Source organism: Lepidochelys olivacea (assembly GCF_965140295.1).
Source record: "Lepidochelys olivacea isolate rLepOli2 genome assembly, chromosome: 10".
Lineage (NCBI taxonomy): Eukaryota > Metazoa > Chordata > Testudines > Cheloniidae > Lepidochelys > Lepidochelys olivacea.
This window is the reverse complement of record NC_140420.1, coordinates 51377144-51521322: the sequence shown is the minus strand read 5'-3', so window position 1 is coordinate 51521322 and position 144179 is coordinate 51377144. Positions and strand designations below refer to the sequence as shown.

Sequence of the window (144179 nt, the reverse complement as noted above, 5' to 3'; positions counted from 1 at the left end):
GAGTCCAGACCTTGACCAAGAAATCTGGATCTTGACAAAAAATAATTGACTGCCCAGATCTAAATGCTAACCCACTTCTATAAAAAGAGGTGAGTAGATAGATACACTGTAATGAATATGGATATTTGTGTAAGGATCAGCAACTCCCCATACATTTGTGTAACAAAAATATAGTTGTAAAGAGCAAATAATAAAGAGATAATATATACACATGATAGAAATGTTTAGAATTTAAACTAGCATTCTTGCAGCATTCAACCAGTGTGGACTGGTCTCCTGTTTATTTTTTTTTTCTTATTGATGTTTGTAAGCCCATCAGTATGTCTAAGCGTAACTATATAGGTCTCCATTTAACAGAGTTAATATCTGTGTTAATCTGCATAAAGCTTTCTGCTAGATCTTCTTTACTGTACATATTCCATAACTGATTTTAAAAAATTGTTTGGAGCAGTTTAGATGTTTACATTCCTTTACAATATGCCTAAATTATAATAAAGTAGGTTCCTCAGTGACTATGGTTTAGAAGTTCCAATATTTAACATGATTTAGTTAATCCACTCAAAAGGCAAAACACCTTTTTGTAAAAGTGTCAGGGGAAAGTTTTCCCATCAGACCTGTGGTATATCTAGATTGGTGTTACTGCAATACAAATAATAATTTTCTGCTTCCTGTTACATACCCAAAGCTTGCACTGACATCAGTTTTGTTCCAGAATACAGAGAAATATTGCATATTGGGATCAAATTCTATTATATGGATCAGAAAGGAAGATTTTGCATTAAAGTTCTTGCACAAGGGGAAAGCACCATATAGCCTTTGCAACAATGACAGCATTGAGCATATGTTATCTGGTTAATGAGCCAAAGGGAAGAGTGTACAATAAGCAAATGAGATGTCATATTCCCCATAATAAAGACAGTAGTGGAGGTTTACACGTAGCATTGCTCTCTTTTTTCTCCCTTCAAACGCTTCAGATTCAACCTCAAGACAGCATGGAGAATAAACAGCTGCAATTACTCTTAGGAAGGGAAACTAACCCAGCAACTGAAAACCAGTCCTTTGAGATGCTAAAAGATCTAGCATTGAAGTGGTTTATGGAGACACAGGTTCCTCTTATATTACAGAATGGTATTTTACCTGAGTGGTTCTATGGATTCATTACAAGAAAGTAAGACAGCCTATACCTTACTGTATAGCATAAAGTAGATTAAATAAATATGCTTGTCAAGTGCCTCTGTCTTCACAAATCCTCTCATATTTCAGACTAGGTTTTAGCTTACTTTGCAAAAAAACAACAAGTCACCAACCTCTGCTTACTTTAAAGTCATTGTTCTTCTAGTGAGAAGTGTTTAGCAGGATGGCATTCATATAGAGAAAGCAGGTTTTAAACCATGTCACTGTGTTTCATCACCTACATGTTGGTGTTTGGCATGTGTTCTGGAGAGGCGAGAATGCCTGAATGCAGTTTTGCATCAGCTTGTAATGTATTGTACAGTCTCTAGTCATCCAGGTATCAGTTTTAGAAATGGATTAAAATTATATGAATTATCAGACTGTTAAAATCAATCTTAATTTTTCTAACCAGAAACTTTAAAAATGAATGTTTTTGTTTGATGGTGGTATGAGAAGTGCTTTTCCGGCTGGAAATAACTGTAATGTCCATTGACTTGAACAAGTGTCTTTAGTGTGGCAATACACTGCATTTTGTGTCCCTAGGCGTCACTAGGAATTTTAGTGTACTACCTTGAAATTAATTGTAATCCACTCTTTTTCAACAGGCAGAGTGAAGAGCTGCTTAAAGACAAAGATGTTGGCTGTTTTCTTATCAGATTAAGTGACAGAACAATTGGTTACATTCTGTCATATAGGTAAGAACATGGAACATAAAGCTGCTGACATTTGATTGGGAAATGTCACCATTTATAATTTGCTCTTCTTTTTACATACACCCTTCTTTGATTCATGAACCCTTTACACCTTTGAGTTTGCTTCCTGACCTGCTCAGGTGATTAGTTTATACCTTGAGTCATGAGGAATGAGGATCATCTCTCTTACACTTTCTAGCTAAATATCCCAAAAGAATAAAGAGGTCAGTAATCTACACAATGGCATGAAGTGTCATATTTATAGCTATTGGGAAACCAAGAAGAAATATATTACCAAAGTCTATGGTAATGATTTTATCTTTTGGATTTTTTTATTCCCTAAGAGCCCAGTCCTGAAGTTCTCACCCCATTAAATGAGTACGGACTTCAAGACTGGGCCCTTTATTGGGCTAAAAAACCAAGGCCTATTTTAAACTGATCATTCTGGTGAAGAAAGGATCATGAAACCCAATTACGAGGGAAAACTTTCATGGGCTAAAACCCACTTCATCAGATACATGGAGTGAAAAATACAGTAAGCAGAATATATATTGTAGCACATGAAAAGATGGGAGTTGCCTTACCAAGTTGGGGGGTCAGTGCTAACGAGCCAATTCATTTAAGGTGGAAGTGGCCTATTCTCAACAGTTGACAAGAAAGGCTGAATACCAAGGGAGGGAAAATTACTTTTGTAGTGCAAACGAGGCCAATGCAATCAAGGTGACCCATTTCCAGCAGTTGACAAGCAGTTGCCATCATGTGCCAACAATGCCACTCTGCCATGTACATTGGCCAAACTGGACAGTCTTTACGCAATATAATAAATGGACACAAATCAGACATCAAGAATTGTAACATTCAAAAACCAGCAGGAGAGTACTTCAATCTCCCTGGACGCTCAACAACAGACTTAAAAGTGGCAATTCTTCAACAAAAAAACTTCAAAAAAAGACTCCAGCGACAAACTGCAGAACTGGAATTAATTTGCAAACTGGATACCATCAAATTAGGCCTTAATAAAGACTGGGAGTGGATGGGTAACTACAAAAAGTAATTTTCCTGTCTGCTGATTCTCAGCCCTTCTTATCAACTGTTGGAAACGGGCCACCTTTGATTGCATTAGCCTTGTTAGCAGTACAAAAGTAATTTTCCCTCCCTTGGTATTCACCCCTTGTCAACTGTTGAGAATAGGCCACTTCCACCTTAAATGAATTGGCTTGTTAGCATTGACCCCCCACTTGGTAAGGCAACTCCCATCTTTTCATGTGGTATAATATACATTCTGCTTAGTGTATTTTTCATGCCAAGCATCTGATGAAGTGGGTTTTAGCCCACGAAAACTTATGTCCAAATAAATTTGTTAGTCTCTAAGGTGCCACAAGGACTCCTTGTTGTTTTTGCTGATACAGACTAACACGGCTATCACTCTGAAATCAATTATCAGGAAGGGTCTGCCTATCTGATCAGTATAGGAGATGGGGAGAGGCACATGCAAAACACTTCTGCTGTCCTTTCACAGTTGTTAGATATTGTGTGTGCAGCAGCAGCAACATGACTCGTGGTCAAATGCAAAACTGCTTTTCGGTTCAACCAGCACGTCATGGGAGTTTCTCCTCTCCTTTTCTCACACTGACACCCTACCTCAGAACTCAGACAACATCTCCTCTTCCTCATTAGACTCACCATGAATTCACACTGCTTTTCAGCTAACAGGTTGGTGCTGAACCTCATACTGCTGTTTACCAAAAGGTGTTGGTGCTTAGCTCAATAGCTGGTCACTGGTGATGATTTTTTCCTAGGTTTGCTGCTGATGCAATGGATTTTCAATCAAGTTCATGGGTAATGTGAGATGGTGCCAGAAATCTGTCATCAGCTGCTCCTGTGGAAAAAACCAACACCACATTTTTACCTTGTAAAAAGCCTTTGAAAAAAAATCTCAATTTACACATTTTCGGTAGAAATTTGTTGGAGTGTGACCACTAAATTCTTCAAATATTCTGCCTGCACTGAACATGTTTCATCGCAGGGCTTCAGGGTCTGAGCTGGACTTTCCCTGCAACAGCCACTCCTGCCTGCCTGCAGCCACAGTGGCCCCAGGCACCAGAACTGAGAGCAGGGAGACTGCCTCTCCTGGGCTCAAAATGCTCCCCTCAGTGGTGCCCAGGCAGGGAGAAGGAGACGGAGAAATAGCCTGACTGTACTGGGTTGGAGAGGAGCAGAGTGGGAGGTGGGCAGGAGCCAGGATTGGGCGTAGTGGATAGGAGCAGAGTAGGAGAGATGGCAGGAGCCAGAGGGTTGGATAGGAGCAGAAGAGGAGGAGGAGGGCAGGAGCCAAGATTTGGCATGATGGATAGGAGCAGAGGGGGAAGGAGGCCAGGAGTGGGTGTGGTGGATAAGAGTAGAGGGAGACAGGGCAGGAGCTGGGATTAGGGGTGGATAGGAGCAAAGGGGAACAGAGACAGGCTGGGGCACTGGGACAGAAGGTCTGTCCACTAAAGCACATTCCCCTCCAGGGCCTGGCATGGAGCCCATTATTCCTGGATCTCACCATTCCTCCATGGTCAGCAAGTATCTGTGAAATCCACTGCCAGAGTAAGTTTCTCATCCCTTACTAGTGGCTGGTCCACATGGAGAATAACAGCCTACTAATGCTACAAGTTACAATCTTGCTGAGGACCCAATTTGAAGTCAATATGGTTCCACATGATGGAATTTCTATTTTTTTTTCCAGTTTTTTTTAAATGTAGGAAATTACATTTAAAAACTACACTAAAAGAATATTATGGTTGAAAGTCAAGCATTCAAAAGTTAGGACATTCGAGAATTAAGACTGTCCATGCAACAATAGGCCAAATCCAACCCTTTCATTCAAAATCTCTTCCTTTATAGTGTTTCAAATAAAATGGAAGCTGGTTCCAAACACCCTCAGGTTTGGGTTTTGCAAACCTGAACCATGAGTGCAAACACAGAACAGTCTTCTCAGCCTGTTTGTTGTGCTTGCTATTTAAGTCTAAACTATGTATTTCAATTGCAGAGGAAAAGATCGATGTCGGCATTTCGTCATTAATCACCTACGGAACGGACATTATGTAGTATCAGGGGATACCTGTACCCATGAAAGCCTCGCAGAGCTGATAAGCTATTACCAGACTTCAGAAATCAACCCTTTTGGAGAAAATCTTACAACAGTTTGTGCTCAGGTATGTTCAACTCTTCAGAATTCACTTAGTTCCTGATGAAAGGAGATCAAACGTAGTAACTATTGCCTTTTGCTCAGGCTAAATATCAGAGAATCATAGGACTGGAAGGGACCTCGAGAGGTCTTCTAGTTCAGTCCCCTGCACTCAAGGCAGGACTGAGTGTTATCTAGACTATCCCTGACAGGTGTTTGTCTAATCTGCCCTTTAAAAATTTCCAATGATGGAAATTCTACAACCTTCCTAGGCAAGTTATTCCAGTGCTTAGCTACTCTGACAATTAGGAAGTTTTTCCTAAATGTCCAACCTAAACTGCCCTTGCTGCAATTTAAGCCCATTGCTTCTTGTCCTAGCCTCAGAGGTTATTGAGAACAATTTTTCTCCCTCCTCCTTCTGAAGAATCTTTCATGGACTTGAAAACTGTTATCATGTCCCTCCCCCCGTCAGTCTTCTCCTCTTCAGACTAAACAAATCCAATTTTTTCAACCTTCCTTCACAGGTCATGTTTTCCAGACCTTAATAATTTTTGTTGCTTTTCTCTGGACTTTCTCCAATTTGTCCACATTTTTTCTGAAATGTGGCATCCAGAACTGGACACAATGCTTCAGTTGAGGCCTAATCAGTGTAGAGTAGAGCAGAAGAATTTTACTTCTTATGTCTTGCTTACAACACTCCTTCTAATACATGCCAGAATTATCTTTGCTTTTTTTGCAACAGTGTCACACTGTTGACTCAAATTTAGCTTGTGATCCACTATGACCCCAGGTCCCGTTCTGCAGTACTCCATCTGAGGCAGTCATTTCCCATTTTGTACGTGTTCAACTGATTACTCCAACTAGGAAGGAACACTTTGCATTTGTCCTTACTGAATTTCATCCTATTTACTTCAGACCATTTCAACAGTTTGTCCAGACCATGCTGAATTTTAATCCTGTCCTCCAAAGCACTTGCAAACCAGACCTGATCCCTGTGGGACCCCACTTGATATGCCCTTCCAGCTTGACTGTGACCCACTGATAACTACTCTCTGGGAATGGTTTTCCAACCAATTATACATCCATCTTATAGTAGCTCAATCTAGGTTGTATTTCCCTAGTTTCTTTATGAGACTGTCATGCGAGACAGTATCAACAGCCCTACTAAAGTTAAGATATACTACATCTCCCACTTCCCGCCCACATCCACAAGGCTTGTTACCTTGTCAAAGAAAGCTACTAGGTTGGTTTGATATGATTTGTTGTTGGCGAATCCAAGCTGACTGTTATCACCTTATTATCTTCTAGATGTTTGCAAATTGATTGCTTAGCTATTTGCTGCATTATTTTTCTGGGTACTGAAGTTAAGCTGACTAGTCTGTAATTCCCTGGTTGTCCTTATTCCCCTTTTTATAGATGGACACTATATTTGCCCTCTTCCAGTCCTCTGGAATCTCTCCCATCTTCCATGAGTTTTCAAAGATAATCACTAATGGCTCAGATAGCTCCTTTCTCAGCTCAAGTATCCTATGATTTATTTCATCAGGCCCTCATGCCTTGAAGACATCTAATTTGTCTAAATAATTTTTAACTTATTTCTCTAATTTACCCTCTCATCTTACCTCATTTTCACTGGCATTTACTATGTTAGGTATCCAGTCGCTACTGTTTGTTGAAAAAAAAGTCATTTAGCACTCCTGCCATTTCAACAGCTTGTTATTGCTTTTCCCCTCACTGAGTAATGGAGCTATGCTATTCTTGGTCTTCCTCTTGCTCCTAATGTATTCGTAGAATGTTTTCTTGTTATCCTTTATATCTCTAGCTAGTTTAATCTCATTTTGTGCCTTGGCCTTTCTAAATTAGTCTCTACATACTTGTATGATTTGTTTATATTCATCCTTTGCAATTTGACTTAGTTTCCACTTTTTGTGGGACTCTTTTTTGAGTTTCAGATCATTGAAGATATCCTGGTTAAGCCAGGGTAGTCTCTTGCCACACTTCCTATCTTTCCTTCGCAGTGGAATTGTTTGCTCGTGCCCTTAATAATGAAACTCTGAAAAACTGCCAACTCTCTTGAACTGTTTTTCCCCCTTAGACTTGCTTCCCATGGGATCAACTCCCTGAGTTTGCGAAAGTCGCTTTTTTGAAATCCATTATCTTTATTGTGCTGTTTTCCCTCTTACCATTCCTTAGAATCATGAACTCTATCATTTCATGATCACTTTCACCCAAGCTGCCTTCCACTTTCAAATTCTCAACCAGTTCCTCATTTGTCAAAATCAAATCTAGAACAACCTCTCCCTAGTAGCTTTCTCCACCTTCTGAAATAAAAAATTGTCTCCAATACATTCCAAGAACTTGTTGGATAATCTGTGCCCTGCTCTGTCATTTTTCCAAAGAGATGTCTGGGTAGTTGAAATCCACCATCAACAGCAAGTCCTGGGCTTTAGATGATTTTTTTTTTTTAAAACAATTAAGAGCCTCATCCACTTCTTCTTCTTCCTTGTTAGGTGAGCTGTAGTAGACCCCGACCACATCACCACCCTAGGTTTTTACCCCTTTAATCCATACTCAGAGACTTTCAACAAGTCTGTCTCTTATTTCCATCTCAACCTCACTCCAAATGTGTACACATTTTTGATATACGAGGCAACACCTCCTCCCTTTTTTCCCTGCCTGTCCTTCCTGAGCAAGCTGTACCCTTCTGTACCAATATTATCTCCCCAAGTCTCTGTGATGCCAGCTATGTCATAGTTAGGTTTATTTACTAGCATTTCTAGTTCTTCCTGCTTATTCCCCATACTTCTCGTATCAAATCTAAGGTACTGATTTGATCCCCCCACCATTGTTTTCTCTTGTTGCCCCCATGTCTTCCCACCTATGTGCAGGAAGCAAAAAAATTGTTCTCAGCCTGGTAAGCTGTCTTAGGTATTGATGCCAAATTAGACAAGCAGATAGAACTTGAAATGTGTGAAAGAATGCATTGGACACAATATCTTCAAGGAGCAGCTGTTGTAGAAGGATGGGGCTGCACAACTCGGATTAGATCAGGGAGCTGCAGGCTTTAGCCAACACCAGACTCTGGTTTTTGTTGTGTTAGAATTATGTAACATGAAAAATAAAATTAAAATACAAAGAACATGTCATACTACAGGATGGATTTGAGACCCATCATCAGAAAGAATTTCCACAGTGATTTCAGATGCCAGAACTTTACACACCCAGCCAGTAAAAATAAATGGCCTGAAGCCAGCAGTAGACCTAAATTTGCTTAGGGACCAGGCTAAGAGTCAGCTGTGCCCGTTATGTATGATTGCAGTGGATGCAGACAGAATGGGTGGTATCAAGAAAATTGCCTTATTAGGTGTTGCTGGCACCGAGGTCCCAGGTATTCTTAACAGCTTCCAACTCTGGCCCCTGGACAGTACTGATAGAGTGATCTGGATAGGATTTTAGCAGTATGGTTTGAAGTTTGTGTACCTAGAAAGAATGAAATATTTCTCTTCCATATGAAAGTACACTACAGACTTGAAGCTCTAGGATCAGGCCTGCAATTTTGGCCCCTTAAGATATTTAGATTTGAGACAGAGAGGGTGATAAGTTGCAGCAATGTAAAGGTGCATGAGCTACTACTGAGGGAATTCTGTGCCAAAAAATTAAAAGTTCTGCACCAAAAATAAAAATTGTGCACACAATATTTTAAAATTCAAATTTTATTTGTCAATAAATAAATGTGGCTCCAGCATGGCAGTGGGGATCACAGGCCAGTGGTTGCTTTGAGGTGGGAGATCACCCTGAAGCCCCCACCTCCTGCAGTACAGGGGATTGGCAGTGAAGTCAAGGTTGCAAAGATTTTCCATAGTTGTGTCTATGAAATGCCATTTATCATAAATGGATCACAAATCCCCCTTAACTCTCTCAGAGAAGGGTCTATGAGAAGCCCCACCCAGAACTGAAAGCCTGCTACTGAAGCTCCAGAAATATGACTACACTATGGAATTTACTTAGCAAGTTGTTTAATTGTAGCTGACACTTTGTCCATCACCTGGCATGAGATCCATTGAAGCCAGTCAAGCAAGTAAATCTGACAACATGGAAAAGTACTCAGGTGCCGTGCCACACATGGGAAAAGTTACACGGTATTACAAACCACAGGATGAGACACGACAGTCCATGCGCCATGCTGAACATTCCAGAGGGGAAAAATAGTTCATGGCCAACCACTGTATATAGTGCAGGCATGATCTCTCAATGATCGATTGTGTTCTTCTTAGAAAGGGTTTCATGATTCCATTTGTACTCAAAAAATATGAAGGCTCATTCATGAAGGTGTATAGAAATGGAAAATGCAAAAGGAGGGCATGAGAAGCAATATATTGGCCAGGAGTAAGCATAGTTGTCACTTGCATAGTAAATGACTGTGGCACATGCCAAATATACAGATCATCCCTACCTTAAAAAAATTATAGGCACATCAGCTGGAGTCTGGGATGCAGGGGATATTTTAATCCTAGAGGACAGATAATACTTAATTGGCATTGATGCCTATTCAAGCTATGTAGACGTAGCTCAGCTAAAGGAGGCTACATCAGTCCAGATGATCTTAAAGCTTAGAGTTATTTTGTTAGATCTGGGATTTCTAAATAGTGAAAACTAACCGATCTCAGTTTGCCAGCAAAGATTTTAAGGCCGTCTCAGAAGATTTGGGATTTCATCATATAACCTGCAGTCCTACATATCCTCAGCATAATGAACTGGCAGAATAGGGAATTAATTTTTTTAAGAAGCTGTTAAAGACTAGACATACAATGGAAGTTTCTCTCATTGTGCTAAATTACTTAGCAACACTGTTAAAAAGTAACATGCTAAATTACTGCTGGGATATCAGATCTGGTTACGGCTCAAAGAGAAAAACAAACGAGAGTTAATAAAAAGGAAAACAAAGAATATCACTGACAAAACTGCTGTATATCCAAGGATGTTTAAACCAGAAGAAAATTAGAATTTGGACTGATGGCAGCTGAGGAGACGGGTGAGGGTAGACACCTGCTTGCCCCAAGATCATATTAGATTAAGTGAGAGGACACTTGCTGAAACAAACACCTGTTGCTGCTTCCAGAGATCCACTGAACAAATGACTTACCGAGTTTACACAGAAGAATGTGTCTGAACTCACCCATCACACTATCTGTAGACTTGTCTGGGGCCATGCACATCTGCACAGAAATGATGCAACAGATTGAGAACCACCATCTGGCACAGAGCCACTGGGCTCATTTACTAATGATGTTGGCTATATCAAGGCCACAACGGAAGCAGCAGCTATATCTTCAGTATAGTCAGCTGACTGGCCTGTTGCCACTTCCATAAAAAACTCACTGAACATTGCCGATTCTTTGAGGAATAGTTTGATGGAGAAAGAACAGAAGTTTATTTACTAATAAAGGCAAGGATAAATTAAGTAGCTGTTATTATGTAATCACATGGGTATGGCTAAAGAGTTGGGGGGGGGTCAAGGCAGATGAGGCAGCTGCAGGCTTTGGTTGCTGTTGTGTTAGAGTTCTGTAATGTTTCAAGAAAAGAATGTTAAAATATAAGCACTGTTGCTTTAGTGCAGAGACCACCACAATGTCTCAATGATCAGAGGCCCATCAGGAAACATAACCAAGTCAAACTGAAATGAAAGTGGCAAAATTGTATAAACACACCTGTGTAATTTTTCCTTCTCTTTTCACCGTGGATGTTGCTGCTAATTTAGCACGGTCAAAGCCTCTTGCCCATCTAAGTCCATAGGTAGTTATCAGACATGGAGACTAGATACACTTTAGTCCCAGTTCTGCTCTCATTTTCACCAGTGTAAATCATAAATAGCTCCACTGAAGTCAAGGGAGTTGCTAAAAATTTGCACTATCATACTTGAGAGCAGAATTTGGCCTTTTTTGGCTGTAATTTTAGATTACCTGCACATCTTATTTCTCCAGCACAAAACAAAAAGAAGAAACATCCCCCAGTGCAAATAGGTGCATCTGAGATCTAGTCTACTAGGAGTGCTATATCAGCGCAGCTGCACCAATGCGGCTATGCTGCTGCACCATATCTGGTGAAGACACTATGCCAATGGGAGACTTCTCTCCCGTCAGCATAACTACCATGAGAGGTGGTAGCTATGTTGGCGGGAGAAGCTGTCCCGCCAACATAGCGCTGTCCACAACTGTGCTTGAATTGGTGTAATTTATGGCACACAGAGGGATGGCTTATTCACACCCTTGAGTGACCTATGTTGCACCAACATAAGTGGTAGTGTGTACAATTCTTGACACTTTGATTCTTGAAGTATCCCACCTTAACTACTGTCAGAGATAGGGTACCAGACTAGATGGACTATGGGTCTGTTCTGGTACAGCAATTTGATGTTCCTAACACTCCTTGTGGAGTATTATATAAAGCTATTTAAGAAGGTATTGCCTTATGCAGAATGAATAATTCAAGATTGCTAACTGAACTTATTGATATTATTAAAAAGTAAAGATTTCATGCTATTGCTCTTTCAGGAAAGGCATGAACATCCCAGTTACCACCATAGTACTTATTCACATGTTTTAGTAACTACTAATTTTTTCCCCCACAGCCTATTGAGAATAGTTTATATGATGAGATCGCTTTGGATCAGCAAACCTCTTCAAAGCAAAGTAAATCAAACAGTGGCGAAGTCAATCCCTTGCTGAAAAGGCAAGCGTCTGGCAGCTCACAAACCACTGTGCTAATGAAGGAAGCCACCTCTGTACCTCCAAAGTCAAAGACAGAGCACAAGAACTTATCAGGAGAAAGAAAGAACTTTAACCCCCAGGTAGGTTTTATGCAGAATGCAAAAGTAACAGCCCACTGTTGGGGACTTGTCTGAAGCAGAAAACAGGTATCTTGAATTAGTGTTGTTAGGGTGACCTGCTGTGCTGTGACCATGTTCCAGAAAGTGCCGTACCAGTTTGGTGGTGTTTCAGAATCAGAAATACAGATTCAGTAACATTGCCCTTGGAATTATTTTCTGCCAACATAAGAATGGTCATACTGTGTCAGACCAAAAGTCCATCTAGCCCAGTATCTGGTCTTCCGACAGTGGCCAGTGCCAGGTGCTTCAGAGGGAATGAACAGGACAGGTAATCAAGTCATCCATCCCCTGTCACCCATTCTCAGCTTCTGCCAGAGGTGACCTTACTAGACAAAGGAAATGTAATCATATTTTTGGCCACTAGTGAAGAGTGAAATTCACTCCATGCAGAGGTCCAGGTACAAGGCCTGGACACTCAAAATAGAGCGCTAAGTGGGACTTAAGTGCATAGGCCTTGTACTGGCCTTTCATACAGTGAGGAAATTTAATCCTATAAACACATATCCCCTGTTTTTCCCAGAAGTGTCACAGGAAAGCAATAAGGAGTCCAGTGGCATCTTAAAGGCTAACAGATTTATTTGGACATAAGGTTTTGTGGGCTAGAACCCGCTTCATGGGATGCATGGAGTGAAAATTACAGATGCTGGCATTATTATACTGACACAAGAAGAGAAGGGAGTTACCTCACAAGTGGAGAACCAGTGTTGACAGGCCAATTCAATCAGGGTGGATAGTCGACACCTCCTCATCTATTATTAGGAGCGCACTACAATCCACCCTGATTGAATTGGCCTGTCAACACTGGTTCTCCACTTGTGAGGTAACTCCCTTCTCTTCTTGTGTCAGTATAATAATGCCCACATCTGTAATTTTCACTCCATGCATCCCATGAAGAGGGTTCTAGCCCACAAAACCTTATGCCCAAATAAGTCTTAGTCTTTAAGGTGCCACCAGACTCATTGTTTTTGTGGATACAGACTAACCCTTCTGATAGGAAAGCAGTGATGCAGAAAGATCTAATAGTGATTGTGGACAGGTTACATATTAATTTTTGCAATGTGACTTGGCATCAAAAAAGCCAGTGCAATCTTGGGCTGCATAAGCAAATGCATCAAATCAGAGCAAGGAGGTGATTGTCTCTTCTCCTGTATGACTCTGGTGATCCCTTACCTAGAGCAGGACATTTGGTTCTGTGGTTCTCCACAGTGCACTAAGACCCATGTCTGAGCTCACCTTCTGCCAAAAAAAGGAGGTAAAGAGCTGCTGAACAGCTGCTGCTTTTCAAGGGTGAGGAACTGACTTCTGAAGACAGGCCCAAATTCCTGCTGGTTGAGATTTTCAGAGAAATACTGAAGAGAATGTAACCATACATTCTCCTTGAAAATTAATGGGCTAAGTTCCCTATGTTTCTTTGAAAATCTCAACCACTGTCTTTATTCTGAATCAGGCCAAATTCCCCATTGCTTCAATAAGAGTTCGAGTAAGGAGTTGGATCTAAGTAAAGATGTAGTAAGTGCTACAGGATTTGTAAAATACCTAAGGATTCTTTGATTTCTGTAAAGTTGCCTGGGAGTAACCACGGTCTGAATGTATCACCACCTTTTGTGGATGCATTGTATTTTACAAACATTACTGACCCCTGAAAATTGTGTTCCTCTCTTTCCTACCCCCACCCCCTCATATCAGGATCCAGACATAGCCCCACCACTGCCGGATAGGATCAGCTTGCTTATGCAGGAGACATTCAAGCTAGACTTAAACGATCAAGGAAACACTATATATGCAGAGCTGAACAAACATCATCTGAAGAACGGAGGCCTTAGTTTGGAGACCCACTCTGCCACTGACAAAGTCCTCATTGAGAAACCAGCCTGTTCATCACAAGGAGACACCCAGCAAAAACCAGGAGAACCAGACCAAGCAAACTACTCTCCTTGCAAAAAAATCAGCTCGGTGTATGCTTTGGCTAAGCAAGCCGAACGTTTCTATGACAAAAAAATTGACCTTATAAAGCTATCGCCTCCAGAAACTGTTTATTCTGAAGTTAAGCTTGAGCAAGGTAAAAGCCATTCCACACTTCCTTGGGGTCAAAATGTCCATTCTCTATCACTTTGTCCATCAACTTCTGCAGACACAAAGAAGTTGACATTAAGTACTCCTGCTTCAACACCCCCTAAGTTGTCTCCTAAGTTACCTATTAAAGCTAGGACCTCTGTGGAGTCCCAAAGTTCAGAAGAGCTATTTGCACCCTATGCAACCTTCCTCCAAAGCAATGAAAGGCTTAGAAAACCAAACAAGATCCTTTGTGATTCACCTACACATAGCACATATGGGCAGATTGAGAAGGTGAAAACTTGTAAGCCTTTTGCTTCTGGCTCTGATAGTGGGAACAATACTTATGAACAGATTCCTGTTGGACAGCCAAAGTCATCTACTCATGACCAAGCTTCTGAGAGACATTCTAAGTCTCCTCTAGTACAACTCAATGATACTTATGATGAGGTGTCTTCTTTGACCATAGGATCCTCCAGAACAGAGAAGTGTACTGAAAATACGTATGAAAAGATCCCCGAGAATCTCCAGAAAGGCTCATCTGCAAAGCAAATTCCTGCTACTGATAACACATATGAGCAAATTTCCCTAGATCTTGTGAAGGGAGCAGAAGCAAAACCAAACCAGAAGGTACAGTACAGTTAATTGACTTTAAAAATAAAACCTGAGTACCATTCAGAATCATTCAAAAGGATCAGATCCTGTTTTCCTCAGGCAAATTTCTAAAGTCCTAAACTTCTAGGCACTTAAGACATGATTTCAGTTGTTTAAAGGATACTATTCAGGACAGAAAGCTCAAAGTTATAAACATCTTTAGCTTGTTATTAGATATCAAAAGCAAGAAAAAAAAGTCAGGCATCAGGATGACCAAAGATGAACATTTCTTGTAATTATAGCTTGCTGCTATAGACAGTATTCCTAGTACAGGGCAAGATAAAGGCAGAGAAATCACCATACATCCTGAAAACAGAACTTTTTGGCAGGGAGATGCATTAGGCTGTAGAATATTCTCGAGAGAGGTAGTGGACCTTAGTTTGGACATACAAAACTACAGTGGTCAAGGCATTAACTAAACTACTGTATAAAACACAGTCAGGACTGGATGGACCAGATGGGTCTAATAGAACTTTTTCATCTCAGACATGATTCTATGGTTAAGTAGATAAAAGTACATTTAAATGTTTAACATCTGGAGGTGGTTTGTTCCAGTCACTGAATCTGTATTTGCTAGTTTTCAAGTATTAATGACCGTAAATATACAGAATATTCAACTGTGCTTCAGAGACTTGGGAACTATTTCTTTCCATCTAAAAAACGTGTTCTTTTTTATTGGCAGATGGACAAGCGAAGAAGATTTTTTTTTTTCTAACAAGAAGAATAAATTCTGAAGGAGGAGTTTTAAATTTGTTCCATTTAGCCTAGACTAAAGATCATAGAAAAATATGCAGACAAATTCATCCCTTGTGTAATTTCCCCAATGGCTGTGGTAAACCAGGGACATGTTTAGCCTGTACTGTCTATAATAGCACAAACAGAGATAATGCTGGAAAATGAATACCTGTTTGTCAAATAGTTATAAAGGCCCCAGCTCATAGAAATCTGCACAACTTCAATTTTCTTTTCACTTGAACCATGTGAATTTAGGACCAAATTCAGGCACTGACCTAGAGTCCTAAGCCCAGGAGCATGAAACATGGTGGAAGTTGGCCACCCCATGCCAATTCTCCCCCAAGCTTGTGGGGAAGCAATCCCTCCATCACAGAGGGTTTTAAATTGGAATAGGGGAGACACACAGATTGTGTGGATCAGCTGAAAGTTTGTATCCATCTTGCCTTGTGTGTCCCTGGTTGGGTAGAGAAACAGGGATAGCACTGTTTTGATATCTGTTTAAGGAACCACTTTAGAGCTATTCAGCTAGGAAGCCATCCTGGACCTGCAGTGCAACAACTTTATTGAACATACAAATTCATGAACAATATTGCAGACCCTGTTGTAATAAGAACTACTGGCATATATGAACTTGTGTTCCCTGTCTGTAGAAACTTGTAACCCTTATTCTTAGCCTATAAGCTCTTTAGAAGCAAGGACTGTCAGTGCTTTTGTTCTTTGCACAGTGCCTAAAACAATGGGGTCCTGGTCTTTGACTGGGGCTCCACAATTCACATCACACCCACCTTTTTATTAGGGTGGTCAAGAGATTAAATAAGTGGTATTCTATTATTGTTTAACCACATGATTAATTTTTAAAATTTTTTGGATGCTTTCTATATTTTCAATTATATTGATTTCAATTAACAACAGCGCTCACTTGGCAGCACTCACTTTATATTTTTGATTAAAAGTGTTTGCACTGTAAAAAGACAAAAGAAATAGTATGTTTCAATTCACCCAACACAAGTACTGTAGTGCAATTGAGTGCAGTTATGTAACAAAAAAAATCTACATTTTTAAGTTGCACTTTCAGGACAAAGACTGCATTACAGTACTTGGAGGTGAACTGAAAAATACTATTTTTTCTGTTTATCATTTTTACAGTGCAAATGTGTAATCAAAATATACACTGATTTCAATTACACCACAGAATACAAGATATATGAAAATGTAGAAAAACATCCAAAATATTTAATAAATTTCAATTGGTAGTCTCTTGTTTAACCATGTGATTAAAACTACAATTAATGTTTCAGAGTTAATCACATGAGTTAACTACAATTGACAGCCCTTTCTATATACAACTCTCGACAGAAGTAATTGAGTAATGCTACTAAATTATTTCAATATGGTATTTTTCCATTTTTAAAAAATCCTCAGCCTGATTCTAATCAGACATCAGTTTTACATTGGTTAAACTCCATTTGCGCAAGTTATTCCTGATTTGCAGAGATGTAAGTAAAAGCAGGATAAAGCCCTTTGAACTTGAGTTAATGTAGTTATTTTGAAATCATCACACTGAATGTTGATGACAGAGCAATACTTTCATACTTTTTGTTTAGGACTTAGAATTAAATGCCTCAGATATGCATAACTGTAACAGTCCCACCTCACCACTGTAGCACTTCCTGCTGGTCAGTCTGGGAATTAGCTCAGTCTTTTCACAGGGCACCCACCTCTGGTAGTGTCTCACCACCATCACTTCTGCTTCAGACACACATCATCTCAAGGATCGCAACATTCTCTTCCATTCTCCCCCACTTCCTGGGGAACAGTAGTCTTCTGTCAAGCCACTCACCTCCATGGCCAACTGCAGCCAAGGTTCTAGCTACTTGCTAGAGTGGCAAACTGCAGCCCTTCACTGGCCACTCCTCCCAGTGGCAAGTGTGGGGGGCAGAGAGGGGAAGAACTCCCTCCATGCATTTCCCTTGGCCACTTCCATATAGCCCTAGCACCTTCTCTGCCTCTGTATCAGGGCTTCAGTCTTTCCACCAGTCAAACTAAAGTACCCTCTTACTCCCCCCACAATTCCCTCAGCCCTTCAGGAACCCAGTCCTTTCTCCCTGGGCTCCTAAGAGGGAACTGCCCCCTTTGTCCTGCAGCTCTCTTTATATATGGGCCTGCTCTGCCCTGATTGGCTGCTCATTGCAGCCCCTCTCTGATTGGCTGTCTGCTGTGCTGCCTCTCCAGGACTGCTTTTAACCCTTTCTCCACCAGTATGGGACAGACACCGTATCACAGTAACTAAAAATAAATTATGCTGCTATTTGTAGCTTATTTGGAAATGTGCCCTCTTTCCTGCATGTATCTTTTCAATCAGAGTTATAAAGATTGAATCTTGCAAAGATCTGAACACCCCCAAAACTTTGTGAGATTCAAAATCCAGATCTAAGCTTTGTACCTTGGGCTTGTCCATCATAACAACCCATCAGAATCTTTGCCCAAAAGTAAAAGCAAAAGTTTGCATCTCTCTGAACTTCTTCATTTCAGCAGGGACTGGAGGGAGAAATATCATGAAAAGATACATCAATTCTCATCCAGTCTAGAAGCACTGGGAATCTTGCAAGAAAGCATGTTCTTGTATAATTTCTGGCCAGTCTGATGTATTGACCACATTTGTTCAAAGACATAGCAAAGCCAAACTCTCATCCCTTTCTTGATGTTTTCTCAAGCTTGCCTACAACTATTTTTTATATTTTTGAAGATATATTTTACAATCTCAAAACTCACAGCTAGAAGACTCAGAAGAGTTCAGGTTATGAGTCACTACTATGCCTTGCAGATGGCTATAAACCATAACTGAAAACAGCAAAAGGTCAGAGGTTAATTTTCATCCAACAAGAATCATTAAACTAAACAAAGTCCGGGTCTTAAATATATACGTGAATTTAATCATAAAGACATACATACACAGTCAGCATCATCTACAGAATGCTTAAGAGTAAAGGGGATATTCAGAGAATTAAAAACAACACTAGGTGGGGGAAAAAAATCCCTTGCAAGAAAAAAATGCTCTAAAAATCTTGATTAAAAATGATAACCCCAGCTGACTTTTCTTCCTGTACTTATAATGGCTTTTTAAACTGAAAAAGAGTTTAGAAATTGGCTGCCTCAGCAGCCATGGAGGTGATTAAGGGTCCTAGGTGGAGGCAGAATAAATCTGTCATGCAGAGACCAGGGAAGTGTTCTTGACTCTACTCCTCAGCAGACAATGCATCATTTCCCCTCCTCAGTGTGACGGAAGATGGAGATTAATTAGAAGCCAAAGCCCCAAACACAGAAGTCACATTATTTGTAATAATGACTCGATTACAGTCTGCAGCAACAGATTAGCTAGTAATTCAGAAATTCCACTCCCTCTACATTTTCCCCAAGGTGAAGGGGATAGGGGGAAGAGAGGATGTTTTGCAATGGTTAGAGCTGAGGGACAGAGAGTCAGGATTCTGGGTTTCTAAGTGCTAACAGCCCCCTGTGAGGTGCTGAGCACCTTCAACTCCCAATGAAGGACTTTGCAAGAGCTCAGCACCTTGCAATATCAGACCCTTAATCTCACAGTCTCCGTTTAGCCATCAGTTTAGTACATCACTTATACACTTTAATGCTAACAGTATTCCCACCAATTCACCTATCATAATGGCTACAAAAGTAGATATTCTTTTAGATTTCCTAACTCCAACCTCAGGGATGCAAGAGGCTGCTCCCACTGTTTTTTCATCTTTAAACCCATCAGTATATATTGGCAACGCAAAAGTGACTCCATTTACCATATGTAAACTCATAAACCAAGGGTATCGGAGCCTTCCCAAAAGTGGGGGGCTAGGGGGCCTGCCCCCCTGAGACCCCTTCCCTCCCTGAGGCCCCGCCAAGCTGGAAACCAGAGCGAGACTGGGGAGCCCACCTGGGGTGAGGCTGAAAGCAGCCCCCTGCCTGTGTCCCCATCCCCCAGGGCAGGTGGAGGGACCCAGGCTCCCCACAGCTGCCCTCTTGGCTCTCCCTGACTTGGCTCCAGCTGAAGGTGGAACCTTGGAACCACAACCTGGCCATGATAAGAGCCGTTGCTAGCTTTTGTGACTGTATTATGAATCTTGCCATATTTGGTATTTTTCTTAAAGCCCCAGTTCTTGTGTGTCCTCTGATGATGTAAGAATTTTTGCTTTCATTTAAAAACCTGTTTCTAGCCCCCATGATTGTAGAGAAAAGCTTGAAAATGTTAAGGCTAAAAGCTCAGAAGGGAAAAAAAGAATCCAACATTCTTTTTTTTTTTAATCTCATAATTTTTTAAAGCTAAATCTGATTCACGACCTTTGAATGTTTGAGCTTGGCCATATTGTACTAAGGAAGTGGAAAATAATATCTGAAATCTTTTTGTGTAGTAGCTGGCTGCTAACAAAATACTTGTATTCATTTAACTTGGGTTGCATATGCTGGATGGGCCAAGAATTTGTTGGAGGGGAATCATAGAATCATACAAATGTTGGGCTGCAAGGATGTCATGAGATCATCAAGTCCAGCCCGCTGCACTATTAAAGGCCTGATGTATTTTTGTAAAGTATTCTTATTAGTCATGGCTTTAAAATTGAAACTGGACAAGTTGGCAGTGTTTGCTTGAACCACCTAACCTCTGAGCCAATGTTCGTTCTGCGGGGGAAAGGGTTAAGTGGATCCTGATGACTCATTGAGGCAGGTGACTCATTACCCCACTGTATATAAGGGAGGAGGAAGTGGCTGTCAGAGGAGAGAGGATTTAAAGTATAAACTGATCAGGCCTGAAATCAGAATCCTAGGAGTAGCCAAACCTAAGGAGATAGTTGAGATGAACTATGTGTTACTAATTTCTTAATAAAGTCAAGCCAGAGGAAAAATGTGGAGTTTTGACTCTATACCATGCGTGGACTTTGTTTTAGGGCAAGCTGGGAAAGACATTTGCTCACAGGGAAAATAAAAAGCTGTCAGCTGATGGAATGCAGATACTACTTGTCTTCTCAGCTCTTTGGGGCAGGGATTATCATTTTGTTCTGTGTTTGTACAATGGGGCACCCGGTGCTGGCCTGTGACTGGAACTCCTAGGTGCTACTGCAGTACACATAATAAATCAAAATAAAATATATAAACATACAGACAATGGATCTGAGTCTCCTCTAACTTATATAACTTTTACACTAGTACCAATCCATTGAGTTCAGGGGAGTTACTCGTGGGCTACATCAGAATGATCAGAATCAGACCCAAAAGCAAATTCCCTTTGTAGCGCCTGAAAAACATAATGTGGCCCAGAAAGACAAGGATATTAACGCCAGACCTATTCCACTAACTCAATCCTCTGACTGGCTCTAAAGAAATGAGAGTAACTAATGAGTAAACCTCTAAAGCAGCAAATAAGAGGCTGAAATTCTCAAAAGGCTGGGTTTCTAGTTGGGGTGCATTTGTTGATGACAATTTCAAAATATTGTTCATTATTTTATATATTTCCTAGTGAATATTTTATCAGCACACTTTTAGTAAATGCTCATTCTGTAATGCCAAAGGATAGGGAAATGCTGGCAAGAAGCATGCAGCCGCTATATGTACAAGATGTACTCATCTCAACCAGGGGCATGATGGTAAATGCTAGACAAGTTCACTGTAGAATGTTACAGGAAATGAGAATACAATGCATACTCAAAGAACAGTGCTCTTCATAAAAACCGCAGTGCTCATTGCTGTGGGCAGCGTACACTCAAGAAAACTCAACTGGAAAGGTGCACCAGGCACAATGAGGTTAGACAGCTCCGGTTTCAGTTTCATTTCACACACACTCAGGGCTTTATTCTGTCTTCCCTTTACCAACATTGATTAACACCTTAGTCTGCAACTGATCCAGTGAAACAAATGGGACTTCTTGTACAGAACGATGCTACTCTTTGTGAGTAAAAGGGAAACATAACTGGGCCCCCAATGGGCAAAATTCAGAGGTTTTGTGTACATCTCAATAAGGTAGCTGAAATTGGTATAACTTAAAGAGAGAGCATAGTAGAAAAAGCCACTAACAGAAAATTATTAATTTAATAGCCTCCCTGCTACCAAGAAATGTATGGCTGGAGTTTGGAAAAGGCCTCGGCACCATTTCATCAGACATATCAGTCTCCAGATGGCACATGCCCGATTCAGAGTGGCCTGCGTACAGGAGCCAGAACACTGTGCTAGGCATGATGCACATTTGTTTTGTGCTGTGTGGTACTCGCAGAGCACATGAGCGCAGCTCAGCAGGAACATCTCTCTGTGCTGAGTCCTGGGCTTCAGGACCAAGTGCAATGTTCCTGGGAGAAAAGGGTGATGATTTGGTGACTCACTTGTCATAACTATTAACATTATAAACCTGAATGCCTAATGATACCAGAAATTATGGGGTTCAATAGAAAGTTTGTTATTTTCTTCTGAAGGAAGGGATGTGATTAAATGTGAGCAGGCCATAACAAAGAAGTGTGCTTTGAACAGATTGAGTGAATTCTTTCATTGTAACTATGTGACAGATTTAGGGTACCAGGCCTCAGCAGTGCTGGCTCATGGGGTATTCAGTAACTCTCCTTATTCATTTTTCATGTATAGGGTTCACACTTTGGCAGTTTTGCTTTGACTTTTGAAGGTGCTGGCTGGAGAAGCCAAAGGGGAACTTGGCTGAAACTGCTGAGTCTCATGTGGATACCAATTGATACTGGAAATCCCTTGCCCAGTGAGTAGAATGTGAGTTGCCTGAAATCCAGTCCCACCTTACCTAAAAATGGTCCAAGTTTACCAGACTGGTTGTGAACCACAAAAGTTCACTGCTCCCCTCAGTTCTAGTGCCTACTACTATCCAAACCTTCTCTTAACATATTTTCTAAATATAAGTCTAGCGTCTTTACTTCTCTTCTTGCACCTCACCCACTGAACAGTGCAATGAGACAATAATGAAGGTTGCTTGGCATTGCCTCATTTCATACCCTCTTTGAGGGGGGAATCCGTACCAATGTTCTACAGAAAATAGAGCCCATTTGTCATCTGCCCTCTTTGGTTCACCATATGCTTGAATAAAGCAAGATATCACTTGATTATCTGTTCTGTTCACTCCCTCTGCAGCACCTGGCATTGGCCACTGTTGGAAGACAGGATAGTGACCTTTGGCCTGACCCAGTATGGCCATTCTTATGTTTGATGTCTATGTCTTCTTATGCCCACTAAGACCTTTGAATCATGCACAGAGTGTTTAATAAATCTGAGTCCTGGAGGAAAGGAGAATGGAGCATGGGTCCCTGATCTTGGTGTAGTGTCAATTGACATTTTCATCATGCAAATCTAAGGGAAGACCATTTGTATAATGACTGACTATGGTACAATCAAAGATTTTCAGTTCCTCCTCCTGCCCATGAACAGTTTCAGTGATGAAGTAATTAACCCCGAGAGGTCCAAATCAGATCACTCTGAAACTTGTAAGTGAAATATTTTTAATGACAACTTACTTTTCAGTAATGACAACTTCCTAAAAGTACCAGGGGGTTTGAATCCATATCTATGTTTTTTAAATTTCAGAATCACAATTAATAAGGTGGTAATAAAGGATAGGAGAGGCTGCATTATATATTCTTTTAATCTAGTGCATTTCTGAAATCTGCTTTTAACTTTTCACACTATATACAGTCTCTCTCATTTCTCCTCTCTTCTTCTATTTCCACATAGCACTTTCTTTTTTACATATCACAGGCACATGACCACCACTCTGGCAATTGTGAAATCCAGATGGGGGATTACCAAATTACACTTCATCTTTAAACTACAGGAGTAGAAAATTTTCTTTGTAAATAAACTTGATGGATGTTAGTATTTTGAATAATGATAGAAACAGGATAGCAAAAGATTCTTAGGAATTTAGAAACACATGCATCAGTGCTTAATGCTCTGGACTTTGTGAAAATATCTTCCACTGGAGCTGAAAGACCGGGGAATAGTGAGAGAGGGACTCTGGTGGTGGTTTGATGGGTGGGACACATTCCATTTTTATTATATTCATGTTGCTGCCGGGATAGTGTTATTATCTGTGGGTAATTGCCAGAGTCTGTTTATGTATGAAAGTAATTTTAAGAGCTTGTCAAAGGTGCCCAGAGCTAGGGTTGGGTGCTCTTATGTCAGGTAGCATGAACAGACAAAATAGATTGTGCTTTCTGCTGTTCCAGGAAAGTAAAGCTCCACCTGTCTTTAATTCTCATTAACAGGTTCAACTAACCCCCAAGGCTTTTGAAATTAATTCCATCAGTTTAGAAGGCTTATCGTTCCAACAGTTTCCAGTCTGTCATTAATCCTTAACCACACATTACTCAGTAACATTGGCCACTGTGACTCAGGAAGTACAAGACCCAGGAGTGTGAATGCTCCAGGCTGCTTGCACCTTCTCCCTAAGACCTGGCTCTATGCTTTTTCCATTGATTGGTATATGGAAGGTGCAGCCTTTCAACCCTGCACCCGCATCTAACAGGGAGAGTCATCTTCAAAGAGACGTTTCTCCTTCCACTGCATCGTTTTGTTTATGTCTCGAAGTGGCTTGTTTCCTTACTTAGTAGGGAACAAGGCTGTAAACATCGGCTGATGATTATCAAAATTGGTAACATCCATACATCATAATACATCAAGAGTCTAATAACCTCTCTTGTATGAAAAAATCCTCTATTAGCCAGTTGCCTCTCCCAACCCTTTTCTCTCTGAAAGTTAGCTCAGTTACAAATTCCCTCTGGCTGGGCATGGACCTTCTCTGAGCAATTGCTTTTTATTCATCTCGATGGAGAATTATTTGCTTGGAAACTATTCCAGACTTTTCCATTACTCTGTTGGGCCCAATGCTGCAAGGTGCTGAGCATCTTTTCCAAGATGCTGAGCACTTGTAGCTCCTGCTGAAGTCTTTTTTGTTTTAATTCACTCCCCCACATAGCAGCTGACATGCATTTTAGCACATTTACTATTGTTTACTCCCACTTTTCTTTGTTCCCTGTCACCCTCTAGCTTTCTTTTCCTTACAGAGGAGAAACCACTGGATCTATTTCAAACTGATAAGAGGGAGGAACTCCCTGAGTATGTGAGTGTAATAGAGAAGCTTAGAAGTAGTGGCTATGAACTACAATACAATATGAATGCAGAATAGTGAGGAAGGGGTTCCCTAGAGGCAGCGTGGTGAGGAAGGGGTTCCCCGGAGGCAATGTGGCGAGGAATGGGTTCCCAGGAGGCAGTGTGGCAAGGAAGGGGTTCCCAGGAGACAGCGTGGTAAGGAATGGTTCACAGGAGGTGGCATAGCCAGGAATGGGTTAATAGGCGGCAGTGTAGCAAGGAATGGGTTCACAGGAGGCAGCATAGCCAGGAATGGGTTAATAAGTGAATGGGTTCACAGGACAAAACAGAACCAGGGGATTGGATTTCAGCAAAACAAATATTGAGAAATTAGGATTGGGGCCCTGTCCAAAACCCACTGAGTCACTGGTAAGACTCTTTGGCTCTATGAGGAGTTGGACCAGGGCCCTTGGGTGTAAATATAATGGGAGGAATGACTAAAATCCATCTGTCTAGCAAAGGCTGCCAAATCCTAAAATGGAGCATGAGTGCTGTGGAGGCTAATGTGCCCCCCCTCAAGCTTATGGGGGGCAGGGCAGCTGTTCCAGGGGAGTCATTCAGAATGAGGACAGGTAGAAGGATCATGGACATCCCGCCACAGGTTCTCTCTGCTAGTAGAGTGCAGCTTTAAGTTCAGGACAGGTGTCTTTTGGAACTTTGCTAGGGGAGAGTGCCCAAGAGACATGGTGCCTTGGCCCAAACCCTCCTTGCCCAGTATTGCTCACGCTTTGGGCTGTCCTAAGTAGCTCCAGTTGCTTTGTGTCCTCCCCTGCAGGTGGACGTTCCATCACTGGGAACCTGCAGCCTGGAATCCACCATCAAGGCCAGCCAGAATGAAGGCACAACATATTAATTTTCAAAAGGGGAAAGGAAAGGGATGCCTGCCAATGTTTGCCTCATAAGCCTGACTTCTGGTTCTAGAAAAATGACAGGATAATTATTCAAAGAAAAATGACCCACTCGACACCTGGAGAATAGTGGAACTGTAAGCAGCACTGGGTTTCTGCAGTGTTAATCTTCCCAGATGACATTGATCACTGTCTTTGATAGAACAATTAAATCAGTGGCCAAAATGAAAGCAGCAAATGTAATGGGTCCAACTGAGGCTGGCATTTGTGTCGGGGGAAGAGGGAGGAGCACTTCCTATACTCTGAGGGCAGGGATTGCTCCCACCTTGACCCTCCTCCCCCTGGAGGGGACTTGGGGGAAGCAGGCTGCACCACCTAAAGACGGTGTAGGCTATGTGCAAGCCCCTGTGCACTGAGAAGCTTGTGCCTGAAATGCAGCTCCCTACCTGAATACAGCTCGGTATCAGCCCCAGCATGTTTCAGGGCCTAACTGGCCCAATTTGGCTCAATGTGTTTTGACTTCAGTGATGCCTTTGTTACACTATCTCCCAAAAACTCACTCTCAGAACTAGTCCCAATTGGCTCAGGTAGGGGTACAGTCACATGGATTAGTTACTGGTGCAGAGGCCAAAGATAAATTGTGGGGAGGGGCTTAGTGGGTAGTACAGGGAGCGGGGCTGGTCCTGGTCCTGTCTAATATCTTCTTTCATGATCTGGAAGAAGGAGTTAGCGACACATTTGTATAATCTACAGAAGATACTAAAATGCACTCACTCATGCTGGCTTTCAATTGGGCAGTTCCACTCTGTCCTTTACTGTTAGTGTTATGGTGGCTGGTGGTGTCTCCTTCACTGAAGAGTTATTATTTATTATTTGTATTGTGGTAACACCTAGGAGCCCCAGGCATGGCCCAGGACCCATTGTGCTAGGCACTGTACAAATACAGAACAAAAGGATAGGCCCTGTCCCAAAGAGCTGATAATCATTTAATATTTGTGGTTCTGTTTTAGAACAAACTCCTGTGACAGTGTTTGAAGCACTGTCATAGCAGGCAGCTCTTATTTTCATAAACACATGATGGAAAAGCCCTACTTGCCCATCTTCTGCCCTAGTGGGATTGTTCCCTGCAGTCCACTGTCCATTACATTATTGCATGTCCCAAACGATGGGGCTTCCATCACTTTGCCTAGGAGACCATTTCTCAGTCTAACAGATGGCCCTGCTAGAAACTCTCTCCTGATATTCAGCCTTAATTGAGTCTGATGAATTTAATAACTATGAAAATTTTTTCCTACATCCTAAATGGTTGGATTGGCTTCTATAACAGAAAGGGAATGAAAGTGCTAGATTGAGAATAAGGGGTCCAGGATGGAGTAGATAGATCCCATGCTGGCACTGAGAGCATTGAGGAGAGCTTGTGGATTCAGTCAGCCCCATCCTGCTACACCTGCAACAAATGACTGCCATGGAGAGAGGAGTTAAAAGAAGGAGACCTAGTCCAGTTCAGGGCCGACCAGGAAGGAGAGCAGAGCTCTGCTTCTTCCTTGACGAGGGAAGCCTGGTTCCAGACAAGAGCCTGAGCCAACGTGGTACCTGAATGAACCTCCCCGTGGATGGCATGTGTAGGCCAAAGAAGACTGACTAAAAGGATTAACTGCATAGTGACAAGCCCTGAGTAGAAGGGCAAGGTCCTCTTGACTAATCCTCGGGTGACCCTGATTTTAAGTTCACTGTTATCCTTTTATTTTGGACTCTGCTACCCTGGAAGGGGTAGGATTCAAACATGCCATAGCTGGAGGGGCAGCATCCAACAATAAGGAGCTGCAGCTGGGTGCACAAGGGAGTGTGTGTGTGTGGGGGGTTGCCTAGGCAACCTGCTTACAGGGCTCGATCCTAATATCATTATTTTATTGTAGCCACAGACACACACACATAGATGACAGGTTCCTGCTCCAAATAAACTTACAATGTAAACAACAGATTTACTATTGTCTTCCATGTGACTAATTTCATGAGTCATATGAGTAAAGATTGCACAATCAGGCCCTCAGTCTTTTCTGACAAAGAAACAATTAAGATTTTTGAAACTCCTATAAAATCACAACTGGAAACAATCAGCCACCGAAGTGGACATTTCAATTATGCAGACACCATAAAGGCAGCCAGTCGGGCCCAAAATATTTACATGCAAAAGCATACCCGAATGAAAGATAGGATTGCCTAGAGGTTACAGTGTGAGATTGGGAGGCCAGACGCTTGTGTTCTGTTTCTGGCAACCCCTGACTTGCTAAGTAGCTTTGGGCAACTCACTGTCTCCATTTACCCATACATAAAACGTGTATAACAAGCAGCTATTTATTTATGTTGAGGGGAATATCTGGATCTATTGACCAGATATTGATTGAGGAAAACATGAACACAGTGGTCCAGACTGATCCCCAGTGTATTCTGTGGAGCTCCTGAACTAACATAATGTTGGCTTGTCACTAGTCTCACAAACATGGGGCATGTCGAGAAGGGGGTGGCAGTAGTGAATTTGCCAGGAGCTCCCTCTTCGGCTTCCTCTTCTTCCAGACTGTGGAAAGGTTAGGAGCTCTTTTAGAGATAAGAACGGAAGAAAGATAGGCACTTTACCCTGTAATACTGATACCCTTTAAATTCCAACCAGAGCAGTCTCCTCCTCTTCCCCACTGGAGGGAATTTGATAGTCACTTAGTGTAATTTATCTCTCTCCATGAATACTGCGTGCACACACATAAGTGGAACCAAATTCAGAGAGGAAAAGCAGGACATTTGCTCAGCCCTGCTTCACTGTGCCCTTCCTTTCTGTCTCTATCATACATATTTTGAAGGGCATCACCAATAATCATAATCCTGTTATCTTTTAATGCCTTCCTTATCTCATCATCAAATTTCATTCCACTGTCTGTCCTGCAGAGAAGGTGCATAGTGCACTAACATTATAAGTCCTCTAATCCTTCTGTTATTTCAATCCAAATTGATTCATTATGGCTCTCTTGCGCTGACAAGTGCAATTCCTTCCACTATACATTTTCACTGACATACAAAACTACACCTCCGGCTTCCTTTCTCCTCTGTTATTCCAGGATATCAGGTGGCATTGAAATCTGAATTCATTCAGGTCTTTCATGCTACTGTGACTCTTGCTTTGTGCATAACACTATAAGAATTTTTAACTTATATTTCAGAGTTTCAAATATTTTACTTGCAATATTACTCTAGCCAGAATCTAGAAAAGCAAAAATATTGCATGAGGTTCTGGCTACTCAGGGGACAGGTAATGTGATATGGACCCTTTCATCAAGAAGACCCCAATTCTGGAAAGCATTCCTATTCAGGACAGTACTTATGCATGTATAACTTTAAGCATGTGCTTAAGTCCCACTGAAATAAAAATTTTGCAGATGACACAAACTTATTTAGGTCAGTGACGACTGTGAGGCACTTCAGAGGGACTTAATGCAGTTGGTGAACAAGCAACACAAAGCAGATAAAATTCAATGCACAGGATAATGCACATCTAAAAGATTAATCTGAATTACTCCTTCACATTAGCAGGCTCTATATTAACCGTAACAGTGCAGGACAAAGACATGTGGATCATTATAGACAGCTTAATTAAGACCTGTACTCAATGTGCAGCAGTGTTCAAAGGTAACCAAGATATTACGATTTGTAAAGAACAGTATAGAAAATATTGAAAATATTATGCAAATCAATGGTTTGCTCACACCTGGAATAATATGTTTTGTTTCAGTCACCATATCTTCAAAGGATATAGCAGAAATAAAAAGGGTCAGAGAGAGATGACAAAAACTATGAGAGGCTTGCAAAGATTTGTGTATGAGGAAAGACTGAAAGACTCAGACTTTAGAGAGGAAATAAGTAAGAGGGGACATGATAAATACATACAAAATAACAAATGGTGCAGAGAAGAAAAAATGGGTGCTTGTACTTACCCTTTCTCATAATAAAAGAATCAGGGGACATCCAATGAGAGTGAAAGTTAACATATTTAAATTGGTAAAATTACACACACATACACTGGCATAATTAACCTGTAGAATGCACTGCCACTAGATATTATTGTGGCCAAGAACTTAATAAGATTCAACAATAAATTATATATTTACAGTAACTCCTCACTTAATGTCATCCCGGTTAACATTGTTTCATTGTGACGTCGCTGATCTGTTAGACTCATTTAAAGTTGCGTAATGTTTGCTTATAACATTGTTTGGCCATGGGGGTTTGGAACCAGGCTGGGCCGACAGCCCCCCATCAGCTGCCCTCCACCCCCATCCCCACCAGTGCCTCCCGCTCGGCGGTGGCCCCACGGATCAGCAACTCCCACATCCCTCCACGTGCCTCCTGCCTGCAGCAATTAGCTGTTTCAGGAGGCTGGTGGGGAGGGGGAGGAGCGAGGACAGGGTGCGCTTGGCGGGAGGGGGTGGAACAGGGCCGGGAAGAGGCAAGGTGGGGGTGGAGTGGGGCGGGGTCTTGGGGGAAGGGGAGGAGTGGGGGTGGGCCTGGGGCAGAGCTGGGGGTTGAGCACCCCCCCAGCACTTTGGAAAGAACAGCAAGAGGAGCAGTCGGATGATCCACCCTCTTTCACCCTCTGACTCCACCACCTCAACCAAGCTTCACAATCATCATTGCTGAGTACAGTATTACATTGTTTTAAATTGTTTAAAAATTATACTGTATATGTATATAATGTCTTTTATCTGGCAAAAAAAAAATTCCCTGGAACCTAACCCTCCCCCTCATTTACATTAATTCTATGTATGGATAATCGTATGATATAAATCCTCATGTATTGGGGCATAACCCAACCTCTAAATGTCAGAAGGTTAGAAAAATACTTCTCCTGTGGACAAATTTTTTTATAAAATTGTCTAGTATAAGTTTTCTTGCACTTGCCTTCAAAGCACCTGGTACTGGCCAGTATCAAGAGGCAAGATACTTGACTAGGTGGAGCACAGACCTAATCAGGTACAGTATTCCTATGTAACTCTCTGTAGTACTGTGTCTCTACTGAAACAACAATTTTCCTCTTTTAATGTAGTCTCATACAGACCACAGGGACATCATACATGTCAGAGGAATGTTTAAATAATGACCCGCTAGAAGAATTCTGTTCTGAGAAAGGACAGGCGATAGTGTTATGATGCCATCCAGTGGTAGTGTGTCATCAATGCTTCTAGCATGCATAATGACATGATGAGCCAGCCAACAGGAAGTGGGAGTATGAGCCTGGTTCCGGATGACAGGAGCCATGTGTAGGATATAGTCCTGGAGTTCCAAGAAGTGTCAGAGAAGTCAGATGACTGTAGCATCATACACCTGCTGACACAGAGGAAATTGTGACTATCAAGCAGCAGAAGAACATACAGCAGCAAATGTCTAAATAAAAGAAATAAGAAGAGGCAAAGCAGGAATGGAAGCACTGCAGCAGAGGATCATCTGCTTTCCTCAGGCCAGGCACAGAGGTTAACCTCAGGTATATTGATGTAAATCTGAATTTATTCCAATGGAGTTACTCTATACCACTATACCAGAGATCATGCTCCTAACTCACTTAGGTATTTTTGAACATTTTACCCCCCACCTCTCTTCTTTAAGGAGCTCTTTAGGTCAATATGCAACAGAAATTTCGGACAGTCACACATTCCCTGAAAGATTTAAGATTACACTGATTGGAGGAAAATACTGACAGAAAAGGGAATTAATGTTCATATTATAGCTCAGGACAAAAATCCTCAAAGCATGATAAATCAGTCAGCTGTTTTAATTGTAGTTGACTTTGATACAGAAGCCATGTAAATGACAGAGCCCTTCTATTGACTGTTAGAACAGGTATACAAGTATGATTGTCGTCATGCTCCAGTACCTAACCAATAGTGGAATTTAAAAAAGGAATGACAAAGCTGATTTTCAGGAGGGATAGGAGAGAGAAATACAGAGCTGCATTCATGCATTTTATGAGAAAAATTGCATAGCTGGTTTAAAAAATGTCTTTTTTGTGTCCTTGGTACTGGTGCTGTGCTTCTTGGGGCTACAGATGACAGTATTCTTCTATCCAACAGTATCCGCCCAAGACATGAGAAAAGGAAAGACCTACTTGAAGAACAAAGACACAAGTTAAAGTTGGTCTTGGGAAGAAGTGAATCACTTATGCAGATGTCGTACAAAAGGCAGATACTTCAAGCTTCATACGGGACATGACAACCCATAAACTATTGGTTGCGGGTTAAGCACCAAACCCAGCAACCTGGCATTTCTCTGGCTTAGATGGCAAACCCAGTATGTGGGTGTCTTCAACACCCTGAACTTGACCTTGACTGCAAATTTTAATCAAATGATTTCCATGCATGATCCCCAGCTGTGTAACACAATGGTGGAGGCATCTTGTTATTTTAAGGCCAGTGCTTTCTTTCAGTTAATAACCTCTGGGAAAGTCACTGTAGCTTATATCTGTCTTTCTTTTTTGCTTTGAAGAACAATATTAAATTTTCATAAATATAAAAACTACAGGGAAATACATTTAATAGTATTCTCTTTGTTTAAAAAAACTCAGTCAACCACGCTTTTCCAGAATGCCATTGTTGGACAACACTGAAGATAAAAACGTAGACATCCCAAAGGTCTTGTAGATCAGTGATGAGTCTTTCCCCCATGGGCCAGAATGATTCCAGTCCTTGTTGCCAAGTTCTAAGAAGCCATAATAAGAGGACAAAAGCCCCCAAAGTGCCTGAGATTCAGAGAGGCAGGACTGATGTCAAGTCATTTCTGATAATAGTGGCTTACACCAACATCTTCAGATTCTTATGTGGAAGGTACTGCAAAGAAAAAAGAGATTAAGATGTATCAACACATGTTGTTATATAAGATATTTTTTCAAAGAGCCCATTTTAATGGAGAAAAGTGGGAAGGGATGGATCTGATCACTGGTCCATCATGCCCTTTATCCAAATATGGATGTTTCAGAAGAAGGTGAACTGTGCCAACCACACAGTGCTGTATGTGAAAGGGAAATCCCTTCCTGACTCTGTGGTAATCAGTTTATACCATGAAGCATAAGGTTGGATTATACTTCTCTTAGAATGCCCAACAACTAAAGGGATCAGGTACCAAATGATGAATGGATGCCAGGATTAAGAAGTGTATGCCATGTTGAAAGTTTCTACTGGTTTGAGAAATATTCCCTATACTTAAAATAGGGCGTTTTACTGTAAGCTCTAATATCTTCAATTGTTTTAGAAATGACCCTCATAGAAAGATAGTGAGAAGCAGTGCTGGCCACAAAACTATTCAACCCTTTTTAAAATCCAGACACAGTATTTGACTTGCCAACCTTCTGCATCAGGGAGTTCCCTTTCCAGTTTCAATCAGTGTGTGACAGGAAGGTAATTCACAGCACAAAACAATAGTTTATCTAAATAAATATATGGAGATATACCTGTCTCATAGAACTGGAAGGGACCTTAGAAGGTCATCAAGTCCAGTCCCCTGCTTTCACAGCAGGACCAAGTAATATCCCTTATTTTTGCCCCAGATACCTAAATGGCCCCTTCAAGGATTGAACTCACAAGCCTGGGTTTAGCAGGCTAATGCTCAAACTATTAAGCTATCCCTCCCTCCTAAATATAGTCCTGGGGAAGGAAGCTGAGATTCAGATCTGAACTCTTTCAAAACTTGGACCTGTCTATATACAGAAGGAGTTTGACCTCTCAGAGATCGGCCCAAGTAGAAAGCTTAGCCTTGGATATTGAGAGTTCAGTGGCAGAAGGTTTTGAGATCTGCTGTTTCAGTTTGGATCTAACTCGTTGTTGAGCCTCAGATGAGGGGTGTCCATATGCAAATTGCATGCATTTAATTGTAGTGGCTAATTTACTTCTTCAAAAAAGTACTTAAGCATGTGCTGAAGTCCTATTTTGCTCAAACAGGTGCTAAAGTGCTTTGCTGAACTGGGGCCTTGGTCATTAATGACTGCCAGCATGGAGACCCAGTACACCGCAGTACGGCACTATTTTTCTACCTGCTGGTAGGAGGATCTTCTAGGAAAAGCTGTGTCGGATGTTACATTGCCTTTCCTCTTTCTGCAGGTCAGTCAAGAAACCATGGGACGGATTCATCCCAGGTACAATTTCACTAAGCCACTGGAGATATGGCAGGGAAAACTGTTCCCTGTTCTCTTCTCTGCTTCGTGTTGTGTGCGTGTTTGAGGCTGGTGGGAATGTTCTGGCAGTTCTGCTGAATGTGGAGAAGTTTTTATTTGGGGCAATCTCAGGAGGTCATTATTGGTTAGATCCTTTAGGTGACTAATATTCAGCATTGGGTGGGTCTGGTATTGTCTACTGTGGCTAGACTACAGGACAGCATGTTAACTTATTTGCCACTAAACAGTACACAACTCCACAAACCAAGAAGCTACCAGAGCTATAGTGGAGCCATAGTCTGGTCCATCACTGTGTCTAGCTTTTTGATGGCATAGTTAATAAAGAGGTTCAAGAGGTGCTCTGTCTTGTTCAACCCCCTGTCCTTTTTCAACAGAGGGCCACAGACTGTGTGGGTTGGGAGTGGGATGGGAAGGGACAAGATTTTGAGAGGCATAGAGTCATGCTCTGCAGGGTCTCCTTGTACACTGCATTGCTCCTCGTTCCCTGTCAATCATGCGTGGGCCAGGGGAGGTGCAGGAACAGAGCTGGTGGATTCACCACTACACTAGGAAGCTTCTGCAGCCTCAGGACAGTAGTAATAATAACTAACGCTTATATGGCACTTTTTATCTGCAGATCTCCAAGCACTTTACCAAGGAGGTCAGTATCATTACTCCCATTTTACAGATGGGGAAATTGAGGCACAGAGAAGTGACATGCTTAAGGTCACCCAGAAGGCCGGTGACACCCAGGTCTCCTGACTCCCAGTCCAGTGCTTTTATACACTAGGCTACACTGTTTAGTAATGGCCATGAAATGGCCTGGAAAAAGATTCTTTCTCTTCGCCTCCACAGAGAAACCCAACTACTCAAAATGTGTGTTAAATGTCAGTACTTGGGGCATAGTGATGCTATTCTCAGGAGGGAGAGTACTGCCCTTTAAAAAGGTTTTCACCATGTTATCATGGATGAACAACTCTGGAAGCCTAACTTGACAGGGACACATTTACAGAGGTGGGATGGATAGAAAGCATCACACAGCACAAGTTCAAACTCAAAACCCTCAATGTACCTCAATAAAAAAAAATTAGATGCATTTCCTAGTAGTAGTGTCATATTTTCCTTTCTCTTTGCAATAAAGCTAAGTATACACAGGGTGGTAATATGTCTTTAAAAACACAATCAGAGCAGCTTCAGTTATGGAGTAACATAGCAGTAGCGATTTAGTTCAATATTGTCACAACTATGATTTCTAGAGCCCCTTTCCAGTGTACTGCAGTTGACCTCCAGGAGTTCTTCAAAACCACTAACCCAAGGCTCAGTCTACCGAGCTGTTCTTTAGAAATTTTAATTAAAGAGACTTTTCGTTCTGGTTCTGGCTGTAAACCAGACTACAGAGCTATGCACATGAATGGATGACAAGGTCAGCCAGGTTAGAATGCTTCTCTGATGCTGGAAGATTTCATTAGTCTCTCAGCAAGGAACACTGCGATGTCTTAACACTGTCTTGTGTGTGTAAGTCCAAATCCTGCCTTCAGATACACTCATATAAATCTGGAAAAACTCAGCTGATTTCAGTGGTTTTGATCTGGATTTATACCAGTGAAACAGAGAAGAATTTATTCCAGAATACAGTGTATACAATAAAGTAACTGATTCATTCATAATTATGGTGTTGTGGAGGGTGGAGTTACAAACCAAGACCTATGGAATTCAGGGGCATCTTATATTCAAGCTCTGATTCAGAAATTTGCAATGGCTTCAATCTTTGTGCTATACTGAATCAAGACCCTAGAACTGGATTTGAATGTTGCCACCTTAATTTATCTCGAACAGAGAGATGAGAAGAATGGAAACTTATTCTGGAGTTCATATGACATCAGCAGAATATAAGCAAGGTACTGAGACCTGAGGTTGATGGAGCCTTAGCATCATGCTCAAGTTCTGAAATGACATGTGGACTTCCATTCCCTGGGATGGTTAAGATCCAGGGCTGGACTCTGCATTAGTACTTGCTAGTTATCTGTAGGACAAGTCCTGTCCTGTCAAGTCCTGTTTTTTTTGTGTTTTTTGTGGGGTTTTTTTTTTGGGGGGGGAGGGGGAGGAGGGAAGGAGGGAATGTCCATATTCCCAGAAATATCTGTTCAGTGAGCCAAGTTCAGTCCTGGAATAAGACAGATGGAACTGCACTGACCTCACTGGGGGAAGGCCTGCTAATAGCAGTGCTTAATTTGGCCGAGTAGGTCCTATGCAGCTGCAGAACATTTCTGGATCCCTGAAAGGCCAGTTGAGACATGTCTGTTTGTGTTTCCATGAGGACTGCGTGATTGGGACCTTTGGGTCTATCATCAGCCCTGTATTTGAAGTGTATTGAGTGGTTCATCCCCGCTGGTAGCGAGAGAGTAGAGTTAAGTAGCAAGGCTTAGTACAGAAGTCAGTTGCCAGGAGCAGCAAACAGGGGAATTTAGAGAATGTGAAAGGTTTTCTTTCTCGGTACAGTTCTACATTCAGTACTGTGATGGAAACAATGGAACAACCTCAGGTCTCAGTACCTTGCTTATATTCTGCTGATGTCATATGAACTCCAGAATAAGTCTGCATTCTTCTCATCTCTCTGTTTGAGATAAATTAAGGTGGCAACATTCAAATCCAGTTCTAGGGTCATGTGAAGGTTCTGGAAACAAAGCGCTGGCTATAAGGGGGAAAGTTTTGATTTGGTGGAACATTACCCATAGAAGATGGACCAGAAGGGGCTGTATAGTTTGGATGGCCTACATTCAGAAGAAGAACCAACCATCTAGAGCAGGGGTTCTCAAACTGGGGGTTGGGACCCCTCAGGGGATCGCGAGGTCATCACATGGGGGGTCGTGAGCTGTCAACCTCCACCCCAAACCCCGCTTGCCTCCAGCATTTATAATGGTGTTAAATATATTAAAAAGTGTGTTTAGTTTATTAGGGGGTGTTGCAATGTGGTTGCGATGTGAAAGGGGCTTGCCAGTAAAAAAGTTTGAGACCCACTGTTCTAGAGCAGTGGTCTCCAAAGTGGGGTGCGTGCACCCCAGGGGGTGTGCAAGACTATCCCTGGGGGTGCGGCAGGAGGAGCGCCGCTGAAGGAGCACTGCTGGCACGGCGGCAGCAGTGCTCCCGGACCTTTGATTCTTCAGCGGCATGGCTCTCCCCGCTCCGTCTTCGGCAGCACGCCGCTGGCAGCTCTTTTTTTTTTTTTTTTTGGTGCTTCCCTAAAGCTGGCCCTGGGGGTGCGCGATCCAAAAAGTTTGGAAACCACTGTTCTAGAGGACAGTCTGGGTAGAATATCCAGGAGGGCATTAAACTAACAACAAAACAGGAGGATGAAAAGTAGGAACAAATGAAAGCTCATGTGGTAGAAAATCCTGATGTCAAGAACAAAATTAATCAACCACTGAAGAGAAGAAATTTTTTATATGGCCTATATCCCAAAGCCAGAAGCCTGGGCAATAAACAAGAGGAATTGGAATTGCTCATTTATGAGCATTAATTTGATCTAGTTGGTATTACTGAAACTGGGTGGAAAGAGTCATATGAGTGGAATAAAGGGGACAGGAAGTGGCACTCATAAAAAATGTTATTACCTGTTTCCAAGTCACTGACAACTCAGAAGCAAATAATCTTGTGCTTCATATAAAAAACAAGATGGGATACTAGTTGGTGTCTGCTGCTGAGCACCAAATCACAATAGGGAACAGGATGACTGGCTCTTTAAGCACCTATCTAAAATGTGTAGGAAAACAAAGTTGCATTATCATGGAGGACTTTAACCTGAATGATATGTGCTGGAGGTCTCAGGCTGCCAGTACAATTCCCTCCCCCTCCCCCAACCTGGAATATTATAGATGACAATTTTTTAACTCCAAAAGTGTTGCATCCAACATGGGAGAGAATTCAACATTAAACCTCTTGACAGATAAAGAGGAAGTGATCACAGAATTAAAAGTTAGTGCTTGCTTAGGTGAAAGTGATCATGACTTGATTACATTTATTATGTGCAAACAGAATAAATCCCCAACCAGTAATATATATACTTGGTACTTTAAATCAGTGTCTCTCAATCTTTCCAGACTACTGAACCCCTTTCAGAAGTCTGATTTGTTTTGCATACCCACAAGTTTCACCTCACTTAAAAGCTACTTGCTTACAAAATCAGACATAAAAATACAAAAGTGTCACCACACACTATTACTGAAAAATTGCTTACTTTCTCATTTCTACCATATAATTATAAAATAAATCAGTTGGTATATAAATATTGTACTTACATTTCAGTACATAGATCAGTATAAACAAGTCATTGTCTGTATGACATTTTAATTTATGCGTACCCCTAGTAGAGAACTGTCGCTATAAAAGGGCAAATTTCACAAAGCTGAAAATAATTATGAGCCAAATCAAATGGGAGAAAGAATTTAAACAGAAAAATATGAATGATAATTGAGAGCTGTTTAAGAACATTTTACTAGATACTCAAAAAGCCACAATTCCAGAATTGGGAAAAAAGGCCATAATAATTAAAAAACAGGCTGGCTTAGAGGTAGTGAAAGCAAAAATAAAAATTAAAAACAATATAACAAATGAAAAAAGAAGTTGATAGCAATGAATAAAATTATAAGATAGAAACTGTAGAAAACCAATAAGGGATGCAAAAGGACACAGGGACACAGGGAGAATCTATTGCCAACAGAGTTAAGGACAGTCAGAAGGAAATTTTCAGTGTATCATGTAGCATGAATAAATGGAACCCTAACAATGGTATTGGTCCATTGCTAGCTGGAACTAGTAGAACTGACAATTGTAATGCAGAAAAGGCAGAAATGTTCAATAAATATTTATATTCTAACTAGAATATTTGAGAAAAAGCCAGATGATATATTCATATCAATTAAAGATGAAATATTTTCCACTCCAACAGTAGCTAAGGAAATGCTAGACAGTAACTATTAAAGTTAGACATTTTCAAATCAGCAGGTCCAGTTAAGCTGCATCCAAGAGTTTTTAAATGAGCTGGCTCAGGAGCAAGCTGGACCACTAATGTTGATTTTTAATATCTCTTAAAACTGGGGAAGTTCCAGAGGATTGGAAGAAAGCTAATGTTTTGACAAATAGCTTCAAAGGGTAACCAAGGTGACTTGAATTATTATAGATCTATCAGACTACATTGATCCCAAGTAAAATAATTGAATGGCTGATATGGGACTCAATTAACAAAGAATGAAAGGAGAGCAATATAATGAATGCCAATCAACATGGGTTTATGGAAAATAGATCATGTCAACCTAGCTTGATATCATAGTTGATAAGATTACAACCTAGGTTGACAAAGGTAATAGTGTTGACAGAAGCTGGTCCAATAAATGATACTTCATCCACCATGTCTGTCTAGATGCGTCTAGTAAGGCATTTGACTTGGTGCCACTGAAGCTAAACAAATTCAGACTAGAAGTAAAGAGCAGATTTTTAACAGTTAGGGTAAGGAACCACTGGGACAATTTATCAAGGGCTATGGTGGATTCCAGAATTTTTAAAATCAAGATTGGATGTTTTCTAAAAGGGATGCTCTAGCTCAATTACAGCTCTTGGATTTGAAGCAGGAATTAATCCAAGGAAGCCCCATGGGTGTTATGCAGTAGCTCTGATTAGATGATCAAAATGGTCTCTTCTGGCTTTAAAAATCTAAATCGATGGCACAGGCAGATATGGTGCACCACAATCTGGACCGTTAGCCTGGAGATTGTAAGATACGGATTGCATTTGTCAAAGAGCTTCCCAGTTATTGGGTTTTAAAAAAAGGGGTGTTAAACCAGTTTCAGTTAAACCTCTAGGGCTAGCGTGTCTAGTAACTCCCCTAACCCCAATCGCCTTTAGCACTCTAAAATCCAAGTGCCCAGAACCTGCAGTTTCCATGAACAAAAAACCCCATCTATTGCTTTTGAAATCATTTTTGTTAGGGCTGGTCAAAAATTTTCCATTACTACTGTTTTTGATGGAAAACAGGGTTTTTGAGTAAACTAAATTTTGCACTGAAAGTATCTGGTTTCCAGGGGAAAATCTCAACTTTTGTCAATAAAACAAAAACCAAAAAGTTTTTGATTTTAGAGTTTTTGGGTTTTTTTAAATGACAATAGTGTTTCCTCCCCCATTTTTTCAAACTTTTCTGCAGTAGCCCTCCTACTCCCCCAGGTACCTGACTAGCTTTAGTCTTAGGTCTTAAGATCTGAAAAATCTGCATTGTGGGGAGATCCTGTGAGATGCTAAGTGACTCTTGTGAGGTGGCTTCAATAGAAGCTTAGAGCCCTCAACCTCAAACTGGATTGGGCCCAAGGTGCAGACTGTTTGCTTCCAATGGATGAAGGCAGATGATGAAGGTTCAGAGATGGTACATCTCCCATCAGGATATATACTTTTTATCCTTTCTATTGTTTCCCTGTCCGGTTTTGGCAGCTCTGGAGTGTTGCTAATGTCATGTTTTTCTCAAGACCTGTTTCAAATTGCTACACTGTGTATCATCCTCAGGCCTTAAAATAAGTTTAAGCTTCCATGATGATTTATAAAACAATTTCCTGTGGAAAACGTAACCAGTCTTGTAGAACAGAACACTTATCCAGTGCCAGTTCAGAGTGCTAATGCTTCCATTAAGCGACAAGCAGGCTCTTAATAATAACATTTTTGAGTGAAATAAACCCAGTGGGATCAAATTTTCTGAACTAGCAACTGTCACTATCATTTACAACTTATTCAGCTTCTGGGATAGTAGCCAAGAATGCATATTTCCTCTGCCCTGGTCAGTGATTATAGCTGACTTTTCTCAAAGTATTTAAAAAAAAAGCATTTCCTCAACACAGGAGTGCAAATCAGGCAAAAACATTTTACTGCATCTTCATTTCCTTGACAGCAATACAAAGCTTGGCAGACTGTCTCTAGGAGATTAAACACACTCAGTATCATTAAATAAAGGTTTGCAAAGGGAGAAATGAGAGAGAAAAAAGTCACTATTCTATGAGTGAACTACAGCAGGTATCAGGACAAATGCTGGGCCAAAGATAATGACTGTACTATACGTACAAGTGCATAGCTGTGTGACATGGCTTAAAAAATCCATGGTTGGTTGTACATGCAAGAGCAAATATGTAAAAACAGCTTTCTCTATCTGAATATGAAACTGGCCTTCATCATTTTCCTAACAGGCAGCATGGGGATGATATAACCATCACTTTTATAATTATGCATTTGGCTTCATTTTAATGATAATGATGCTTTGTACTTAGCACCTTTCATAGGAGGTTCTCAAAGTGTTTCACAAGTAGGGTCCCCATTTTTCAGAACAAGGAAGAGAGACAGAAATTATGAGACTTACCACAGGCCACACAATGAACCAGTGGAAGTGTCAGGAACAGAACCCAGGAGTCTTGAGTTTCTGACTCTAATCACCTGAAGGATTTGCTTTCATGGGGGACGGGAGGAGAGATAGGAGGAGGGGTCCTTTGTCACTGACACCAGATCAATAGATGAAACTAGTATAACCAGCATTTTCAAAAGGGATCAGATATTAGGTGCCAAACTTGAAATACCTTGTGCTAGATATTCAGAGATGCTGAATGCCCATAGACTCAGTGGAAGTCACTGAAAACTGGAGGCACTTAGGACCTCTGAACATCAGGTTCAAGAAGGACCATGTTGGATCATATTAAAGAAGTTCTGTATTAAAATCACAAATAAGTTTGATTCCCCAGAGTTTAAATTCCAGGATATTACTAATTAAGAGGTCTCTTGGTTTTTGGTATTGTTTCTCTCCCTCTATGTGTGAAACTTGCAAGCTGCTAATTGTGTTAGTACATTCTAAGACAGAGTCTGTTCTCAAAGCAATTCACAGAGAGAGAGACTCAAAGCAATACTCTAACAACAGAAACAGCACCCAGAGACTCCCCGCCCTTTTGTTGTATTAACCATTGTGATTAAAATAGAGATAGAGGATGTATGTGGATGGATGCTTGGTGTGGATAATAACTGAATGATCAGGGAGGTGCCAGCCTAAGAATCCAGTGTCCATCGGCTGAAGAAGGCGTCAAGTGGAAATAACCAGAGGACCCCCCCCGGAGGGCAGACTGGAATCCACCCAACAGCCTCAAGAATGGGAGAACCAAAGAACAAGATAACATCTTGGAGCTGTCAGGAATGTGCTATCTGCTGATTGATTCAGCAACAGCATGATGAAGCAATTCCCATAGACTGGCATAGGAAGAAATTCCTATAAAAATAGACTCTAAAAAGTGAGAACTTTGGGGTCTGATTCTGCAAACCAACTTCCAGGAGCATCAGATGAGCATCTGACAAGGCCCTGCTCCCTCCTCATGTCCAGGCCACCTGGCCAGTGGCTTGGCATGAGCAACTCTAAGGCTGGTAACTATGATAACAACCTTGCAGAACCTGTGTGTGTGTGTGTGTGTTTGTATGAATGAATGTGTGACTAAATATGAGATTGAATGGCATGTTATAGCTATAACTAACTGCTTACTATGATTCTTTCTGTATTCACAATAAATGTGGTATTTTGCCTTTTTCCCTTTAATAAGATCCTGCTGGTTTTTATTTTATTGGTACAACAACCACAATTTTCAGAAGTGGCCATGGATTTTGGGTGCCTCCATTATTGGGATCCTTTGGACCTAATTTTCAGAGATGCTGACCACCCAAAACTACAGCGGAAGTCAATGGGTGCTCAGACATCTCTAAAAAAAAGGGCTAATGTGTGTCTCAAATTGGGTATCAGAAAATGGAGGCACACAAAATCAGTGGTATCTTTGAAAATGTGGCTGTATCTGTACATGATTGGGTAGGTATTTCCTCCATAGATCTGGAGACCTTCACAGGAGCATTTTTATAAAGAGAAAAAATATTTTACTACCACACTCCAATATTATGAAGATAGTTGCCACTTACAGGACCATTACTGCCTTTGGCACTGGATAGACAAGAGAACCAGAGGCCATAAATGGAGCTTGAGATAAATTCAGTCCAGACACAGGAAATGTTGTTCCATTCAGTGAGCAGTAAATGTTTGGAATGGCCAATCAAGATTGTTCCACCAGAAATAATTGAGATCAATGAATAAGCAAACTTATTTAATGTTGGGGAAAATCGAAGGCAATGCTTCTTAGGGCAAATTGCTGTCTTTCCTGTGTGTTAGCCCACACAGAGAGAAATGCCTCACTGTCGTAGGTGTATTGTTACCTAAGTGATTAGTCAGAGTGTTTTTTTACATGGATTTAGGGTTTGGACTGTAACTTGATAATCCAATCCAAGTAATAGGCTGCACATAGTTGAGCTGCCTGTGACAGGATGACTGGCCCCTTGAAGAGGGAGCAGGGCCCATACACCTATGACTGTTCAGCTGACCCCAGTTAGGTTTAAAAGAGTACATCTGGGCCTAGTGAGGCCCGGTGAGTTAGAGCCAGGGAGCTGCAAGAACCAGGAGCAACAGGAAGGCCAGCCAGCAGAATCCCCTGGAGGGGAGGCAAGACTCCAGGTATGGCAGTGGGTTCTCTATGAGCTGGGGAGAAGGCCAGCTTGTTAAATGTGATGGGAACTGTGGGCAGAAAATTGGCTTCTGGAACTGAGGGGAGATTGAAGCCTTTGCACACTGACTGATGCCCCACCCAGTTTGGGTGACCAGGCAAGGTGGAGGAGGCGATATAACTGTTGATAAGGACACAGTGGCAGCAGAAACAGCCCCAGCCCAGGCTGCTGCAGTTAATGGAGAGCCTGCAGAAACACCAGGAGGCACATTTGCCATTCAACAGCAGTGGCAAGAGGCTCATTTCTAGCAATAAGAATGGTTACAGAAGTGACTGGCCCAAGAGACTCTGGGGAATTTGGTTGGTATTAGAGAGAATAGCTTAGGGTTGCAAACTGTCTAATTGCACAAAACCGAACACACTAGCCATGCCCCCTTCCCTGAGGCCATGCCCCCTTCCCTGAGGCCCTGCCCCTCCGCTCACTACATTTCCTCTCCCTCTGGCTTGCTCTCCCGCACCCACTTTCACTGGGCTGGGTTAGGGGGTTGAGGTGTGGGAGGGGGTGAGGGCTCTAACTGGGGGTGTGGGCTCCAGGGTGGGGCCAGAAATGAGGGGTTCAGGGTTTGGGATGGAGCTTTGGCCTGGGGATGAGGGATTTGGGGTGCAGGAGGGGGCTCCAGGCCGGGAGATGGGATAGAGGGGTTCAGGGTGTGGGGGGGGTTCTGGGGAGGGGAGTTGGGGTGCAGAGGGGCTGCGGGCTCCATCTGCAGGTGCTGGCTCTGGGGTGGGGTTGGGGATGAGGGGTTTGGGGTCTAGGAGGGGGCTCTGGGTTTGGGGGGCCTCAGGGCTGGGGCAGGGGATTGGGGTGTGGGCTTACCTCCGGCGGCTCTCGGTCAGTGGCGCAGCGTGGAGCCAGGACAGGTAGGGACTAGCCTTAGCTCCGCAGCACTGCCAACCGGACTTTAATGGCCCGGTTGGCAGTGCTGACTGGAGCTGCCAGGGACCCTTTTCGACCGGGTGTTCCGGTCAAAAACCGGACACCTGGTCACCCTACGTACCTTCGAGTTAGTGCCCAGTGCAGTGGATTGGGAAGAATTCACTGGGTCATCCCTCATAGCACGGTTTGACAGGTGAGGGGCTGGCAGCCTACCAAGCACTGAGCAATAAGCAGGCGTTCCTATCCTGTGGTGAAGGCTGCTATCTTAGACAGATTGATACTGACCCTGGAGACATACCAGCACTATTTTTGGGCTGAGTCATTCCCGTGGAGGGCATGAACATGGGTAGTGGACCTGGCTGCCCAATGGTTATGCCCAGAGACTAGTTCCATAGAGAAAATTATGGACTGAGTGGTCCTGGAGACATTTTTGAAGGCCTTTCCAGTGGGATCCCAGAGCTGGGTAAGGTGGTTCCAGACTGGTTTAGTGGGCGAGGCACTCAAAAGAAGCCTTCTTTGAAGCCAAAGAAGCTGAACAGTGTGGCAAAGTAGGGGTGGCCTACTTTGGGGTGAAAACTCGTGGCGAACCAGGGAAGTCCCGGATGACTGGAAAAAGGCTAATGTAGTGCCAATCTTTAAAAAAGGGAAGAAGGAGGATCCTGGGAACTACAGGCCAGTCAGCCTCACCTCAGTCCCTGGAAAAATCATGGAGCAGGTCCTCAAAGAATCAATCCTGAAGCACTTGCATGAGAGGAAAGTGATCAGGAACAGCCAGCATGGATTCACCAAGGGAAGGTCATGCCTGACTAATCTAATCGCCTTTTATGATGAGATTACTAGTTCTGTGGATGAAGGGAAAGCAGTGGATGTATTGTTTCTTGACTTTAGCAAAGCTTTTGACACGGTCTCCCACAGTATTCTTGTCAGCAAGTTAAGGAAGTATGGGCTGGATGAATGCACTATAAGGTGAGTAGAAAGCTGGCTAGATTGTCGGGCTCAACGGGTAGTGATCAATGGCTCCATGTCTAGTTGGCAGCCGGTATCAAGTGGAGTGCCCCAAGGGTCGGTCCTGGGGCCAGTTTTATTCAATATCTTCATAAATGATCTGGAGGATGGTGTGGATTGCACTCTCAACAAATTTGCGGATGATACTAAACTGGGAGGAGTGGTAGATACGCTGGAGGGGAGGGATAGGATACAGAAGGACCTAGACAAATTGGAGGATTGGGCCAAAAGAAATCTGATGAGGTTCAACAAGGATAAGTGCAGGGTCCTGCACTTAGGATGGAAGAATCCAATGCACCGCTACAGACTAGGGACCGAATGGCTAGCAGCAGTTCTGCGGAAAGGGACCTAGGGGTGACAGTGGACGAGAAGCTGGATATGAGTCAGCAGTGTGCCCTTGTTGCCAAGAAGGCCAATGGCATTTTGGGATGTATAAGTAGGGGCATAGCGAGCAGATCGAGGGACGTGATTGTTCCCCTCTATTCGACATTGGTGAGGCCTCATCTGGAGTACTGTGTCCAGTTTTGGGCCCCACACTACAAGAAGAATGTGGATGAATTGGAGGGAGTCCAGCGAAGGGCAACAAAAAATGATTAGGGGTCTAGAACACATGACTTATGAGGAGAGGCTGAGGGAACTGGGATTGTTTAGTCTGCAGAAGAGAAGAATGAGGGGGGATTTGATAGCTGCTTTCAACTACCTGAAAGGGGGTTCCAAAGAGGATGGCTCTAGACTGTTCTCAGTGGTAGCAGATGACAGAACGAGGAGTAATGGTCTCAAGTTGCAGTGGGGGAGGTTTAGATTGGATATTAGGAAAAACTTTTTCACTAAGAGGGTGGTGAAACACTGGAATGCGTTACCTAGGGAGGTGGTAGAATCTCCTTCCTTAGAGGTTTTTAAGGTCAGGCTTGACAAAGCCCTGGCTGGGATGATTTAACTGGGAATTGGTCCTGCTTTGAGCAGGGGGTTGGACTAGATGACCTTCAGGGGTCCCTTCCAACCCTGATATTCTATGATTCTATGGCCCATCCAGGGAGACAAGAGAATCAGAGCCAAGGAGCTGCAAGAAGCAAGTGCAGCAGGAATTCCCTTGCAGAGGTTGCCAGATTCTCTGGGGAAGCAAGGTGGTGGAAACCTGCTGGGGAAAAAGGGCCCCCAAGGAAAAAGCCCTGGTTAGCAGTGTTCAGTAAGCAGAGCATGGAAGATTCCTGCATGACGCCCTGAAGCAGAGAGGACTGAGAAAAGAGGGATAATCCCCTGGGAATGGTAGCCCAGATTCAGCTGAGAAACTGATTTTGTTCATTTAGCCTATATTAGGAAAATAAAACTGCCTGGGGGAAAACTGTGTGTGGGAGTGGATCCTATGTGAGCTGGGGAGAAGGCTAGCTTGTTACACTGCCCCACAAACAGAGCAGGGTCCCAGTTTCCCCCTCTGTACCCATTCAGTTATGCTAGTCAGTCTGTTGAAAGGGTGGAGTCTTGGCTTTGCCCATTCTCCACCCCTGCCTGCCCACTCTCTGCCCATGTGTGTGGGAGAGGTACCGGCAACCCTATGGTTTCTCCTTACCACGCGGAGTTCATGATTGAGCCCTTGGAGATTGCAAACAATGGCAGAGCAAAAACACTGGAAGCTTTGTAATCAGACCGCAGATGTAAGAATTGCAAGCTTCTGCCGCACTGCTATCGAATAGCAGGCTCCAGCCCAGGTTCTGAAGGGACCATCAGAGAGAGCTGTTTAGTCTCAGTGATCCATTCAGTTCTTGGTCTCCCTATTGTGATGGTAGTTTGTGAAGTAGATCCCTACCCCATTGGGGGTTGAACCTGAATGCCTCATATTAAAAATATTTGCACAGATTTTCAAAACCAAGGGTAAACAACTGAAAACACAGAGTTCAGTATAAGACTCAAGTATGACCAGGATACAGAGCACAAAGGAGGCAGGTAATAAAGACCTCTAATAAATGCCTTCTGTAGTATAAACAGATCAGGTACAGACCCTGAGAACCAGGCAAGACAATAAAAGAAGTAATGAAGGTAACAAAGGGATATACAGAGGCATCCGAATGGTAACTTAGAAAAGGCAAGCCACAACAATGCCAATTTCTCTCTCTTTAAGGGGCAAATGATACCTTCCACAAAATGTGCATTGAAAAAATGACAAGGGCCATACTCAGTGGTTAGCTGGAGCTGGTTTGCACCGGTTTGCGTGAACTGGTGTTTAAATTTTGAAGACTGTTTAGAACCGGTTGTTAAAGGGGTGGGCAAACCATCCTGTCCGTCCCGTCTGAGCTCTCGGCTGGGGAGGCTGCCCTGTGAATTTTTACTCACCCGGCGGCACTCCGAGCCTTCGGCAGCACTTCGGCAGCGGATCCTTCAGTGCCGCCGAGGACCCGGAGCTACTGAAGTACATGCTGCTGAAGTGCCGCCAAAGGCTCGGAGCGACTGAAGGAACTGGTTCTTCAGCTTCTGGCAGCTCATCACTGGCGATGTTAATCTGAGATACATATGACTGAGTATGTAGAATAGCAGCCTTAGGCCCAAAAGCAATCAAGGATTTTTTTGAGACCTTCTGTGTAGTGATGATACACTCATGCCACAATATATACAGTACAAGAAGTGTCAGTGAAGTATTGCACCATGGTTTGGTGACAGCAGAGAAGGGGGAGCAGCTGGCCACCCAATGTTTTATAAGATCTTATACAGTGTCAAAGAACCAGTCCAATGGAATGCTACTGTATTGTACACAGAAGGTGCAGCAGGTGTCGTCTGTTAAATAAAAAGCTTCCTTACCACTGAAAACCTAGAATAGAACTTGATCTTTAGTCAATGAAATGGAAGTCGCCAGTCAACTTACTATCCACCCTGTCTATCATTAGTATACAAATTCTGAGTACTAGTCCCTATTCAATGCACATCTACATTTATTGTGAGATTCAGAATGATTGGTCATTGCATTTCAATAGGAGCTCCAAGGTGAGACTGGGGAGGATGTGTAGTTTGGGACAGAGGTGCACTAACAGGAGAGGGTAGGATCAGTTGGCCAACATGTGCCTGCAGTATGCTTTGCTGTGATTAGTAATAATATAATTCCCTTATTTCAGTGGATAATTAAACATGCCAAATCCAGCTACAAAAAATAATGCAAACAGGCAGTAAGGTAGGCACAGCTGTTAAAAACAATACTAAAGATGCATCATACTCCTGTTCCCACAGTCTTAAAAACATAGCCAGATGAATTTCATGGGGTGTGAATGCTCAACTTCCACCTTTGAACATGCCCATCAATGTGTGTTCCAGGTTCCATTTAAAACAGAAGGAAACTATTTTCCAGTTCGGATGCAGACCGGACAGCAGACGTCTCATGAACCCCTATCCTATGCTGGATTCATCCTCATGTCTGAATCCTGAAACTTTCAACCATCTCTGTTGATAGTGTAACCAAAGACTTGTGAAGCTGCTGAATGTCTCTTAATGATCAAACAATAAATCAGCAGATAAAGGCGACTCATCAAGTTCAGAATGCAGCCTGGCTTGCTTAGAAGAGGCTCCTGGGAACTGTCTGTTTCATTTCCTGTAGCCATTACATGGTGGCTCTAAGAGAAACCACGGAGAAAACACAGCATGCAGCCTCCTCTTGGCCCTGAGGCTGCACAGGCATTTGTACCAGTGTTGCACAACAGAGGATTGAAATGTGGAAGAGATCAGTTGCAAGGCTCAGGGTCAGAAGCTATGAGCCAGATGGCTTTCAGTGAGAGACTGGAAGGAAGCCCATCACTTCAGGGCATGCCTTATCAGGAGCACTTCAGTCTGAGCACATCAAGACTCTTTCTACAGACTCTTCCCTGGGAAAAGAGAGGATCCTGTGTCTCACTCAACCTGCAATCAAAGCACAACCAGAGGGGCAGCATTAAGTCATCTTTATGCTCCCCGGAGGCCAGATGGGGCCAGCCTTGCCCTGGAATAGATTTACAGCTGGCTGCCTATGGCTCTGTGAGGCCATCGTGGTAGCAGCGGATCACTGGGGCAGAAGTGGTTATTAAAGTGGGGGTTGAGATGGAAAGGAGGAGGATTGCTAACATAGTCCTTTGAGTCATCCGTATTGTCAGAGATCCCTTGTTCTCTGCTAGCTTTCTCTTTATATCTCCTGTGTAACTGTTTACCAGGTCTTCCATCCATATGCTCTCACCTACGTCCACAGTTCAAGTCCCCCCACTCACTCCCTTGCCACCGTCCCAAAATGTCACAAGTTGTGGGGGAAAAAAAGAAAGGGTGCAGGGACTCTGTGGCTGCAGTGACAAACATTCCACTGCCTCATCCTCTCTCAGGAGCTGCTGAGTTCCTGCGATTGTATAGCATCCTCAGCTGCCTTTGAGTTCTAGGACAGCAGTTTGCAAGTCTCCTCTGCACAGCCATAAAGAAAGGGGTGGCACTATCAGCCTATAAAACTACAGCCTCTACAGAGCTCTCATGCCTACCCACATCCCTTGCAGCTGATCCATTCTCTCTACCAGGTTTCCATGTATAGTTGCAGCATTTTCTACTATAAGGAAAAAAACAACAAATCTACATGGAGAAATTTAAAAGGTGTTTGTTTTTTTTAAAACTGATTTAAAAATTAGAATGCTGCCTATTATTTCAGAGGACATGCTCAACTGCCTGAGGCTCTGGTACTACAACTGCTGAAACTGACTCACTTGACTAATCAAAAAAAGAAAAGGAGTACTTGTGGCACCTTAGAGACTAACCAATTTATTAGAACATAAGCTTTCGTGAGCTACAGCTCACTTCATCAGATGCATATCGTGGAAACTGACTAATCAAGTGATGTCTGACATGGAGCCTTTAATATATAGGAAACTCTCTCACTGACACTGTGGCAGCTCCTCTTGAGTTGGTACACTGTCAATGACCTTCTTCAAGTGATGTCCCTGTGGGCATGCAGCACTCAGTTCCCACTCAGCATCAGTGGAATATAAAATTTCATTGCAATGTGACATTTTTCAAATTTTGTGTGCTGAATAAATGCATGTAACTGCTGTGTGTCCTCCTGGCTACTTACAAGTCATAAAATTAGCCAGTGGTACCAAGATTAACAGTCCAAATTTGGTTTGACCTGTTTTTATCTCTTTACAATACAAGTGTTTGTAAAGTCCATGTAATTCTCTAGACATACATTTTCTCCCCAAGTTCCCTTGTTCTGTTCTTTTTAAAATCAATGCCACCAGTCCAGTGCATGCTAACTAAATGCTCTATGTCTGAACAAAGAGTTGTGGGGAAAACATCTCAGTTTCAAGTTAACAAGGGGCAATTTTTAGGGACAGATGAGCCCACGCCTCAAGTTCTGAGCCAGAACAAAACAGAGGGAGACTTTGAATCTGGAAGTTTGGTTATACAAATAGAGTCTGGATCTAAATCTGATCTTCCTCAAAATTTGAGGTATTTAGGTTTGTGGTCTTATAGAATCATAGAATATCAGGGTTGGAAGGGACCCCAGAAGGTCATCTAGTCCAACCCCCTGCTCAAAGCAGGACCAATTCCCAGTTAAATCATCTTAGTTCAGTCCCCTCTGAAACATTACTGGTATAATTCAGTCCTCCCTGCACAAAACCTGAGGAACTAGGGAAGGTTGGAATTTACCCATCTATAGGCATTTGGGGTCACAGAAGTGCAGATCCTATGGCTCTATTTCTAACCTGCACCCCCCCCTGCCCCACAGGCCTTTTTAGCAGTGATTATTTGTGTAGAGGACACTTGAATGGATGCTCCACTCACACCCTCTCTCTGATATGCAGCCACACAAAGGTAGGTGGTGAATTTCACAGGTTAAACAATAGTCATCATGGAAATTTCTATAGATGAAATCTAGTTTTTAAAAATCCGTTTTAATATACTCAGTGTAAATTCATGGCTGATGGGAACTAGTGAATTGAAAATAGATCTCTCTCCTTCACTAACTATACAAGAGACTCCTGTACTGGAGTGGACACCATCCTTCTGTACCATAGTACCTGCTGTGACACTGTAAGCAAAGCATAAAATCTTTGCATGATAATGAAGTATTCCCCTTCCATTATCAGGGAAGATAATGCAATTGAAATGCATGAGACTTTCCAATGACTGGAGAGTATGGCAAATGAAATGTAATGTGGATAAATGTAAAGTAATGCACATTTGGAAAAAAAAAACCCAGCTATACATACAATATGATGGGGGCTAATTTAGCTACAACTAATCAGGAGAAAGATCTTGGAGTCATCATGGATAGTTCTCTGAAGACGTCCACGCAGTGTGAAGCGGCAGTCAAAAAAGCAAACAGGATGTTAGGAATCATTAAAAAAGGGACAGAGAATAAGACAGAGAATATCTTATTGCCCTTATATAAATCCATGGTACACCCACATCTTGAATACCGCATACAGATGTGGTCCCCTTATCTCAAAAAAGATATACTGGCATTAGAAAAGGTTCAGAAAAGGGGCAACTAAAATGATTAGGGGTTTGGAACGGGTCCCCTATGAGGAGAGATTAAAGAGGCTAGGACTTTTCAGCTTGGAAAAGAGGAGACTAACAGGGGATATGATAGAGGTCTATAAAATCATGAGTGGTGTGGAGAAAGTGAATAAGGAAAAGTTATTTACTTGTTCCCATAATATAAGAACTAGGGGGCCACCAAATGAAATTAATGGGCAGCAGGTTTAAAACAAATAAAAGGAAGTTCTTTTTCACTCAGCGCACAGTCAACCTGTGGAACTCCTTGCCTGAGGAGGTTGTGAGGGCTAGGACTGTAACAGGGTTTAAAACAGAACTAGATAAATTCATGGAGGTTAAGTCCATTAATGGCTATTAGCCAGGATGGGTAAGGAATGGTGTCCCTAGCCTCTGTTTGTCAGAGGGTGGAGGTGGATGGCATCAAGAGAGATCACTTGATCATTGTCTGTTAGGTTCACTCCCTCTGGGGCACCTGGCATTGGCCACTGTCGGTAGACAGGATACTGGGCTGAATGAACCTTTGGTCTGACCCAGTATGGCCATTCTTATGTTCTTATGAGAGGATTTCCTGATCAGTGGACTATCTGCCTGTGGTAGCTATAATGTGGTTATGACTATAGTATCTAGGTACCATGCTAGGCTGAAAGGCTATGTAGAATATTTTATTAATATGTACAAGTGGAAGCTCTGCCTTTTCACAAGGTTCCTTTAAATATGAAACGTGCAAGGGAAAACACGCATGGTTTTTAGAAGTCCAATATGTTGGAAAAATTGGTATGTGTGGGCTGAATAATTGATTTTGATTCTGGTTTTAAGCTCAACTTTCCCTTCTTTGCTTAGAGGGCATCTTTCTTGCTCAGTAATAGGCCCAAGTAGCATTTAGAAAACAAAAGAAAATCAATCGCCAAAAAAACAAAACAAAAAACCAAACTAACTGCAGATTCAGAAAAGATTGCAGTATTTAGTTAGTTTAATTAGTTCTGTATTACCAGTATGAATTATACAGTTGCTATAGTCTCTGGCTTTAATTTCATGAGGACAAATTACCCAGTGTTTTCATGTGTATTCATAAATTATGACTAAGGCTACGATTTAGTCACGGGTATTTTTAGTAAAAGTCATGGACAGGTAAACAAAAAGTCATGACCTGTCCATGATTTTTACTAAAAATACCCATGACTAAATCTTACCTACTGGGAGCGGGGTGCTCCTGAAGACTCTGCGGAGGAGAGAAGGGGGGAAGACAGAGTAGGGCGATGCTTCTGCAGGGGCGCAGCCAGGGGCCCCCCCGCTGCCACTGGAGGGGGTGTGGCCTGGGGCCCTCTGCTGCTGCAAGGGGCGGCCTGGGGCCCTGTTGCTGCTGGAGGGCAGGGGAGCGGCCCGGGGCCAGGCGGGGGGTAGCCCAGGGCCCTGCCACCGCTGGTCCGGGCAGAGGGCGTCCTGTGGCCCTGCTGCCGCCAGTCCGGGCAGGAGGTGGCCTCACAGCCCCACCACTGCTGGTCCAGGCAGGGGGCATCCCAGCATCCCACTGGTCTGGGCAGGGGGCGGCCCAGGGTCCCACCGCCACCAGTCCCAGACTGCTGCTCCAGGGCAGTGCAGGGGACCAGCTGCCTGGGACTGCCAGAACAGCAGCCGGTGAGGCTGGCCCCAAGGCTTTACCAGCTGCTGGGGTGGTCCTGGGGTCAGCTGCACCAGTGCTACAAAATTCACTGAGGTCATGGAAAATCACAGAAGCCGTGACTTCCGTGACCTCTGTGAATGATTCGCAGCCTTACTTGTACTATATACCCCTCACTAAATCTTGGTGTTCTGGGAAGATCTGGGGGCACCCGCTGGTGCTGGGGGGGCTCAGGGCGCCTGCTGGTGCTCATGGGGTGGTTCCAGGGAGACTTCTGGTGCTGGAGGGAAGCTAGGTGCCCACTGGTGCTGGGGGGCGGCCTGGGACTGCCATTACTGCTTCTGGTGCTTCTGGCAGGGGTGACCCAGGACCACCGCTTCTGCTTGGGGGCAGGGGGTGGCCCAGGACTACCGCTCTAGCTGTGGGGGCTGGAGCAGCTGGCCCCAGGGCTGTCCAAGCTGCTCAGGCAGCCCTGGGGTCAGGCACACCAGCAGGCTGCAGAAATCACGGAGGTCCCAGAAAGTCACAGAATGCGCAGCTTTAATCATGACTTATATTCAATAAATTATGCCAGTGAATATAATTCCTAATTCCATTAGGTGCTGGGCATTCTTATCTCCTCATGACTACAGTGGGAGTTGAGGGGTATCAACTTTTTTGGCCTTTTGTTAGCCAGCCTTCCCTCTCCAAAAAGTCTGGTCTTTTCTTATCAGAGTAAGCGCTGCCCTTTCAGATCCCAGAGTATGTTGTTCAGATAATACACCATTTTGCAGGCCCAGTGGGCTTGGCAATGCTGAGAAGAGATCCCTCTGTTAAACAAATGAGTTCCATTTCATTTTAAAGGCTACTGTGCTCAGAGCAGGATTTAGACAAAATGTCTGTACTCTGCTAGCGCTCTCACTGTTGATTCCACTGGGGAAGCAGCAGTGGTACTGGTGCACAGTAGGGAAATATCTTTTATGCATAGGTTTTATGGTCCCCCTGTTATCAGAGAGGACCAGCATGTTGTAAAAGAGTTAATAAATTGAGGGACCTCTGGATAGGAGATCATTCTCTGCTAAAGGGCTTACAGTCTTGTGTCTCTGGGCTCACATTAGCTGTGCCAGCAGTGACAGATCCACCTCCAGAGTGGGGGAGAGGGAGGAAAAGAAAGGAAAGGAAAAGAAGAAAAAGGTCAGTGTAACTCTTCTGCAGGGAGAGGAAACAGTCTGAGTTCCTCACCTGCCAGTACTAGAGCAGGCCCAGAACAAGCTGGGGCTGAACACAGAGAGAGCAGAGAAGGCTTGAAGAAGGGCTTTGAGAGCAGGAAAAGCTCCAGCCTAGAGAAGAGGTGACAAGGACAAAAAGAGGGAGAATACAGAAAAATGAACTGCAGCATGGAGCCCTAGAGAGAGCCCATGGAGAGCTGCAGCATGGAGCCCTAGAAACAGAAAAGGGGGGCCATCTCTACAGGAATAGAAAGACAGATCAAACTACCTTAAAGGATAGAAGCAGCATAAATAGAGTCTGAAGAGGAATAAGGACAATGGAGCTAATAGCTTCCATAACAACTTCAGATGCTGTAACTGCTGATAAATCAGTACAGCCAAAATGGATACGCCATTCTGAGCGGTTTCATGTGGCATCAGAATGTGTAAACAAGAAAGGGCCATGACAGACAGGGTTACAGAGTTGCCAATTCCCCGATTGTGACAGTGCTGAAAGTGATGAAAACGAATCCAGAAAAAGGAAAAATCCACAGCAGATTGGACAACCGAGCTGCCAATGGCTGATTATGGCAATATTGAAAAAAGGTAAAAAAGAGCCAGAGAAAGTGATGCCCATGATAGTCATGACTGTGGAGTAGCAGATATTGGTGCATGGTACTGGTCAGAATGAAGTTTCTGCTCCTCTGCTGCTACATCCTACTGAGGAGCAGTTCAATGAAGATCATAGACCACTATTGGGTTAATCAGCAAGTTTAACAGTTCAGTGGTTAAAAGTAGGAACTTTGATGCCAGCCATACTACAGGGGAACCTTCATATTCAGAACCTCAGAAAAGAGTGAATTTAGGGATTCTCCCAGTTAGGCATCTACTCCTGATGGAAGATACCACTTGGGCTGCTTCCAGCCGACAATTTTTTATAACCAGTACTGGAATTTCAAATGGTGCTGTATAGTAGAAATCTATCAGGAGGAAGGGAAGGTGATCTCATACATGGCTGTTGCTGGAGTGGAAATCTGGTTTGCCTGTATGTCTGGAGCTACACTCCACATATTCCACAATGAAACACTTAATCATCTCCAGGACATTAACATTGCCATTCCTGTATACAATATGTCATGAGGACAGCAATGTGTTTCTGTGACTGTTTTACTGTGCTATGGATCATGTTATTTGGAACAAATCTGGGCATTTTAGTAGCACTTCCAGTTCCTTGTTAGCAGAGAATTCCAAGAGGAACTGGAAGGGACTGATATCCATTTATGAACATAATGGCTAAATTAAATTCCTTATAATGGCTACAGCTTTAAGCAACAAAAACAAATCCAGAAACAGTCTGCCCTCTAATTCAGGATCTAAAGATGACGACGAAAAATTGTCCTGCACAATGAAAGACCAAGTTCCCTTAAGTAATACAATTGTGCTAGGAGTTTCCACAGAGGTCCATTACACAAAGAAGGAACTTGTCTACATCATCTGGGTCTCTAACATTGTCTCATGGATCAAATACCCTAGAACACAAGTGTCACAGGGTGAACTGGCCCTTTAAGGGGATTGGGGGAATCAGCCTCACCTGTGGCAGGTGTAGCTTACCTCCCCAGCTGGAGGGAATGAGAGAGCACAAGGGTCATGTAACTAGGAATCAGGTCTGCTGGGAGATAGGACAGACTGTGGTCATGCAGAGAGAACGGAGCTGGAAGTGAGCAAACAGCGAGCCAGGGAGAAGGCCAGTCTAAGTATACAGGAAGAGTCTGAGAAAGGAAAGACAGAGCTACAGGGCTCAGCTGTTTGGAGTCTCAGGGGCGGGAACCCATAGCAAAGGATTGGCATAGGTTCCCCTCATGCAGCTGCCTTGTGAGATGGTACAGCCGTCCCTGCCAACAATGGGATGGGGATGAAGGAATTGAGTGGAGCTCAGGAGAGCGAGAAGCTGAGACCTGGGGAAGGGACTGTTGTGAAACAGGATAGACCCTGAGAGGAAGGCTGTGCCAAGCATGATGCTGGGACAGAAGATCTGGGATGGCCTTGTGATTAACTCCAGAAGGGATGGGCATTTGAAACTTAGCCAAGGGAAACTGAGGCAGAGGATGGGCCCAAAGCCAGATTGGGTAGGTACCTGATACAACAGGCCTGAGGACAGGCCCACCGACAGGAGGGGGGAAAGGGGACAATTGCCCAGGGGCCCGGGCAATTTAAAAGGACCTGGGAGCCTCTGGCTGCCACCACCACTGGCAGCACAGTGGGGCTAAGGCAAGCTTCCTGCCCGCCCTTGCTCTGCACCGCTCCTGGAAGCGGCTGGCACATTCCTGTGGCCCCTGGAGAGGGGGGGTCTCTGTGCGCTGCCCCTGCCCCGACCGCCAACTTCGCAGCTTCCATTGGCCACAGTCCCCGGCCAATGGGAGCTGCGGGGGCGGTGCCTGCAGGCAGCAATGCACGGAGACCCCCCAGGCATCTCTGCCTAGGAGCCTCTGCCAGAGGGGTGTGCCAGTCATTTTCGGGAGCCACCTGAGGTAAGCACCGACCCCTTGATCCCCTCCTGCACCCTAATCCCCTGCCCCAAGCTAGAGCCAGCACCCGAACTCCCTCCCAGAGCCTGCACCCCACACTCCCTCCTGCACTCAAATTCCCTCCCAGAGCCTGACCCCACACCTCCTCTCACACCCCAACCCCCTGCCTCAGCCTGGTGAAAATGAGTGAGGGTTGGGGAGAGTGAGCAGTGGAGGGAGGGGGTATGGAGTGAGCAGCGGACAGGACAGGGGCATGGTCTCAGGGAAGGGATGGGGCGGGGCAAGAGTCTTTAGGTTTGCGTGCTTAGACAGTTGGCAACCCTACTGAGCGGGCATATGGAAGCCCTGGTTGTGCTGGAATAGCTCGCTGGGCACCAGCAGCGCAGTTGGCAGCTTGCTGGGCACCAGCCAGCGCAGGCACAGCACTGCCCAAATGTCAGGCAGACGCGGTTTGTGCGTACGTAGGGGCCCATTCATTGTTCTGCCCTGGGGCCCGGAATTGCTGTCAGCAGGCCTGCCTGAGGACAGTATCACTTGAGCTTTTAAAAGATCAAAACGTCTAAGAAAATACCTAAGAAGATCAAATGCAGAGATAATCAAAACTCATTGAGTTCTTGGTCTTCAAATAGTCAGTAAAGTAAGGGATTTCTGGGTAGAGGTCATCCCTTAGTTTGCAGCTGAAGGACTTGGGTTCAGATCCTCAAAAGGTATTAGTGCGTCTAACTCCCATTGAAATTAATAGGAGTTTGGCTTCTAAATAGTGCTGAGGATCTGAGCCCAGGGGTCTGGTGTCTTTCCGCTTACACTACACTTTAGGAGATCTTCCAGAATAATTAATAATAATAATTAATAATATTAAAAAGTAGAGAGAAGACATTGATCTGGGAGAAAGTGCAGAGACCTTGGCTGAACACCAGGGCAGAAGAGTAAATAAAAAACCCTAAGCATTGCTGCTTGCCTGTCCTCAAAAGAGGATAAATTGTAACTCAGCCTTAGAGCCTGTCAAATGTTACTCCAGCATGTCAACATTTGTCAAGGCCATCATCTTTCCAACTGGAACAAAATATGTAAACAAAGAACATTTGATACTTTTTAAGGCAATTCTGATACCTGAGAAAGTCTGGTGCTTTGGAAATCATATTTTCAAAGTCTGCAAATGCTAATTTCCCATCACCATCCATATCAGCTTCTTCTATCACCTTCTCACAAACTAGAGTGATTTCTTCTGCTGTTAGCTCTTCTCGTGTCAGCTTGTTGAGGGTTTTTTCAAGGTCAGATTTACAAATGAAGTTATCTGTGTTAAAATCTAAACAAGAAGAGGAAGAAAGAAAAGAAGATTGTCAATACCTCTCTCCAGATTAATTTACTCTAACAAAATGTGTACAAAAGAAAATAGTTTAAACAAATGTTTATGTCTGTCTTCAACCGCAGCAAACTTGGGACCAATTTCTCTCACAACAGGTAACTCCCATTTATTTCAACAGGACTTGATTCTGTACGGTACAAGCAAACACTAGGCCAGCATTCAGAAGATCCCATACTTGCTTGACCAAATACGGAGCATTTCCATCTAACTCAAATCCAAAGCTCTTGGTCAACATCTGGATTCTCCCAAATACACTTGACCCAGTTTCTGTGGCAAGTGACAGCCTGCATATCTGTTTAGTAGAGCTTATATTCTCTGTAGGTCAACCATAATCAGGCAACGTAATCACATCCATACTTGTAGCCTGAACTTCCAGAGGAGGTCATGGCATGGAGCAACTCACAGAATCAAGGCCTGATCAAGAACACAGCAGTCTGCTTCCCCACCCATAAAACAAATACTTGGGAGGATCAATTAAGGTTTAGAAAGTGCTTTGAAGACAAAGCACTCTATCTGCAGAGTACTATTTTTAGTGTTACCATTCAATCCGGGTTTCTGCTAACATTGACATTTTGAGACACCAACCACAGAAGTGATGGGGGAAACAGTAAATTACAGTACTGCTCCATACAACGGTACTAACATACAAACAGCTAATAAGTTGCCAATAAATCTCCATGGAGTACTTCCATGGTCACATGAGCGCAGAACTTAGTTGTCCACTGAGCAGCAATATTCCAAGCCTGATTTGCAGCCTTGTATGCCTCAAGATTTAGTAGGTTGTCTGGCAAGAAAATGTACACATAGCAGGTTTGTTTCCTGCTTGCTTTTTTATAATGGGTTATAGCTAAGCGGTTGCCTTTCTTTGCTCTCACTAAGGAAACCCTAAGCAGCAAAGCAGGCTGTTCACAAGGTGATGGCTGTTTTTCTTGGCTTGGCAGAAGTATGCTCCAGCAGGGGGTTGGTGAATATATGCATAGTATTAGCTGGGGAAATGGTGTGTGTGCAGCTACATGGCATTGTGACAAATGTCTCTCGATAGATTAGTGAGTTCCCCCCCCCTTTAACCCGTAATCTTTGAAAGCAGCTGTGTGAGATGATCTGACTGGCTAGTGGCCACCCCACTGATTAGATAATAAAACAATAACCAGCAATTATACAGGCTTCTCCATCCATAGATCCCAATGTGCTTAACAACAAGGTCATTACCATTTCCAGCATCTGATGAAAGACATACAACAGGGAAGTGACTTGCCCAGCATCACAACACAGATCAGTGGCAGAGTCAGAAACAGAACTCAGGCCTCATGTCTTATGGCACACGCATATGGCACTAGCTAAGTAATCACCAGCCCTTATATAGCCAACAATACTCTGACTCTCACCAGAGAAGATAATGGCTGATGTAGGGAACTCGGGTGGCAACACATCCTAAAGGAGTGTAATGGGACTGGAAAGTTTCCTGCAAAGACTCCATCTTTCTATTTTTTTACCTGGTGCCTTGCTCTGTTTTTTATATTTGCTAATATCAAAATACCAGCATCAAAAACACAACTGTTGTGAGCAAATCACGAGTTTTCTGTTTTATACATTTCAGCTGATGTCACAATCCATTTCTTGGTGGAGATTATGAAAAGACACTAGGGTGATCAGGTGTCCCGATTTTATAGGGACAGTCCTGATTTTTGGGTCTTTTTCTTGTATAAGCTCCTATTACCCCTCACCCCTTTCCTGATTTTTCACACTTGTTGCCTGATCACCCTAAGGGATACTCAATTTAGAAACATTTCACCCATCGATTTTGCAATAACAGGTTTCAGAATCTCACACATGCTTTCATTGTCACTGCCGACTGTTCCATTTTACATGGGTATGGATGTAACACACACTGACAAGAAGGTTACACAGACATCTACCAATAATGCAAAAGGGCAGTATTTACAGACCAGCATTTGGTGATTAAATATCTCTATCTAAGGTATTTTGCAATTACTTCTGCAAATGTATAACAGAATGCCTGTTAAAAGACCATTGTGAGCTTTTTTTTCCTAATCAGCCTTTGAAAATAGGTTGAATTAGCATAAGTTAATTTAATTATAAATTCAAGAGGATATTTAGCATGCTGTATTGAAGGATTATAGAATAGTGATTCAGTAGGTATGAATTTATATGTAAGGTCTGTGGCAAGTGGCAGCTGATTTTATGCTACAGAAAACATTATGGGAGGCTTGGTTTTGCTCTAATTGATTGGAAAAATATGCTTTCAGCAACCCTGAAAGCAGTTGTTACTTTAAACTAGATACTTTAAACATAGCCTAAATGATCACCGTGGTCCCTTTCTGGTCTTGGAATCCATGAACTGTTCTCAATGTCCATTGAAGGTAGGAGAAAAAAATGGGCTTAATCTGGAGCAAGGGAGATTTAGGTTAGATATTAGGAAAAATTCTAATGATAAGAGTAGTTAAACTCTGGAATAAGTTTCCATGGGAGGTTGTGGAATTCCCATTACTGGAGGTTAAGAACAAGTTAGACAAACACCTGGTTAGGGATGGTTTAGGTTTACTTGGTCCTGCCTCAGTGCAGGGGACTGGATTCTATGACTTTGAGGTCTTTTTCTGCCCTACATTTCCATGATTCTATTAATCTAAACGGTTATGAGTAAGGCTGTAAGAAAGGTCTGACGTTTGTTTCTTCAAAAGTTGCGGTCACAGTTTGTTCAAGTTGAGGTTTCAGTGCAGTCATGCCAAAACTGCAACTCCACCTGCCATAAATATAAAGGGAAGGGTAACCACCTTTCTGTATACAGTGCTATAAAATCCCTCCTGGCCAGAAGCAAAGTCCTTTTACCTGTAAAGGGTTAAGAAGCTCAGGTAACCTGGCTGTCACCTGACCCAAAATGACCAATGAGGGGACAAGATACTTTCAAATCTGGAGCGGGGGGGAAAGGCTTTTGTTTGTCTGTGTGATACCTTTGCTGGTAACAGATCAAGGATGCAAGCCTTCCAACTCCTGTAAAGTTAGTAAGTAATCTAGCTAGAAAATGCGTTAGATTTTCTTTGTTTTGGCTTGTGAAATTCGCTGTGCTGAAGGAAACGTGTATTCCTGGTTTTGTGTCTTTTTGTAACTTAAGGTTTTGCCTAGAGGGATTCTCTATGTTTTGAATCTGACTGCCTGTAAGATTTTCTTCCATTCTGATCTTACAGAGTTGTTCTCTTATCTTTTTTTGTTCTTCTAATAAAGTTTAAGTTTTAAGAATCTGATTGGTTTTTTTGGGTCTTAAAAATCCAAGGCTGGTTTGTGCTCATCTCAAGCCTCCCCAGGAAAGGGGGTGTAAGGGCTTGGGGGGATATTTTGGGGAAATAGGAACTCCAAGTGGTCCTTTCCCTGTTCTTTGTCTAAATCACTTGGTGGTGGCAGCATACAGTTCAAAGACAAGTTGAAATTTGTGCCTTGGGAAAATTTTTAACCTAAGCTGGTAAAAATAAGCTTAGGGGATTTTTCATGCAGGTCCCCACATCTGTACCCTAGAGTTCAGAGTAGGGAGGGAACCCTGACACCACCCAACAGATGTTAGAGACTTTGGGAACAGGCTGGTCTAAGGAGAGGAAGTCATAAGGGAAAACAAGGAGCCATAAGCAGAAGGCTCAGAAGGGGAGGGTCTCGTGTATAGCTGCTGGAGATATTGCTTTTTGAGACCTTCTTAGTAAGTGAGACCCCAGGAGGGGAGACCTTGCTTTGAACTTGGAAAGGTGTGATCCATTTCAAAGACAGGGCAAGCTAAAGCAGAAATTTTGTACTGACAGTGGGGAGTAAAGATATGCTGTGTTGGCCACCTTTGCATCTACCTTTTTTCATTTGTGCTCAATGCTTCTTGGCTGGACCCCGGAATTTAGACACTAATCTCTAGCTAATAAAGAACTTTCAACCATTTGATTATTATAGAAATTAGCAGTTTGTTGCCTGAGCTCTGTTATTACTATTTTGCAAACATCCTGGAAAGCACATGAAGTGGATTTCTCCCAGGAAATTGTTGTGCAAAGATGCAACAACAAGAATATTTTCTACAAAAATGTTGCCAAAGTGCTAATATAAAAAGATTCGCTTCACGTTTTCAGAAACATTAGTGCTTCATTTAGCATTCTTCCATGTGTCTAAAATTAGAAACACAAAATGAGAATTTCCTATGAGCAAGAGAGAAATTCAGAAAGTATCTTTGTGTGAACATCATGCTCTCTGATGATCCTCTGGTTTCTAGAATTTAATTGATATTGGAAGTCTGAAACAATCTTATTTATCATCTTTGCTGTTGTCACAATGACATACCACAAGATCTTTTGACTTTTCAGTGGACTAAATAATACAGTATATCTAGAGGGGAAAATCCCTGAATTACACTAAAATAATCTCAAATACCAAAACATCTCTTCCTAGGGTTTGATCCTACATGTGCTTAACTTCAAGAATATAAGTAGTTCTGTGGATTTTACAGCTAAGTGCATGTTTGCTGATTGGCCAGAATGCTCAGCACCTTGCAGAACTAAGACATTTTGCTTTTTGGCTAAGCACAGAGCTGATAGTGAACATCTCTCCTAGGTAGACAGTCAATCTGAATTAATGGAGCCATTTATCTACAGCGTCCCCACACATTACCATAGATCTTAAAGGCATAGATTGCTTTGAGCTCTCTGGGAGCCATTTCACTGAGCACAGAGAACATGTCCACGAAGTCATTGAAGCTGAGGTTCCCGTCTCCATCCTCTGAGAAAGCCTCCACAATCCTCTCCTTGAAGGGGTTCTCCTGCATAAAACACATAGGCTCATTTTTAAAACCTGGGACTTCACGAAAGCAGCAAGCACAGCAGTCACATAGTGCAGCCTCCAGACTCCCCCCTGCAAACTGCAGCCTGGGAGGTAAAATAGGCTGGTGTGGAGAATAGGATGGGGGCAAGGCAGGTAAACAGCCACACAGATACACTGATCTGGGTGCCAAATCCTGCTTACCTTACTCCTGAAAATAGTCCCAGTGAAATCAGTGGAGCTACTTGTGTGAATCAGGCAAGGAAAATTTGGCCCTGGATGAATTAACTAAAATAATCGGGAATTGTAAAGATTGTATGCAAATTGTTTAGTTTTTAAAAATCTAGATACAGTAAAAGCTGTGTTATCCAGCACTTTATCAACCAGAAAGCTCTATACCAGCATTTCTAATATCTCCCAATACAAATCTTCAATCTAGTAACCGGGACTAGTATACTGCCTGGGAGGTTAGGCAGTTGCACTTTCCTTTTATGCAAAAGAGATGGAAGACAAGTAATCAGGGATTTATTCAAAAAAGCCGCTTCCAGGGTGTGTCATAGGCACAGGTGCCAGAACTAAGGGTGCTGGGGATGCTGCAGCACACCCTGGCTTGAAGTGATTTCCATTATATACAGGGCTTAACGTCTGATTCAATGGCTCTCAGCACTCCTGCTATAAAAATTGTTCCAGCACTCCTGGTCATAGGGTCATTACAGATCAGATTCAGCCCAGTCTCCTACACCTTCTACATCTACTATGATCACTGATGTTGATAATGATGACCCTGAGGCACTGGAAGATCCTGATGTGCCTTCTGAATCATCAAAGAAAGATTAAATTATGTTCAATGTAGTTTTAGTGTTGTGTATTTTTAGTGACCTGGGTGTACGCCATGCGCTGCACATAGTGATATGTGGTATCATAAGATAACCCTACTGGATAGAAAATTTTACCCATATACACCTAAGTGCTTCAAGAAACCAACCACTCTGCAGTGCAGTATTACTACTGGATTGGTGAGTACCTGTATATTATTTTATACATTATTCATTTTATTGTATTCTAGTTCTTTGAAAATTGGTATTCCATTGGTAAGTATAACTCTTAGTAAACCAGAATTTTTGACTAACCGACACCCCCATCCCCCCAACATGCTGGATAACAAAGCTTTTACTGTATAACAAAAACCCAACACTGTAACAGATACTAAAACACTTCTATAAGATCACTCCCATGCCTACCAGCATGTGTCAGCTGGTCATTGTTGACTTAAGAGTCAATGTCACTCCCAGAAGTATGGCTTTTTATAGGGGGTAATTTCAAAACTGACTCTGACTTTGAAATAGTGCTGCTCAGCGCGTGGGTCACAGTCAAATGAATGACCTTATATTTCACTAAATTGGGCCTTGACTACACTACCACTTATGTCAGCAAAACTTATGTCACTCATGGGTGTGGGAACCCCCCAAGTGACATAGTTTTGCTGGCATAAGTGGTAATGTGCACAATGCTATGTCAGTGGGAGAGCTTCTCCCGCCAGCATAGCTAGTGCCACTCGTGGTGGTGGTTTTATTATATTGACGGGAGAGCTCTCTCCCATCAGCACAGAATGGCAACATGAGCGATCTTATGATGGTGCAGCTGCATCAGTACAGCTGTGTCACTGTAAGCTTGCTAATGTAGGTATGGCCTTGGTATCTCTGTGGTCAAAAAGAAAAGGAGTACTTGTGGCACCTTAGAGACTAACCAATTTATTTGAGCATGAGCTTTCGTGAGCTACAGCTCAAAGAACTTCAAAGTTTGCCAAGTCAGGCATTTTAGTGTATATATATTGCTGAGTGTATATTTTCAAACAAATCACATGAATATATTTATGTATCTTTGTAAGTGGAAAATGAAAGTGACCAAGATGGGCTGTATCATTTTAAAAAAAAAATCGTATTGCCTCTAAGTTCCAGGCAGCAAATGAATTGAACAGAAAGTCTACAAGGAAAAATATGAATCCATACCACCCTTTTTATTCAAAAAAGAAACAGAATCATAGACGTGTAGGGCTGGAAGGAAGCTCAAAAAGTCATTGAGTCCAGCCCCTGCACTGAGGCAGGACCTAGTAGCTCTAGACCATCCCTGACAAGTGTTTGTACAATTGTTCTTAAAAACCTCCAATGATGGGGATTCCTCAACCTCCCTATGAATCTGTTTCCAAAGTTTAACTACCCTTATATTTAGAAAGTTTTTTCTAATATCTAGTGTAAATCTCCCTTGCTGCAGATTAAGTCCATTACTTCTTGTCTCCCTTTAGTTGACATGGAGAACAATTGAGCACAGTTCTCTTTATAACAGCCCTTAATGTATGTGAAGAACGTTATCAGTAGGGCCCTACCAAATTCACGGCCATGAAAAACGCATCACCAGCCGTGAAATCTGGTGTCCCCCTGTGAAATCTAGTCTTTCGTGTGCTTTTACCCTATATTATATAGATTTCACAGGGAGACCAGCGTTTCTCAAACTGGGGATCCTGACCCAAAAGGGAATTGCAGGAGGGTTGCAAGGTTATTTGGGGGTGGGGGAGCAGTATTGCCACCCTTACTTCTGTGCTGCCTTCAGAGCTGGGCAGCTGGAGAGCAGCAGCTGCTGGATGGGATCCTGGCTCTGAAGGAAGGGTAGCAGTACCGCCACCCCCCCTACAATAACCTTGTAACCCGCCCACAACTCCTTTTTGGGTCAGGACCCCTACAATTACAGTACTGTGAAATTTTAGATAGCTGAAATCATGACATTTACGATTTTTAAAATCTTATGACCATGAAATTGACCAAAATGGACCATGAATTTGGTAGGGACCTAGTTATCAGGTCCCCCCTCAATCTTGTTTTCTCAAGACTAAACGCATTCATTTTTTTAACTTTTCCTCATAGGTCAGGTTTTCTAAACCTTTTATCATTTTTTGTTGCTCTGCTCTGGACTCAAATTTGTCCACATCTCTTCTAAAGCATTGTGCCCAGAATTGGACACAGTACTCAAACTGAGTGCCAAATGTCAAGTGGAGTGGGACAATTACCTCCCATGTCTTACATACAACACTCCTGTTAATATACCCCAGAATGATATTAGCCTGTTTCGCAACTGCGTCATATTGAACTAACACTATAAGTTTTACAAGAAAATAAACAGTACATTTTGGAAATCAAATATATATAAAAAGGGACGCTCCAGATTGGTAAATTTGAATTACAGCCTACTACTTTGTTATGAACTTGCACAGATTTTTTTAGAATCCATGTGGTCCAAAAAGGACAGTAGTATTGTACAGTCATGGGCCAAATATACTACTGGTACCACACTTCCATAGTACCCTATTTCTTTAGGAGCAATTCATTATATGATGTATCTGGCTTTCATACCTTTTTTTCCTAAGCCAAACAAAAAATACGATGCCAGCAGCAGCCCTACCTTCCTAAATCACTCCACAACCCCCAGCTCAGTGCTTATATACAATGGAGCAAAATCAAATATGGGGAAAAAGACACAATAACACAAGTCATGACAAATGGCAAATAAAAATTAGTAGCACATTAGGGAAGAAATCTTGTGTGTCATTTTTAAAAACTCAGTGACATTATTTGAACGGTAACAATCGTTCTGTTGATGTTGCTCTCCTGCCAAGACCGAATCACTATGCATTTCTACGGCAATGAGTTTAAGCAATCCCAGCGGCCTTCAAAGGAAAACACTGCAGGCACACAATTGTGGCATTCTGCTGTAAATGATTGATTCCCACTTTATATGAAGTTGACTGCATCTGAAGAAGTGGGTTTTTTACCCATGAAAGCTTATGCCCAAATAAATCTGTTAGTCTTTAAGGTGCCACCAGACTCCTTATTGTTTTTTTTTTGGATACAGACTAACACGGCTGCCCCTCTGATACTTCATTACAACTGGATCTTATGTAAGTACAATTTACGGTCTGACACATCAGAGGGAGCATTTGTAATGAACTAGTGCTGGAGAGATACAGGTACCATTAACATCAGTGAAGATCAAACCTTGGACCTCCGGCAGCACAAGTGAAAGACATGGTCATACTTACAGAATAAGTTTACTGCATAAGACTACCAATTTAACATGTCAGACACTTAGAAAAGACAAATAATCCAAGCATGGATTAATGGGGCCTCAGTATGTTTCTTAAATAATTCTGTATATTCGTCCAATCAATCTTTTAAATTTGAGTAAAAAAAATTAAATCTTTCTTATCTATTTCTTTCCTTTACCTTCCCATATTACATATACAAGGAGGTAGAGCTTTAGCTTGCACAATGGAAAGTATTAGTTACTTTAACAGATACTTCTCAAATCCTTTATGTAATTCCATTACCTCTGCTCTAAAGAGCACAGATTAAGGTTTCATAATATTTAAAGGAAAAAGCATTTTCACATAAACTGTGGGATTGTGTTCCTTCCTAGCTTCTTGTGTTCCCTTCAGCATTAATTGTTTAAAAAAGAGCCACTGTAAAATTCAAAACCTGGGTTTAGCTTGTTAAAAAAGCTTTTTATGTCCTCTCACAATACAAATTAAGGGAGAGAGAGAAGCAGGAAAGAACTGTTAATGCTGAGAATTTTGCAATCTAATAGACTGCTTGAACATTGGTCTGGTGGGTTGAAATCATCAGAACCCCTTTGGATGGGCTTATTACATTTGTCATTAATCTTCTGATTTTTGGACATGCTACAATGTATATTATGAAACGCAGTCCTGGAATACAATGCACCAAGGCAGCACCTGGCTATTACAGTATGTGTAATTAATTATATGTAAGCTTTTCTGCTGTTCTAGTTATGAATCCTGACATGCAATTTGTTGTTTACTCCTCTGTTATTTTTCTCCAAAGCCTTTTATAAAACATTCATGTTCTGCTTTAATCCCATCCATTTTGTATTTATCTGTGGTTCGATCAGTGAATTCAGAATACTGTGTACTGTGAGCATGAGCTGATTGCGTGTTGGAAATATGAGGTTACTAGGCACAGATAAGTAAAGTAATACTCAGGGCTGTGAACAGGTCAAGATAACCAAGCAGGAGTGGCTTGGTTGTTATTAAGAAATGCCTTTATATCAAAACAAATCTTGAGACTATTCTCCCTTCAGTGTTTGCACATAAATCCCCTTTGACTTTAATGGAGGAGTTTCACTGCATCAACAAGACAATAATATGCTATGTGGACTATTGAGGTTGTGTTAGGATGTTTTAAACAGAAATGGACTTGGCCTGAACTGGTCAGAATGAGAAGTTCCCCAAAATTTGGGGTGTTTTGGTGTGGGCCCAGCTCTACTTTTAGCTTGAGATGTTCATATCATGGATGGATGCTTTAAACAGGTAAAATGTTCACTAGCAGATGTGACCCATCGTCTGCTGATTAAAAAAAGTTGTATAACCAAGGGCAGGGGAGATAATTATTTTTAAAACTTCTGGGTCCATCCTGTCTGTCTTTCTAGGTATGCATAAGGGAGTTTTATAGTCTACAATGTGCAATATGACGGCAATCAGTGTTGACATATGAAAAGCAATGCACATTGGAAAGAAAATTTTAAGTAGATGTCATTGAGGCCAATAACTTAGCAAAATTTAAAAAAGGATTTATATGGATAACAAATATCCAGAGTTAAAACATACACCTTTTCAATTAACAGTATCAGCTCAGGGACCTGGACATCACTGTAGACAGCTCAATTAAGGTGTTAGCTCAATGCGGACCTGTGGTCAAAATATCAAATAAGATGCTAGTATGCATAAGAAATGGGATAGAGAAAGAAGGCATTATAAATGTTTTTGTGTTATGTAAATCGATGGTGCAGATTCATCTGGAATGCTTAAGACCCATATACTAATGCCAAGAGGAGTCATACTTGTAGACAAGGGCACTATGACTAAGATTTTCAGAAATCTAGGAATTACATCCCCATCTCACACTGATACGAGCTGGACTCTTAACATCCTTCGATGTAGAGAGTCCCAGCTTCTATGGCCCTAGGTCTCATTGACCCTTTTTTTGCTTTTATACTAAATCTCCTGTGTTTCAGCTTTGACATTGCTATTCAAAGACTTGCCACTCTGTGACTAGAGAGCACATATTTTAGGAATGGTTTATGTGAGCACTTGGCCTATAATATAGTATGGAAGAGAAGAAATGTCTTGACCCCACTTGTGTCTACAATAATAAGTGCAATAATTGATGTAGAAGCAGGAGAAAAGTATCTCTGTAGCCTTTAAAAAGGACCCTTATCTACTGACATCCCTCAAAATACTAATTTGCTCATGTGGATATGGATTCTAGTAAAGCACTTGACTAGAAAGGGAAAAGTGGAATTGCTAGAGCCTGATGATTAATTCTTAAGTAATTGGACAAATTTCACCTCTGGTCATGTATTGCTATTGAGCAAACTGCAATTTTTTCAGCTGTATTCACTTATCAAAATGAATTTACCACATATTTGCTGCAAATAATTATTTTCTGTAGTTTGTTTTACCAGTTTTCTGAGAGACATAAATGAATATTTACCAAATATTGTTTGTGGTCTTACCCAATTCTAGTAATTTTCTTTACACTTTAAGGTTCTCTAGGGAGGGAACTTGGGACAAATTCTGCCCTAAGAATACCTGTACCTCCAATTGATTTCAATATGGGTAGGTGTGTAACTAGCAGAACTCAGTCCTTTGTCATTTTATTTTTGCCTGTAAAGCACAATACACCTGCATGATGCTAAATAAAGATAATAATATCCTAGTCGCCTGAGTGACACATGGAACAATATAGTGCATGCATACCTTTGCCAGACTAAAGTCTCTTTTGTTTCTACTTTCCTCTTTTATAGATCTGGATGATCAACTGTCTGTTTGATTATCAACCAAGCTACCTCCCCTACATAATGAAAAAGAAATGCCAAAATTTGAGACTGAGCTCTTCACAGAGTTCTTAGATGCTAGCTAAGATCATGTTAGGTATCAGGTTAATATCTGATAAGTTCTTTAGCTAAGGCAGGGGAATAGATGCAATGATCTAATAGACTTTTTCTATTGCTAACTCCAATGACCTATTTTAGCCCAATGTGCAATCATTTCACCATAGGAGCAAACAAAAGACATTGGGGACTATTGTATCCATAGCTCAACACAGTGTCTTTCCAGATCAAGAATTGCTCCAGTTCTCTGGCACCCTAACACTCTGCTCAAAAATCCAGCTCATGACCAGCTAAGGGCTTTTCCTTATTGTCTGTGCTGCTTTATCCAGTGGCAGTTCTTGGGTTTCTGTTTTACTACCTGCCACATTTCAGAAAGGAGCAAAATGTTTAAAGATGTGAATGATCCATGGACAGAGCACACAAGCCACATCAACACCAAGAGCTCAGACGAAGAATCAAAGGTGTAAAAATGGCATTGAGCAATCCTGCACTGCAACCCCCCCGTCAGCGAATGGTGCAGGGGACCGTGGAGCCAACACAGAGGGATGTGGAGGTCCAACCACCCTCAGTGGAATGGTCCAACGAGGATGCTGTAGGACTCCCGTGTGGATGTTTCTGCAGGAGCAGGTTGATAGTATTGCCAGGGCCTAAGGCAGTGTGGACAGCAGGTGGAACAAAAATATAAGCGAACTCCAGAAAGCGAAGTTGCCAGTGGCTTTTCAGCCAGGAAGCTCCTGTCGGGCATGGTTTGTATAGGACAAGATGATCATGTTGGATGCGGCCATGCGGTCGTAAAGGAAGACCTCAACTCGGCATGTGTCAGCTGAATGTCAAAAACCCTCGAGGTCCAGGCTATTAGTAGTGCTGCCCATTTAGAACCAAAAAAAAAGCCCCCTGGTATATTAGCACTGTGTTTACGTAATGGAACTGTTAAAATCTAGAGAATCTAGAACCTAATTTAACAGCTGTTGAAGTGGGATAAATTGGCACAGCTCTATGACTTCAATAGAACAACACAGATTTACATCAGCTGAGCATCTGGCCTAATACGTTTGTTTATTTTCCTGTCCCAACACTGAAACCTCCTCAGGCAATAGAAGCTCTTCTGTCACTTTATCATTCATTAATGCATGATTCCTGGCAGATTAAGGTTTGTGACTGTCAGCAAACTTTCTCTCCTTGAGTCATGGAAGTTGCATTTAAATTCAGCCTGGCTCAACCATTAGCGTGTGTAGTAGTGATCTGTCTTCCTCTACATCTAATTCCCTCTGAATCTAATTTAGAAAAGTGCATTATTGATTCTATCTATTTATCAGATCCTGCGGCTGTGGTGCTGAGCTCAGTCTTGGAAGTAACTACAAATGATACAAAAAGAAAAAAAATTGCAGGAGAAAAGCCAGGTATACTGGAAATCTCTCAAATTTACTTAGAATTCAATAGATATTTTTTGTTTGTTTCTTTTTAGAGAGACTCCGATGTTCGCTTTATCTTCAACTCTATGATGCTGAAAAGCTACTGATGGGAAAGACCACTACAGCAATCTCTTTGGCATTACGTTTGGAAAAGTTGCAAATGCAGAGCTAGATTATGCATCTTTTCTTTGCGCATAAATCAAAGGGACCACAGCTGTTAGACTGTAAGCTCTTTGGGCAGGGACTATTTTTGTTCTATTTGTATGGCCCCTAGCACAATGGGATCCTGGTCCAAGACTGGGGCTCCTACATGCTGCCACAATACAAATAAATACAAATAATTTTTAAGACGGCCCTAGCAAAAATAGGAAATCAAATCCCCTCCTTCAAACCAAATTCCTCGCGGGAAGCAAATTCACCAGCCACTGAAATAAAGGTAATCGCATTACAAATAGTCTGAGAGTCAGTTTCTCAATCAACAAAAATTTGCAAGCTGACAGCAATCTTTTCAAGAAATCTACAAACTCTGATGAAACTGAAAAACAAACTGTTGTGTAATAACCAGAAATTTGACACTGAGTTTTGTCCTACTGTTTTCACAAAACCAAGTTCCAAGATTTTCATCCCGTTCCTTTCCCCTATAAACCCCTTCTCAAAGCCAACCAAGAAGCCTTAAAGGTTTTGCATATTCTCACTGAGAAGACCAGATAGATTCTGCTGAATTTAAAGATAGTTATGAGAACTCTGGCCCATAAAGAAATACAGTATAACACTATTACATCCTATTCTTTTCTAGGCAGCCTGCCTCAATCTTAGGAGGGGAAGTCTTATTCCTGCATCTCAAAATCTGATCACATTTTAAAAAGAAACTTCTGCTTTGTGCTTCATTAGTAATTTAGGAATAAGTATGCTCTATTGCAACTATACCTAATCTATGGATATTCTCTCAAAGTAGGTAGCTTCCTAAAGACTTCATCATTTGGGGCCTGTCACTGGATGCACCACTCACAGTTGAGCTGGTGACTCCTCCTGGTCACTCTGGGGATTAGTTCTCAAGGCCAACATCCCCATCTCATATGACTGGCATCATATGGGAGCAGCACTGAGGTTTCTCAGTTGTCCTAACAACTTACTTCTTGTAGGGCCACTAACCACCATTTGACAGTTACAATTTTTGTTGGTGCCATCCAGTTCTGGATTCATATCATTGAACTAAAGCCAAAGGGTTTCATATCCCATTACCAATACCCAGAGGTCTTCAGTTACCCCACTTCTTCCATTTTGGTGCTTATGTAAAATGAAAAGTGTGGTGACTCTTCATATACACTCCACAAGCCCTTAGATACTGCCATGATGGGTGACCTGCCAGTATGACAGATTAGAGAGATACATTTCATATCTATGTAAAATGTCCTTGCAGGGGATGGATGAGTCAAAGAAACAGTTTCTAAATCAAACAGCCCTGAGTGATGACTGGATTTCTAACGGGCGTAATTCAGTTTGCATGCAATGTTTCTGAAAAAGCAGCAGCAGGTAGAAGGCTAAATACAACTGGGGACATATTTCCATTCTGCAAAAGTATGTTAAATGTGAAGAACATGCTGCTTTACCCTCCTATTTACCAAGTATGTGAGCTGGTTAGTTTCTTCAGATAAACCATGTTTCACTTTGTGTCAATGTAGATATGGCAAGTGGCACTGTCTGGTGTATAACATAGTGTCCCAAACAACAATACTTTGCACTTGTGTGTAGCACTATTCATCCAATAATCTGACAGCAGTTCAGAGCAGTGAGTAAGTATTATTCCCATTTTACAGATAAGTATACTTATCTGGTGTACACAGATATACAGGGGCCAAATCCTTGGTCCCACTCTAGTTGCCTTGCACCACCTGAGAGACACACAACAACTGGAAACTCAGTGCATCTGGCCCCCTCGTTATTCCCCCAGCATCAGGAATACCCTAGGAATAACAGAGCCACCAGAGAGGTGTTATGCCATCCACCCTTGCAGCCAGAGGGGGAAGGTTGTGTGGACAGGTTACTTTTGTAAATTAAAATTAAAGCAACCTGGGTGTTGCTCTAAGTTACACTAGGGGTTGGCTGCAGGGCGGGGGAGCAGCAAAAGGAGACTTGAAACCACCTTTGTTTTGCCTCCCCTCTCAGCTGCACTGCATGTATCTTGTCACAACTGAGGATCTAGCCCAAAGATGTAGTTGGTTCTGCAGGGTGCTGGCACTTCTGATCATCAGGCAATTGATTTAAGCGCTGAAATATGGATTTAGGAGCCTAACTTTAGGCATTGAAGTCAGACAGTCTTAGTCAATATGTCTAAAGTTATCCATTAAAAAACTGAGACATCTAAAATTAAAGGCCATATTTTAAGAATGTGGCTATTAATCTCTGTGCCTGTGAAATAGGAATAACCCTTCCCACCTTTAACACATGCTTTGAGATCTATGAAAAATATTTTAGAGATTTAATAACAGGATATTTTACGTAAAAGGACGTAGGTGACTGATTAAAAGGTTTCTGAAATAAATATTTACTGCTCCAAAATAGTCTATTCATATTATGAGCTATTAAAATGTTCTTTACTGTGACAAATGATATAATTAACAATTCAACATTATGTTTTAAAACATATCATTTCACAGAATGTTTCAGAAGAATAATGGTTCTTGGAATATTGCAGATATTATAGGTTTGTAAATAAGTAATAAACCTTGAATTGCCCTCATTTTGTCTTCTGTTCCTACTGTCATGCTATATATCATGGTGAACATGGTAGGGAATCGTTTTGTATTCCTTGATTATCCACATGTTGTCTCACATTGTTAAAATATCGCTCATATTCTGAAGAGATGAGTTGTGAGGTGCCAGGGAATGTTTGTTTGGATACATAGCATTATCATGGCAACCAAGGGTACAGGCTTCCCGTATAGCTGGTATGCTTAATTAGTAAAAACCATTCTGGGGCTGGATACTGATCTGGGTGGAATTGAGTTGCCTACCTTCATGAGCTAGGGGCTGAACAGCTGTACTTTAGGGTAGAAAGTCCATTTGTCCTAATTTTAGAGTAATGAGTTAAATCACACATTGTGACTTTGATACAATATAAGGTAGATAACCATTAATGTCAAAAAAGTGAGGTGTGATCAAATTTAATAACATAGGAATAACATACGAATCTAGTTAAGGAAATGACCCTACCAAAATATTAATAATATAACATATTTAATATTAAATTTGAATATCAGTATGTTATAATGCTGGTGACAGTGGTATTTATGATACTGATGGCATTCAAAAGTTTGATTCACATGAGGGTTTTTTTCTGCACTTTTTGGTAAAGTGTTTGTTACATTTTTGTAACAACTTTTGAAAGCGTGCTGCATCTTTTTGTACCCTCTCTATGCCTTTTAAAGGGTTAGCGCATAATGAGAATTTATAAATACTACAGGACTCATGTTTTGATCTTGCCAAAGAAATCAAAGTATCCCAGCACAAAAGAACCCTTGGTTAACCTCCAATTTTCTTCCTGAATCCCACTTCTGAGGGATTTTTTAGGCCCCCAGCAAATCATAATTATGCCAGAAGTTCTCAAAAAATTCTTCAAAGATCTTTTTATATAATAAATCCTTACGGGCTGAAAGCCCTTCATTTCTCTATTTACATTAAACAAATTATGTATTTCTAGATCTGGTCAAGTCCTCTTCAATAAATACATTTTTCTGAGTCAAATGGGCTCCTGGGAACATGTAGGATGTTGCCCCAGCCCTGAGCGTGCACCAGACATGGTAGGGGGACGAACAATGCTGAACTTCAGTTTGAGTTTGGCTTTAAATGCCTTTCAATGCATGCTGACTTCAGGACTGTACATTTATTTTTTCAGAAAAATACTGCATTTGCTTTTGCTTCCATTCAGGTGCTGATTGCTGTGCTACATTATGGAGATTTTTTAAACCATTGAAATGAAGATCACCAGTTACAACATTTTTGCACTATTCCCTTAAATATTTGGGTGACACTGCCAATGATGGTAGCAGTGAGTGGACTGTGGTTTTTGCATGATAGTACATAGAAACTCTATTAACCTATTTTATATTACACAGAAAAACTAACAAACGTATTATGTCATAACTGGTACAATTCAATACTTTGCTTCAAAAGGTTAAATGGTATCTAACAATCCATACTTGTCCTGTTAAACTATGGTACATTTAGTTGCTGTACTGGATAAAGGATAGATGTGCGGACTCATATTTCTCACTCCAAATTTTTGCATGATGTGAACCACATTTTGATTTTCTTATGGACACCCTCTCCTCCCACTAAGATGATGTGATATCCCTGTAGCAACACAAGCTCTTGCTTATATGGAAAAGTAATATGGGGAGTAGTTAGTGTGTTTTCAGCTTCTTTTTTAGGCAAGTTAGCCTCAGGAAACAAGGAAGAGGAACCAGCACCTGTGATAAGCCAGCTCTCTGAAGACCACCAGCAAGTTCTCCACAGATCACAGTGAAAGACTTCCTGACTCAGTGGTCTGAGCAAAGAGCTAGGACCCAGGAACTCCTGGGGGCCCTATCAGTTGTTTGCACACTGCTTCCATCAATTTCAACAGGAGTTGCATACATACAGCTGATGTTATGATGAGATACCCCCCAACACCTTTCAAGTATTGGTCCTGGCTCCCTTGGTGATGGGGAAGTCTGTACTTCATGTAGTTACATAAATCACTCCAGTGGCTGACATTGGTTTTGCCTGGAATAGGAAGGGGAGGAACTCAGTTTCTCGCATTACTTATCACTCAACCATGGTACTTCACTTCCTTGAAGCAAATTTAACATGATGCCATTTTTAAGCAGTTAGAAGCAATACCTTTAGTTCAGGCATGTTAATTATAAGCTGTATAGGTAGTTTAACATCTGGATCCTTGGTGTAGTCCATGGGCACAATGTTCGGTGCCATTTCATGGTATCGGCCATGCAACCTGCAAACAAGCAAAAAAGAAGCCATTCCATTCAGTAAACAGGCTCACATTGTTTTGCTGCTCTAGGCCCCATTTACTTTTATTAAAACACGAGTCTTGCCACTTGAGTCACAGCAATTAAGGCCAGAAGGGATCAACTAGTCTGACCTCTTGTGTATCACAGAGTACACCAACAACACCCAGCACACTAAATCCAACAATAGAAATGAGACCAACAGAAATGAGACCCACCGGAGACTAAACTATCATGCGCCATAGGCAGAGAATGGGAGGGACCAAAGTGCACCAGTGCTTGAGGCCCCTACAATGGCAGTGAATTAATTAAATGAGATATACCCAGATAATCCTGTCAAGCGACCTACTCCCACACGCTGCAGCAAAAGGCAAAAAAACCCCAAGGTCACTACCAATCTGACCTGAGGGGAAATTCCTTCCTAATCCCACATATCGCGATCAGTTAGACCTTGAGCATATGAGCAAGAACTAGCCAACCAAGCACCTGATAGAGAGAAAGCTAGGTGCCACCGCAGAGCCCTAGCCCACCCTGCCCACTGTCCCATCTCCAGCCACTGCCATCCCAGATGAGACAGAGGAAGGAGATAAAAAACTTCCCAGAATACACTGGGGGAGGGAGGGCAATCTCTTCCTCATTCCTGCCAGTGGCTGGCTCAAACCCTGAAGCATGAGCTTTAGGAATATAAGATAAAAACCAAAAGTGAGCCCCATGGCTGTTGATCCCTGCACCTCACCATCACAAGCAATCCATCATACAGTTGCACTCAAATTTGTCCAGCTCTTTCTCAAAAATAATTAAGTCGTTTGACCCACAACTCCTGTGAGAAGGCTGTTCGAGAACTTCACTCCTCTGATAGTTAGAAATATTCTTCTAATTTCCAGCCTGAATTTGGTCATGACCTCTCTCACTTCCAACTGATAAGCCCTCAGCTTGTAGCAGAAATTCTTATTATTAGACCCTAAGTGGATGACCTTGCACTTTGTACTAATGAATTTCCGCCCATTGTTGTTAGTCGAGTCTTCAAGTTCATCCAAATCTTCCTGCATAATATTCCAGTCCACCTCTGTATGGACGATACCTCCCAGGTTTGCATCAGCAGCAAATTTCAGAGCACACTCCTACTTCTTCTGCCAAGGTCATTAATAAAAATACTGAATAAGACTGTTCCCAAGACTGATCCTTGAGGAATTCCACTTGTAACCTCTCTCTGATACAATAATTCACCTTTCAGCACAACCTGTTGTTTTCTTCTCTTTAGCCAATTCCTTATCCACCTTACAATGTTTGTACTGACCCCACCTTCCCTAATTGAATTAAATTAATTTAATTGAATTAATTGACATTAGGTACTGTGTCAAATGCTTTACTGAAGTCCAAATATATTAGATCTACTGAGCTTCCCTTATCAAAAAAATCATTTATTTTCTCAAAGAGGGAAATCGGATTAGTCTGGCATGATCTACCTTTGGTAAACCCGTATTGCAATACATCTCCTTTACTGTTTAGATCTATGAATTTAATTATTCTTGCTTTCATAATTTTCTCTAAACCCTTGCATACTACTAAGAGAGCATGATACAGTACCTGACATGCAAACAGCAAGTAATGTCCATTAGACCCCTATTAGGGTGCAAAGCAGGAGTGGCATTCACAGGTGTCAGTATACAATAAGCTAGGTATGAAACTGGTGAGTCCGTGGGTGCGTGAGACCCAGTTTATATAATATGTCCACACAGCAAATGTGGCCCAGGGCAATTCATTAGAGTATTTGCTGTGCAGCTATGCAAGAACAGGATCACCTAGGGTATGTTTACGCAATTGATCTGCAGTGATGCAAGAACAGGGTCATCTGGAATATGTCTAGATTGCTTCTGGGAGCAAGACGCCCAGCCCAGCTCCACAAACTTATGCTAGCAGGGCTTACGCTGATGTTGTAGCTGGGGGCTGGAGCTTGGGCTGTCAAGCCTGAGACAGCGGTGTTCCAGTCTGAGCTGCAACACCAAAGCAATGTCTATACAGCTATTTTTAGCATCCTAGTGCGAGCCCCCCTAACCCTAGTCTGTGGATCCAGGCTGGGAGGCTTGCCCCGGGTGCAGCATAGACATACCCCTCGAGGGCCAATGACTGGGGCAAAAAGGTATTTAAAAGACACAGAATACATGACTGCACTCGTAGTCACCCCGGCAAATACCGGAGAAAGCACTTGTCAGTATCCCAGTATCCACCTGCAATAATTCAGAGGAGCCCTGGTCTCGCAACCAGTGCTGCACCTTATTATTAGTATTGTGGTAGTACCTATAAGCCCCACTCTGGGATCAGGCCCCACTGTACTAGGTGCTGTACACAAAGTCCCTGTCCCAAAGAGCTTACAGATTAATGAAGATGAGAGAGAACAGGTGCATACAAACACACACAGGGGAACAAAGAGTCAGTTATAATTAGTGTAATAAGCAGTGGGCACAGTGCACCAGCTGCCTTAATCATTGCCAGCAGCATGGCATAAATGTGTTTTAAGGACAGGTTTAGAGGAGGATAATGTAGTAGCTTTGCCACTGACATTGATTTGCTATATGTTCTAGTGAGATAAAGGAAACTTAACCTTGGGCTGTACTGGAAAATACAATAAGGTTGCTCATGTGGAAGTATAACATTGTATAAGTACAACGTTGTATAAGGGGACATGCTGGATACATTGTATATGAGAGGGCATGCCAAAACATGTTACAAAGTATCTGAGGGAGCACACATAGGGACAGTTAGCTTTTGAATGGAGAAGCAATTAAGATAGAGCCAGCACGTCTAAGAAGCAGGCATCAGAATGGAAGGTGTGAAGGGCAATTAGTTAAGTTAACTGGAAGCTGTTAAAGGAGATTGTTAAGGGTGGCAGGTAATTGAAGATACGTGACTGGTCTCAGGGATCTCGAAGGGTGGTGACTAAAATCTTTTTCTTCTTTTGTCTGTAACTTCTCTGTAACTTGTTCTCCAAAAAACTGTATAAATTAAGAGACACAAGCCCCACTCGGGGGGCTCACTTCTAAATGTAGTAGCAGAGCAGCTTTGCTAATAAAACAGAGTGGTCTGATAAACTGTGAGTCTTAGTCAAACTTTGACACTCAGTAGCTACTGAGAGCATGTATTCAGTTAACAACGCCAAAGGCTCTTTACTATTGACCTGCCGTCTGATCCTGCACACCCTCACTCATCGCTTCAGACTGGATGATCACAATGTTCCCTTCTGGCCTTGTAATCTATGAATAGGTAGCTCCACTAAGTTTAATGGCATTATACACCTGAGTAAGGACTAGTCTCATGGGAAGATAAGGACAAGTCTCATTCTCTTTGCAGGATTTGGCCCCTAGTTTGGATCAGTATCAATGATCTACAAGTGAAAGATTGCATTACAGTACCAATTCCATATGCCATCTAGTCAAGTGCCCCTTGAAATGATTTTATACAGCTATTTGTGCCTAAATATTTTACATAACCTAGCTATACAGCAAGAAATATCTGAAGGGTCTCATACAGGCTGATCTGCATCAACATTGTAATTTGTCAGCTGTCTCTCTGCAGTTCTCCTCAGCTGCATTCAGTGCGGTTCACAGTACAGCTGCGTCAAGCTGTGATGTGCTCTTTAGTGTCATAGAGAGGCCAGACTGTTTTACAAACGTTTCCAAGAGCAAAATGTTAAGAGAAGTCAATTTCCCCACAGCTATCAAATACAGTTAATCACTTCTAGCTCCCTTAAAAATCTCATTTATGCTTCTAAGATTCCATGTGTAACGTTTTGGCTAAAGTCATTTTTTATGCATTTAGTAGAAAAATGAAAGTCATATTTTTCCTTTACAGGTTCAATTTATTGGAAGGTTTCTATAGGATGTTCTCAGTACTATATGACAGTATGATATAGCCTATCTATGTGCATTTACAGATGTAATTTCATCAAGGGAATCTAGGTACATTATATACAAAGCATTTATAAACCACTGCCGGATTAGCTTGCTGATAATCACCAAACCCCAGAGGACAGAATTATACATCTTGGCTTGGAGACTTGGCTATGGCTAAGGATCATAAAATGTACCTCAGGAGGGGGTACTGCAAAGATGCCTGACCTGTCTATGCATCTCTTTGCTCGCCGTGTGTAACACAGAGCAGCCTAAGAGCTGCTCTAAATTACATTGGCTGCCAAAAGGCACAAGGGCCTGATACAGACACCAAAGTTTGCTGGAGTATAAGGAAGCTCCAGCCACGTCTCCTTTCTCCTCCAGTTATACCTGCTGCACCAGGAGCAGGAGAAGGGGAGGTAGCATAGAAGCCTCTACACTAGCTCTGTGTCATAAACTCATAGATTTTAAGGCCAGTAGGGAGCAGCAGATCATCTGATCTGACCTCTTGTATATCACAGATCATAGAATTTTACCCAGCAACGCCTATATCGAGCCCAATAACTTGTGTTTGACTCACTGAGGGGCCCCTACACCGGGTCAATCCCCATGAAGCTGCACTATTGTGCATAGTTATTTAAAAACAATAATAGCTACTGAGAAGATACTTATTGTCTCCCAGTCTATAGGCTTGTTTAAGCAATCCAAAGGGTGCAAACATCAAAGAACCACAGGCTTGACCATCATATTCAGAAGCACACCAGAAGGTTCTCTAAGCTTATTTGAATCAGCTTCTGGCTCATATAACCATCAGCACCTATTGAAATAACATTTCTTTATCACCATTTATTAATTTTGTTAATTTCAGTTTAGATAACATTTTCTTCAGTCTCTAAGGTGCCACAAGTACTCCTATTCAAGGTAGAGTGGCCTGTTAACACCTCTGCAGTCATAGGACAAAAAGAGGGGGTTAATGGGTTACAGATTGTTGTAATAAACCATAAATCCAGTGTCTGTTCAGGGTATGATTTTTAGAGTCTAGCAGAGAAATGAATTTAAGCTCCCAAGTTTGTCTTTTTAAAGTGCTGTGAAGGTTTCCTTCAAGGATGAAGACTGATGGGTCACATAGAGACAGCAGTGTACTGAGCCCTTGCACAACAGAATTAATTCAAACAGCCAGTAATTCAAGCAGCAAGACCCCACTAAAACCTCTTCCTCCCGAGGCCTCAGCCTGCCCTCAACACCGCAGCCAACAGATATGCTTTATATAAGAACTGAGCTGTTTCACCCCAAGATGAGGGACCACATTCTGGAGTCAAGGGGTCTTCATGGAAAATATCCTGCTGACAGCTCTTTCTGGAGTTCCCCTCTCACTGCAGCTGTGGCAGTATCACAAAGAGCAGATGGAGCTGAACATAAAAGGAGTGTCCAAGTCTTGCTACCATTTTTTGCCTGCATCTTAGGAAAATAATGTCTTCAACTATGATGCACAGCAAGAATTGTGCCATACAGGAAATTAAATATCCCAGTGACCTCATCACATTTCAGCAGCACTTGGTATCACACAGGTAGTTTGCTGACTCTGTCCAATATGCAATTTCATAAATACTGTGCACTTTGATATAAAGCAGCCATTTCTCACTTTAAACAGCTCTCTAAACAGCATTTGCAAGGGCTTCTCTAAATGCCCTGGGAAAAGCAGTTGAAAACAAAACCTCCAAACCAATATTAATTTTTAGGATTAATTAATCTTTTAACCTTTTTTAGCCTTCAGAGACTGGAATGGTGTTTCATTCTACAAAAATATGGTATTCCCTTCCCTCCAAGCCTCCCTACATGTATTGTCAATGGGATAGCTGGGCATCATTCTGGACTCCATTCCAAAGCACACCTACAATGAAGTGTTCCTATTCATATTGCTTAGATTTCCTCTTCTCCGTTTCTCTCTTTAGTCCCCTCCTATCTGGCTTCCATGCTGTCCATCCACCAGAACTTCCCTCAATACAGCCACTAATGTGACCTCCTAGGTAGCCATAGAAAAGTAGCATTTCCCCATAGGTCTTTTCAGGATGCTTTGCTGGAATCAGAGCAACAGTTTGTGTTTCATAGATTTTCCCCCGGGAGAGAACCATTAGAATCATAGTTTGACCTGCACAACACAGAGCATAGAATTTCACCCAGTCTTGAGTGAAATTTTGATAGAGATACAAAGGCGTCTTGTGCTGCTCACCAAATTAACTGGTGTCACAATGATTGATGTCCCCCGTGCAAGTAACATTCTGCTAGGAACAGCACACTGGGCAGGTATGTGAGAGATGGCAACGATGTATCCCAGCTGTTGTGGACTAGTGTTTGTGTGCAGTATCTGACTTTTTAAAATAAGAGCAATGGATGAGGGCTCAATGAGTGGTTGGTGGGAAGGGTTAGGAGGACAGCAGCAGTTGGAATAGCCATTATTTTTGCTCAGTATAAAGACCGAGACTCAGTCTTTTTGTGACACATACAAAGCACAAAGTAAACACAGCCCAAGAGTAATAAAAGGACCTTTCCTGCTAATGAACCCTCTATCCTGTCCAGAGAAACCAAATCAATCCATTTATATAGAAATGGGTCCAAATTCTGATGTGGCTCATCAACGTGATATGTGAGTTTCAAATGGAAAATAAGATATGGTGTTGTTAATCTCATCCCATTCAGAAAAGCGACTGGGTTTCATATTAGATTACAGAACTACTTTTGTTGTCCCACAGGATACCAAGCAACTTGTGTCTTCCAGTGTAAGGCCAACAGTTGTTCTCATCTTATTTACCATGGACACTTTCACGTAATTAGCTTCCTTGTAAAGCACTTTGGGAAGTAAAATTGTGCAAGAGCGGTGTGCCTCCTTGACCAATGCATCCTGTCTCCTTGTTTGTGCTTTTCTCATTACTTAAACATTTAGCTGTTGCAACTGTATAAAGGAAAATGATATTCCTGCAGCACATTTGCATCTCTTTGTGGCATTTCAGCAGTCCACAAATGTTAGGAGGCATCACCAAGGGAACGTTACAAGCAGTGTTCCTTGGCAGACTATTAAAATGATTAAGCTACACAACAAGGCAGAAAGACATAGAAAGTAGTATGTTCCGTGTGGTTAGCTTATCAGAGATTGTAAATAAAACCCATTCCACTTTGCCCTACTGCAGGGAAGCATGACCAGAATTTTAGAATTGGACAACACTTCTGATCAGAGAACTAAGTTCGGTTTTTAGAATCAGAAGAAAAATGCATATTCTTAGGTAGAAAAACACAGCACCATGTACCTGAATATCTGTCCTTCCTATACTTGGTAATAATGCACCTATGTGTTTTACCTGGAAGTTTCTCTATGAAAACACACAAAGGTTTATTTTTAAAGAAAGTTGAACTAACAACAGGAGCTTATCAGAGCCCTTCTGCAAATGCTAGCTGTGAAAGCTGGGACGGGCAGGGTGCTCTATAAATGGTTTAATAATTAACCGTCATTTTGACTGAGCTGCTCACCCATCTGATTGTCCTCCCTCCTCCCATCCTCCCATCCAAACACCAGGGAGTTAGAGACAAGAGAGGAATTGTGAGGTAAAGGGAAGAAAGGGTTCAAATGCCACCATCCCAATGGTAGAAAAATCATTTTATTCTCTATTGCTTGCTTTGTTTCTTTGTTACCTCAGAGCAGATCTCTCCCTTCTTGGGCCCATCCATCTACTAGCTAATGGACCAGTACCTCAGGTTTTACCAGCTGAGAATTGGGCCCATTGGCTTTAGTTCTAGCTCACTCACAGTTGAAGGGAGAGGCAAGTCTGACAATCTAAACTGAAACTCAGAGTCACAAACTTCTCCCATTCAGCCCTAAATTCTATCTCTTCTCTCACCCAGGTAATTGTCTGATCACCTGGCTTTTTATCTCACTGCCATGATGTTTTTACTAAAACATATCTATTGATTTTTTTCTATGCTTTTTCATATACTGTTTATTCCGGCATTGATCCTCGAGCACGGAGAGCTGGGAATATATCCGTTGAAGTGGAATAGGATTTCCAGCTACTTCCTGTAAATAATTAACCTTTTAGACAAAAAACAAAGGCTGTTCCTGTTCTTTTCTGGAGTCTGACAGACAGGACGTATTGACAGGTTTCTGAGAATCTTTGGAGATGGGACCAAGTGAATGAATAGCCTGCTGCAATGATATTCATGGCTGAACTGTACAAACAATTGCTTTACTGTAAAACATTTCATTCAGGATAATGGATGACTGCACAAAGTACAGGAGAAGAGGGAGCAGAATTTTAGCTAGAGTAACAGTCCCAGTTGTGATTAAACACTGTGAGCTGAATAAACAGTTAAGGCAGGATAATGCCATTGTGCACAGGCTGAGAATGCACAATTTGAGTGGAACATTTTCCCCATAGCAGCGGTTCTCAACATGGGTCGCAAACCCCTTTGAAAGGGGTTGCCAGGGCTGGCTTAGATTTGCTGTGGCTTGGGGCTGAAGCCTGAGCCCCACTGGCCAGGGCTGAAGCCAAAGCCCAAGGGCTTCAGCCCTGGGTGGCAGGGCTCAGGTTGCAGGCCCCCTGCCTGGGGTAGAAGCCCTTGAGCTTCAGCTTTGGCACCCCGTACTCAGAGCGGTGGGGCTGAAGCTTTGGCTCCCCCACCTAGAGCACTGGGGCTTGGGTGGGCTCAGGCTTCGATCCCCCTCCTGGGGTTGTGAAGTAATTTTTGTTGTCAGAAGGGGGTGCAATGAAGTTTGAGAACCCCTGCCCTATAGGAAAAGGTAATCTCAGTTTCTCAGGGCAGTTCCCTTGGCTTGGGGAGGTAAGGAAGAGATTGCAGGAGGCTCCTTGAGGTACCCACTGCATCCTTATGGGATGCAATCTCTGCTGAAACTGGACTGTGTCCACAGACACACCCATCTAAGCTCCTGCTAGAATGTGGAGACTGATGCGAGGGGGAGAGAACGCAGACCTCTAAAAAGTGTAGGAAGGTCCATTCCTGAACATGTGACCTGCTTTACTCCACCAGTTTTGTCTCTGCACCTACCCTATGTACACCTATGTAGTCAACTCTGCACCTCTCCATTAGAGCCACTGGTTCATATTTTAGCTGATATCTGGAATTAAAGTTGCATTCTGGTGTGTATTTAGGGAAATAGGAGGTGGTTTATGTGGTGCTGGCAGCTGGCTAGCTCAGGTCAAGACCTCAAAGAAGTGTTAAGTGTACCAGTTCATTGGTGGGTGAATTTCAAAAGAATGTTAAAAGGTACTATTGTATATATAGGCAATTCACTCTTTAGAATAGATGTTAATTGTATTTGTCTTCATCTACCTGCATTCTGTTTAACGTATATTAATGTAACTCAAGTAAGCTGTTGTTGCTATATCCTTTTTCTGTGTCCTGTAACTCTGTAATTACCTTTACATTATGTATGCAACGCTACTTAATTAACAGGTTTCAGAGTAACAGCCGTGTTAGTCTGTATTCGCAAAAAGAAAAGGAGTACTTGTGGCACCTTAGAGACTAACCAATTTATTTGAGCATAAGCTTTCATGAGCTACAGCTCACTTCATCGGATGCATCACGAAAGCTTATGCTCAAATAAATTGGTTAGTCTCTAAGGTGCCACAAGTACTCCTTTTCTTTTTACTTAATTAACATTAGGTCAAAAGGCCTGTAGTTAAATGTTTAGTTGTGAAGTTATTTGATTTGTAAAATCTAATGAAGAATTGTTCCTGGCCGTCACATTGTGTTTCCTTTATCTCTAAATAGCCTATCAACTGGAACTGAAGCCTTAGAACTTTGAATGATAAGGTTGTTGACGTCTAAGCATGGGTCATTATATGAAAAACAAAGGAAGATCCACAGACTTTATCTTCCTTTAGTCAACAAAGCAAGGCCCACGAGGTGATGAAAACACTTTCTAAAGACTGTTTTCAACTATAAAAAGGCACAGTGGGAATGATTCTGCATCTCTAATTCATCTGAATTCTGTCAGGGGGCATTCCAAGATACCAGACAGAGGTCCCCAAAAGACATTTTGGGAAGCCCTGAGGAATTTACAAAAAGACTCTAAGAGACTGGCAGATTACTACATCTCTCCTATCATTTTGGACTTATAAACTTTAACTCACCTGTTACATATTTTATTTGCTTTAACCTTGTAGTAACTCATTTATTTTCCTAGCTAATAAATCTTTAGTTTATGAAAGAAATTGGCTACAGTGTGTCTTTGGTGTGAGATCCAGAAGCATCCAATGACCTGGGGTGACTGACTGATTCTTTGGGGTTAGAAGAACCTAGTGTATGTGATTTTGAGTTTTAATAATCTTTTATCACAAAGTCCAGTTTGTTGGGGTGATAAAGAGCAGCTAGAGAGCATAAGGGGACTGTCTGTGACTCCATGGTAAAATTAATACTGTATAGTGAGCCACAAGTACACTTTTGTTACTGGCCAAGTCAGGGCTGGCTCCACGGTTTTTGCCACCCCAAGCAGTGAAAAAAACTGCCACCGCGGATGGCAAAAGGGAGAAGCTGCCGCCGATTTGCCGCCGCAGCCGGAGGAACTGCCGCCCCTTTCTAACTGCCGCCCCAAGCACCTGCTTGGAACGCTGGTGCCTGGAGCCGGCCCTGGGCCGAGTGAAACCTAATGATAGAATGTACCAGCAGTCTGGGAGTGTCTGCCCTGGTTTCTGACAGTCTGACTAGAGTTTGGCACTCTTAGCTGCGAGCCACTCCAGGCACCATGACAATTACTGTAGTCTTTTCAGGATTCACATGCCACAGGTCAATTGGGCTTTAAGATCAGAACCCAACACTAATTAAAGTTTAAAGTTTTATATTGAGAGTTTTAAGGGTTAAAGATTAGTTACAATGGGTGAATCACAAACATATGAGGGTCTTGACAGAAAAGACCTTAAGCAATTGTGCTTTTTAAGAAAAATACCCCTCAGATTAGGAGCTGAGAGCGTTGCTCGTGGACTATGACCAAAACGCAGGGACTCAGCCCCTTCTCCCCCATGTCCCAGATGCAGAAGTGATCCAGATGCAGATCCTGGTAGATGAGAAATGACACAATCAGGAAATGATGGAACTCCGAATAAAGGAGAAGAAAGATACAAGAAAGATCTAGCATAGCACATCTGTTTCTGTGTTTGTCTAATATAAATAGCAAGTGTCTAACCCATCCCAGGATAACAATTCACCATTAAGTAAAGGATCTTTTAGAGGAAGAGAGGGCAGCTGCTCAGTCACGATCAAGGATACTGTATGTCTTTTCCATTCATTTTTATTTCCCTCTCTATATATTACTATCTTATTCTAGCATAGGCCTGCTTCTGTTGCCAAAATAGGGCACATATTAGGTACCACCTAGCTTTATTCAAGCTGCAAAGATGAACTCCATTTTCAAAATCCCCAGCAAACTTGTGTTGTTGAGCAGACCAGTTACTCTCTAAAAGGCTATTTCTGGTAATCACACACTGCTTTATGGGAGCTGAGTGTTGTATCGTCAATCTCTACAATTGACATTAATGGAGAACTGGCAGACAGAGTACAGTGTATGAAGGAGTAGAATAGCTTTGATTATGCAGCATGGCATCATTAGATAGTCATTCAGGAATGTGCTTTAGTAACAAGCTGCAGTTTACCTGGGTTACTGCACTAGCTTTTCACCTCTGCAGACTTGGATTCAGATTTGATTTTGACAAGGGAGCTGAATGCATTTCTAATCAATCTTACACAGTGTAAAGACCAAAGTATAGAGGGGCTATTTCCTAAACTGAATACTTGCTTCATTTTAGGGCCATAATCCTCCTATTTTTATGAAGCAGATAATCACAGTCAGTCAGTCATGCAACAGCCACTATTTGGAACAAGTATAGTTCTCAGTGCTGAGAGTCAGATTCAGCTACCAATTCCCAAAAGTTGCAGTGAATGGCACTGCATGGAATATTATCTGCTGAGAGTCATCTCTTGCTGAAAACTATTATTAATCACAAATTAATACAGAACATCACTCGTCCTCTATGCTAAAGGCTAGCAGCTCTAACACTTGCTGTGTTCTTACAGGAGCAGAAGACACTTCATCTTTCATCTGATGACCTCTGGTCATACCAGCCTGAGTTGGATCAGTGACCTGGAGACGAAGGTCTCTCTTGCATTACCTAGATTCGGAGCTCTCCATGCCCTTCAAAGGAGGAGGGGTATTTGGAAATAACTTAAAATTGCTTTAATTACTCTGGTCCTTTCCCCTTTCATGAAAAACTCCATATCTTGTCAGAAGGGGGCAGTGTGGGGTTTGCCCCCTAGAAAAGGTTTCAGGGTCTGTCCCAACCCTTGGGATCTGGAGGGAAATTGGGGCCAACCACGTGGAAGCCCCCTTCATTCTAGCCCCCAACAACTCCCACTTCCCTTGCAACATGGCTCCATTGGCTGCAGCAGTCCTGCAGGCTATAGTATCTTCTCCAGGGAATCTCCAAGGGACCAGAGAGGGATAAGCATCCATCTACTCTGTACTCTGACCTGTTCAGTCTTGACCCTGTGGAGATCATAGAATCATAGAATCATAGAATATCAGGGTTGGAAGGGACCCCAGAAGGTCATCTAGTCCAACCCCCTGCTCGAAGCAGGACCAAAACCCAGTTAAATCATCCCAGCCAGGGCTTTGTCAAGCCTGACCTTAAAAACCTCTAAGGAAGGAGATTCTACCACCTCCCTAGGTAACGCATTCCAGTGTTTCACCACCCTCCTAGTGAAAAAGTTTTTCCTAATATCCAATCTAAACCTCCCCCACTGCAACTTGAGACCATTACTCCTCGTTCTGTCATCTGCTACCATTGAGAACAGTCTAGAGCCATCCTCTTTGGAACCCCCTTTCAGGTAGTTGAAAGCAGCTATCAAATCCCCCCTCATTCTTCTCTTCTGCAGACTAAACAATCCCAGCTCCCTCAGCCTCTCCTCAGAAGTCATGTGTTCTTGACCCCTAATCATTTTTGTTGCCCTTCGCTGGACTCTCTCCAATTTATCCACATCCTTCTTGTAGTGGGGGGCCCAAAACTGGATACAGTACTCCAGATGAGGCCTCACCAATGTCGAATAGAGGGGAACGATCACGTCCCTCGATCTGCTGGCTATGCCCCTACTTATACATCCCAAAATGCCATTGGCCTTCTTGGCAACAAGGGCACACTGCTGACTCATATCCAGCTTCTCATCCACTGTCACCCCTAGGTCCTTTTCCGCAGAACTGCTGCCTAGCCATTCGGCCCCTAGTCTGTAGCGGTGCATTGGGTTCTTCCGTCCTAAGTGCAGGACCCTGCACTTATCCTTGTTGAACCTCATCAGATTTCTTTTGGCCCAATCCTCCAATTTGTCTAGGTCCTTCTGTATCCTATCCCTCCCCTCCAGCGTATCTACCACTCCTCCCAGTTTAGTATCATCCGCAAATTTGCTGAGAGTGCAATCTACACCATCCTCCAGATCATTTATGAAGATATTGAACAAAACCGGCCCCAGGACCGACCCCTGGGGCACTCCACTTGACACCGGCTGCCAACTAGACATGGAGCCATTGATCACTACCCGTTGAGCCCAACAATCTAGCCAGCTTTCTACCCACCTTATAGTGCATTCATCCAGAGATCCCAGACGCAATATGTGTTCTGGTGGCTGAGGGGGGAAAGGAAGAAGTTGGTGCTGTGGAGGTGATTGGGTCCTCCCTTCTGCATAGAAGGGAGCAGACCCATTGAGGGTTCTCTTCTGGCGACAGATCTCAGGAAGGGAGCATCCCAGGCCTCTGACCTCACATGTGTGGACTTAGAGAGCCTATTATTTCAGTAAAATGGCCAAGTGGATTTCCAAGCTCTCACAACTGCAGTGACTGTTTTCATTTGCTGTCAAATTTTTATCGGAGCGAGGCTCAGATTTTCCCAAGGCAAGACCCAAAGGCAAACTCTTCTTTGGCCTGGTACCCATAAATCACCACCAAGCTAGGCAATGACAACACACTATAGCTGGCTACACTGCCTTTGTGATAAGAACTCCACACACAGAGGAATGCTGGAAACAAAAGATAAAAGCTGATAATGGCTCATTGATTAAAAATAAGTAGAAGCTTTAGTGGCCATTTGACCCTAATACATTAAATATCTCATTAACTCTGCAGTGCTTTCACAATATCATAAGCTAGCAGTAGAGGCAAGGTAAGAATAGATTGCACATATTTATTCAGCAATATTATATATTCTCTTATACATCAGGAATTTATTCAAACACATTTGATAGTGTGAATCATTTAAATAAAAAGAAAAGGAGTACTTGTGGCACCTTAGAGACTAACAAATTTATTTGAGCATAAGCTTTCGTGAGCTACAGCTCACTTCATCGGATGCATTCCACTGAAAGCTTATGCTCAAATAAATTGGTTAGTCTCTAAGGTGCCACAAGTACTCCTTTTCTTTTTGCGAATACAGACTAACACGAATGCTACTCTGAAACCTGTCATTTAAATAAAAACATCCGAAGTTGAATTCTAGATTACTTTGCATATTTATAGAAAATTACATGCAAAATGGCTTTACTAGATTTCAGTGACAATGGCGTGTCTTGGAAAGAACTATCAGTATCAAGTGAAATGCTGATTAAAGTCACATCTTCTCATTATAAACCAGTTCACCATTCACTAGTGACTCGTATCAGCCCATCACCACCCCAAGATAATGCAACAAAATCAGCATAGCTCCTCTCAATACCATTTTCTTCCAGTGCAAAATATGGCTTCTAGCTTATGAAAAAAACATTTCAGAGATGGATTGTGCTCAAGTGAGAGTGTGCCATTCAAAACACTCATTTTTACACATTATTTTCACTCCATTTGTATTATTAGTAATTAATTTAACATATGAACTAGCTGTTTACTTCTGAGGCAGGTTTATCTGTGCATTAGCTACCCTATGCGGGCAAAGAAATTCTGTGTTTTACTTTAGGGTCCAATCCTGCAAGGTGTTATGCACCCTCACAGTTCCCACTGAAGTCCTTATGTGGTCAGGTTAAATCACAGCAGCAGCCAAGTCCACTCCTGATGTAAGCAGGCACTATTCCACTGGCATCCATGAAGTTGTGCTGCTTCACTCCAGTAGTGAATTTTACCATAGGTCAGTATTGTCTATCAGACAAGACAAAGAAAGATCTCAGCCCTGGTCTACACTACAGGGTTAGGTCGAATTTAGCTGCGTTAGGTCGATTTTAAAATGAATGAGTCTACACAACCAATCCTGTTCCATTGACCTAAAGGGCTCTTAAAATTGACTTCTGTATTCCTCCCCGGTGAGGGGAGTATCACTAAAATTGACCTTGCTGGGTTGAATTTGGGATACTGCAGATGCAATTTGATGGTACTGGCCTCTGGGAGCTATCCCAGAGTGCTCCAATGTGACCACTCTGGACAGCACTTTGAACTCTTATGCACTAGCCAGGTATACAGGAAAAGCCCCAGGAAATTTTGAATTTCATTTCCTGTTTGGTCAGCATGGCAAGCTCAGCAGCAAAGGTGACCATGCAGTTCCCCCAGAATTGCAAATGAGCTCCAGCATGGACTGAAAGGGAGACACTGGATCTGATTGCTGTATGTGGAGAAGAATCTGTGCAGGCTGAACTCTGATCAAAAAGAAGAAATGCTAATATATATGCCAAAGTCGTACAGGGCATGGTGGAGAGAGGCTACAACAGGGACACACAGCAGTGCCGCGCAAAAATTAAGGAGCTCAGGCAAGCCTACTAAAAGACAAAGGAGGCAAATGGTCGCTCCAGGTCAGAGCCCCATACATGCCGCTTCTATGATCAGCTGCATTCTAGGGGGGACCCTACCACTACCCCACCACTGTCCGTGGACACCTGCAAGGGGGGAGTCTCACGCAACAGGGAGGAGGATTTTGTGGAGGAGGTAGAGGAGGAGAATGCTCAGCAGGCAAGCGGTGAATCCGTTCTCCCTAGCAGCAAGGACCTTTTCATCACCCTGGAGCCAATACCCTCTCAAGGCGGGATCCCTGACCCTGAAGCCGGAGAAGGCAACTCTGGTTAGTGCACATTTGTAACTACAGTATAGGGTTTAAAAGCAATAGTGTTTAATGTTTGATTTGCCCTGAAGAATTGGAATGCATTCGCAGCCAGTACAGCTACTGGGAAAGTCTGTTAACATGCTTTTAAAGGAGCAGGAATCCTCCAGGGACATCTCCATGAAGCTCTCCTGGAGGTACTCTGAAAGCCTTTGCAGAAGGGGAGCCCTGGGGAGGGCTGCCTTATTTCATCCTCCACGGTAGGACACTTTACCACACCAAGCCAGTAGCAAGTAGTCTGGAATCACTGCAGCACAAAGCATGGCAATGATTGGTCTTGGGTTTTGGACGCATTCAAGCAACATTCGGTCTTTATCTTTCTGTGTTAGCCTTAGGAGAGTGATATCATTCATGGTCACCTGGTTGAAATAGGGGAATTTTTGTAAGGGAACAGTAAAAGGACCCCGTTCATGCTGGGTTGTTTGTGTTTGGCTAAAAGGGATCATCCCGGAGAATAGCCACTAAGCGGGGGGTGGGGGGAGGTGTGTGCTGCACATCCACCTGAAAACCGCAGCCCCTCCTTTTAAATGTGAAACCCAACTGGCATTGCTTGCTATGGGAAAGGATAGCGCTGCAGTTTGAAACCATTCCCACATGTTATGAAGGTGTAAGAAGCCAACCCCTCATACCCTTTGGCTTATCATGGCTGCCTGGAAACCGAATTCTGTTGCCCAGCCATTTGTGATGTGTCACCATACCGGCAGGCGCTCAATATAAAAGGCAAAATGCAGCCTTGTACCTAAAGCACATGTGCTGTCTGCTGTGAATTGCTTGATTCACTGTGAAAGAGTTTCCCTTTTGTTCTCAGAAATGTATCATCTTAAATTTTACTCTCCCTTTTTATCTCCCCCCAGGTGCAAATGTTTCTATGCTCCCCCTATCATCTCCGTCCCTGAGGTTACCGCAGATTAGAAGGTGAAAAAAACAAACTCGCGATGACATGTTTTCTGAGTTCATGCAGTCCTCCCGCACTGATAGGGCACAGCTTAGTGCATGGAGGCACTCAGTGGCAGAGGCCAGGAAAGCATTAAGTGAGCATGAAGAGTAGAGGCAGGAGGTGATCCTGAGGCTAATGGGGGAGCAAACGGACATGATGAAGCACCTGTTGAGCTGCAGGAAAGCCAACAAGAGCACGGACCCCCGCTGCATCCATTGTATAACCGCCTGCCCTCCTCTCCAAGTTCCATATCCTCCTCCCCAGATGCCCAAGAATGCGGGGGGGGTGGGAGAGCCTCCGGGCACCCAGCCACTTCACTCCAGAGGATGGCTCAAGCAACAGAAGGCTGTCATTCAAACAGTTCTGATTTGTAGTGTGGCTACAATAAGCAATGTGGCCTTGTCCTTCCCTTCTCCTGCACCCCACCCCATTCAGGCTACCTTGTCAGTTATCTCACTTTTTTTTTTAATTAATAAAGAAAGAATGCATGGTTTCAAAACAATAGTTACTTTATTTCCTTTGCCAGCTATGATTGAAGTGGGGAGGGTGGTTGGCTTACAGAGAATTAAAATCAACAAAGGGGGCGGGTTTACAGCAAGGAGAAACACACACAACTGTCACACCATAGCCTGGCCAGTCACGAAACTGGTTTTCAAAGCCTCTCTGATGCGCAGTGCGCCTAGCTGTGCTCTTCTAATCGCCCTGGTGTCTGGCTGCTCCAAATCGGCCACCAGGCGATTTGCCTCAATCTCCCACCCTCCCATAAATGTCTCCTCCTTACTCTCACAGACATTATGGAGCACACAGCAAGCAGCAATAACAATGGAAATGTTGGTTGTGCTGAGATCTAACCTAGTCAGCAAACAGCGCTAGCAACCTTTTAAACATCCAAAGGCACATTCTACCACCATTCTGCTCTTGCTCAGCCTATAGTTGAACTGCTCCTTACTACTGTCCAGGCTGCCTGTGTACGGCTTCATGAGCCATGGCATTAAGGGGTAGGCTGGGTCCCCAAAGATAACTATTGGCATTTCAACATTCCCAATGGTAATTTTCTGGTCTGGGAAGTAAGTCCTTTCTTGCAACTGCTCAAACAGCCCAGAGTTCCTAAAGATGCGAGCATCATGCACCTTTCCTGGCCATCCCACGCTGATGTCGGTGAAACGTCCCTTGTGATCCACCAGTGCTTGCAGCACCATTGAGAAGTAGTCCTTGCGGTTTACATACTGGTTGGCAAGGTGGTCTGGTGCCAAGATAGGGATATATGTTCTATCGCCCCACCACAGTTAGGGAACCCCATTGCAGCAAAGCCATCCAGTATGACCTGCACATTTCCCAGAGTCACTACCCTTGATAGCAGAACATCAGTGATTGCATTGGCTACTTGGATCACAGCAGTCCCCACAGTAGACTTTCCCACTCCAAATTGAATCCTGGACTGACCGGTAGCAGTCAGGCGTTGAAGCTTTCACAGGGCTATCGCCACTCACTTCTCAACTGTCAGGGCAGCTCTCATCTTGGTATTCCTGTGCTTCAGGGCAGGGGAAAGCAACTCACAAAGTTGAAGGAAAGTGGCCTTACGCAAACAAAAGTGGCCTTTTGCAGCCACTGTGAATCATCCCATACCTGCAACACTGTGCAGTCCCACCAGTCTGTGCTTGTTTGCTGGGCCCAGAATCAGCGTTCCACTGTATCAAGCAGCCCCACTGCCACCATGATGTCCCAAATGCCACAGCCTGTGCTTTCAGGAACGTCTGTGTCCATGCCCTCATCACAATCATCCTCGTGCTGGCATCTCTTAGCCCAGTTCTGCACATACTCCAGGATAATGCGCGAGGTGTTTACAATGCTCACAACAGCAGCGGTGAGCTAAGCGGGCTCCAAGCTTGCCATGGTGTGGCGTCTGCACAGGTAACCCAGGAAAAAAGGTGCAAAACGATTGTCTGCCGTTGCTTGCATGGAGGGAAGGAGGGGCAACTGACAACATGTACCCAAAACCACCCTCAACAATGTTTTTGCCCCATTAGGCATTGGGAGCTTAACCCAGAATTCCAATGGGCAGTGGAGACTGCAGGAACTGTGGGATAGCTACCCACAGTGCACAGCTCTGTATGTCAATCCTAGCCATGGTATTGAGGACGCACTCCGCTGACTTCATGCTCTTAGTGGGGACATACACAATCGACTGTATAAAACTGATTTCTAAAAATCGACTTCTATAAAATTGACCTAATTTCGTAGTCTAGACATACCCTCAGTGAAGGCTTAAACCCTGAAGGAAACAGAAAATATGCATTGCTACATGGCTATTTGAGACTAGGGTATGAAGTGCAACTATGGAAGAGTTGGTCACTATAAGCCTGATCCTTTGGTCTTGCTGAAGTCAGTGGAGTTATAGCTGCTTATGCCAGTGGTGAATTTAATTTGTGCATATAAAAAATTTTAACTACTTCTAGAAAACTGGAGGTAAGAATGAAGTCTCCAAGTTCTAGATCATTGTCAGGAAGTTAATCTCCTTCCAATACAACAGGCATATGAATGGGGAAAATATTGGCCAAGGAGTTTGGACAGAAAAGATAATGGAACTGGTAGCTAACTATTCCTTTGTAGCACTGTTTTAAAGTGGAGGGAAAGATACACACTGTAGTGGTCTGAGCACAAAAAAACTGAGAGCCAGGGAATCTAGTGTTCAGAACCAGGATCTGACCTCAACTCTTTCCCAAGGCCTAGAGAAATTCACTGGAGTGTGCAATATATAGGAAGCCTTGTGTAGGGGACAGTGTGGAGCTCCACTGCCCTAGGGGAAGCTCAGAAGAGGGTGGCAGAGTAATGGCCTGGGTTGGCATAAGCTGCACAGACTGTACTCACCATCTTTTGTAGCGGCAGCAGGTCCAAAGCAGTGGTTTGTTGCTCTTCTTGGCATTCTCAGCTATTCAGTACAATCAAAGTGATGGGTTTATTGGGACACTAATAGGTGCACAAGCTGAGCACAGAGTGGCCTAGATGGAACACTCAAGAGCACACAGGCAGCTTCTCTCCAAGGTTCTTCAAGAGGTTCAGATAAGATGTTGCAGCCAAGGTGCCCAGGCAAACGGGATTAGTCTGGGAAACATCATTTACCTGACTTGGTGTTAGGCCCAGAGGAAATGAAGGAAGGGGGAAACTGCGCTCAGGAAGGGGTAGGTGTAGGGCATACATTAGTGTGGCCTGTAGCCCAATTTTTATCCATATGTGAAGCCCTCAATTCCACAGATCAGTAGCAGACAGTACTGTGGATACTAGCCGTAGCCCAAACCCCAGGCTGGCCTCTCCAAATCCCCAGAGCCCTGGTTGGTTAGAGAGCTGGCAGAAAATCCTGCCCTATTTCTTGCTCCTAGTCCTCCTCTGATTAGAGGGTGGGACTGTCATTTGAGAATGGACTGCATGGGCTGGAGGAGAGGGCATGTGCTTCTGCTGCCTGGACATAGCAGGCCAAGAGTCTGAGCTCAGAGCTGGACAGGCAGGCCCAAGGAGCACAATTTGAATGTGGTCCCTAGGAGCCTGCACTGAACCACAAATCAGCCACAGCCAAAAGCGAAAGAGGCACCTTAACCTGGGACTAAGGAGCCAGGGCTGGAGGGGCTGTCAAGATAGTGACTGATGGAAATAAAGTTCCTTTTAGGCATGTGGGAATTATGTCCTGCTCCCACCGATGATTCTGTGCAATGTCACAGGGGTTCTGTATCTGGTATTACAGGCTCTGGATAGATCTGTGGATTGGAGCAACTCCTGGGTGAAGTCCTGCCTCCTCAATGGTTGTAAGTAGGGCTGTCAATTAATCACAGTTAACTCACGCGATTAACTCAGAAAAATTAATTGTGAGTTGTCAAGGTTCCTTCCCCACTCTGAACTCTAGGATACAGATGTGGGGACCTGCATGAAAACCTCCTAAGCTTACTTTTACCAGCTTAGGTTAAAACTTCCCCAAGGTACAAAATTATTTTACTCTTGGATTTCCACTGCTACCACCAAACTTTATCTGGGTTTACTGGGAAAACGTAGTTTGGACACGTCTTTCCCCCCAAAATCCTCCCAACCCTTGCACCCCACTTCCTGGGGAAGGTTTGGTAAAAATCCTCACCAATTTGCATAGGTGACCACAGACCCAAACCCTTGGATCTTAGAACAATGAAAAAGCATTCAGTTTTCTTACAAGAAGACTTTTAATAGAAGTAAAGGAATCACCTCTGTAAAATCAGCATAGTAGATACCTTACAGGGTAATTAGATTCAAAACATAGAGAATCCCTCTAGGCAAAACCTTAAGTTACAAAAAAGACACACAGACAGGAATAGTTATTCTATTCAGCACAGCTCTTTTCTCAGCCATTTAAAGAAATCATAATCTAACACATACCTAGCTAGATTACTTACTAAAAGTTCTAAGACTCCATTCCTGTTCTGTCCCCGGCAAAAGCAGCATACAGACAGACACAGACCCTTTGTTTCTCTTCCTCCTCCCAGCTTTTGAAAGTATCTTGTCTCCTCATTGGTCATTTTGGTCCTGTGCCAGCGAGGTTACCTTTAGCTTCTTAACCCTTTACAGGTAAGAGGATTTTTCCTCTGGCCAGGAGGGATTTTAAAGGGGTTTACCCTTCCCTTTATATTTATGACATGAGTAAAAAAAATTATCGCGATTAATCGCACTTATAACAATAGAACACCAACTGAAATGTATTAAATATTTTGGATGTTTTTCTACATTTTCCATATTGATTCAATTACAACACAGAATACAAAGTGCACAGTGCTCACTTTATATTTTTATTTTTGATTATAAATATATGCACTGTAAAAATGATAAAAGAAATAGTATTTTTCAATTCACCTTATACAAGTACTGAAGTGCAATCTCTTTATCGTGAAAGTATAACTTACAAATGCAGATATTTTTGGTTACATAACTGCACTCAAAAACAAAACAGTGTAAAACTTTAGAGCCTACAAGACCACACAGTCCTACTTCTTATTCTGCCAATTGCTAAGACAAACAAGTTTGTTTACAGTGACAGGAGATACTGCTGCCTGCTTCTTATTAACTATGTCACCTGAAAGTGAGAACAGGCATTCGCATGGCAGTTTTGTAGCCAGCGTTGCAACATATTTATATGCCAGATATGCTAAACATTTGTATGCCCTGTCATGCTTCAGCCACTATTCCAGAGGACATGTTTCCATTTTGATGATGCTCATTAAAAAAATAACATGTCAATTAAATTTGTGACTGTACTCCTTGGGGAGAGAACTGTATGACTCTTGCTCTATTTTACTCACCTTCTGCATATATTTCATGTTATAGCAATCACAGATGATGACCCAGCACATGTTCGTTTTAAGAACACTTTCATAGCAGATTTGACAAAACGCAAAGAAGATACCGATGTGAGATTTCTAAAAATAGCTACAGCACTCAACCCAAGGTTTAAGAATCTGAAGTGCCATCCAAAATCTGAGAGGGACGAGGTGTGGAGCATGCTTTTAGAAGTCTTAAAAGAGAAATTTCAGAGTAACAGCCGTGTTAGTCTGTATTTGCAAAAAGAAAAGGAGTACTTGTGGCACCTTAGAGACTAACCAATTTATTTGAGCATAAGCTTTCGTGAGCTCACGAAAGCTTATGCTCAAATAAATTGGTTAGTCTCTAAGGTGCCACAAGTACTCCTTTTTTTTTTAAAAGAGAAACACTCTGATGCGGAAACTACAGAACCCGAACCACCAAAAAAGAAAATCAACCTTCTGCTGGTGGCATCTGACCCAGATGATGAAAATGAACATGCATCAATCTGCAGTGCTTTGGATCGTTATCAAGCAGAACCCATCATCAGCATGGAAGCATGTCCTCTGGAATGGTGGTTGAAGCATGAAGAGATATATGAATCTTTAGTGCATCTAGCACGTAAATATCTTGCAACACCAGCTACAACAGTACCATGCGAATGCCTGTTCTCACTTTCAGGTGACATTGTAAACAAGAAGCAGGGAGCATTATTTCCTGCAAATTCTAACCAACCTTATTTGTCTGAGTGATTGGCTGACCGAAAAGTAGGACTGGGTGGACTTGTAGGCACTAAAGTTTTACATTGTTTTATTTTTGAATGCAGTGGTTTTTTTTGTACATAATTCTATATTTGTAAATTCAACTTTCATGATAAAGAGATTGCACTACAGTATTTGTATGAGGTGAATTGAAAAATATTTTTTTTTGTTTTTTACGGTGCAAATATTTGTAATAAAAAATAAATATAAAGTGAGCACTGTACACTTTGTATTCTGTGCTGTAATTGAAATTAATATATTTTAAAATGTAGTAAACATCCAAAAATGTTTTAAATAAATGGTATTCTATTGTTGTTTAAGAGCGCCATTAATTGTGATTAATTTTTTTAATTGCTTGACAGCCCTAGTTGTAAGAGTTAGGGACAACCTAGCAGAGAAGGGCGCTCCCACCACACACCTGAAGCAGTCTCATAGCAGGAAACATGGGGCAACTGCTACATCTGGACCTCAGGGTGACAATAGGGAGAAACCGAGACCAGAGACTACAGGACTGAACCCCGGCCAGTGGGACCTGCAGCTCAGTACTTAATTGTTCTCTAACAGAGGGATGGAAGGCTAGAAAAATTAGTGAGGAGGGGGATTGTACCCACAGGGGCATTTTAGAAGTTTAGGAAGTTTGTATGATATCAATCACTATGCTGATGTATTATGGATCCAGACTCTCTTGCATCCTGATTTAAATCTTCTCTACATTGAATAGAAATACACTGGAGAACTTCTTATTGTTTTTAAAAATTAGGTTTACAATAAAATAGTATAAGAAAGGGAAAGGAAAGAGAAGGGGCAGGTAGATGGGCATGTAGCCAATTTTTTAGTAGACATGTCAAATGTAGCTTGATTCCTTCTATAAATTCAGTAAGTAAATTGTAGAGCCACTCAAACCAATGTTAAATATTCTCTCACCAGCCTCACCAACACTTCCACTTCAAACCACACACTGAATCATAGAATATCAGGGTTGGAAGGGACCTCAGGAGGTCATCTAGTCCAACCCCCTGCTCAAAGCAGGACCAATCCCCAATTAAATCATCCCAGCCAGGGCTTTGTCAAGCCTGACCTTAAAAACTTCTAAGGAAGGAGATTCCACCACCTCCCTAGGTAACGCATTCCAGTGTTTCACCACCCTCCTAGTGAAAAAGTTTTTCCTAATATCCAACCTAAACCTCCCCCACTGCAACTTGAGACCATTACTCCTTGTCCTGTCATCTTCTACCACTGAGAATAGTCTAGAACCATCCTCTTTGGAACCACCTCTCAGGTAGTTGAAAGCAGCTATCCAATCCCCCCTCATTCTTCTCTTCTGCAGACTAAACAATCCCAGTTCCCTCAGCCTCTCCTCATAAGTCATGTGTTCCAGACCCCTAATCATTTTTGTTGCCCTTCGCTGGACTCTCTCCAATTTATCCACATCCTTCTTGTAGCGTGGGGCCCAAAACTGGACACAGTACTCCAGATGAGGCCTCACCAATGTCGAATAGAGGGGAACGATCACGTCCCTTGATCTGCTGGCTATGCCCCTACTTATACATCCCAAAATGCCATTGGCCTTCTTGGCAACAAGGGCACACTGTTGACTCATATCCAGCTTCTCGTCCACTGTCACCCCTAGGTCCTTTTCCGCAGAACTGCTGCCTAGCCATTCGGTCCCTAGTCTGTAGCGGTGCATTGGGTTCTTCCGTCCTAAGTGCAGGACCCTGCACTTATCCTTGTTGAACCTCATCAGATTTCTTTTGGCCCAATCCTCCAATTTGTCTAGGTCCCTTTGTATCCTATCCCTCCCTGCCACCGTATCTACCACTCCTCCCAGTTTAGTATCATCCACAAATTTGCTGAGAGTGCAATCCACACCATCCTCCAGATCATTTATGAAGATATTGAACAAAATCGGCCCCAGGACCGACCCTTGGGGCACTCCACTTGACACCGGCTGCCAATGAGACATGGAGCCATTGATCACTATCCGTTGAGCCCGACAATCTAGCCAACTTTCTACCCACCTTATAGTGCATTCATCCAGCCCGTACTTCTTTAACTTGCTGACAAGAATACTGTGGGAGACCGTGTCAAAAGCTTTGCTAAAGTCAAGAAACAATACATCCACTGCTTTCCCTTCATCCACAGAACCAGTAATCTCATCATAGAAGGCGATTAGATTAGTCAGGCATGACCTTCCCTTGGTGAATCCATGCTGACTGTTCCTGGTCACTTTCCTCTCGTGTAAGTGCTTCAGGATAGATTCTGGGCTACTTGTGTTGACACGCTCCTGAGCCAGCCATGATGACCATTTTGTTTTAGAATAATTAAACTACTGTGAACATTGTGTTCATGCATTAGGGAGGATTTGTTCTTTATCTTTCAGCGAATGTAGTGTGGCTATTCCCAACCTTACAGTTACAGTTACAGTTATACTTATTCACAGCACTGTTTAAGACTCTCATATTCCTCTTGCCACAATGCACCCTGCCCACACTCCCCATCTTGCCACTGTGTCTCAACTCTGACATCTAGGAACCACCCCTGGAAAGCAGAACAGTTCAGTCCCTGTCTCAGCTGAGACTGCCAGGAAAGGTGCATCCCAACTGGAATATTAAAGGGAAAAGTTTTGCCAAAAGACGCACCTGAATGGGGATGCAGAGGATGAAAACGTGTATGGAAGCCACATTTTCCATGCATCAGGGAACTAGAAACATTAGTTAAAAACTAGAACCACCAAAAACTAGAGCCAGCACTACGGACTTTTCAGGTTATATGCTATTCTCATGTGAGTTAGAAAGATCTACAATCTACTAACAGAGCTTCGTCAAAATCAGTCTGTTAGGCACAATCTCATGAGTTTCCCCATAAACTGAACATACAGGGGGTTTCTCCCCTTAATTGTGTGGATCTCGAGCACCCCATGTGGGGCGATGGTGTAAGAATGTGTGTATAGAACAAGAGCCATTGTACTATTTCAGCTCTGCATTTTTCGCATTGCAGCTTGCTATAGTAAGAGCTGCGTGCTCCCTCATCAGTAGTTTGCTGCATTTGCTCCCTTTACATGGAGGATTTCCAGCCCCTTAGATGGGGGTCGCTGCTGGTATGGCCAGGATGACTCCTAGGCAGATTTCTGCTTGGAAATCCACTCTAAGCTGAAGAAAGCATGCTATGTTGAGCAGCTACTTCCCATCGGTGCACATATCTTTCACCCCCTGGGAGGCAGGAACAGAAGGGATCCTGTAGTATACAGGGCAGAGAAGAGAATGCACCAGTTTCTCCCTCCTTTGCAGCCTTTAAAGCTTGTTGGGTGCATTTGCCCACCCCCTCTGCAGCATGCTGTTTGGCACCATGTTCCCCCACTAATTTGCTGGCCAGGCTCAGTCCATCTCAAGAATTATAACTTTTATTTACAAAGTTGCTGTGTTCTGGCTGGGAGAGCCAAGCATTCTTGAACACCTGTACTTGCAGGGTTGGGTATTTGCCAAATTATACCAGTCTAGAGGGAGAAATAGAAACAGACGGGCTTGCCAACAAAAACATTATTACCGGAATAAAAACTTGTCTGCTGGAAAATTAGATTGACAAAACACATAACAGAAATACCATAGCTCGCCGGCTGCCTTACAGGGGACAATTTAACCATTTGCCACCATGAGCAATTACAGGAGAGACAGGTTGTGCACATATCTTCACTGCTGTGCTGAGCTGCACAGAATCTGTGTGGTTCTGAGGCAAGAAGACAATAAAAAGGTCCAAACACACCCATGTTCCTACCGGGTTCTGTGTAACTGTTTCCATTTTGATCACGACCAAGGATTGAGCTAGGGCAGGGATCAGCAACCTTTGACATGCAGCCCACCAGGATAAGCCCCCTGGCAGGCCGGGCCAGTTTGTTTACCTGCCGTGTCCGCAGGTTCAGCCGATCACAGCTCCCACTGGCTGCAGTTCGCCACTCCAGGCCAATGGGGGCTGCAGGAAGCAGGGTGGGCTGAGGGACGTGCTGGCTGCCACTTCCCGGAGAACTCATTGGCTTGGAGTGGTGAACCGCGGCCAGTGGGAGCTGTGATCGGCCGAACCTGCGGATGCAGCAGGTAAACAAACTGGCCCGGTCCTCCAGAGGGGCTTACCCCTGGGGGCCACGTGCCAAAGGTTGCCGATCCCTGATCTAGACTTTAAATCGTTCTCCACAGTGTATAGGTCTGGGGGAAGTAAGTGTGCTCAGTCATCTTTCAGTGGAAAATGTGCATTTAGTATAATTTAAGTAAAAGTGCGATTGGAGAACTGAGACATACTCAGTGATTACAACACGTAACAGTTGTATTCAAAGAGTTTCCATCCAAAGACCTCAGAGCACTTTGCAATTCATAGTTAATTCAACCTCACACTGCCCTGGGAGGCAAGTAAGTATATATATCCCCATTGTACAGATGGCAAAACTATGGCAGAAAGAAAGATGGTGTCAGTTGCCCAAGATCATACACTAGCAACAGGAAGTTAACTGACTCCCACTCTGATCTATTCTGCAGATAATACTCTGCACTCAATGAAGACAGTTATTCAGTAAATAAAATGCCACTGATTGGGTTACTGTTTGTCAGATAATGTATGTTGGTTATAGATAAAGTTTCTCAGAACCATCACACTAGTAGTAGGAGGAAACATGAGGATCTGAAGAAGCCTCCATTCCTTCCTTCCTCCTTCCCATGATTTTCAGCCTTTGATAGTGCTATTCCCATGTTTTTGTTGTTCTAGACATTGTGCATCAGACACGAGCATCTTTTCAGCCCATGGAATAACCCATTTTCACTAGGTTTAGCCCCAACTTTAACCCCAAGAATGTCTATTTTCACAAGACTTTTTTATTATGTAATGCAAGGATCTGAGATTCACACTCTGCTTTCTCTCTCTCATGGAAATGTGCTCTTTTCTCTCTCTTTGGCCCAGATCCTGCAAGGGGGTTTTTTAGACAGGGGTTCCCTCACTCCCCACATGGAGTCCTATCCGAGGATCAGCTCCTTGTTTTCTTTATGTAACCAAAGTCATCGAGGCTGTAAGAGTATGTTTTGGTCTGTGTATCTAGGGAAACATAACAGCCTGGTATGAAAAATTGCTTCCTCACAACTGTTATGATACTCAGGATATATTAGGGTTTTGAGGCAGTCAGACTGTGATGTATCACAATAGATAATTGCCACAGGACAATGCAGCGAGTTGAATTTCATAATAAATTGTTACCATTTCTGGTGTCATTAGTGCCATCTCTTATCCCCAGGTGTCTTACTGAATTGATAAGAGCACGCCAAGACAGTGCTCTGTTTACATTTCTGTACAGTTTTTTTTTCTGTTTTCTAGAAACATCTATTTCCCTGTTTTATTGAGGGGTTCTAAGTTAAATACATTTGCAACATTCAGTACATCCCTTTCCCAGTTCTTTAATCACTCCACTTGTAAGGCCAGGTTCACTCTTGCTGGTGAATTCCACCTCCTTGAGTTAGCTAGGCTCCATGCACCGGAAAGAGTATTCACCTAAAGGGAGAGCAGGGAGTAGTACTATGTGCAATTCATGTTACAGCAGAGCCTAAAGGCTTCAAAAAAGATCAGGTCCCTACTGCACTGTATATACAGACAGCAAGAGACTCTCCCTGCTCTGCAGCGGTGCTGGAACAATTTGTATAGAGGGGGTGCTGAGAGCCATTGAACCGAACTGTAAACCCTGGATATGATGGAAATCACTTCAAGCCAGGGGGTCGGCAGCACCATCAGTACCCCTAGTTACTAGCACCTATGTCTGCAGAGTTTGCAATCTAAATAGAGAAGCCAGACAGAGCGAGTATTATCTATCCCCGTATCTATAGGTGGAGAATAGAAGCAAAGAGAGATTCAGTGACCTGTTCAAGGTCACACACGACATCTATGGCAGACACAAGGATTGACTTCCTTAGTCTCAGTTCAGTGATCTTCGCTATGAGATAATCCATCCTCGCTAACTCCTGACACCTTCCCGTAGGTTCTCTGCCAGGCAGGTAACTTTATCTGTGGCTGGGACTGCCCAGGAGCTCCAGTGGAAAGTGTTGAGAAGTGGTGCCCCAGCCTCATCCGTTGTCCTGACCTGACCTTGTCTCTTGTCCTGCCCAAGCAGTTACTGTGAACTTAAGGCCTTCTCCTCCAATTCCTTTACTCCTACCACCGCTTGGAATGATCTTGGTGAAACTGCGGAGGGATGCATCAAGGAGCCTATGAATGAGCCAATCTTGTTCCTTCTTACCAGCCATTGCTTCATCACCCACAGTTCTAACAGCTCAGCAACTGGTTTAACTCCACAGTCCGAACAGCAGAGAAACTGTAGAGCTTGAACTGGTTTTGATGAAGCCAGAAGTAGGGCCCAGAGTACCCCGCACTTTCTCTCCAGGCACCCTATTTTGGGTTATGCGTGTGCAAGAGGGGTGGTGTGAATTTGGCCCATCGCAAGTTGTTGCATGAATGAAACTGGAAAGCACGTTGAATCCTCTTGTATGGAGTAAATGCAAGCATAGCCATGACAGCTTACTGCAAGTTAGCCTAGCAGGCAAGCAAGGGAGCTGATTCCTGAGCATTCCCAAAGACTTTCACATGGACAAATTCAGCTGCTAGTTTATATTCAATTTTAAAAAGAAGTCATGTTGGTGTCACCATTGGCATAAATGATAGGATTCTGGAAACAGAGAGGAACTGAACCCAATGCAACCAGAATGAAAACTAAGCAAGGACATCAATGGTACTGCAGAATCCATTAGCCATTTCAGCAGAAAGAAAAAACCTCCATTAGCTGATTCAGAAAGAGTCTTATTGATTATAAGCCCTAGATTTGAAGGGAGAACTTTACACCCTAGTGTACTATCCAGATAGGAGAAGATTCACCAATAGGCATAGAAGGCCCTGTTCTCCACTGTACAAGAGTAGACAGCTCCCTATTGTTGGGAGTGAAGGTGTATTTAAGCCTGACAGAAGCCTGTTGTGATTTAACAGGTTTACAATTTGACCATATGTAGTGGGCTAGGGTGACCATATTTCCCTATGCTGAATATGGGACACCTGGTAAAATTTCTCATATTCAAGCAAGTTCAATGGCTATCAGAGCTATGCAGTAAAAACATTCAGATTAACATCAAGTTGACTGAGCCTCTGTTAAAAAGAAATACTGCATAGTTGGATTCGTTTTACTTACCTTTTTATCTTTAAAGCTTTAGGATTCACATGGGGAGACAGGACACGCACGCTCCCCTACACTCTCTCACACAGGGGTTGGGGGGGTGACCGACCGATCAGACCCACCCTGCCTGGTGCTCTCCGCCCTCCATGCCTGGCTGGGCCCCCGGGATGGACCCACCTCTCCTGGTACCTGGCGCCGTGTCTTCCCAAGGCAACACGTCTTCCGCTGCTCCCCAGATTTCTGCCACAATTCATATCAGAATGTGGCCAGCAGCAGCATTTTGGCACTGTGGGGGAGGGAAGGGATGGGAGCTGCTTCCAGCCATGGGGCGGGAGGGGGAAGGGAAGGGATGACCTAGCCCGTGTCTTTGCAGAATTCATCTCTTCCCACCCATCCCCCACTCCCCTGTGGCTGGAAGCAGTTTGTCCCTTCCTGCCCATGCAGTATCAGGAGGCAGCTAACACCTCCAGGCTGCTGCAGGCCACCGACAGAACCCAGCTGCCACCTGTTCCCCAACTACAGCATGGGCAGGAAGGGGTTAATCCCTAAGGATGCATTTTGTGCACCAGGGCCCAGGGAACCTGACTGCAGGGGCTTCAGCAAACCCAGCCAGAGAGGTGGCTCAGCAGGGGAGGGTGCCTAGGGAACGGAGCAGGTGAAAAGGGTGCTAAGCCCCTGCCCAGGGGGCTGCTGTGGAGCCTGCAGGGTCGTGGCATGAACAGGCGGGAAATCACTTCCCCCCCTGCCACTCCAGAGCTTAGCTGAGGGGCGGAGAGGCTTCCCTGTGCCAGTGCTGTGCTGGGCTTTAGCATACGCAGGGCTTGGCTCCTCCTGGCCAGAGCCCCAGTCCCAAGGGTCTTGGGCTTTCCAAGGGCGCCAGCCCAGCCAGAGGCAGTGAGGGAAGGAAGGAGCCTGCCAGCCAGGCTGTTGGTGAGCTTAGCACTCCAACTAGGGGCTGGTTCTCCGCACAGAGCTGGGCGCAGGCTGCACCCTGCCAGTGGGGATATGGAGGAGCAGCGGGGCTGTGGGCTGTGAAGGGGCAAAGCAGGGACACGACAGCAAGAGGGGGAGCACGTAAAGGGACAATAGGTGGGCAACAGAGGCAACATATAACTAGCCACCCTCTGGCACTACCAACACTCATCGGCCACCGCAGCTCACAGCCAGTGCCGTCCAGAAATGGGATGGGGGGCAGGGTCCTGCTGGCTGAGAGCCGGCATGCAGCAGGGGCTGCACTGATGGAACAGCAGGGGGAGCAGCCAGCCCCACACGCTGCAGCTTTGCCCCGCCATCAGCATTGCACACCCATCCCCATCGTCAATCACTGGACCCTGCCACTCACTGCTGGTGGGCAGGCAGCTGGCGAGCAAAGATCCGCCCAGCAGCAGGTCCCAGCAGCAGGACCCACCATTACTCACTGTGGGAGACAGAAAATACGGGACAATTTGCCCGTTTCTAAGAAAAAGTTGGGACACCTGCAGGAGGGCTTAAATATGGGACTGTCCCTTTAAAAATGAGACGTCTGGTCACCCTAAGTGTGGCGCATGTGTAAGAAATTGCAGAGTAATCAAGTCTGTGAGGAAAACAGAAGATGCAAGCAACTACAGAGCTAGAAAAGACCGGCATAAAGTTGGAAGTTGGCACAATAATTTTACTGACAGGGCTAGAGAACTGATAGAGAAATGAGAAACTAATACATATGTATTAAAAAAAAGCTATATAAAATCAGCTTAATAAAGGGAAGCAGAAGCTGTTAATTGTCCAGTGCTGGAGAGACAATGGTGAGATCGTCCTGATATGCTCCCAATTGTAATGAACTGATCCCTGCCTGTGGTGTTCTGCCTTAACAAAGATTTGTTAGACCCATCTGCTGAGTGGTGAATTTCAATCCAACACCTATCAGGTGCACTTTGCACCCCATGTCAGTGGCTTAGCTGGGTTCCACACAAGCTCCACTGGGGGGAGGAGGGAAAGAGTTTGGGCAAAGGGAAGGGGTGTAGCCAGTGGTCCACCATAAAAGCAAATCTGATGTCCACAAACCATTATCTAGTGGATGCCTAAGAATCAGAGCTCCTATTCCAGCCTGGGGATTTTAGGGGCTGCAGAGCCTATGGATCTAGGTGATAGGTATTTTAGAAATAATTCAACCTAGCTACTATAAAGCCCTTTCCATTTATATAATTCAAAGCACTTTACAAAGAAGTACACGATTCATTATTTCCATTTTAAAGATGAAAAGCATAGTGATAAAGTGCCTTGCCCAAGGTCATATAAGCAAGTCAGTGGTAAAGCAGGGAGCAGAACCGCCATCTTCTGATTCCCATCTAGTATTCTGCCACTAGATTAGATTGCTTCCTCATACCCTGCCCTGGGGTTCGGAGATGAATTCTATCCCCCAATCTGCGTGTAGATCCCTGAACAGAGCGCCTGTTTCTGTTGGAGCAGTGACTCATAAGCTCCATGAGCCCCTCTATACCATATCACAATATGTCTTACAGGGGGAAATACTACTAGGTATTTTTTTTCAAGAATAAGTGCCAAAATTATAAAAGTTTGAAAAAGGAAAATGTAATATAATGTTTCCAGAAGTGGGCCACTTGGAATACTGTGGACTATGCCCAAATCAGAGGGGAAGAAGATCTTTTGCCCCAGAGATCCCCTAGGGGTGATGGAGTAAAAAGAAAGAACTTGTGGCTCTTATTTACAAAATTAAACACCTAGTTATTGCCATCAATACCAAGGGCCCCATATTCAGTGAGGTCCTATCTTGTTGATACTGCACACACACAACCCTTCCTCCCCCAGAGTACTGATACATAAACTGCTGCCTGTCAGCTTTTTGTAGGAGTCTGTTCTTCATCTTCATCCATTATCTGTGACTATGTATTACTAATGTGCTATTAGATCACCATATATTTTTGCAGTGCAAGAACTTGTATGTCATTTTTCCTCATTATAGTTTTCAAATTAGTAGCAGAATAAGAAGCAATACAGGCCACAGATTTCTTCAGGGTCAATTATCCTTGATAAATTAGCCCTGAATTTTTAACCATAGCACTGTCCAGAGCAGATTGAGTAATTTGCTACACAAAGCTGTACATGTGATATTGACAACATACAGTGCTAAGACTTATGTGCCTTTATACATGTTGTGAGAGAAAATAATTCTGAAGCCCATAGATTGTTTCCATATAATAATATACAAATCCCGACTTCGGGGTTCCCTAATATTAAGGAAGGACTCTGAGCACTATGCTATTTTAAAACAATTTTCCTTCCCTGTACTACTGACATCTTACCTTATTCTAGATGAAAGGATTTTAAAGATCTATTTTAGTTCTCACTGCTTGTTTAATTTTTGCATTTCACTGAGCTTGGACAATGAAGAAAAACTAATAAAAAAGACTGGACATTTATATGGCTAAGGATGTCCAGAGTTATAATAAGGATATTTAAAAGACCAAGAGTTTTGGGAGGGATATCCGTGTTGTTAACTCATGATTGTATCAAGAGTCTCACAATATTTGTTGATTTTCTTAAAGCCCCAGCTCCTGGAGTCATGTTATTACATGAGCATCTCAGCTTTCATTTTAAAAACAGTTACTAGCCCTCATGGTTGTGGAAAAAGCATGAAAATGTAAATTCTAAAGGCTCAGAAACCAGAAACCAAATTAAAAGCACCCAAAAAACCTTATTTTTAGAAATCAAATGATCTTTTAGGCCCTAACTCATGATTTTTCAATGTTTGGGGCTGGCAATATTGGAATATAAATCCATGCTTCAGATCGCAAACCATCCCTGTTAGACTAAATTAGGCTGACCAGATAGCAAGTGTGAAAAATCGGGACGGGGGGTGGGACATAATAGGAGCCTATATAAGAAAAATCTCCAAATATCAGGACTGTCCCTATAAAATCGGGACACCTGGTCACCCTAGACTAAATGCAGGTTACAGCTAGTGAAATTGTAGGGACTGTGCTATGAAGGAGGTCACTCTAAATGGTCATAATGGTCTCTTTTGGCCTTGAAATCTACAAGCATCTAAGTAATGTTTTATTTCCCAATCTCCTTTCCCTGGGGCCAAGTTATTCCATAGCTACCCACTGCGGGGTTTATTGCACCTGCCTCAGCAACAGCGGACACCGGCACTGTTGGACACAAGATATTGAACTAGAGAGATCACTGGTCTGATTTGTTATGGCAATTCCAATGTTCCTAATATCATTACTATGTATCATTTGTGTCGCTGTAGTATTTAGGAGCACCACTCAGAGAACAGGATCCCTTGTGCCAAGTGCTGTATAAACAGAACAAAACAAAACAAACAGACAAACAAAAGACTGGCCCCTGCCCAAAGAGCTTACTATCTAATCAAATACAATGTTTTTGTTACTCATATATTCAAAAGTGGCAACTAACTTTGAATTCTTCATAAGTCTCAGTTTTAGGTTCCATGCTCTAGCACAAGGCTTCATCATTTGGGAAGCAGACACCTCTGAGAAATGGTTTTGGTTTTAGTTTTTTTAAGAAGACAAAAGTTTTCCATTGGAATTTCAAAAATCACACCCATATTCCTAGTGCTCTTACATTTGGTAAAGGTTTGTTGACACAAAATCTAAATTTTGGACCACATATGTTACTGGATATGTTGCTGTAAGCTAAACATAAACATGTTGCATAACCATCTCTGTTACAGAGGGGGAAATAGAGCACACCCCCGGGTTTACTCACGCTAGTTTAGTCACGCTAGTTTAGTCGTATTGAGAAAACTCCACAAAAGAGAAGAGAGCGCGAAGGATTTTTCACAAAACTAACCATGACAACTGTGCTTTTGTGGTTGTCTTTTACCTGCCTCACTGAGTCTTTTTGTGTGTGCCTACCTCCCAGGTAAATAGCCTGGATTAAACAAAACATAAAACTGAAACAGAGCCTACATTTTACAGGATCATCACATACCCTAATACTAACCAACCCTGTGAGCACACAACAAAGTAGAGAGAAAGAAACTTAGGGAATTAACTCTTTGCCTGCTAGCTTCTTAGAAGGAGAGATAGGAGACCCATTGGTACTGTGCCTCCCTAAGCCAAGGAGACACTTGATTTTTGTTCCATGTAACTTTGGTGGCTCTTCTGCCTCTGTAATGCTAGGAACATTGAAATGAACTGCTCCTGTGTCTCAGCTGACGAGAGACCACTATTAAAAACTTGACTTTTGTATAATAAACCTGTGCGGTGCTATTCCCCTGATGCAGTCTCTTAAATCCTGATTCTGCAAACACTTATGCACATGCTTAAACTTTAAGCCTGAGTAGTTCCATTGACATCAGAGGCACTGCTTGCCTGCTTTATGCCCCCATAACAAAGTGATTTGATCCTGACGTTACAACAGCACAGTCTGAACTGTAGGTTAAAACAATATAGCTGAGTAATTGGATGAATCAGGGAAGTGATAATGGCAAAGAGAACCTGTTTCCTTGGGTCGCTCATTCATATCTGCTCCAAGTCAGCAGTGACCAATAGTCCCTACCAGTTGTAAAGGTTGTTCTACTGTTTATGTGAAATAAATTGATGGTCTCAGACCAGTTCTCTGTCATAGTGCACATGCTCCAGATCATACAAAACACCATTACATTTGCATTCCTTCTATCAGTCTCAGTGAACGGGCCAATGATTAAATGGGTATAATTCCAGATCCTCAAAGATATTTAGGTATATAACTCCATTGACTTCAATAGGAGTTAGGTGCCTAAATACCTTTGAAAATCTGAGCCATAGTCCCTGGGTTCCCGTCTAGGTCAGTGATCAGGGATCAGGCACATTAACAGGGCAGCATGGGGAAGCTTGCATTGCTGCTGTCTGCTCTCTAACTGTGGACAAAGACCTCCTGTCCCCAGAGCCGTCAGTCCATCACCGTCCACAAGCTAAATTCACTAAATGAAATACTGTAGGGAAAAGTCTCCAAACAAAACTTCTGCTTTAACAAAAGTGACGCAATTCATCGGCCTTGGCTTCAATCTATCTCTAGGTTGTACACTGAAATATATGTTTGCATATATAAAAAAGTTTTTGAGACAAACAATGACCACAATAAGCAGAAACCTATTTTACCTTCTACAAATGATCTTTTAGATTTTCCTTCTGTCAGATGGCTTAGGAAGATCAAACACACTAGCTAATACTTCCCAGCTTGTGAGACTAAGATCACAAAATGTTAACAGGGATCGTTGTGAAGGGGCCTTGCTAAAATCAAAGGCTAAGTAATTTTAAAAAAATCAAGATGATTAAGATTCCCAGGAAGTAGAATATTATTAATTCAGAGTCATCGGGAGGAAACCTCCTGAGCCTAGAAACTGACAACCGCACAAATCCATTGCATGATGAGACCCAGCCAGTGTAATAGGGACTAGAGACCTAGACAATGCCATAAGGCAACCAATCTGGCAGTGAGCCAAAGAGATAAAAACACTAATATGTGGGAAGATTCTGTTGAACAAATTACTTCATTGCCGCTATAGAGATTCATCACCACTGACAAGTGCCTGTCAATGCAGTTAGATCGGCTGTGGTTTCAATCAGCCAGCTGGAGTAGGACAACATTAATCAGTTAGGCTTACTTTCATAGAAACAAAGGATGGATTCAATTGCTCGCCACGTCAGAAAGTAGCACATAAAATGGACACGTGCTTGGTAATCAATAATAACCCAGAGAATTGCTCAAATGAGCTTGTAAATCATATAAGCATCTGAACCTATTCCATGTTAACTATTTCTGCAGCTGTTTAGTTGCTATTGCAGAAACATTTTCTTTGTACAGACACCTATCAGGAGTTTTAACTAGGGTTTCCCCTACAATAACATATTAATCATGATCTCTACTTGGAAATTTGCTCTCTTATATTGTCTCTTTCAAATCCAGTTAAATGTCATTAGCGTCTCAGTCATTACTGTGCTTGTTCAAATTTCATGAACCCATTTATTACACAGACTTGTGCCATGCGGAGCAATGACACCACACAAGTTGTTCTAAATTATGTATAATAGCTACAATTTGCCAGTTTTTAGATTACTGTGATTACCCTGGGATGGCTATAGATGGCATAGTTTAGAACAGCCCATAGGCTGCTCTAATTTATGCTGGGGGTCATTTTGACCCCAGAATAGCCCAGAATTGGAAGCACAAAGGTGGCCTTCCCTTCCCACACTGCAGTGAGTCTAGACTTGGCACAGCTGAGATTCTAGCCGAGAGTACAGACAGCTGAAGTAAGCTGGTCACTGGTGCAGGGCTGTGAGGGGGCTGGGTATAAAGCAGTTTTTCTCTGATAAGAAAAAAAATTCTTCTGCATGTTCAGCTTTAGCAGTTTGGGAATAAGAACTTTAATGAAGAAAATTAAATCCTTACTTCCTTTCTTTGCTGGGATTCCACATTTTTGAGCCTACATTTGTTTTTTCCAAATATTAAATTCTTGCCACAAATTTAGTCGACACATTAGTACTGATTGTCACCCGAGACATATTCAGCCAGGCCTCCAATGCAGGTGTTCTGAATTCTTCATTGGTCTGTAATTTTTTCTCTCTGGACTGCCTATCCTGCATATTTCAGAGTAGCAGCCATGTTAGTATGCATCTGCAAAAAGAACAGGAGTATTTGTGGCACCTTAGAGACTAACAAATTAATTAGAGCATAAGCTTTCGTGGGCTACAGCCCACTTCATTGGATGCATAGAATGGAACATATAGTAAGAAGATATATACGTACAGAGAAGGTGGAAGTTGCCATACAAACTGTAAGAGGCTAATTAATTAATATAAGTTATTATCAGCAGGAGAATCATAGAATATCAGGGTTGGAAGTGACCTCAGGAGGTCATCTAGTCCAACCCCCTGCTCAAAAGCAGGACCAATCCCCAATTAAATCATCCCAGCCAGGGCTTTGTCAAGCCTGACCTTAAAAACTTCTAAGGAAGGAGATTCCACCACCTCCCTAGGCAACGCATTCCAGTGTTTCACCACCCTCCTAGTGAAAAAGTTTTTCCTAATATCCAACCTAAACCTCCCCCACTGCAACTTGAGACCATTACTCTTTGTCCTGTCATCTTCTACCACTGAGAATAGTCTAGAACCATCCTCTCTGGAACCACCTCTCAGGTAGTTGAAAGCAGCTATCAAATCCCCCCTCATTCTTCTCTTCTGCAGAATAAACAATCCTAGTTCCCTCAGCCTCTCCTCATAAGTCATGTGTTCCAGACCCCTAATCATTTTTGTTGCCCTTCGCTGGACTCTCTCCAATTTATCCACATCCTTCTTGTAGCGTGGGGCCCAAAACTGGACACAGTACTCCAGATGAGGCCTCACCAATGTCGAATAGAGGGGGACGATCACGTCCCTCGATCTGCTCGCTATGCCCCTACTTATACATCCCAAAATGCCATTGGCCTTCTTGGCAACAAGGGCACACTGCTGACTCATATCCAGCTTCTCGTCCACTGTCACCCCTAGGTCCTTTTCCGCAGAACTGCTGCCTAGCCATTCGGTCCCTAGTCTGTAGCTGTGCATTGGGTTCTTCCGTCCTAAGTGCAGGACCCTGCACTTATCCTTATTGAACCTCATCAGATTTCTTTTGGCCCAATCCTCCAATTTGTCTAGGTCCCTCTGTATCCTATCCCTGCCCTCCAGCGTATCTACCACTCCTCCCAGTTTAGTATCATCCGCAAATTTGCTGAGAGTGCAATCCACACCATCCTCCAGATCATTTATGAAGATATTGAACAAAACCGGCCCCAGGACCGACCCTTGGGGCACTCCACTTGACACCGGCTGCCAATGAGACATGGAGCCATTGATCACTATCCGTTGAGCCCGACAATCTAGCCAACTTTCTACCCACCTTATAGTGCATTCATCCAGCCCGTACTTCTTTAACTTGCTGACAAGAATACTGTGGGAGACCGTGTCAAAAGCTTTGCTAAAGTCAAGAAACAATACATCCACTGCTTTCCCTTCATCCACAGAACCAGTAATCTCATCATAGAAGGCGATTAGATTAGTCAGGCATGACCTTCCCTTGGTGAATCCATGCTGACTGTTCCTGATCCAGAAAATAATTTTTGTAGTGATAATCAAGATGGCCCATTTAGACAGTTGACAAGAAGGCGTGAGGATACTTAACATAGGGAAATAGATTCAATATGTGTAATGATCCAGCCACTCCCAGACTCTATTCAAACCCAAGTTAATGGTATCTAGTTTGCATATTAATTCAAGCTCAGCAGTTTCTCACTGGAGTCTGTTTTTGAAGCTTTTCTGTTGCAAAATTGCCACCCTTAAATCTTTTACTGAGTGGCCGGAGAGGCTGAAGTGTTCTCCTACCGGTTTTTGAATGTTATGATTCCTGATGTCAGATTTGTGTCCATTTATTCTTTTGCGTAGAGACAGTCCGATTTGGCCAATGTACAAGGCAGAGGGGCATTGCTGGCACATGATGGCATATATCACATTGGTAGATGTGCAGGTGAATGAGCCCTGATGGCGTGGCTAATGTGATCAGGTCCTATGATGGTGTCACTTGAATAAATATGTGGACAGAGTTGGCATTGGGCTTTGTTGTAAGGATAGGTTCCTGGGTTATTTTTTTTTATTGTCTGGTGTGTGGTTGCTGGAGAGTATTTGCTTCAGGTTGGGGGGCTGTCTGTAAGAGAGGACTGGTCTGTCTCCCAAGATCTGTGAGAGTGAGGGATCATTTTTCAGGATAGGTTGTAAATCTTTGATGATACGCTGGAGAGGTTTTAGTTGGGAGCTGAAGGTGACAGCTAGTGGCATTCTGTTACTTTCTTTGTTGGGCCTGTCCTGTAGTAAGTGACTTCTGGGTACGCTTCTGGCTCTGTCAATCTGTTTTTTCACTTCAGCAGGTGGGTATTGTAGTTTTAAGAATGCTTGATAAAGATCTTGTAGGTGTTTGTCTCTGTCTGAGGGGTTGGAGCAAATGCAGTTGTATCGTAGAGCTTGGCTGTAGACAATGGATTGTGTGGTGTGTCCTGGATGGAAGCTGGAGGCATGTAGGTAAGTATAGCAGCCAGTAGGTTTCCGGTATAGGGTGGTGTTTATGTGACCATCACTTATTAGCACAGTAGTGTCCAGGAAATGGACCACTCGTGTGGATTGGTCTAGGCTGAGGCTGATGGTGGGATGGAAATTGTTGAAATCATGGTGGAATTCCTCAAGGGCTTCTTTTCCCTAGGTCCAGATGATGAAGATGTCGTCAATGTAGCACAAGTAGAGTAGGGGCATTAGGGGACGAGAGCTAAGGAAGCATTGTTCTAACTCAGCAATACAAATTTTGGCATACTGTGGGGCCATGTGGGTACCCACAGCAGTGCCACTGACTTGAAGGTATATATTGTCCCCAAATGTGAAATAGTTGTGGGTGAGGACAAAGTCACAAAGGTCAGCCACCAGGTTTGCCGTGACATTATTAGCCTCTTACAGTTTGTATGGCAACTTCCACCTTCTCTGTATGTATATATATATATATCTTCTTACTATATGTTCCATTCTATGCATCCAATGAAATGGGCTGTAGCCCACGAAAGCTTATGCTCTAATATATTTGTTAGTGTCTTAAGTGCCACAAGTACTCCTAACCTGCATACTGTATGTTTAGCAGAAATTCATCCCATCTCTAACTGTGATGAAGTCAATGATTCTCTCAGGCTGTTGGTTCTATTACTGAGTGTTTCCAGCATGCCCTTAGAAATGAACTAATAGGAGAGAGAGAGAAATTACTCCAGAGAGAAAGGCTCTGAAATGACTCCAGAGAGAAAGGCATTGAATCAGGCTTGGCAAATCACCACATCTAAAAAAGGTTCAAACATTCTGACCTTCTGTTAACATGTCTCTATGAAATTGGAACTCACAGCCAACCAGAACCTTGACCGTAAACCACTTAATTTTGTGTCACCTAAGAGTGCATGAGAAGGATGCCTGCTGTAAGAAACTTTAGCTTATATGTCGAAGACTCTAACTTATTAAAGAGTTTTATAACCTTCTCCCAGATCAATATTTCTTAATAGATTCTCCTCAGAAATTAAGTCAGATTTTCTGGCCTTTTGTTCTCCAGATCCTATCCACATACCACTTTCTTCAACATGGGAATGATCAAAAGCATTCTCCACCCTTGTGCTGCTGAGAATGCTCTTGAGATTAAAGCCCAGGAGTGGAAATCAAGAGAGCTGTGTGTTAGTCCTAACTCATTCCTAACTACAGACTCCCTGTCCTATCTACAGACTCGGTCCTAACTACAGACTTCCTGTATGAAACATGGCAAGTCGCTTATCTTCTCTGTCCTTAAGTTTCCCCTATCTAAAATGGAGATCATCATAATTACTTCCCTCACAGGAGTGCAGTCCAGTTACAATTAATTCATTAATGTTTATAAAGTGCTTTGAGTTCCACAGAGGAAAGGGGCTTTAGAAGTTCATTTTAAAGATGTGTATAAAAGTGTGTGTGTGTGTGCATATGAAAATCAAAATAACCTGTGCAATAGGAGTGCAACATCAGCTGATTTTTACAGAGCTCTGGATGGATACACTGCTGCCATTCAGCATAAACAGGCTGAATTGTCACAGGAAACTGTATGCTTTCTCCTAGTATCAAACTCCCAGGAATATCACTGAACAATTTCTAAAAGTTATATTACCATTTGTCCATTAGTTTGGTGCCCACTTCACTCTTCTGTACCAATTATGACAAATTCTGTTATTGTCTAAGTTGCTGTTCTTCAGCAGAACTGAGAGTCCTGCAGCCTTGGCTGGACATATAATTATCATTCATTTTTATTTTATCTGCATGGCTTTTTGTCAGGTACACTGAACACAGAAATGACATGTCTTTCCAGCTGTAATGATAACATATCATTCCTGGGGGTACACAACTGGGGAGGAGCGCTTTGTCAAAGAAGTTACAGCCAGGCCTACAACAAACCACAAACTGTGGGATAATTTTTAGCCACAGCCTTTGGTAGGGAATGGTTCAGAGCTGCCTAACCACAGCAGGAACTCCTGGGCGGGTGTGTGACATTGCACTCCATATGTTTATGGAAATATGCTTATGAGTGTGAATATAAGGTAACTGGAATATGCTTTATGCAAAAGGTCTCCTGTAAGGTATCATTACAAAGCTTATAATCTACTGAGTGTGTTCATCCTATTTGTATGAATGTATCATTCTTGTATCCGAAGATAGAAATATGAAGTATTACTCTGAAATCCTTTGTAATTATGCAAAGTGTGGGCCATTAATAGTGGTTTAGAATCTTGATCGCTCCCATCGACCAGGACAATTGGTTGTAAATGGCTCTGTTTACTTGTAAGCCTTCCGCATATGTGGGTGCCAGCCAGTGAGTAATGAAGTCTCACAGGACATGTGAACATGTCACATGACACTGGAATCCATCTTAAACCTGGTGCTTTTCCATTTAGAAGGAAGGGTAGGTACCTAGAGAGAGACAAAGGATTCCCACCTTGTGCCAAAGATATAAAAGGGGGTGGAACAGAACAAAGGGGGCTGTAGTCATGAGAAACCCCTAGTTACCACCTGAGCTGGAACTAACAAGAACTGTACCGGGGAAAGGATTGGGCCCAGAATAAGAAGGAGTCTAGTCTGTGAAAGAAGCTTATTGGAATATCTCTGAGGGTGAGATTTACCTGTATTCAGTTTCTTAAATGTATTAGGTTTAGACTTGCGTATTTTGTTTTATTTTGCTTGGTAATTTACTTTGTTCTGTCTGTTATTACTTGAAACCACTTAAATCCTACTTTTTATACTTAATAAAATCACGTTTGTTTATTAATGAACCCAGAGTAAGTGATTAATACCTGGGGGAGAAAACAGCTGTGTATATCTCTCTATCAGTGTTATAGAGGGTGGACAGTTTATGAGTTTACCCTGTATAAGCTTTATACAGAGTAAAATGAATTTATTTGGGGTTTGGATCCCATTGGGAGCTGGGTATCTGGGTGCTGGAGACAGGAAACCTGCTGAGCAGTTTTAAAGTCTGCAGGTTTGGGGGTGTAGTTCAGACCCTGGGTCTGTGTTGCAGCGGAGTAGCGTGTCTGGCTCAACAAGACAGGGTTCTGGAGTCCCAAGCTGGCAGGGAAAATTGGCTCAGAGGTAATTTCAGCACATCAGGTGACAGTCCCAAGGGGGTCTCTGTGACCAAGTCACAGTATGCACCTGAGAAAGGTTCAATGTCTGGGGGCTTAAGGTGAGAGGGTAGCAGCTGCTTCACATACATTTGAAGAGGTTAGTGCCTGTCTTGGTGCTGGCTTGGAACAGCTTTTCACACCTTGTGTTCAGGGACTGGGTTTGTCTGGCCCTTGCACCCATTCCCACCCTTGCACACATGCTCAGAGTTAGCACAATCTAGCCAATTCACATCACAGAAATGCTCTCTCACAGCCCGGCAGTATTTTAGATAATAAATTACAGATAGTAGAGACCTGGGACACATTCAGCCCCCGCATAAGTGGATGCATCTCTCAGTGGCTTTGAGGAAGCCCAGGACAAGACGGCATCCTTTCCTCTGTGCACAGTGAGATAATCCAAGTTATTGGCTTAAACTCACCTCCACTTTCCCAATAACTGTGTACTCACCATGGAGCCATTTAGTCTTTTGTGGACAGAACTCATTGAACATTTGACTCACAGAGTTTTACAGACACAAAGGCAAAGGCAAATAATGTTTTCCACACAGACCACATTTATTCCTGAGCTCAACACAGCTCCTAACATTTGCAAAGACAAAAACCTTTTACCTGCCATTTCTCACAGATGATCGATCGCAGTATGGCTCAATCCTGCACTACTGATGCAGGCAAAACACCTCCACTGAAGTCAAAGAGATTTTTGCCCGCTTCAGAAGGATGGGATTAGGCCCTAGTATCTTCATGAAAATTAAGCTGTCCATAAACCAACACATTTTAATGTTACTGCAATTTCGGCCCCATCTGTCCTGCTCACGCAAAACTTTCACTAACAAGAAAGGATGGGGCCTTTAATGGTTTAACTGAGCAGGTGTGCAAGGGTATAGCAAATACAAAGTTCTTTTAGATGACAGTACAAGTTGGCAGGCATTCAACAGAGGAATGACTTCCCTGAGTTTCCCTGCCAGGATACTACAAGAGTTGGTTTTTTGCTCTCGCCTGTCTTGCCAATGTAACAGTATTACAAAAAGAACAGTAGCAGAACTGATTCCCTAGCTAGTAGCGTATTGGTGAGTTCATACATTTGCGTATTATAGGTACATTTTAGGACCAAATCCTGTGCTCATTTACTCACATGAATAATCCCATTGTCTTTACTGAGTTTCCTCACATGAGTGAGGAGAGCATAATTTGGCCCTTTCCATACAAATTATGAAGGAAGAATGGAGTATGATCTGCTTACCGAAGGATTTCTTTCCGAGTGAAGAAGGTACAATCCTGTTAAAAAAGAAAACACGTTATTGTACTAGAGAGATACAGCTATCAATTGTAAGAAAATGGCTTCTACATTCATGGAAAGAAGATAAGTTTATGCACAGAATCACTACAAAAGGTTTTCTTCCCCCTTCTCCTCCCCCCACTCTCCTGCTGGTATTAGCTCATCTTAAGTGATCACTCTCCTTACAGTGTGTATGATAACACTCATTGTTTCATGTTCTCTGTGTATATAAATCTCCCCACTGTATTTTCCACTGAATGCACCCAATGAAGTGAGCTGTAGCTCACGAAAGCTTATGCTCAAATAAATTTGTTAGTCTCTAAGGTGCCACAAGTACTCCTTTTCTTTTTGCGAATACAGACTAACACAGCTGCTACTCTGAAACCTGTCATTATGCAATACACTGCATTTAGCCGTATGCAGTGGAAATCTATCAACTTCATGAAAAACTCGTACAGATACAGACAGACATCATCTTCCTTTCCAAATGCAAACAAATGGACATCATACCAAAAGGACTGAAGGTAAAAAATCCATTACAATCTACATACCACACAGACTATGCTGACAGCTTGTGCCACATGCTCTCAAAGAAACTGCGGAACCACCTGATCAACATCCTCTACAGCAAACAGGGAAAGATTAAGAATGAGCTCTCAAAACTGGATACTCTCATAAAAAACCAACCTTCCACACAAACTTCCTCGTGGCTGGACTTTACAAAAACTAGACAAGCCATTTACAACACACACTTTGCTTCTCTGCAAAAGAAAAAGGACACTAAACTATCTAAACTACTACATGCCACAAGGGGCCACAGCAATGGTTCCCTTAACCCACCCAGCAATATTGTTAATCTATCCAACTATACTCTTAGCCCAGCGGAAGAATTTGTCCTATCTCGGGGCCTCTCCTTCTGCCCCTCCACCCCCACGAATATGATACAGTTCTGTGGTGACCTAGAATCGTATTTTCAACGTCTCCGACTCAAGGAATATTTCCAACACACCTCTGAACAACATACTAACCCACAGAAACCTTCCTACCAATATTACAAAAAGAAGGATTCTGGGTGGACTCCTCCTGAAGGTCGAAACAACAGACTGGACTTCTACATAGAGTGCTTCCGCCGACGTGCACGGGCTGAAATTGTGGAAAAGCAGCATCACTTGCCCCATAACCTCAGCCGTGCAGAACACAATGCCATCCACAGCCTCAGAAACAACTCTGACATCATAATCAAAAAGGCTGACAAAGGAGGTGCTGTTGTCATCATGAATAGGTCGGAATATGAACGAGAGGCTGTTAGGCAGCTCTCCAACACCACTTTCTACAAGCCATTACCCTCTGATCCCACTGAGGGTTACCAAAAGAAACTACACCATTTGCTCAAGAAACTCCCTGAAAAAGCTCAAGAACAAATCCACACAGACACATCCCTGGAACTCCGACCTGGGGTATTCTATCTGCTACCCAAGATCCATAAACCTGGAAATCCTGGACACCCTATCATCTCAGGCATTGGCACCCTGACAGCAGGATTGCCTGGCTATGTAGACTCCCTCCTCAGGCCCTACGCTACCAGCACTCCCAGCTATCTTCGAGACACCACTGACTTCCTGAGGAAACTACAATCCATCAGTGATCTTCCTGAAAACACCATCCTGGCCACTATGGATGTAGAAGCCCTCTACACCAACATTCCACACAAAGATGGACTACAAGTCGTCATGAACAGTGTCCTCGATAATGTCACGGCAAACCTGGTGGCTGAACTTTGTGACTTTGTCCTCACCCATAACTGTTTCACATTTGGGGACAATATATACCTTCAAGTCAGCGACACTTCTATGGGTACCCACATGGCCCCACAGTATGCCAACATTTTTATGGATGACTTAGAACAATGCTTCTTCAGCTCTCGTCCCCTAATACCCCTACTCTACTTGCACTATATTGATGACATCTTCATCATCTGGACCCATGGAAAAGAAGCCCTTGAGGAATTCCACCATGATTTCAACAATTTCCATCCCACCATCAACCTGAGCCTGGACCAGTCCACACAAGAGATCCGCTTCCTGGACACTAAGGTGCTAATAAGCGATGGTCACATAAACACCACCCTATACCGGAAACCTACTGACCGCTATTCCTACCTACATTCCTCCAGCTTTCACCCGGATCACACCACACGATCCATTGTCTACAGCCAAGCTCTACGATACAACAGCATTTGCTCCAACCCCTCAGACAGAGACAAACACCTACAAGATCTCTATCAGGCATTCTTACAACTACAATACCCACCTGCTGAAGTGAAAAAACAGATTGACAGAGCCAGAAGAGTACCCAGAAGTCACCAACAAAGAAAATAACAGAACGCCACTAGCCATCACCTTCAGCCCCAAACTAAAACCTCTCCAATGCATCATCAAGGATCTACAACCTATCCTGAAGGATGACCCATCACTCTCACAGATCTTGGGGGACAGGCCAGTCCTTGCTTACAGACAGCCCCCCAACCTGAAGCAAATACTCACCAGCAACCACACAACAGAACCACTAACCCAGGAACCTATCCTTGCAACAAAACCTGTTGCCAACTGTGCCCACATATCTATTCAGGGGACACCATCATAGGGCCTAATCACATCAGCCACACTATCAGAGGCTCGTTCACCTGCACATCTACCAATGTGATATATGCCCTCATGTGCCAGCAATGCCCCTCCGCCATGTACGTTGGTCAAACTGAACAGTCTCTACGTAAAAGAATAAATGGACACAAATCAGATGTCAAGAATTATAACATTCAAAACCCAGTCAGAGAACACTTCAATCTCTCTGGTCACTCGATTACAGACCTAAAAGTCGCAATATTACAACAAAAAGTCTTCAAAAATCAGAATCCAGCGAGAGACTGCTGAATTGGAATTAATTTGCAAACTGGATACAATTAACTTAGGCTTGAATAAAGACTGGGAGTGGATGGGTCATTACACAAAGTAAAACTATTTCCCCATGTTTATTCCCCCCCTGCCCTGCAAGTGTTCCTCAGACATTCTTGTCAACTGCTGGAAATGGCCCACCTTGATTATCACTACAAAAGGTTTTCTCACCCCGCCCACCCCCCGCTCTCCTGCTGGTATTAGCTCATCGTAAGTGATCACTCTCCTTACAGTGTGTATGGTAACACGCATGGTTTCATGTTCTCTGTGTATATAACTCTCCCCACTGTATTTTCCACTGAATGCATCCGATGAAGGGAGCTGTAGCTCACGAAAGCTTAAATTTGTTAGTCTCTAAGGTGCCACAAGTCCTCCTTTTCTTTTTAATGAGGTGTCAGGAAATGTAGGCTGTAAAATAACTGACCTATAACTGAGGATATGACTGTCAGAAGGGTTTTATTTATTGATGGACTGAAACATCAGAAAACATATCATGTCTGCTATACATGCTATGTGTGGCATTGCTCAAGCTAGCCCCAGAATTGTGAGATGACCAGACTAGAAAGGGGACTAAGGCCAATAAGAAGAGCTCTGTGCCAAAAACATGCAGTAAATGGACTTGGGGGAATCTGTCTTTTAACTTTTAAAATTTTACTGCAAAATATATACAGCAATCTAAATAGCAAACTATTATTATTAATACTTATTTATATTGTGGTAGTACTTAAGAGCCCCAGTGATGGATCAGGACTCCATTGTCGTAGGCACTGTACAAACACAGAACAAAAAGAAGAGCCCCCTCCAATGAGCTTACAAATTAATCCAGTTTCCCAATGGTATTAGGAGAGACAAGCCATTGCATAGCTGGAAATAATTTACTAAAGTTCAAAACAGAGCTGGCTGACTACGACCAAGCACAGCACCCAGACCTCATGGCGATTCTGAGTGCTGTCTGGTTCAACCATGTCTGTTTCTTTTTTTAGTCACTGTTTACAAACATTCATATGAATGGGGTTGTTGTTTTTTCTGAGGATTGGCACTTCCGACCATACCGCAAAAAGCTCATCATCATTATTGCTTCTAGTTGATGCCCTTGGTGGAGGTCTCAGTAATGGCTAACAACTGACCAGACCATGGAAAATTCACACCTAGATCAGCAAGCTCCCCAGGGATTCAGTCCTGTGAGGTTCTGAGCACTCTGGCCTGGATCTATCAATACACTTGCTAAGCACGCGTCTAAGTGTTTTACTGGATTGAGGCCAGACTGCTCAGCACCTTGCAGGATCCAACATGAGGTGAAGGATGAGCTACATTGTCAGGCACTGTGGGGAAGCATAACCTGCCACTGTCCATACTGCAGTATGCAGTTCTGTGGATAAAGAGAAAATTCCTCTTCACCAGCTCTGTTAATCCAGCGCCTTCCTCCAGCATAGACTCATAGCAAATTCATTGAGACCACGTTTCCCTAGTTTGCTTATGAGAATGTTATGTGGGACTGTCAAAAGCCTTACTAAAATCAAAATATATCACATCTACAAAATATATCACAGCTTCCCTTCATCCACAAGGCCAGCAACCCTGTCAAAGGAGGATATTAGGTTGGTTTGGCATGATTTGTTCTTGATAAATCCATGCTGGCTGTTCACTATTCGACTCTAGGTGCTTACAAATTTATTGTTTATTAATGTGTTCCAGTATCTTTCCAGGTATCAAAATTAGGCTGATTGGTCTATAATGTTATTCACTTGGAGAAAATCCCACCCCAGCCTCCACAGCTGGGAAGGGTTCCCTGGTAGCAGAATTGGCACGGTTCTCCTGGACAAGAGGTTACGGGCAATGTTTGGGGAGCAAACACAGGGAATGGGCATCCTCTGGTCTTCCAGTCTGTTGCCAAGGCACGTGAAGGGAGCTGAGCCTCAGCAGCGCAGCTCCATGGCCTGGCAGGAGGATACCTCCTGCTCCACCCCACCATACTCCTGTGCCCAGCACTTGCCCAGTTTAATCAGGCTGGCACGAGGATTTGGCCCTTAATTATTTTCCTTTTAATGTAAATAATGTAAAAATATATTGCATTTTCCACAGTCAGTTAGTGACAAGGTAATAATGTTTGACCTGTTAGATGTCCTGATTAGAGCAGGTGGGGGAAGCAAATACTCTTGCTCTTTAGATCTCTGAAGAAAAATCATTTAATTCCTGCACTGAGAATCATTTTGGCCAACTGCCTGTTCCTTCCAGGAAGGGCAAAACAGATCCATCATAGCTGGTTGAAGCAGCATCCTCTAGGTTGTCTCAGGTTTCCAGATAGGCGATCACGCCTGCTCCCATCAATTATTAAGTTGTCTTGCTCCTCTCTATATGAAGTGGTAGGAGAGGCCGCTCCTCCTTTCGCATATTGTGTAACAGAATATTGTTACAGGGGCACAATCGGAGGGCTCCTTGTGAGCTGTTGACAGTGATGTCACATTGTCTGGAACTGCACAAAGTGAAATAAGAGCCAGCTGGTTAAGTCTTCATTAATTCCAGCACATGTAACACCTACTGTCAAGGTATCGTTTAAAGACACTTCATTTACCAACGAATGGCTGGTGTAGTTTGACAAATAAATGTGATGCTGTCACTAGCAATCTTCCTGTAATTATATAGACTCAGGAAAGCAATGGAAACTGTTATTTAATGAGTGAGCTAATGTGGGATTTATGTGCAAGTGGATGAAAAAGACAAAATTACCTTTTAAGAATGAGTTAAGCTGCTCTACATTCTAGAAATAAACACATTTAAAGAAGATTTGGAAACACAGTGGTGGACCAGCTATTTTATAACAGTTTCTTTTTGAGCGTGGTGACAGAAAAAAGCATGGTTGAATCATGTTAGGGAGCCATGTTTTAATCCTGCTAGAGCCAAAGGCTAAAACATAGTGACATAGGACATAGGATTGGAAGGGACTTCCAGGGTCATCATGTTGAGTCCTCTACTATTGTAGGCAACCCTGTCACATAATCCTGCTCACTAATTTATCAAGTTCAATCTTAAAACTAGTTAGGATGTTTGCCCCCACTACTCCTGTTGGGAAGCTCTTCCAGAACCTCACTCTTCTGATGGTTAGAAACCTTATTTTAATTCGCACCCTGAATTTATTCATGGCCAGTTTATATCCATTTGTTCTTGTGCCATCAGTGTCCTTTAGTTTACATATCTCTTCTCACTCCCTGGTGTTTACACCCCTCCCCACACACACACAACGTATTTATAGACAGTAATCATATCCCCTCTCAGCCTTCAATTTGCTAGGCTAAACATGCCAAGCTCTTTTAGTCTCCTTTCCTAAGATAGGCTCTCCATTCCCCTGGGTCCTTTCCATAAGTGAATCTCAACCTTTGCCAGGCTGTGACCCCAGGTTAAAAAGAAAAATATTTCAGGACTCCCCAACTGGCTATCCAGAGGTGGTGGTGCTGATCCCCAGATTGAGAACCCATCCTTTACATGGCTCTCCACAGTGGACCCAGGAAAAAAACCATCCCTGGTTATAAAAAGGGTGGGCCATGACAATGTCCCTCAGCCAATTCTGAACGTGATTATTTTTATAATACCAATGGGGTCTTACAGTGGTATAGAGAGGCAAGGTGGGTGAGGTAAAATCTTTTATTGGACCAACTTCTGTTGGAGACAGAGACAAGCTTTTGAGCTACAGGGAGCTCTTCTTCAGGTTTGGGAAATGTACTTAGAGCATCACAGCTATATACAAGGTAGAACAGATTGTTTAGCATATGTAGTTAACATATTTCAAGGGACCATTCAAGGTGAAGTGACCCATTAACATCTCACCAGTCATGGGAGGGAGGGAAGGGGGAAAAAGGCAGTGGGGGGGGGGGGTTAAGTGCTTTACAGATTATTGTAAGAAGCCATAAATCCAGTGACTCTGTTCAGTCCATGATTTTTAGTATCTAGCAAAGTTGTGAATTTAAGCTCTCAGGCTTGTCCTTTGAAGGTGTGCAGGTTTCCTTTGAGGATGAGGACTGAGAGGTCAGACATAGAGTGATCACTTTGTGAAAAGTGTTCACCCACAAGCGATAAGATATTTTTGTCCTTTATCATTTTTCTATGTAAGTTCATTCAAGAGTGATTGTCTTGTTTCAACCAGATAGTTGTTATTGGGGCATTTAGTGAATTGGAAGAAATACACCATGTTGTTAGATGTTTGGCTGTGTGTGCTCCCTCTGTGTGCCGTCCCAGCTCTGTGCTGGTAGCTGGCACAGCAGACCTTTAGTGAACCACCCAAGGACCACAAGATCTGTTAAGGTATGAAGGCACTTGGTCAGGTTTATTGTCAACGAAGCACAGTCCTAGCTCCCCAGATCAATGCCTATAGTTATACTAGCACATGTATGCCCGTGACAATGGAAACAGCTCAGTGAATGGTGGGACTTTCCATTCCCCCCTCAGCTGGCCACAGACACTCCCTCTGAGGTACCTCTTTATACACCGATACAAACAAGTTACTTATTGCCCCTCTGATGGGGCTAGGTGCCACCCATTACCTTGTATTTGTTGGTTCAATCAAAAACATCTATATCCATCACGCTGTCCTCCTGACCTTATCTTTAGGATGGGTCAGCCTGTTCCTGTTATCTTTGGGAAATGTGTTGGTATTGAAGTGTTCTGGTACCATCCTCTGGAATGTGTGTGCATGTGTATTCTTGTGCCTAGCACTACTTAGGAAAGAGCATTGGCCTGCTAAACCTAGGGTTGTGAGTTCAATCCTTGAGGAGGCCATTTGGGGCAAAAATTGGGGATTGGTCCTGCTTTGAGCAGGGGGTTGGACTAGATGACCTCCTGAGGTCCCTTCCAATCCTGATATTCTATGATATGTGTGTTTTTGCAATATTGGCCCTGTTCTCGCCAGGTTCTGTGAGCAAGCCCTGCCTCTAGTCATAGCCTGACTTTGCTTTAAATTAGCAAAGCTTTGACCACTATTTTAGTCCAGGCCTCAGGCCTCATACTAGGCCTCTGATACAAGGGCTTATGTTTCAGGCCCTCTTCCTACTACACACCACATTCTGTGATATGCATCTGTAGACTCATGGATCTTAAAGGTGTGCTGTGGGGGGTATTGCATCATCATAGCAGTGGAGATATGGCTACAGGTTTTGTATCTGTTCTTCTGTCAGGGTCTGGTGCCAGTTTCAGTTTGTGAGTCTTGGTCTGTGGGGAGCTTGCTTCTAGAGATGAGCCTGGAGAGGTTGGAGGGATTATTTGAAGACCAGAAGAGGGGGTTTAGGAAAGATGTCTTTTAGGATGTGGTCCCCATCAAGTGTGGGTTGTAATTGTTTGATGATATACCGTATAGGTTCCAGGTGACAACAAAAGGTGTGCGACTGGAGGGACTTTTATTTTTGTATTGAAGCAGGTTCTCTCAGGGTATTTGTGTGCCTGTTCTATGATGTGATGACCTATTTCTCTGGTGGAGTGTCCTTGTTGGGTGAAGGTGTTTTTAGGTGAACTAAGATGTATATTCCAGATCTTCTTGTTGGAGCATATTCTGTGGTACTTGAGTGCCTGGCTGTAGAGAACAGATTTCTTGGTGTGTTTGGGGTGGTTACTGGATCTGTGAAGGTAGGTGTGATGATCCGTGGGTTTCTTATATATAGTTGTCTGTAGGGTTCCATTACTGAAGCTGATCATGGAGTCCAGGAAGTTGATGCTGATGTGAGAATGTTCTAGAGAAATTTTAATGGCTGGGTGGTGGTGGTGGTGGTGGTGGTTGAAGTTGTGGTGGAAATCTATGAAGGAGTGTAGGTTGTCTGTCCAGAGGATGAAAATGCCATCAATGTAACCATCAGGAATTAAGGCCTGTAGCAAAACTAGTCTCCAGGCAGCCTCATCAGTACAGCTGGCCTGCAACACCAGTCTGATTAGCCATGCAACCTGATTGGCTGCTGAGGCCAGCAGGGTGGCTCTTAAGCCAGCAAGAGCAGCAGCTTGCTACCTTCTCAACACTTATGCCCACCACTGTACCTGCTCCTGTGCTACCTTGCTCCTGCTGCTCCTGCCTTGCACCTAATCTTGCCATGGTCCTGTCCCTGCCTTGAGCCTTTCCTTGCCTAATACTCTACTTGCTCCACTTTCTGACCTCAGGTTTTGACCCCTGGCTCTGGCTCCTGACTATGGACTCTGGCTTTGACAAGTTGCAAAGTGTGGATAAGATTAAAACTACCCCAAAGTTTAGGCATGTTGATAGCTGCAGTTTTGGTTTGTTCCATCACAGAAACTTCAAGGATGTTCGCATCCTGGATTTTGGTTCAAGCTTCTCTCTAGTAACAAAGGCATCATCCCTTTATATAGGCACTTTAAGTAACATGCTGTCTATAAACTCATTTCAGGACTGCATGTTCAAATGTAAGCCCAAGGTCTAAAAAGTGTTTTGCATTTGAGAAGATTGGCTGATCCCACCTGGCATATAGTAAATAATTTTATTACATTTTGTAGTGGCTGGAACTCTGGCAATTTAATTCCAATTTAATTAAAGACTTTTGGCCAGGATAAACATGGAGGTGAATCATCTGATTTTCATCTGGCAATTTCATTCATACAGAAGATTATATAATGAGAAAGAATAAGTAGTAAACTAGCACTTTATATTACCTCCTTTATAGTGGAGGGTGGATGGGGCTGGGAGAGATATGGGTTTAGTGGTCTATGTATTAGATTGGCACTACCTATCCTCCCTCAAACTAGAAGTTCAAATCCCAGTAGAATCACCCCATCTTTCTAAGAGATAGAACATTTACTACCATGTACATTACTGCATGTGAGTCTTCCTGATCAAACCTTAACAACCACACACCTGTCTATGCTGCATGGGTATTGATGCTCCCATGGCATTTTTCATAAAAGCAGGGGCCAGATCCTCAGCTGGTGTAAATGTCCATAGTAAACCAAGTTAAAACAATTTGCGCAAACTGAGGATTTGCCCTCAAGAGTTTATCCCCATGACCCCAGCCAAAATATTCCCTTCCTTTTTGATCCCCACTGTTATACAGATGGCTGAACTACCTTCAACCTACTAGAGGTGCTCTCTGTGTGTGAAAGCTTCTGGAACTAAGATCCTGCTCTCCAAGTAGGAAATGCACAATGTTACATGTTTTAGCCACTGAGATAATGTCTCCTCCTTTTATGTAGATCTAACGTTCCATTTATGATGTGCCAATGGCCTTAAAAATAAAAGCTAATTAGATGTCTGTTGAAGGGTCATTGATGTCCTTAGAAGTTAGATGTCATATAAGCAAAGGTGTACTTTATCTACTAATGCACCTTCACCATTAAATTTCTTTTTTCTGTTTACCTGACTGGGGCAGTAGAAATATAATGAGCTTCTTTTGGTCATAAACCAACCACAGTCCAATTAACTCTTCAGGATTCTCCTTCCCTCATACCCCATCACCTTTACACTGAACACTAGGCCTAAATGTCAAGAGTCTGAGTCTGTTCAAATGTGCTCAGAATCTAAAATTTGTTCCAAGTAGTATTATGTGTTGCCTTAATTAGCAAGGGTGAAGTACTGGCTTTTCAGCATAGGCGATCAATTCTTAAATTTAACCCTAATTTGGATGATTTTTTAAAGAGGTTTTTTGAGGGCAGAAGATTAAGAGAAAGGGGGGAGGGGCTCTCTTCCATTCTCATGGGAGGATTAATAGCCATCTTGTGCTTTAAGGGATAAATTACAGCCACCCTTTTCTGGGTGCACAAGGTTGAGACAAGGTTGCAGCAGGAAGTTGAATTGCAGTAGAGCAATAGTCCTGAGGTCAGAGAGGTGCCTTTTGCTGCCCCTATGAAAATCTATCTAGATTTAGCCAAAATCTAAGCCACAGAAAATCATCATTTGTGCATATGCATATGCACAAGTTTCTGGTACAATTTGATCTCCTACCTGGCTGTACTGTACATGTTCTCAGGCCATAATGAGCATCCCACAGCTCTTCAAAGTGAACACAGAATTCTAAATGCTCAGAACACTGGCAAAAGGGTGCCTGCTCCTACTGTTCTCACCAAAATGCCCTTTGGCCTAGGAAAAAGTGCATAGACTGAGAGCCAGGCAGCCAAGAGCTCCAATCCCACCCTCTGCACTATACAACCCTTACTACTGGGCAAGGCCTCATTCCCCTATGCAATGAGGGAACCAAGTATCATTTCCACAATTTTATAGATTAGCTCTGGCAGAGCTAGGATTAGAAACAAGATCTCTAATATAGCACACCAAACTCTCATTCATTAAGCCAGAGGTTCTCAACCAGGGGTACGTGTACCCCCAGGGATATGCAGAGGTCTTCCAGGGGATACATCACCTCATCTAGATATTTGCCTAGTTTTACAACAGGCTAAATAAAAAGCACTAGTGAAGTCAGTACAAACTAAAATTTCATACAGCCGATGACTTGTTTATATTGCTCTATGGACTATACACTGAAATGTAAGTACAATATTTATATTCCAATTGATTTATTTTATAATTATATAGTAAAAATGAGAAAGTAAGCCATTTTTCAGTAATAGTGTTTTGTGACACTTTTGTATTTTTATGTCTGATTTTGTAAGCAAGTAGTTTTTAAGTGAGATGAAACTTAGGGATATGCAAGACAAACCATACTCCTAACTGGGGTACATTGGTCTGGAAAGGTTGAGAGCCACTGCATTGAGCCATACTGCTTCTCAAAAAGAATATGCCAAATCTATAGGCTTGGATATGATTTCAGTAAAATTGGGCTACTTCTGCATACTTACTTTTATGATACCTACAGATTAAAAAAAAAAAAATACCCCAGAGTCCTAACTTTAGTCCCTTGCTCTAAATGCTGGAACATATTTTTCTTGTGGAACTATAAATAGAACTCAGGAGTTCTAAATTTCAATCCCCTAGTCTCATCATTAGAACATGCTCTCCTCCTAGAACAAGACAGAGTACCCAGGAATAAGCATAACCCTATAAGCATATATATATATATATATATATATATATAGTCTGACTCCAGTGAAGACACTGGAACTCCTCACATGCTTATTTTAGGGCTTATCTAAAATAGGGCTATTCTAAAATAACTCCATGTGTGGATACTCTTATTCCAGAATAAGAGTGCCCTTTTCCAAATTAGCTGTAAAAAGTGGAAGTGTTCTGGAATAGCTACTCTGCTTTAAATTCAAACCCTACCTTATTCTGGAAGAGCTTGCATGTGTAGACAACTGCCCACAAATGGTCTGAATGAAATCATGGGGGCACCCACAAAGTCATGTCAGGTACGTAATACTCAGTGTGAGTAAGGGTGACCAAATCTGGCTGTTAGACACAGAGAATGGGATTTTCAAAGCCACCAGGAGTTTAATTTGAATGGAAATTGCGTGTTCACTGCTCCTTAAGAAGCTTTTAAAAGCTCAATCTTAAAATACACTGTTAGAGAAATGTTTCTTTTCTATTGATTAATGTTTACTCTTTTCTCCTCCAGACATTACTTCTATTTTGCATTTGTATGTTAAAATGATTTCACTAACCTGAGCATAGGGAAATGGCAGTAGAAAGCAGAGAGCCCTGGTAGGATTTGTTTTCCTACTAGTATATAGTTTTTAACTGACATAAAGTTCTGCTGGGAAACCAATCTGTGCAAAAGCCCATTTCCTTTGAATTTCCAAAGCTTTTCAATGTGCTTATTTAAAGAGCTGTCAACTGGTGCGCTACACTAAGGGAATAAAGGCTGCCAAATGATAGGAGAAGGTATTAGATTTGTAGCTTTGTAGAATTTTGATGGTTAATTTGCCTCCATCTTTCACTAAAATAAGAGATGGAGAGGGTTTAAATATGATCAAGTCTCACTACATAGCTCTCTTACAAACAGTTTCAGTCAAATATTCATCTCCAGACTTACAAAAACCTCTCCTTAAAATACATTATATAGTGTAATGACACAAGGATCATCTTGTGGATGATTGAACCCAAAATTTCTGGGTCTAAATGCAAGAGCTAAAAGACCAACTCCTTAAGCCTATATGGTATAGATCTATTGAAGTACCATGTATAAAAAGGCCATGTCTCGGTTGCCAAGGAGTCATTCAGATGCCACTGTGATGAGTATGGTACAAATGCCTAGACAGATATAAGCGGGCAGGGGGAAGCTACCTAATTCCAATTACCAAAAGTGCAAAATAAGGATTGATCAAACTGCAAGGTCCATTTTAAACGTTTTTACATTTCATGAGTAATGTTTTTAATTCACAATCCTGATGTTGCTGAGGTGAGTTCTCTTTCATAAAGACCATCTGTGAGTTACATGCACACAGGTGCATATCAAGTGTACTCTAATCTATATACACCATATACTATAAGGAATTGGTCCTTTAGCAAAAATGATCGAGGCTCTTTTAATTTAGATCTGGAAGTCCTAGACTCAATGGATTTGGCATCCTAGCTCTCTTAGGCCCCTTTGAATTTCCCACCCATTGTTTCCAAACAATGGAAAGTCCATATTTTAAACAGCTGTGGGCCCAGTGCTCTATGCTCCCCTTCCTCCAGCACAACAGAGACACCCTTGAAGAATTTCAATGGTGGAAAGGGGGCAGGTGGGTTAGCAGGTCTCCAGCCTATTCTCCACCTCCCCAAACCTACACAACATCACATGTAAGTTACTGCAGCCAGGGGGCCACTGCTAAGTACATGACAGAAAAACACCATAACTTACTACATACTCTTGGTCACATCTTGTCCTACTTATGCTGGTGTAAATCTTCAGCTTCAATGGTATTACTCTGGAGTATGTAGGGAGTTATGTCACCTCTTCCTCATCTCTGTGGAACACTCCACATGGCTCCTGTGGTTCAGGGGTCTAGGGTCAGCAGGAAGCCAGGGTGAAGAGTGGGAGAACACATGCAGTGTGGAAGAAAGAGACTTGGTGCAGATGCCCCAGGGCTATAATGGTGCTTCCAAAATCCTTACATATCTAGAGGATCCAAACATTGATCCCTGAATCTGCCCTCAAAGAAGAATGGAAAGGAAGCTCTGAGGTGGGTATCACAGAAGTCCTTCACCCACAGATGGGAATAACCAGCACAGGGGGATTTTAGCTTTTTTGCTTGAGTAAACTGGAAACTGCAATTAACTTACCCAAGTTGGGATATTCAAAGAAAAAGGCTGAAACTCCATCCTTAGGCTAAATCTTGTTTGCCTTACTCATGCAGGTAGCCCTGCTACCCTCAATGGGACTGCTTGTGTGAGATAAGCAGGATAGGGTCTCCTGCTCCTTCACTTATGCTGCCATCAATGTACAATAATTGATGCTCCAGAGAAGGCAAATAAGCAGTAAAACACTTTGCCTACTTTGCCACTTTGCCTGCACAGTGTATGTGGGTAATATTCCTTCCTGACCCATGGGGTGATTAGCTGATGTCCTGAAGCATGAAATTCAATTGCCCTTATCTTAACATGCATAAAAACAAATGTTATTACTGGTCATAAAATTATCCAGCCCTTTTAAAAATCCAGTGACTCTAATTAATTTTATGACCTCCTGCAGAAGAGAAATTCCATAGGCTAACTCAACCCATTGTGCCTAGCTACTGCAAGGGTCTGAGATAAATTTCCCGATGTTATGAAAGGTATGGGCTGCAAATTCAAGATGAAGTGTAATGAATTAAGGATGGCATTTCAGCTCTAACATTTGCCAGCTTGTGCCAAGATGTTAATGTTAATTACATTCAGATCTTGTTTTGTTTTACTGCAGCTGGGTCTCCGCTCTGTGTTCACTTTTATTGGTAGTAGGAATATAGACATTTGGGTGTTTTACAGATCTCTGATTTCCCTCTCCACAACATGTTGAGCATTGCTATAAACATAACCTTGGTTAAGCTTGCGGAGGTTACAGAATGTACTACAATAACCGATGGCAGGTTGCGGTGAGATCAGCAACTAAGTAAGGTTAAATGAGCCTTTCCCGCATGCTGCTTGTGATCACTATATGAACATGACAAAGCACATGTCTGTGACATTATGAAAGGGAGGAATCCAGTCAGCATATTGGATCGTGTGTGAATGTATTTATTCTTATATTGTATTATGAAACTATCCTGTTTTCATCATAGGAGAGCTGTTTTAAGGTGAGAAGTAACAGGCAAAGTATAGAAGAGCATTGCCTTTTGCCTACTTCAGTATTTGTTAAATATTAAGAAATCTGAGAATGTCCCCATCTGGGGTTGTTCTAAATAAATCTTAAATAAATAAGTTAAATAAATAAACTTGTGCCACAGGTGCCACAAGTACTCCTTTTCTTTTTGCGAATACAGACTAACACGGCTGTTACTCTGAAACCTAAATAAATCTAGTTTCTGAAATTAGGCATTCCATTTTAAAGCCTGATTCAAAGCCCACTGAGGCTAGTGAAAAGACTATTGACTTTAGATCAGGTCCTGGGTCAGGAGAGAAGCTGAATGTTGCAATGTTATTTACTGCACTATTCACTCTACTGTCATTTAATGCTTTGTGGAAGAGAACAGAGCAGCCAGCCCCCTATACCTCTCGGGATAGTTATATAGCTCCCTCTTTTCTCTGCTTTCTCCTATTTTACATTTTGTCATCTTTTATTCTCTTGGATTTGTGCAAGATGCCAGCTACTGCAGGCAGCTCCCCACCCTGCTTCAGGCACCTCTGCAGTGTGCTGAGATGTTGAGAATGGAGATGGGGAAAGACTTTGGTGGGCAGAGAAAAAATGCAACAGAGGTGACATGTTGTATTCAAAGAGATATAAAAAACCTGTCACTTCTGGAGAGTGCTGTTCCCAAAATGCAGATCTCTCTTTGTCAGGGGGAGGACAATCTCCACCCAGAAGTGTGAGCAAACCTAGGGCAACCATATCTAATGGATTGAAACTGAAACACCTCTCTACGTCTTTGAAGAGCAGTGAGTGCAGTACATAGTTGTTAGGAGACATGAAACTGACCTGTCTATAAATTTCCTTGCCACTGAAGGGATCAGGGACATGAAGTGCAAGTGTGTCTGATTGATACAATCTCTTCTATAAAACATGCTAAATGCAAGGATCACTCTAAAACCTCCCATTTATCACAGTGGTCACAAACTTTAATCTCTGTTTCCTCGTCTTCCGTGTCTGGGATTTGATTCCCCTTCCTGGTGGAGGGGAAGAGTTCTTTTTGCACCAGGATAGGGGACTGGACTTATTTGCATGCGCAAACACACACTAATTATCTAATTAACAGGTATAAGAGGTGAGGGAGAGAGACAGTAAAGTATAAACATGTCCCTACAAGCTAAGTTGGATCATACATCAAAAACCAGAGCAGCATATTCAGATCACCCCCTTAATGCAAACTTAGGAATCTTACCTGATAGGCATCTAGCTGTTCATCAGTAAATATCGTTTGCTTATTACCCATCTTAAATGAGGAATTCTCCCTTTGTGCAAATGCATCACATAAGAAGTTGCAAGAGTTCTCTGTACTGTAGGCATTTAGAGCATATACACTTCGTGATCGTGCTGAAGAAATCCCCAAGCCCGCATTGAACTGCACTTGCCTGCACCTGTCCGGCTAGCAAGGAGCAATGAAGTCGTTTCTGGGAACCTTGGCAAAGGCTGCTTTTTGATGTGCCAGGAGGGATAAGGTTAAAATCCCAGGCAGGTATCACCCAGAAATGGTGGTGCCATCGTCCTTTCCCCTGTTTTCCTCGAATACAGTACAGGGCTTGTGTGGCGTGAAAACTGATGAGGAACATCCAGTGTCAGAAGGAAACGAGCTCTCTGCTGCCCCAGTCTCTGTCTCCGCGGCACTCCCTCTCTGTAACTTCCCGGTGTGAGAGTAGCTCTGCACCACTAGGTGTCGCCCGACAATCCATTTATCTTCCGCAGGAGGCTAGCAAGAGAGGCTGGCTGGGTTGCTCCAGTCCATCAGGGACAGGACCCCAATGTGGATTTTTATTGCGGGGAAATGTATTGCTGCCATGCGCTGGGTTCAGCTAAAAGCCAAGGGAAATACAGGAACAAGGTGTAATGAGGAACATGAGGGGCTGCAGGCAACATGCTGAGCGTGCCAGTAAGAACAATAACCCGAGGTAAAAAAAACCCCATGGCCATGTTATTGTAAGTGGAATGGGCTTCCGGACAAACTACAACTGGCTTTTCTGAGACTGCCGTTGAACAATGACGCCCCTGGACGCTCCAGCAGCATGGCATTTTCCTTTCCCCCACCCCCCTCCCACCACACACACACACATATATACACCCACACTCTATCAGAGACCATAATCCAGCCTGCTTCAAATCAATCTTAATAACTGAATGAAGACTGTATAGAGACAATGTGGATGAGGCATTATTTTGTATTGGACCAACTTCTGATGGAGAGGGTGACAGGCTTTCCAGTTTCTCCCTGAAGAAGCGCTCTGTGTAAGCTGAAAAGCCTGTCTCTCTAACCAACAGAAGTTGATCCAATAAAAAATATTAATCTAATATCCTGGAACCTACACAGCTACACCACCACTGCATACAATAATTTGCATAGACAGGCAGCAATGCCTAGTGGTTTGAACAAGGCACCAGGGCTGACCCTAGACCACATGGCGCCCCCTCCATTTGTTAAACTTTTGGATACCTTACTTTTGTTGCATTTATAGCCCATTTCATGACTTTGATGCATGATTTGCATGCATGATTTATCCCTTTCACATAAGACAATAAATTTGCATGCAAATCATGCATCAAAGTCATTAAACAAAAACCCCGAGCCCAATGCCCCTGAAGCCTGGCACCAAAGGCAGTTGCCTGGGTTGGCTGCCCCTAAATCTGGCCCTGCAAGGCACTAAGGGAACCAAGGTATCTGAAGTCAGAGTCTCCCCCCACTCAGGTACAAATCCCAGTTTATCCCTGGTTCAGGGTGTGACCTGTGGCACATCACCTATGCTCATACAACATTTGGCAGCCAGGAAAGCTATCAGGGCTGCTCTAATCTGCTCTGGAAGGGGAAGGCATTGCCCTGTGTGCTCACCCCCCAATGTTGGGGAAAGCATGTTGCATCCCCTACTGCCTCTGAGCACAGTACCAATACAGCACAGAGAAAATCAGGGCCTTGGTGGATAGCGAACAGAATTTCTCTGTCTGGTGGCCTTATGTGAAATCCTGGTCACTCCTTAATGGACACCAGTTCATAGAAAAAAGGCATCTTGGCAGTGACAGCAGAAGCCAAGGACTGAATTCATTATGGAGGCTGAACCCTTCTCTCACCCTTGCAGAATTCCCTCCAGGTCGTGGTTGAAATACACTGGTTAGGCAGTGGGGAGCAGGTTGCACACATACTTCCTTTACTACATTTATTTTATTGGTCAATATAAAACCTCAGTCTCCAAGGCTATTAATCCAGCACCTTTACCCAGCACTGCAATTCACTAAACTATATTTAACAGATAGCAGTGAGAGCACATTGCATATCATGACGTCTGACTTCATGGGCCCAATATTAACAATGTTCCTGACCCAGACCCCTCCTAGAGCTCTTCCCCTCCCTGTGGAGACCCATTTACCCAGGCCTGACAGCTGGGCTGGGTGCTGGAAATAAGATTTGCCTTGGTATATAGCAACTGGAAATGGGAAACTATCTATAATAGTAGTATTGAAAGTAAATGTATCAAATCTGTAGTAAACAAGCTCTGGGAGCTACTGAACCATATGATGTTCCAAGGCAGACAATTAATTCAGATCATAATGAGTAGGAATACAAGATTAGATTCACTGGAATACAGTATCAGTCTATTACGGTGCTCTAAAGGTATAAGACATTACAGCATTTTTACAAGTTAATGGTTTGAGTTTAGCAGATGGCAATGCATTTGCCAAAACTTATTAATGAGAGAACGAAACAACAGTGGCAGACATCTGAATTTTAATACTGAAAACATAGCAGTCTTATGATCAACAATATATAGTTGGGTTGTTTGAAAATATTAAAGGAAGAAGCTAGAATAACATGACCTATTCTCTGACCTAATGTAAGTGCTGAGTTAAGTGCTGCTGCTATCTGGCATGTGATAAAGACCCACTAGAAGATCAGAGGGTTGAACCTGCTGCACCTGGTATATAGCCAAACTGACCTTTATTTTTCTGACTGAAAATTATTTTTATTTCTTCAAGGTGCAATGAGATCAAGTCCTCCTTCTGTCCCAAAAAAATCACCAGTATCAACAATAAATAGCAAGAACAAAGATTGTAAAATACATTGTCGGGGTGGCCTAGCTTTAAGCCACATCAGTAAATTGAAGTTGTGGGTGCTCAGCATTTTTTAAAAGCAGGCCCTAAGAGACTCTAGCTGCCTCAAGTTGGGCAACCAAAAATTAAGGCACCTAAATTTGGTGAATACTTCTGAAAATCTGGGTCAGTTTAATCTGAATCTCTGTACCTCAGGTTTCCCCTTCTATAAAATGGGGAAAATGATACTTACCTTATAAATATCTTTGAGAACTATGGATGAAAGCACTAAGTATCTCCAAGTATACCTGTTAACCTCATATCTAAACATCCTGGTTGAAGTATTAGCAAGAAAAGTGTCTGTTAATCAGATAGTGTTTTATGGAGGCCGGGAAGAATTTGTTAGTAGGTGCCGCTTGCCAAATGATAATGTCTGTTCTCTACCTGGTCTCATTCAGAGGTCTCATTCAGAGCTGTGTTAGTCTGTATTCGCAAAAAGAAAAGGAGTACTTGTGGCACCTTAGAGACTAACCAATTTATTTGAGCATAAGCTTTCGTGAGCTACAGCTCACTTCATTGGATGTCTGTATTCAGAGGTCTGTATTATGCTTGTAAACTAGTGGGCATTTCTCACATATGTTTGGAAAAGTTGTAAAACTGGCTCTGGTTGAGAATTATATTTTGAGGATAAATAGCAACCAATATAGCCAACTCTGACCTTCTATAACAGTTTGTGAAAGGAGATCCAGGAGAGGAAGTAACTAGGAGGACAGCCATTTTAGATTTGATTCTGATCAACAGGGAGGAACTGGTAGCAAATCTGAAGGTGGAAGACAATTTGGGTGAACTGATCATAAAATGTTAGATTTCATGATTGTAAGGAAGGGAAGGAGTGAGAGCAGCAGAATAAGGAAAATGGATTTCAAAAAGTCAGACTTTAACAAACTCAGAGAGCTGGCAGTTTCTCAAGGAGATAATATTAAAGGCATAACTGCAAACTATCTTGATGTGAAGGAAAGATAGGACAAATAGTAAGTGACCAATATGGCTCCATCAGAAGCTCTTTTATAACCTGAAAGTCGAAAGGGAATCCAACAAAAAATGGAAACAAGGACAAATTGCCAAGGAAGACTACAAAAGAATAGCACAAGTGTGTAGGAACAAAATCTGAATGGCTACCTCGCAAGGGACATAAAAGGTAGTTAAGAGGAATAAATACGTTAGGAGAAGAGGGAAAAAAAGGAAAATATAGGTCCTCTACTTAGCAGGGAAGGAGAGCTAATAACTGATGACATCAAGAAAGCTGAGGTGTTTAATGCCTATTTTGTTTCAGCTTTCACTAATAACATTAACAGTGACTAGATACTCAAGACAATGAATATCAACAACAGGGAGAAGGAATTCAAGCCAAAATAGGGAAAGAACAGGTTAAAGACTATTTAGATAACTTAGATGTATTCAAGTTGGCAGGGCCTGATGGAATTCATCCTAGAGTACTTCCTTAATTAGCTAAAAACAATCTCAGAACCACCAGCAGTTATCTTTGAGAACTTTGGAAGGTGGATGAGGTCTCAGAAGACTGGCGAAGAGCAAACATAATACCTATCTTTCAAAAGGGTAGGAAAGAGGACCCTTTCAATTATCAACCAATCATCTTAACTTCAATACCTGGAAAGATACTGGAACAAATGAATAAATGAATAAATAGAATAGAGCTATGAAGAATAGCCAGTATGGATTTGTCAAGAACAAATCATACCAAACCAACCTAATTTCCTTCCTTTACAGGGTTACTGGCCTAATGAATAGACTGGCGAAGAGCAAACATAATACCTATCTTTCAAAAGGGTAGGAAAGAGGACCCTTTCAATTATCAACCAGTCATCTTAACTTCAATACCTGGAAAGATACTGGAACAAATGAATAAATGAATAAATAGAATAGAGCTATGAAGAATAGCCAGTATGGATTTGTCAAGAACAAATCATACCAAACCAACCTAATTTCCTTCCTTTACAGGGTTACTGGCCTAATGAATAGGGAGGAAGCGGTAAATGTTATATATCTTGTTTTTGACAGTCCCACATGGCATTCTTATACACAAATCATGGAAATGTGGTCTAGATGAAATTACTATAAGGTGGGTACACAACTGATTGAAAGACAGTACTTAAAGAGCAGTTATCAATAATTCACTGTCAAACAGGGAGGGTAGATCCTGTGTGGGCCCATCCTGGCTCTATTACTATTCAATATTTTCATTAATGACTTGGATAATGGAGTAGGCTTATAAAATCTGCAGATGACACCAAGATGGGAGGGCTTTGGAGGACAGGATTAGAATTCAAAACAACATTGAGAAATTGGAGAATTGGTCTGAACTCAACAAGATGAAATTCAATAAAGACAAGTGCAAAGTACTTCACTTAGGAAGGAAAAATCAAATGTACAACTAGAAAATGGGGAATTAATGGCTAGGTAGTAGTACTGCTGAAAATGATCTGGGGATTATAGTGGATCACAAATGCAATACAAGTCAACCATGTGATGCAGCTGCAAAAAAGGCTGATATCATTCTGGGTGTATTAATAGGAGTGTTGATTGTAAATCACAGCAGTTAATTGACTTTTGTTTCATTTTTCCCCAAAAAGGTTAGTAATGATTATATATCTAACATAGTGAATGCCAGTGAAAATGAGGCTAAAATAGGATCTGACGCTAAAATAGGGAAAGAACAAGTTAACATTTAGACAAGTGCATAGGCGCCAACTCCGTGGGTGCTCTGCGGCTGGAGCACCCATGGGGGAAAAATTGGTGGGTGCTCTGCCAAGCTCCCCACCCCGCCTCAGCTCATCTCACCTCTGCCTCCTCCCCTGAGTGCACCACATCCCCGCTTCTCCTCCCAGCGCTTGCCACCACAAAACAGCTTGTTTCACGGTGTAACAAGCTGTGAGAGGGAGGGGGGAGGAGTGGGAACACAGCATGCTCAGGGGAGGAGGCAGGGAAGAGGCAGGGCTGGGGCGGGGATTTGGGGAAGGAGTCCAATAGGGTCAGGGAGGGGGCGGGGACTTTGGGGAAGGGGCTGGAATGGAGGTGGGAGGGGGCAGGGCAGGGGTGGATTCAGGGCGGGAGCAGCAGGGGGGAGGTCGAGCACCCACCAGCGCCAGCAGATGTCAGCACCTATGGACAAGTTAGATGTCTTTAAGTCAGCAGTGCCTGATGAAATACATCCTAGAATACTCAAGGAGCTGACTGAGGAGATATTATCTTTGAAAACTCATGGAAGATGGGAGAGATTCCAGAGTAATGGAAGAGGGTAAATATAGTGTCAATCTATAAAAAAGGGGAATAAGGACAACCTGGGGAATTGCAGATCAGTCAGCTTAACTTCAGTACCCGGAAAGATAATGGAGCAAATAATCAAGCAATCATTTTGCAAACACTTTTAGAAGATAATAAGGTGAGAAGTAACAGTCAGCATGGATTTGTCAAGAATCAACCATGTCAAACCAACTTAATGGCTTTCTCTGACAGGGTAACAAGCCTTGTGGTTGGGAATGGTATATCTTGACTTTAGTAAGGCTTTTGATACTGTCTCCCATGATCTTCTCATAAAAAAATTAGGGAAATACAGCTTCGATGGAGCGACTATAAAGTGGATGCACAACCGATTGGAAAACTATTTCCAGAGAGTAGTTATCAGTGGTTAATAGTCAAGCTGGAATGGCATATTGAGTGGAGCCCCGCAGGAATCGGTTCTGGTCTAGTTCTGTGCAATATCTTCATCAATGATTTAGATAATGACAGAGTAAACGTATAAAGTTTGCAGATGATACCAAACTGGGAGGGGTTGCAAGTGCTTTGGAGGATAGAATTAAAATTCACCATGATATGGAAAAACTGAAGAAATTGTCTGAAGTAAACAGGAAGAAATTCAATA

At 42.7% G+C, this 144179-nt stretch overlaps 2 protein-coding genes across 2 annotated transcripts; one reads left to right on the top strand and one right to left on the bottom strand.

Annotated features, from left to right (window-relative positions):
- Nucleotides 1-992: 992 nt before the first annotated feature.
- Nucleotides 993-15379, top strand: SH2D7 (SH2 domain containing 7; the record flags this gene model as incomplete). Its single annotated transcript, XM_084640484.1, has 6 exons — nucleotides 993-1168; nucleotides 1779-1868; nucleotides 4900-5065; nucleotides 11666-11884; nucleotides 13610-14605; nucleotides 15312-15379. 6 exons carry the CDS (start codon nucleotides 993-995, stop codon nucleotides 15342-15344), a joined length of 1680 nt encoding a protein of 559 aa, XP_084496610.1. The 3' UTR covers nucleotides 15345-15379.
- A 15828-nt stretch (nucleotides 15380-31207) lies between these two features.
- CIB2 (calcium and integrin binding family member 2) lies at nucleotides 31208-137949 on the bottom strand. The gene is made up of 6 exons (XM_084641336.1): nucleotides 137391-137949; nucleotides 121033-121067; nucleotides 76267-76378; nucleotides 62867-63014; nucleotides 57961-58156; nucleotides 31208-32225 (listed from the first exon to the last, which is right to left on the bottom strand). The coding sequence occupies exons 1-6, from the start codon at nucleotides 137439-137441 to the stop codon at nucleotides 32204-32206; spliced, it is 564 nt and encodes a 187-aa protein (XP_084497462.1). The 5' UTR covers nucleotides 137442-137949; the 3' UTR covers nucleotides 31208-32203.
- Between the last annotated feature and the right edge of the window lie 6230 nt (nucleotides 137950-144179).

What these genes read in the sequence shown, in the direction of transcription:
- CIB2 (XM_084641336.1), bottom strand. Translation starts at nt 137,441, where the DNA reads ATGGGTAATAAGCAAACGATATTTACTGATGAACAGCTAGATGCCTAT. An exon ending in AACAGCTAGATGCCTATCAG is followed by an intron (nt 121,068 to 137,390) that starts GTAAGATTCCTA and finishes CTTTTTTAACAG; the next exon opens with GATTGTACCTTCTTCACTCG. An exon ending in AAAGCACCAGACTTTCTCAG is followed by an intron (nt 32,226 to 57,960) that starts GTATCAGAATTG and finishes TTTTCTTTGCAG; the next exon opens with TACCTTCCACATAAGAATCT.